This window comes from Thamnophis sirtalis, unplaced genomic scaffold (genome assembly GCF_051295495.1).
Source record: "Thamnophis sirtalis isolate CommonGarterSnake01/CBP01778 unplaced genomic scaffold, rThaSir2_p1.2 scaffold_1, whole genome shotgun sequence".
In the NCBI taxonomy this organism is placed as follows: Eukaryota; Metazoa; Chordata; class Lepidosauria; order Squamata; family Natricidae; genus Thamnophis; species Thamnophis sirtalis.
The window spans coordinates 153,744,017-153,888,195 of NW_028261381.1; the positions used below are offsets into that span (position 1 = coordinate 153,744,017).

At 41.0% G+C, this 144,179-nt stretch overlaps 4 protein-coding genes across 7 annotated transcripts; 2 read left to right on the forward strand and 2 right to left on the reverse strand.

Annotated features, from left to right (window-relative positions):
* Nucleotides 1-5,358: 5,358 nt before the first annotated feature.
* Nucleotides 5,359-13,630, reverse strand: CGRRF1 (cell growth regulator with ring finger domain 1). Of its 3 annotated transcripts, none has more exons than XM_014054772.2 (6): nucleotides 13,454-13,630; nucleotides 12,448-12,587; nucleotides 11,612-11,789; nucleotides 10,118-10,265; nucleotides 8,532-8,639; nucleotides 5,359-6,873 (listed from the first exon to the last, which is right to left on the reverse strand). In XM_014054772.2, exons 1-6 carry the CDS (start codon nucleotides 13,555-13,557, stop codon nucleotides 6,589-6,591), a joined length of 963 nt encoding a protein of 320 aa, XP_013910247.2. In that variant the 5' UTR covers nucleotides 13,558-13,630; the 3' UTR covers nucleotides 5,359-6,588. The 3 variants fall into 3 exon arrangements, with proteins under 3 accessions (XP_013910247.2, XP_013910248.2, XP_013910251.2); XM_014054773.2 differs by having other exon boundaries at nucleotides 13,180-13,595; XM_014054776.2 differs by having other exon boundaries at nucleotides 13,172-13,595.
* A 2,743-nt stretch (nucleotides 13,631-16,373) lies between these two features.
* On the forward strand, nucleotides 16,374-31,797 carry GMFB (glia maturation factor beta). Of its 2 annotated transcripts, none has more exons than XM_087728345.1 (7): nucleotides 16,374-16,521; nucleotides 22,717-22,813; nucleotides 24,522-24,571; nucleotides 24,882-24,931; nucleotides 25,559-25,641; nucleotides 27,937-28,010; nucleotides 30,802-31,797. In XM_087728345.1, exons 1-7 carry the CDS (start codon nucleotides 16,519-16,521, stop codon nucleotides 30,871-30,873), a joined length of 429 nt encoding a protein of 142 aa, XP_087584471.1. In that variant the 5' UTR covers nucleotides 16,374-16,518; the 3' UTR covers nucleotides 30,874-31,797. The 2 variants fall into 2 exon arrangements, with proteins under 2 accessions (XP_087584471.1, XP_087584466.1); XM_087728340.1 differs by lacking the exon at nucleotides 16,374-16,521 and adding an exon at nucleotides 16,645-16,731.
* Nucleotides 31,798-40,839: 9,042 nt separating this feature from the next.
* CNIH1 (cornichon family member 1) lies at nucleotides 40,840-55,856 on the forward strand. Its single transcript, XM_014054779.2, has 5 exons — nucleotides 40,840-41,047; nucleotides 47,390-47,458; nucleotides 51,453-51,565; nucleotides 53,080-53,223; nucleotides 54,628-55,856. Exons 1-5 carry the CDS (start codon nucleotides 40,967-40,969, stop codon nucleotides 54,653-54,655), a joined length of 435 nt encoding a protein of 144 aa, XP_013910254.1. The 5' UTR covers nucleotides 40,840-40,966; the 3' UTR covers nucleotides 54,656-55,856.
* Nucleotides 55,857-59,907: 4,051 nt separating this feature from the next.
* CDKN3 (cyclin dependent kinase inhibitor 3) lies at nucleotides 59,908-67,446 on the reverse strand. Its single transcript, XM_014054766.2, has 7 exons — nucleotides 67,362-67,446; nucleotides 65,296-65,348; nucleotides 65,151-65,195; nucleotides 63,699-63,921; nucleotides 63,201-63,232; nucleotides 61,930-62,033; nucleotides 59,908-60,155 (listed from the first exon to the last, which is right to left on the reverse strand). Exons 1-7 carry the CDS (start codon nucleotides 67,442-67,444, stop codon nucleotides 60,069-60,071), a joined length of 627 nt encoding a protein of 208 aa, XP_013910241.2. The 5' UTR covers nucleotides 67,445-67,446; the 3' UTR covers nucleotides 59,908-60,068.
* Between the last annotated feature and the right edge of the window lie 76,733 nt (nucleotides 67,447-144,179).

Genomic DNA, 144,179 nt, shown 5'->3' on the forward strand with positions numbered 1-144,179 from the left:
GGCCTTTGCCTTTATATGCTGACCTTAAGAGAAATCAAGGTCTTCTTTTTATAAACAAGCATTCCCATCCAGGTTTTTTGTTTTGTTTTGCATTTTACCACTACAGCTTGAGGACTTTGGAGGGGGTTGTTTATGCATTATTGATTTGCTTTATTCAGTGCTGTTATTCAATAGTGTTTAATATCTGATTGTAAAATGTTACAGACTGGCATGCCATGGTTATAAGTTCCACAATCAGCCAAATGCATTTTTAAAATGGAAAAGCTAGAAATAACTTTACGCCTGCAAAATATATGTTCTAACATTGAGTGAGGCGCTCTTTCACCTGCAGAAATGAGAAATTTTGAGAGTTCTAGTTAACTAAGTTGGAAGGACTGATAGGTTTTTGTCTAAAGAAGTTTGGCCTTTTTTTTTCTCTTCTGGTCCGGTCAAAATAAATACTGCTAAATACTAAATACTAAGTATAGAACAATACTTCTTCAGATAAGATTCTTGCTTGGTGCATTATAGCTATATGGTTGGGTTCAGGGGTGGGTTCCTGACAGTTCTAGCCTCTTCTATAGAAGAGGTTCCACAAACCTACAGTGCCATTTAGAACCGGTTCCAGCTCCCTCCCCCCGCCTGTCCGCACATCATCAAGTTGAAGAGCGAGAGGAGGAATTCTGAGAGTTGAAGTCCACAAGTCTTAAAGCTGTCAAGTTTGAACACCCCTGGGGGTTTTTTTCTAAAGGGTTAGGGGTGCAAGGGTCTTGTAGCTTGACAGCTTTAAGACTTGCGTGCTTCAAATGCCAGAGTTTCTGAGCCAACATTTTGGTTGCTAAGCAAGAGCCTTGTTAAGTGAGTTTCACCACATTTTACAGGTTGGCCACACCCACCCCGTCATATGGCTGGCAAGCCACTCCCACCCAGTCACATGGCTAGCAAGCCTCTCCACCCGGTCACATGGTCAGCAAGCCACTCCCACAAAGCAGGCCACACCTACAGAAGAGGTTCTAAAAAAATTTGAAACCCACCACTGTTTGGGTTGATAGATTACCCTATCTGAAATTGCTGTACTTTGTTTTGGCTTTGTTTTGGTGATAATGTTTGACCTCAGCCATTATGGCTGTAAACCAGGATTTATGGCTGAGAATTATGCATGAACTGGAGCATTTTTTTTTTAAAGTCAAGAGTTAAAGTCATAGCTTAATATGGCTTCTGAACCCAGACATCATCAACTGAGCATCTTCCAAAGTTTTGGGATTTTAATATCTGTTCCCATATGCAATTTGGCAGCCAGTGGAACAACTTGCTAGATGTGATAGATTCTTCTTCACAGGAGGCTGGATGGTCATCTGTTGAGGGCTTTCTAGTGGATCCTGCGCTGAGTAGGACATTGGATGAGATAACCTCTAAAGTTCATTCCACTGCTTTGATTCTACAAAGTATCTCTGGAGGGCATCCAGCTGAAGGCGGCTATACATAAAGGTGGAGGCCAGTCTTTCTCTTCTGTGCTTGTGCCTGGCATGCAAACACGTTTCAGCTTTCAATATGACATGCGACTAATTAAGCAAACATGAAATACATCCCGCCAACAGAACAGAAGCCATCTGTTAGGAGTTACAGCTCTGTCTCTGGTATCACATTTCAAGGAGCCTCAGATTTTCTTAATCAAGACTCTGACAGCCCTGAGAGGCTGACAAAACAACAGATGATGGAGGTGAGAGATGACAAATCAGCTGGTGGCATCACTGATGGGGGGTGGGGGACGACTGTTTACGTGGATTGATCAGCTGTAGGCCCTGGAGATGGAATGAACAATGGAACTTCTGCCCATAAACAAGGCAATAGATACAATTAACAATCTGCAAATGATCCATCCTTTGCCATTAGTTAATTTTGTTTTTCAAACTTCTTTGCCTTTTGCTACTTCTGGAGCATATCAGAGAGTGAACATTGATATCTAGGCTCAAGGAAGTATTGCAGGATCCAATCTGGGTGAGTCACTGGGACCAGCGGCTTTGTCTTCCAAGCTTTCAGACTCATGCTGGAGCCCATCCTCACCCTCACAGAGGAGTTCCCCAAGGATGAGCTCCAGCTGGAGTCTGAAATCTCAGAAGACAAAATCTCGGGTCCCGGTGACCAACCCAGATTGGATCCTGCAACATTATCCTAGGACACTTATATTCATCTTCAGTATGTCTAGTTTAATAGAAAGAAGGACTAGGGGAGACATGATAGCAGTGTTCCAATACCTCAGGGGTTGCCACAAAGAAGAGGGAGTCAAACTATTTTCCAAGGCACATGAGGGTAGAACAAGAAGCAATGGGTGGAAACTAATCAAGGAGAGAAGCAACTTAGAACTGAGGAGAAATTTCCTGATCAGTGGAACAGCTTGCCTCCAGAAGTTGTGAATACCCCAACACTGGAAGTCTTTAAGAAGATGTTGGATAGCCATTTGTCTGAAACGGTATAGGGTTTCCTGCCTAGGCAGGGGGTTGGATTAGAAGACCTCCAAGGTCCCTTCCAACTCTGCTATTGTATTGTATTTTATTGTATTTGTCAAGAAAGTATGCATAAGCATATGGTATTTTATATTTTGCCATGGATGATAATAAGAATCCTGATGCAATGGGCTAAGGAGACCCGGGTGCCATTCCAGCCTCAGCCATGGAAACTTACTGTGTGGATAAGAGACCAACTGCTCTTAGTCCGACTTACTTAATAGCTTTGTTGTTGCAGTGGTGGTGGGGGACTGAAATTCCTGGGGAAAATAAGAGGTGAGCAAGTTTTTCTAACTTGCAGGCAGCTTAGCTTTCCAGCTTGCTAGCCAGTCAAAGAGGTGGCAATGGTCCTAGTTTTCATTCATTCTTTAAAATGAGGCCTTTTAGGTGACAGATAGCAACATTTACCTCAGAAGTCCCTCTAGAAGTCTTAGTCCCTTCCTCAGAAACCCCTGCAACTGAGTTTAAGTAATCTATTTGATCACTGAAAATGATAGGTATGATCCTGGGGTGTTTCTGAAGCCACAAATGGAATCTTATTTATTTATTTATTTGTCTTGTATGCTGCCCACCACCTGAGGCCCATAATGATCAAAGAGAGCTAAAATCATACTTATTTTAGAATTAAAGCGGCACAATGGATATGTTTTATAGATTGGTAAATATTAACCTGGTGTAGTTTTTATGGCTTAGCATGTTGTGTGAATCCAGATATTAAATTTTGTATTTATGTTTATATGGCCACACGTCTCATAAGAATTGACTATGGGTGGTAGGTATACAGCAATATTTTAAAAATCATAATATGATTTATGATTCAAATTTAGACATTTAATTAAATGTCTAATAGTATGAAGTCAGAATGTCTCAAACGTTAGGTAAAACATAGGCAAGAGACAATGCATTTTTGCTATCCTAAGTGTTTCTCCCAAAGCCTGTTATGTGAACTAAATGAAGAACAGAACTGTTCAGATCAAAAGGCTATTTCCACTAAGATAGGACCAATATTCTATGCAATAGGTCCTCTCTTTGCAGTCTTCTCCTAGCATCTCCCTCAGATCTACTGATCTGGAATAGTACCTGGGGCTGATCCCTTCCCCCAAAAGTGTCCACACTGACAAACATCTTAATTAAGATTACTAAGATTAGAAACTGCCTTCTACCACTTCTGATTATTGGTCCAGTCAATTCAATATTGTCTGTGTGGCTGGCAGGCACAAGAATATTGGCATCTATTGATACGTTTCTCTATGATATACACACCAGAAAATTCTAACGGTTTTGAAATAATCACAGAAAGGTTTTCTCGTCTTTTATAAGGAAATAAATTTCTGACTGAGCATATACTTCAAGGTTCCCTCTTCCAGAAATGGAAGTCTCTTCCTGTCCGATGATATTACACAGAGTTCCAGGATTTCTAGTAGAAAAACAAAACAGATTCCTTATGCTTGATATCAAACTACTGTAAGCCATTCAGAGTAATTGTACAGGTGTGCAGTGGCTAAATGTCTGGTCAGTTACTGGCTTTGTGATTGAAATTATCCTTTTGAATCTTATGTACAAGAGCGATCATTACATAATAAAGAGAACAATGTACTTTGCATATTAAAGGAACCAGCTGATACATTTACAGTAGAAAGTCTGGTTTTTTACTCATATTTATTTCAGATTTGGCGTACAAGCTAAAGAATTGGCAACTTCCTCTTTTCTTTCTACCCCCCGCCCACTCCCTTATTCACCCTTCTTCATTCTATTTTATGTTTACACTTACACACACACACGGTGTGTGTGTGTATACAATGCTTAGTAAATATTAAAAATTCATAATAAATTATTTTTGCTGAGACTTTGGAATGGGTTGAAAGAGGTAATCCCATTGTGCTGAGCAACAGATCAGCAGAGGTATCCCAACATTTTTCTTTGTGTTGTGTCTGTTTTGAAAATTTAAAAAAAACATATAAAAACCATTTTTTTCAAATTGGTATATTTTGAAATTTTAGGCGAGAATACAATATTCTCACAAATTCTTCTGACTGAGATAACAAGAATCTTATAAGATTCCATGGTTGTAAAGTACTTCAACCATAATGTACGGGGATGGGGGTAGGTGGGCTGTGCCATAATTTAAGATGGTGGTAACATCCGGCACCTGAAGTGATTGCTGCCATTATATTAAGCTACTGCTTATCGAATAAGCAATAACTTGATAGTTTGCTATATCATGCCAAGCTGTGTGAATCCACAATGGCTGGATTCACTCTTGGTACTCTGAATGCAGAGAAATTAATGTGTGTATGTTTATTTATTTGTTTGTAAAATGTATTGGCTGCCAAGCTTATCTCATTTAACAGGGCTTCGTCTTCTTCGTCTTCGCCAATTACCTCCACTAGACCAATAAGATCCCATAGACTAGGCCTCCTCCGAATTCCATCAGCCGCCCAGTGTCGACTGGCGACTACCCGGAGGAGGGCCTTCTCTGTGGCTGCTCCAACCCTGTGGAACGAACTCCCCGTGGAGATTCATACCCTCACCACCCTCCAGGCCTTCCACATAGCCCTTAAAACCTGGCTGTTCCGACAGGCCTGGGGCTAAAGACTTGCAGCCCCACTTCGAATGGTATGATTGTTGTGTTTTTTAACTGTGTATGGTCTTTATATTTTGTAACTTTGTTTGTTTTTCCCCTCCCTTGAATTGTGAGCCGCCCTGAGTCCCTTTCAGGGAAAAGAGCGGCATGCAAATAAAGTAAATTCAAATTCAAATTCAAATTCAAATTCTGTGTTACTAACATGACCCTAAAGAATAACAAAGCTGGTTATAATTCTAACTGAAGTAGGAATCGTAGTCATAGTTTATATTCACACATTAAAACAAAATATTGTAACCCATGTTTTGTTTTAATAAACCAGAATTGGCTAGATTGTCAACGAAAAACAAACAATGAAATTATGGCTATGCATGATGTATGCATGAATGCAGACATCGTCTCATTTCAACGAAACCATACAATTGCTACAGGGGCTAAAATTGTGTTTGGATAAATAAAGACTGAAGTGTCCAAATGCTGACAAGAAGTGACATCTTGGACAGGAGGCAAGGTCTACACAAAACACTTCCACTCGAAGGCATAACAATCTTCAAATGAACTATTCCTTGTCAGCAGACTCATTTACATTACATTGAGTTTGGACCACATCAGCTTTTCATGACATCACTAATGTCATGTCATGTCATGTCCAAAATTGCCTGAAGCAAATGAATTTTTAGTGTTCAAGAACAAGACAAGTGGAAACTAATTTACGGTTCAATGACTATTTGCTTGAATATGCATCATGTAGACAGCCTTTTGCTGGGAGTGACAATTCACACCCAGTGCCACACTTGCATCTGCAAATGAATGTAAATGCTTAGATCCTGCAAGCCCAAGAAAACTGAATATACCAGCCACCCCCAACTTGGCAATCTCAGATATGTCAGGACTCCAGGACTTTCGGCCTGCATCATTTCAAGATCATGAAACTGACAATGGCTAGAATATCCAAAAGACATCTGAACCTATGTAGACAATTGTTATGCATTTCTTTTCCCCACTCACTACTATAGCTTAAAAAGTGCAACTTTGCTAATGGCTGAAAGCCGAGCTACAGTATGTGATATTTACTCTAATACCTTTATAAATAAATAAAGATTGCCAACTTCTCTTACATATGAGAATATTTGTTCTCCATATGCTCTGTGATTGTTGGAATACAACTAAAATATGTTCTGGAAATACTTAAAAAGTTTTTTTCCCTGTAAATATGTCCTTCATTGTTCAGTGCATTGCTTCTGTGGCCTAAAGTTCTTCCCCCTTTGTCCCATTCCTGAAGACTGAATTGAGGATCTTATGTCATTGGCCTTCACAGTGCTGCTTCTGAGTGCCTGGTTAAGGAAAATGAAAACGCTGCTTCATAGTTTTTCGAGGCACCAAACATAATTCAAGTAGAAGGCAATGTGAGATCAAAGATACTGTTGCAAAACCATCAGCTGAAAGGTTTATCAATTCTTTGCCACAGAGTCCCTGATAAGTACAATACACAGGATCCTCTTTGGCAAGGATCCACTTTCTCTAGCTGCATAATGGAAATGACTCCCTCACAAACTGTCGGCACATGGGGCACTGTTGGAAATACTTCACGCACTCATCACATAGGCAGGTGTGTCGGCAAGGAAGAAGCACCCAATTGACCGCTCGGTTTTGGCAGACAATGCAGTCCTTGCTGCTTTCCTCCAATACTTCTGATTGGGTCTCCACCAGGCCAGCCTTTTCAAGCAGGACGTGGTCTTCAGTCCCTTCATTGGAGAAAGAGCCACTTAGAGAGGATGCGTTGTTGCTGGCAGACATGAACAGTTGCTGATGGAGAGAAGATGGGAAAAATTAGAAGAAAGAAACCAGCATTCACAAATATCTCCTTCCTTTGGTTAGGACATGTTAGGAATCTTCAACTTTATGGACTGTCAGATATATGCTGAACTTTAGTACATTTTGGGGCCACTCCTATAAAATGGCTTCTAAGGGAAGCCTTGCCCCTTGCCAAATTAAATGCATTGGCAGGTAAGCGGTTAAAAAAGGGAAATTTAACAGAATATTCCCTGATACTCAGTTACCTTTGTCCCCTTTCTGGGAAAAGGATACATTTCTATACAAAACAGAAGACTTATTTTTATTTTCTAATAAACCAAATGGGGTCTATTTCAGACATAATGTCATTTCTTGGAAATAACATTATGCTGACATCTGTTTCTTCTGAAAATCTAAATATTGGAAGCTTGGCGAACACCAAGGAAGGTGTCAGTGTATTTTCTAGATTCCCATATGTCACTTTAGGATAGTGTTTAAACACGTTTTAGATGCCTGGAAGTTCCAGAGTTGAAATTTGCTGACATTGAGGAATACTACTTTAAGAACAAAATGGATATGATTTTAATTTTGGGCCAAAGTCTGGATACCTGACGCTCCCTGTGGCCCCTCTTTTCTGTAAATAGAATTTAGAGACCAAATACTACAATGGCAGTTTTATGATCAGCAATCGGGGAGCCTCAGAGAAGGGAGAGAATGAAAAGTAATACAATGAAAAAGACATTTCACATATTACATTGGCATGTTGCATAACAGTAGAAAACTAGGAATTGGAAAGCAGTGAAAGTTAGAAAGTGAGTGGAAAAGAAAGAAGACTGCCCTTTTTCACCATGTTGTCAGAAACATGAGAAAAAGTGCATTGATTCCTGGTATTCAGATAAACGTGTAAAGAAAATCAAGAGACACTTCCCTAACTGTGTTTTAACTTTACTTTCTAATCCCATTGAAAGAGGAGCCTAGAGGGGGGGGGGGGAAATAGATAAAGTTTTTACTGTCAGATACACTGACTGAGATCTACAAAAATAATATAAAAATAATTAGTTGTTGGAGAGCAGCAATAGGCATAGGAGAAAAACTGTAATACGGCATATTTGGTTTTGGCTTATTTTGATCTGGGATTTCAACAATAATGATGTAAGCCATAGTTTAATGTAACCTAATGTATGAAATGAGCCAGAATGTTTGTCAACAAACCTAATGAAGAACGCACAGGGGAAATTTAGAGAGGCAGACTGGAAAAACTTGCTCCAGGGAATCTAGACAATTATAGCCTTCAATTACCAAAGATTATAGATTTGCTGATGTATAAAAAAGCTTTGCTCTTACTTAACGCATCACTACACAAGACTTCTGCACCAATTAAAAAATCAGTTCCAGATGTGTGTAATCAAACAAGACTTGCTGGTTTAAAGAACACAGTCCTTTTTTCTGGTTTTATGGTCGTTTGTTCAAAATCCCTGGATATCTCATTTTTTTCTCTGCAATACAGTGGTTTCAATGGAGGCTTATAAAGGGTCTATTTATCTGTGGGAATCCTTGTCTTGCTCTGCTTCTGAATTCCGGGATTTCAATTTTTTTGTCTCTTTGAAGAAAGCAACCTTTGGCAAAAATAAAATAAAATCCTGATCTAGAAAATGAATCAGAAAGCTTACCTTTAGATCATGAAATTGACCTTGGGCCAAAAGGAGATACTGATACAGTATTCGGCAGGAAAGCCTGTAACTGGCATCTGGAATATGTATTATCGATACCATTGAAATCTTTAACAAAGATGGAAACATTTATTTCAGCACACTGCCCCTTTCAGTTGAAGCAAACCCCAACTAGACCACAGCATAGCTAAAAATGTTAACAGGTGATATGAATTGATAATTCATTTTAAGTTGAATCTCCAACAGTTTTGCTTAGTATCTTACACTTTACATATTAAAAATGCACCTGTTAATCTTGAGTCACTTTCAAACCCACATATATATGTTGAAGCCTGTGCTATGCACAAAATTACTATGTTTATTCTATCTTTCCAATCATTTCAGAGCTGTGAATCAAACACCTACTTTGACTATGATACTTGCCTATTAATGCCCTATGATTTAACTGATTTACGTGGTCATGTTAATTACTGTTTTTATATAAATGCTTTCATTAGCTGTGAAATAGTTTGAAGTTATTTTGAATTCAGATTGGCTATACCTTAACAAAAAGGCAATCATCGTGTTACCTTTATTTCAATTATTTATTATGAAAATAATATTTAGTTTTCAAACAAGATAATAGTGAACTACTGCTCCCACTGATAGTGATTTCTGTCATGTGATATTTTATTTCAAGATCACCTAAGAAAATTAGTTTGGCTTCATTAGTTGATTATGCAAGTTAAAAGCTTGCAGAAATATTAAGATTTCCTATAAGCAGTAAGAATAGTGAGGTTTTTTTTGTAATTTTTATATCTAAAACAGGTATAATTTATAAATCTATCAGATATGATGAGCTCAAGAACTATGTTTGGAATTATTTCTAAAGTTCTGTTTCAGCTATACTAGTTGGGGAATTATGGGAGTTGAAATTCGAACATATTTGGGAAGTAGCAAGTTGCAGATATCTAGTCAGTACTCCCAGATCCCTCTTTCATATAGAGGAATTACTATTAAAAATGATGACAACATATAGACCATAAGTTACAAAAAATACATTTTAATAAAATAAAATGACAAAAATTTCATTAAGTCCACTCAAATTCTTTCTACTGTCCACATCAATAATCATCTATACCATTTCCAAGGACCATTAGTGGTTCCTGGATCACAGGTTGAGAACTTTCTAATTTTCAATAACTGCACTTCTTTCAATTTCAGGAGTTACTGGCAGTTATGGTTTTAATCATGAAGAAATTCATTTTAAAACTGAAAGTTCTCTAATAGAAATGAAAAAGCTCAAACATCTTAGTCAATTCTATTCAATGGTAATTTTTTAATACATGTATAGGACAATACATGCATAAGGGATGTGATGACTCAGTGGTTAAGATGCTGAGCTTGTCGATCAGAAGGTTGGCAGTTCAGTGGTTCAAATCCCTAGCCTAGATGGAGACGCCTTTGGACAATGCTGGCTCTTCGGCTTAGAAACAGAGATGAGCACCACCCCTAGAGCCAGAAATGACTAGCACACATATGTGGGGGAACCTTTACCTACGACAATACAAATTCCTCCCTGTTTTAAAAAAATTGAGATTACGTACAATGTCATAGATTTCTCTGTTGTCTTCATCAGCAAGGGTTAACAGTACCACTAGTGGGTACCGAGATCTAGGCACTAGACCAAAATCATTGGTGTCTGCCTCTTCTGGTAATTGACTATGCTTTTCCTCTTCTTCTGTCTTCTTTATACTTTGTTGTGTCAAGGAACAGTCTTTATTGTCACAAATAAAGACTATTATGCTAATCATGCTATCAAATTTACAGAGGAAGTTCAAACTACATAACAACCACTATTCTACAATCTCAACTGTTTTCACCTGACACAAAAGAATAACTTACCTGTTAATTATTCAGGTGCACAGAAATTAGGATTGAACCTTTGGTTTGTTCAGTTTTAAAAGCATTACTAACTCCTACAAACAACATGCAGCATTCATAAGTAACTTTCAGTTCAAATAAAAGGATTACCCTTTCATTATTAATCTTTCAAATTATTCTGAAATATTTACCTGTCCAGTATGTACATATAATTCATTCTACCAACTTGTCTAGTGGTAGACTTAATAGAGTTAAGCACACTTTGAAAATGATTTGGAAGAAGAATGTTTGAAGCTACATAAGCACAGTACCACTCTGTTATTTGTAAAAGCAGACACTTCCACGTGAGCCTTAAAAAAAGACATGGCCATACTGCTTACTGACTGTCCCGTTTTGTGAACATTCAAAGTTACAGTGGCACTGTAAAAATAATTGTCTTTACATTTACGATTGTCACAGCATTCCTACTATCATGTCATCATTATTTACACACTTCAAAGCTGGCTTCCTACAGAGAGAAATCAGTTAAGAAGCCGGCAGTAAAATTGCAAGTTGCAGTCACATGAAATCTCACTTAACAACCACAGATAATTTGTTTAATGACTGCAGGGAAATGAGGCAATAATCACATGATGACTCACTTAGCAATGGAGCTGCCAGTCCCAATTGTGGTAATTGAGGATATATACCTGTATTTTAATGAAGTAATTTAATGGGACTATCATGATAATTGTGTCATTTTTCCAGCTTGCATACAAGTCAGAAAACAAAGCGAAACAAAACAAAGCTATGATCATCTAAATTCCAATGTAATTCTTCCAAACTGTTTTCAAAGCATGCCCAGTCTTACAAGCACTACTGGATTTCACTTTGCGAAGGCAGAAATAAATTAATCACTTAGAAGGCAGCATGTGCTACATAACTTTTCTGGATTAGCATAATTAAAAAAAAATGCAGAAATTTTGCCTCAAAATAAATGAAGTTAACTTTTAAAATGCATGAAATGTTTGCAGTTTAAGCATAATTGAAATCAAAATCGGCACAAAGACATTAATGACTGGTCAAGGGCATGAGATATTGCCCCCTCCTTATTTTTCTATGTTTTCTTTGCAACCATAATGAAGCCGATACTTACTAGTACGTTATATTTACAAGGGAAAACTTTCCCCTGTATACTTGGGCAAAATTGAAAATACACAAGCTTCACTAAAGGATACCAATACTGTTGACAGTAGAGATACTCATGACCCATTGCATCCTCAAAAGACTGGGGAGTTTTTATTCGAAAGCTGTAGGCATGTTTTTGCAAAGCATCATGGACCTTCTGCACGCTGCAGCCCCAATAGCACGAAAGGAGACAGTCTTCCAGGCAATTAGACACCAGGGTAATGCCATCTTGAGGAAAATGAAAACAATGGTACAGATGTATAACAAAGAATTGTGCTACTCAAAACTCAACAATGGAAACCAAATATTATCTTCATACCATGCTACTATACTGTATAATGAATCTAATGGTCACCTAGTCCGTCTTTCAAACTTCCATGCTCAACAGATTTTCTTCAAGCAGTGAAAATCTAAAACCTTCTGAAACTGACCCATTATCTTTTTGAGGCCATATAGTTATAAATATATTCAGATTAAAACTGTCAGTTCCAAATTGTGCTGTTAATACGATGACCTAATTCTTGTCATGTAAAGTTAACCAATGAAGCAGCTGCATACTTTCTGGTGATTCTCTGTAATGAGCTTATAGTGCTTCAGCTCCCACATCCACAAGGACAGAGAACCATTATCCCACAGATAAAGAGTGTTTTCGTCCCCCCCCCCCACAAACAGTGGTTTCAGTTAGGTTTATAGTGCAAATCAAAACCTATAAGGGACAGAATTTTCTTTAAAAATGTTTTTTCTATTTCCTTTTGCATGCTGGTTGCTTAAAGAGGGATAATAACAGAAGTGATGCACTTCATCCACTTTTTGTAAATAGAAATAAAAATGGAGGGGATAAGAGAAAACAGAAAATGTCAAGAAATATTATATACAATATACTGACTTGAAGCTGAAGCGGTTTCTGAGTTTTTTATTTCTAAACTGAATGGGTTTTTCACTTGCCGCATCTGTTTCTGAGACACTTTCACAACTGATTCAGTTTCTTCTGAATTCCTCAGAATCACAGGAACATCCCATCCAAACCTAAGAAGCACAAAATGTTTGTAGTCATAGAATCAAGAGACCTGAAAGAACAGAGCGTAACCTATTCTTCAGTGCATCTTAAAGCATAATGAAATAAACAAAGATTTGTATTAATGCCCAGGTTTGACTATTAAAGGAATAACTTCTTCAAAGCTGACACCCTCCAAATTCTGTTGCATTTGCTTTAAATTATCCTGTCAATCTATTAACCTTTCCTTGCACCTTTTTTTTAACCTGGAAACCACTGTTATTTGCCTTCTCCCATTAAAAATATACAAGCAGGGCCATTTTTCAACTCCGCTTAGCATCACTCCTGTCAGATCTTTCCGATTATCTTGCTCAATTCCTCTCCATGTTAAATGGGCTCTCTCCCCTAACTCATGAAGTTCCTAATACTGCTTTCCTTTACAAGCCTTTAAGAGTGGTGATGCTTTCAACAGTGTGGGCTACATTAACCCCCTCCCCCCCCAGGAATCATTCCCAACCCAGATGCGCTGGACTTATTATATATAAGTATATAATATACTTTATAGGTACATAATATACTTTTATATTAAAATTATAAAAAACACACTTCATCCTACCAACACACATCCTATGGAGAATCTGACAGTGGGAATTCCTTGTCTATTGCAAACGGAGGGTACCCGTTTTCTGCATACTTTCTGCATGAAGACCCAGATTGTGAAGACCTTGATATGCTGATTCTGTAAACCGCTTAGAGAGGGCTGGAAAAGCACTGTGAAGTGCTTTTGCTATACTCCACACTCTCTCTCTCCCCCATCAAGACTCAGCCAATCTTCGCGGTTCGACTCCAGAAACCGCCGGCGCAAACCATCACCATCTACTGCCTCCCCACGATTTACCAGCCCATGATGAGACCGCTGGTCACCAAGAAGCAGACGAACACCAAGGCGATGTAGAAGAGCGGGGAGTACTCGTACAGCGTCACCAACAACGCAGCAGCCATCAGGTAACGAAGAAGAGAAAGAAGCGATGCTCCCGCTCCAAACCCCCACCGTCCTTTGTTGTCATCTAAGAGCGCATGCGCAAATTAAGCGCATGCCCGCCGAGAAATCGGGAAGCTGCACCTCCCGCCTCGCCATTTCCTCCTCCTCCTCCTCCTCTTGTTTATTATTGCAGATCGGGTTTGTAAGATCCTTTTGCAATCTTTGCACCTTACCGGTTCGCTTCGTGGTACTGTAATTAATGCAGATGTCCTCCCGTATATTATACCACCCTTTCAACTCAGCAGTACTATTATTAACGAACTATTTACAATATACTATTTGTCTTTTTGAAACATGTAAACGTTGTTTTGGTAGAATGCAGCCATATACCCAGTTTTTTTTAAAGTCAGTACATAGAGGGCTCTATGTCCCTATATTAGACTGAAGCACACCACCCCATAAAAACCATCACTTAAAACTATGGGCAACTTCCAGTTGTTGAATTCCAACTAAGGAAGGTTAATGGTGAGAATTGCAGCTTCTGGAGGTCCAAACCATGGGGTGATCTTGAAACAAGTAGAAAAAACATATTACTTCTTCATAGTAAATAAGAATTAAACAGTAAATATGTAAGAATTAAAACAAGCATATATAAATTGTCCCAGTTACCGGTATGTTTTTCTCTGCTAATGCTATTTGTATTTTTGAATATTTTTGTACATTTTGCAAATATTTGTCATAACTTGTATAATTATGTATTAAAATTATTAACAAAACACCCTTCATTTGCATCCCATTCATTTAATTTTGTGGTTTTTGCCAACAAAAAAATTCAATACACATTTACCGGACTTGAGCTCAGTTTCACATGACTTACATCCAAGTAGACATCTAAAACCAGAACCCTTAGTCTTAGGATTTAAACCACCTTTTCAAGAGTGATCGATCTAGGTTGCTATGGAGCCTGCATAACCTCTGACAAGATGATTAGTAATTAGCAGACAGATGTTCTGTGTCCAGTTTCTCTTGCATTCCAAAGCTTGCATCCCAGTCAAAAGTGCCCAGAGACTGTTGAGACGATTGGGATAGTATCTTTCAGAGTAGTAGTTTTCAGCCGTGACCACTTTAAGATGTGTAGACTTCAACTCCCAGAATTCCCCAGCCATTAGTTGGCAGGGGGATTCTGAGAATTGAAGTTCACACCAGCTGGGGAATTCTTGAAGGCCACACATCCTGAGAGTAACAAATTGATTATAATATAAAACCCAATTGGGTATTGTTGGAAGAAATGTCCTTCTGGCTTTGGTTCCAAGTGGAGAAAAAGACACTGGAAATATGAAGGCTTCTTGGAAAGATGGTTTAATGGTGGACAGGATCACATGGCTTGACTCCTGAGCAGAATCACATGGCCTGAGTAGAAAAAGGCAGAGATGCCGAGAGTCCCCGGATTTATGCCTTCTCTGGGATCCCACCTCTGCTTCCTGTTCCTGTGTAAGAAAGGTATTCTGATTGGTTGCTGTCAGAGGTCATAGCTAGCTTTATAGATTGTGTGCTAAATTTGGTGGAAACTCGGTGGGTGGTGCAATGAAGTGCAATGAGATGGGTAGATCTTAGTTATGTAGAATAGGTTGGCTCAGGCTTCAATGGTCCATTGACAAAGGGGGAGGCAGAGTTTCTGCCTGAGTTTCTACTTCTCTTTTTAGGGGAAATATTCTGCCTTTTTAATAATTCCTAAAATATCTCATTTTCTAGGGGAGAGTTTTAACTTCCTACCGTATCCACCAGGATTATAATGCAAATCAGGCTAATAGGGATACAATGCTGGTTGGGAATGACAGAAGATGTAGTCTAGTTCAGAGGTCTCCAACCTTGACAACTTTTATGACTTGTGGACTTCAACTCCTAGAATTCTGCCAAGGTGGCGCAGTGGTTAAATGCAGCACTGCAGGCTACTGCTAGATCAGCAGTTCAGCGGTTCAAATTCCACCGGCTCAGGGTTGACTCAGCCTTCCATCCTTCCGAGGTGGGTAAAATGAGGACCCAGATTGTTGGGGGCAATATGCTGACTCTCTGTAAACCGCTTAGAGAGGGCTGAAAGCCCTATGAAGCGGTATATAAGTCTACTGCTATTGCTATTGCTATAAAGTTGCCAAGGTTGGAGATCCCTGGTTTAGTTTACCATGAAAACACCAGATTGGAGAAGGCTGGAACAAGCCTTTGTGAGAGGAATCTCAACCTCATGAAGTGGTTAAGTCTTCAACAGCATACGCCAAAGACGATTTCCTTGTTGTAACATGATAGTAGAGATATTAACAATTTTACTAGCACTGATGATGTTACCTAGTTTGGGTAACTAAACGTCTGCAAGAAAACAAAGTTTAGAGAGCATCACGGATCCCTCATTAACAATTTTAAAGATTAAATTTGAACTTTTAAAATAAGACTAATAACACGCCCAAAATATAAGTAACTGTTATTTTTCGTTTAGGAGTAATCACTATTTGATTTTGCTTAGCTTGGCTTTGTTTCGGTTTTAAAGGGGGGCGGTAGCACGGCCTCATTTTTAGAGGTGGGGGTGAGAGAAGAAAAGCTCTTTGGTTACCATGGCAACATTGCTTCCTGGTTAACTGAGAGTGCCTCGCCCCGCCCGGAGTAATAGACTATCGACTATGGGGCGCTCTTTATCCTCCAGCCTCTCTAGGCGTGGGCGGGTGGATGGAGGCCGGGGTGGGAGGGAAGTACGGAGACAATTGCTGTAATGATCCCCACTGGAAAGGGCGTTCTAGACCATCTCTCCTCTCGCTCACCGTAGCTAGAGAGGGCCGCCGCTGGAGCCGAGCGATACAATTGATTGGTTCAGGGAGTGCTCAGACCATGCGCACTAAGCGGGCCTGGAACTGGATTGGGGCTTGAGGTGGGGAGGACCCTCCCGGGGTTCTTAAAGGGCCAGCGCTAAGGAAGGAAGCTGCTGCAGCTACAAGATGGTAAGTTCCCGAGACCTCTTGCCGTGGAATCGCGATTCGGTTTTTTTTTTTGGGGGGGGGGGGATGTCTTCATGTTTCTTTCCCCCCGCCCTTCTTGCGATTATTTATTTAAAGAAATAGCCCTCTCCCAGCGATTGAATGGAGAATGAGATCCCCTCCCCAAATGCAGCTAAATTGAATGCAATGGGCTTGTTCGTTACAAGTAGAAAGGTACGTTGTGGCTTATAAGTAGCGTGCGGGTTCCCGAAAGCCTTGCCTAAAGATGTGAAAAAAAGGTTAAGGCGATGAATTCCAGTAACGGGGACGATCCACCAATCTTGGGTCGATGCTCCTTTTTAATGAAATTATCTCCAATTTCTCCTCGCGTCGGAAGGAAGTGGGAAGGCAGTTTTAGAATTGCTACTCTCTGCTGCTTCTTCAAAGAAATATATATATAGATATATTAATGCTTCTTGCAAAGATAGGACTGAATTGCAATTTTCTTTCCTTATTTTCTTTCCTTATAGCTGGTCTCTTTCTAGCACAAGCGCTCATTTTTTCCCCTGTATATTTTTCTTTCCCTCCTCCTCCTCTCCTAGCATCAAAATAAATGGCTAGGATTTGGAGCCCAGCCACATCTGGGAGACCCTCCCTTGGGGAAAACGGATACTTTTTCTCTAGTCCAGTTTTTCCCAACCTCAACCTGGCTGGGAAATTCTGGGAGTTGAAGGCTACACCTCTTTCTCTTAGATTGAGAAATGCGCTCTAGCCTCTTAAGATTTCATCAACCTTTTCATGAAATTTCAGATTGTCCATTGAGTTCAAGTATTTAATAAATACTAGTATAACCACCATAATAGTAATATGAGTAGTAATAACAAGAATGGATTGTCCTATTGAACCATGAAGGTTGGTATTGACCACTTCAGGGTGACCTGCTCTAGGAAAAGCCCCTTGAAATATTTTAAATTCATGCTCACAGATAAATATTTGCATTAAATTTGCACTTGTCATTCTTTTCATGATTTGATGGAAAAGTTGAGATATTAATGATTGAGGCACATTTATGGTCCTGATAATGCAGTTCGGCACTAAGTATTAAGTTTCACTGGGGAAAACCTCCATGGGATTCAACTTGAACTTTATCCTCTAATTAGGATCTGTTTCCTAAAAATTCCTGAAAAGAGAACTGTAATCCACTAGAATTGCTGTAGAGGTATTGCAATTTGTGTTTATATGGGGGGAAATGCCAACTGATTTAAATAGGGTTTTCAGTATGTGTAACTCTAAAAGGAGTTGGCAAAATCTGATGTTATGGCAGCTAAATGCTCCTTGTCAAGCAGGTGGCAGCATCTAGTCAACCTTGACTGATTAGTTCTTGGATGAGAAATCATCTGAAAATCTCAGGATGCTAGACTGGAAAATAAAATAATAATAATAAAAAAACAACTCTGGAAGAAGGCAGTAGCAAACCATTTCATGTTGCTACCAAAAAAATCCCAAATAAACTGATGTGAATTGATGTCCTTGAATTTACTACGAGTTTTCTTGAAGGAGGTTTTATTATTTTATTATTGCTCCTTAACTGTCCTGTGAAAGAATAATTTGAAGAGCTAATGTTTTTTTTCTTACTTGTGTTAAACCATACCACTGAGTATAATTATTTCCATTTGTTGGTCTGGTCCCAAAAGTATGGTCTTTTTCTATCTATAGCACAGTGTTTTTCAACCTTTCTTGTGCAAAAGCACACTTTTTTCATGAAAAAAATCACGAGGCATGCCACCATTAGAAAATGTTAAAAAAATTTAACCCTGTGCCTCTATTGACTATAGGCGGGTGTTTTTTCCCACGGCACACCTTACACTATGTCACGGCACACTAGTGTGCCGCGGCACAGTGGTTGAAAAACACTGCTATAGCAGATAGATATAAATAGCTTGTGTACATTGCAAGGAGAGATTGGTCTGAACGGCCTTGGGGCTCTTCATTGCTTTTCTCTTCAAATCCATTCTCTTGTGTTGTTGCAACTTCTAATTCCTAACTACAAATATTGCTTAATGTTGGGGAATTTGACTTATCTCTTTGTCTGCTCAGAAGCTGTTGGTGAAACTTTAGCCTAATCGAAAAAAACAAGACTTTTGTAATTCCAAGCTTTGTATTTATGAGAGATTTTAAAACTTTGGTATGAAGAAATGCAGCACATACCTATGTTTCTAAACCCATCAGATGAAGTCGGGATCTTCTTCCTGCCCCTAATTAGGAATTATGTGCTTTGAAGCAACTTTTCTTAGATGTTATGTTTCCTCAAAAATGCATTTTTAATGCATTACATATGTTTTGGAGGAATAGATGTAAGATAAACAAAAAAACAGTTCTTATCCAAAATGTTTTGGAATCTTTTGCAAAGGGAGAGAGTGGGGGAAAGGTCCATAAATTAATCTCCCTCCAATCCTGGCTCCTGCTACAGCACAGGACAGATACCAAATCTCTAAACAGAAAGATACAGAAGATGACAACCTCTGAATCCATTTTATTCTTTTTCCTTGGCAACAAGATTGCGAAACTCTGTTCTCATGCTCAAGGACTCTTTGCAGGCTCAGAGCCTTCTGTTATAAGCAAATGTTTTTTGAAATAGTTGGTTTGCACATCATAACAAATGCCTGAAAGTCAATCTGTTTGGGAAACTCATTTGTGGCTTTTCTGGCTTAATGTAATTGTGTGCAATTGTAACTGCCAGGATATATTTTCATACAGCATTTATACACGGTGAGTATTGTAGGCATGCAGTAAAATGGATTGCAGGTTAGGTTTACGAGCAAGAGGTTTTTTTTTAGAAAAAGAAATGTAATATCGTCTGTTCTAATTTATTTGTATAATATAGAATAATTGCTTGAACAGCTTGAAAGAATAAACCTTTGGTCCCTGTGACTGATTTGATTGGATCCTGCAACATTTTTATGACACATGTATATTTGCCTTCATTTGCAATATCTGTTTTGAATAGTTTTGCCAGTTAGTCCCTGAATAAAAACATCTGAATCACTTTAGCATCCTAATCTAGCATCTAGTCCAGCATGTCCATGTTGGACAACCAGGTGCAGGAGTTTTCTTCTTTTGAAACCAGGTGCGTGTGAGAAATTAAAAGCGCAACATAAACACATGGACTAATGTTTTCTTAATGTTGACAACCACGCTGCCTTGGTAACTGGAAGCAATATATAGCAGTTGTGACTAATAACTACTATATTCTCCATAAATTGTCTTTCCTATTATAATTGGTCCCTGTTGCTACATTTTTAGAAATTTTGTAGCTTAATTACTTATTTTGTGAAAATGCATAGCTTTTTATATTGGACATGGGAATCTCCAATTTGTTCATTGTGAAAAGTGAAAAGAAACCTGCTTAGCTGTCTGATTTAGTGGCACATGCATTAGTTATGTTGGATCAGAGAGACTTGAGTGTTGGCCTCCTTCCTGAGGTGGATCACCTTGCCTACTGCAATGCTAGATCTGTAAAGTCCACAAGTTGTTCTTGGCTGGCTTCACCCTGTATTAAGTCATGGGTTTTTTAACCATGCGTTTCGACTAAGCAGTCACTACAGACACACACTAGCCAAAATCAAAGTAACATTATGGCTATGGGAAACATGTGAACATATCGTAAAACAGTGATGGTGAACCTTTTTTCCTTGCATGCATGCATGCCCACATCCGTAATTAAATGCCCCCCTGTTGTGCCCACCTGTGCATGCATGCGCAATAGCAGTTAGACTTATATACCGCTTCATAGGGCTTTCAGCCCTCTCTAAGCGGTTTACAGAGTCAGCATATTACTTCCAACAACAATCCGGGTCCTCATTTTACCCACCTCGGAAGGATGGAAGGCTGAGTCAACCCTGAGCTGGTGAGATTTGAACAGCCGAACTGCAGAACTGCAGTTAGCTGAAGTAGCCTGCAGTGCTGCATTTAACCACTGCACCACCTCGGCTTCCGCACATGTGCGCATGGCTTTCTTGGAGCCTGGGGTGGGCAAAAACGCTCCCCCCCACCCCTCCCCAAAGGCCCTCCGGAGGCTGCAAATGGCCTGTTTTCCGGCTTCTGGTAGACCTGGTAGGTCTGTTTTTTTGCTATCCACAGGCTCCGGAGGCTTTCCTGAAGCCTGGGGAGGGTGAAAACGGCCTCCCCCCGCCCTCTATAAGCCTGAAAATCGGCTGGCCGGAGAGCACATGCGCACTGGAGCTAACATAGGCTAACGCCTTGTGTGCCCTCTGATATGTCTCCGCGTGGCATAGGTTTGCCATCACGGCCCTATAATTACTAGTAGTTCTTGCAGAAATAAATCACATTGAACTCAATAGGGTGTATTTCCTCAGAACTTTATCACTGCTGCCCATATTGAATTCTGATAACAAGCTGTGTGTTTGGAGATGTTGCCTTGCAGTACTGGGAATAGTCAATTACAAGTATTATCTATATATGGAAACCCCCCCCCCCAATACACATATCAAAATAATAAAAAGGCAGATCCAGAAGGCATCATGGTCTGGAAGGCAACCTGAGAGAGACAAAATGGGAAAGTTAGGGAATTGGAATCAGTAATGGTATTCTAGTTTCTTCACTACCGATTCAGTAGCGGCAGTGCGCAAGCATGTCTGGGCGTGCGCAGAACCTTCTGGGCATGCAGAAAAGGTCCATGATGATGTCTGGGTAGGTGGACGGAGGCTTGCACCACCGCCATTACCGGTTCGCCCTAACGGTTGCGAACCTGCAGAATACCACCTCTGACTGGAATCCTGGACAATCAAGTGAGAATAGTTTTTATAATCATAGTAAGATTCATTTCAGCTGAATGGGAGACCAGTGCATTCTGTTGCATACTTTACAAAACAAGCAAATGAAGAAGGAAAGAAAGAATGAATGAAAGAAAAGTAGCATGGTAGCGATTTTTTGGATGGCAGAGAGCATAGGAAATGCCAAGGGGAATTATTTGAACAAGTTAGAAACCTTTCAACAGCAAGGATGATCGAAGAGGTGGCCAGAAGCAGGAAAAGATACCTGAACGAGCCAATTTGATCTAGTGGTTAAGGCACCAGGCTAGGGAGCGGGAGGCTATGAGTTCACGCTATAAACAAACAAAATATTGCCCAGCAAGCTTGCAAGGCAAGGGATGCTGGAAGTGTTCAATCAACAACAACACCTGAAAGACCTTGTGTTCTCCACCCTGGAGGTGTAGGAATGGGCAAGGCCATCAAGGATTTTGAGGGATGAAAAGGATAAGTATCCTTCCTCTAGTTACATTGAATTCACACTGTGTGCGTCCCCTGATTGCCTGAAGCTTGATTTCTTTGACAGTTAATGCAGGAAAATAAAGAAAGTGAGAGTGTGAATAGCTAGACATCCTCAACTCAAATCCTTCCAAGTAGGCTGAACTACAACAACCCCCAGTAAGCCTCCACTGTGTATATGCCAAAAGGATTTGGTAATGGGGTCTTGAAATCTTCTCCCTGCATTCCAAATATAATGGAACCACATCTATCTGGAGGGTAGCAGACTAGAAAATTGCAACAGTTGTCCTCACGGATATTGTACTACATTCTCATGTGTTCCCCGCCCCCCTTCAAAATACTTGCTATAGCTTTTCTCTAAGATTTTGCATGTATATATATATATGCAGAACTGCAAGAACTACTAGTAAAAAATATTGGATTTCTGTCTGGATGGTCTCTTGTGACGAGCCGAAGGACAGAGAATGGAAGTGTGATCTTCCTCCCATATTTGGGCATACCAGGGGTTGTGACTTTAAATATATACCTTTCACCCTGGCCTGGCTGATAAGGAGTCGAGCTCTGTAGCTCAATGGTTAACACATCTGCCTAAGAGGCAATAGAGCACAGGTTCGATTCCCAGCAAGGGTATGGCTAGCTGATGAGAGCTAAATAGCTTGAAATAGATCTATACTAGTCTCCCTTTATTTATTTATCAGCACAAATATAACAAATGTAACAAAAAGGCAACAGTAAAAAATATTGGGTTTCTTATATATATAACGCACACACACACACACACACACACACACACACACACACACACACACACACACACTCTGCATCTCCAGCAGTTGAGGATTGGAGTGATATCTGTGGCTGGAATAAAGAGACTTTTTGTTGATCTGTGCCTTTTTTTTTCTCTTTCACCCCCTACCCCTCTTCTCTTTAGAGTGAATCCCTAGTGGTTTGTGATGTTGCTGAAGACCTTATAGAGAAGCTGAGAAAATTTCGTTTTCGTAAAGACACGAACAATGCAGCCATTATCAGTAAGCTGAAAGGGAGGGCTCACAACACTCATAAGGGGAAATAATACAGACTCATGTTCTCTACTCTGGCGGAAATTAACTTGGATTTTTGTTTCTGAATGTGTGTATGTGTGTGCGTGCGCACGCATGCATGCAAGCTCTTAGATTTGCTTCCAATACTTAAAGGCTTTTTAAAAAGTGTGCATGTATATACATACACACAAGTTTTAAAATGCCATTAAGTCTTTGAAATCTAGGAGCATTTGTTTGAGTACAGTGTGCTTTTGTTTTGTGCAAACAAAATCACATAAAATCCATATTTCCTGTGTAGCATTTCCATTGTTTTAGTTGTATTTGAGTTCCATGTACAGTCTGCGTTGCAAAATTCCAAAGAATGCAGACTTTGGCATACAAGTAGGTTAATTGTGGTTGGCATCCAGTGGGGAATGTGAGACTTCTGTTGGCTCCAGGACCACATCAGCTTTATGCAACATATCAAAGGCCACATTTCAAAATTGGCCAGACTCAAAGCCTGTTTTCAGAAGGGATTTCAGAAGTTTAAGAGGGTGATACAGATGTTTTTAGCGTTTGTGAATGACAATGGTGCGATTAACAAAATGAACAAAACCTAAGCCAAACTACATATACAGGATTTGAAAAAAAGATAAATAGAATTTGGTGCAATATAAAAAAATGCAAATAATTTTTCTGCGGACCACCAACATTTTCTCATGGATCACCAGTTGGTGACCACTGATTTAGACCACTCATGGCATTTCGCGATGTTTTTCCCTTCGCAGAGCTGGGGTGGGCATGGCCTGCGTGTAATGCATCCGGCCCATGGGCCGCCACCCCTAAATAAGGGGTTTGACACCCCTTATTTAGATACTAGATTTTTTTTAATCCCACCATTATTGTTTTTATAAATAAGTTAAAGCAGTGTACATATCTAACATTCCTTCCTATTCCAATGTTTGTAGGACGAGGATTGGAATGTTTAATGGAGAAATTGGTGCCTTGAATCTTTATGGATTTTAACTAATAAATGGTTCAATAAATCTGGGTCTCAACTTCCCTGGAAAATGCTGAGAGGCACAAATTAGATGAGCATGGACCAGGCATAGTGCTCCTTTGGCTAAATTTGATGACTGAACTAGCCTGCTCATGATAAAAGCCAGCACAGCCTGATGACTACAACTTATGACCACAGTTGAGCCCAAAATTTATGTTGCTAATTGAGAAATTTGTTAAGTAAGTTTTGCCACCAATTTCCTTGCCACATTTGTTAAGTAAATCACTGCAGTTGTTAAGTTGATAACACGGTTGTTGAGTGAATCTGGCTTCCCCCATTGACTTTGCTTGTCAGAAAGTAGCAAAAAGTGATCACATCACCCCAGGGCATTGCAAACGTCATAAATGTGAGTCAGTTGTCAAGGAGGCAAAGATAAACCACATGACCACAGGTAAATCTGCCACGGTCATAAGTGTGAAAAATGGTCATAAGTAACTTTTTTCAGTGCTGTTGTAACTTTGAACGGTCAATAAGTGAACTGTTATAAGTGAAGGACTACCTGTATTTGGAAATAGTTTGTCTAATGGTCTTGTTGCATTTAGTTCATGTGAAAGAAAAAAGCAACCAATAAAAAGGCATCTAAGTGAATGACAATAATCCCCCCCCCCATAGCATAATTTAAATTAACATTTTTGTTTCCTTCTTTTTATTGTATAGTGAAGATTGACAAAGAGAAACAGCTGGTGGTTCTGGATGAAGAACACGAGGTATGTCTGTGGAAGAGGCAGAAGTAGCTTTTTGTTTTGCCAAGCTTCAATATATAATAAACATTTTGGTTTTTTGCTAAACATGGTCTCAATAGGTACGTTATTTATATCTATTTATATATGTATCCAGCCAAAGAAAAATAAAAGGATGTTCTTATGCTAAACTAACAGATCATTATAATCTGTTTTTTTTAAGTGCTGGTATTGACTATAAATACAGTTTTAAAACAAGTGAAGGCTGTAATAATGTATTGCATCTCGGCTATAAAGTACATTGCTAAAATACTAGTAGTTGTTGTGACTCTTACAGGGCATATCTCCAGATGAACTAAAAGATGAACTTCCAGAAAGACAACCTCGATATCCTTTATCAGTGATCAAAGTAATGTTTTGGTACATAGAAACAAGACTCCGCTGTCATTTTTTGATGCCCAACCCATTAATTTATGTTGTGCTTCTTGGCATAGAGGTTAGAGATTAATGAAGGTGTGCAGAACTTTATTAGAAACTCACTTCTGGCATAAGTATCCAGGAAGGGAAGAGATTTCCAAAGTTTTTTATTTTTATTTTCATATAAATATCCACAAGTATACCATTACATCTTAACAAACACTATTATGTATTATCCAATATTATATCAATTATTCTCACCATCTACCCACAATAATGCTCATTTGCTCTTCTGCTTTCCATACACTGTATTATACCATGTTCCACTGGGACACTACCTCCTCTCTCTCTCTCCTCCTCCCTACCTCCTTTCTTCCCTCTGCCATCTCTCTCTTCTCTACTTCCCCTTCCTCTCTCCTTCTCCTCTTTCCAGGGAAGAGATTTATAGTAGGCGAAAGAGCTTTATTTCCATACTGGGTTCATGCATTGCTTCAAAGCAGACTATTGTTTATTTGGTTTAAGCTTAGGGTGCATGTGAACTGTGGAATATTCCACAAACCACACTTAAGTTCCCTAGTTTCCTTACCTTTAGAACACATTCATTGTCTATAGCTACAAGTACCAGCATGATGATGGGCGAGTCTCTTACCCACTCTGCTTTATCTTCTCAAGTCCGGTTGGTAAGTGAAACTCCAGTGAACTAATTGTGCAAAACTGTCTTCAGTAGAAATAAAAAGATGGCTGCTATCCAAGATAAAAAGTATTTAAGGATGTGTTAAAGATTTTCATTTTGCCTAGCTAGGAAAAGTTGTTTGGCTTCTGAGTGTCATTATAAGGACCTTTGTGTTGGGTCAACAAATGCAGAAGATGAACAGTGCTGAAGGCTACCTCAGTAATAATTGTAGGAACAATAGGACAAGCAATCTATAGCAACAGCACATGGACTTATATACCGCTTCACGTATTTTATAGCCCTCCCTAAGTTGTCTCTATAGAGATCAACAAGTGACGGGCTATCAGAAAAGGGAGTGAAAACACACCAAATGGTTATAGATCTTGGTAACTATTAATTTTATTAACTAATGGAGATGGAGTTGGTTTCAGTCTCACCAGGACTGCAGAAAAAAAATTTAGAGGCTTTAATGAAATTTGTAAAGACTTCAGCAATTTTGCACTTCATTCTACATTGAGTTGATGAATAACTTTTGATAGCAATTGGATTTTGAAATGTAAGGGAATTTCCCATTCCCTGATTCCAAAAAGACTGGGGAAAAAATCTAACATAGGCATTCTGGTGATTCCTGGATGGTATTTAGAGGAGTTGGGAATGCCAGGGACTACTTGAATAACGATTAGGAGTTGCATTCCCAACTCCTCTCAATACCATCCATGGATGACCTATATTAGATTTTTTCCAGTCTTTGGAATTTTGGAATTCTTGCAAGAGGTTTTAAAAGATCTTGTAGAAGAATATCAACACCTCAAACTCTTAAGGAAGAAGTTGAAAAGCGCACAAGTTGGATAGGACTGCAACATTGTACTGTGGCAGATGACCTTCATTAAGCCATAATGTGTTTTGTTTAGTTTGGTTTAATATATTTTGTGAAGCAGGTGGTTGTTGATTGTAAGTCATGGAGATGACTTAGTATTATCTGAGAACCTTTATAAATACAACAATAGCTTAGCACCATTGGCATCTGCAGTACCCAAATAATGCACATACATTATGATGACATAGTGGAAATATAATTTTGCGTCATTTGTATAATGTCATCATGATGCACATTCTGGCTTACAAGGCAATGTGTGAACACTGAGTGTGTATTATGTTAAGGGCTGGTATGTCAAATTAACAGGGTGAACCCTCTGTATGAATGTTAAGGGTTAATATACTAAATTAGTTACTTAAGATATATTTCCTCACATCTTAAATTACCATCTCTTCAGCACAGGGCTAATAATGGTCTGCTGTAATGTAAATAATAAGAATCACTCAGTAATGTGTGTAAACACTTAAAGTGATTTTTAGAACATTTGGTGGATGCTTATTATATGTTTCCAATCTGACAAGCTGGTATAGACTGTGGAACATATGTTCCGTGTTGAATGCTTTTGATGTACATGAATAGAATTGGCAGCTGATGTCTTCAGTAAATATCTTTTTACAAGTTCAAAGAGGATAGTGAAATAAGTAAATGGTTGATCAGATTCCATTTATATGTGTGTAGAGTGCTAGGCAACCTGGTGCCCTCCTATAGCCCCTGCTATTAAAAGATTATGGAAGTCATAACCACAAATATCTATAGAATATGAAGTTGTGGATTTTGGTTTCTTTTATAAGCATGTATTCAAACATCTATAGAATGCTTTTCAACCTTCAAGCGCAGATATATATATATTATCTTCAATAAGCAGAAATAAAAACACCAGCCCTTAAACTAAAGCATTAAACTAAACTAAACTAAACTAAACCAACATTTCTTAAGATTTAAAACCCCAGACTAAGGGTGCTGCCACAGAATAAGTTCTGATCTAATGCCCACCAATATAGTACTTGTAATACTTTTAGATAAAGACTGTAAAGCATATTCAGGGGGCAAAAAGCAGAATATTTCAATATTTTCCAAGCACTTCTTTTAACAAATAACTACTGCTACTGCTAACTGAATCTTTCTTGGTGTGCAGAATTATCTAATCAAATTTTCTTCAAGCTGATGTTTTCGAGATGTGTTGGAGGGCTTCAACCCCTCCTAGTTTCTAGCCAGTCTGTTGTGAGAATTGATCTGATACATCTGGAAATCATTAGTTTGGGGAAGTTGTTATGTTAATTTTAAAGCAGCCAGTAGGATAAAACTGTAGGAAAAGACCAGTTGTTTCTTGCATATGCAGTAAGAACTGAGAACAAATAGCTAAATAGACTGACTAATGTGGTTTTATTTGTCTCTGCTTGCCTTCCTCCCATTTTACAATTATAGGGTGTAAGCCTGAGCAACAGATGATGTATGCTGGCAGCAAAAATAAATTAGTACAAACAGCAGAACTCACAAAGGTAAAACTGAAACAAATCTTGGATGCATTTGTTGTGTAGTTGATGTATTCCCTCTTGCCCCTAAAGAGTCTGTCAATTCAATTCTGATATTTGCAGGATGTGCATAATCTGGTATTTACCAAACTTGGTAATCTGAACTTTGTAGCATGTACTATATAATCTTTCTGGTATCGCTTTTCTACAGGAGGGCTTCATATGCAGCTCTATGCTCACTAGAGATTTGGCTGGTGAATGTTGATCTTTAACTATGCAAATTGATATTTTATTTGGCTTCCTGTAGCCATAGGTGGCAAATAATGGTTCTGGGATGCAAGTAGCCCAATGTCCTTGGAGTGCTCTCTGAGCAAAAACATTGATCTAGAGCAGGGGTGTCAAGCTCACGTTGTCATGGTGGCATCACGTGACATATTGGGATTTCCTTTGCTAAACTGGGTGTGGGCGTGGCCAGTGCGTGATGCATCTGGTCCGTGGGCTGAGAGTTTCACGGACCTGATCTAGAGAACAGAGAAATCATAAAATAACTACAACTGTTTCATTCACCCTTCCTTTCCAGCTGTGTGTTTCTTTTTCTGCTTCAGGAACATGGTGTATCCCAACAGAGATTTTGTGGGCAACTTAGTGCATTCCTTCTTTCCTGGGCTATTGCTCCTTCAAGAGGCTGATGCACATTCAAAGTATTTTTGAGCGCCAGCTTTCAGTATAGTATAGTGCAATATTAATAGAATATTTCAGTTTTCAGTTCAAATTGCACAGAATTTGAAGGATGTTTTATAGTTTTCTTATGTATAATGTACACTGAAGATGGCATTTAATTTCATTGTACGAGGTGCAATGACAACAACAACTACTACTACTACTATTACTACTACTACTACTACTACTACTGTAAAGAATTGGGCCACTTTATACTGTACTTCCATATAGTTGACTTTCCTCTTTTTTCCATTCCTAACTGGTGACCTTCAGGAGAATATCCCAGCCTTTAAGCCGCAGATGATCTTTGCATGATGCAGTGTTCTCCCGCATAATGATTAATACATCTATGCACATAAAAAACTAAAATGCTGGGGGGAAGGTTTTCACTTAGATTCCTCCTTGATCTGCTGTCCAAGGAAAGAATGGATTTCTATCATGCAAGACTTAACGGGTTTCCCCGAAATTATGACATGTCCTGATAATAAGACCATGACATATTTTTCCTGTGGGCAAAAATATATGCCCTCCCCCAATAATAAGCCCCCTGGACAACTCCCCCCCCTCCAGCCAGGCAGAGCGCCACTCACCAACCTGGCGATATCCCAAAGGCGCAAAGCCCCAGGAGCCAAGGGGAGTGGGGGGCAAAGGTCCTCACATTGCTTGACGCCTTTGGGATACTGCTAGGTTGATGGATGGCGCTGTGCCCAGCTGGAGCGGGGGGTTTCCGGGCAGCTGCTCTCACGAGCAGCCGCCCGGCAACACTCCTTTCCAGCCGGGCTGAGAGCCAATCACCGACCCAGTAATATCTCAAAGGCGCTAAGCCATGTAGCACTCTGCCCGGCTGGAAAGAGAGGTTGTGTGAGCACTTGTTCTGCCTCCAGCTCACATGCCTCCCTGCCTCACCATGCCCAACTCTCCCTGCAGGGCTGGGCCACGGCACCGCTGCCGCCCCGCTACCACCATTGCTGCCGTCACCATGCTCCGAGCATAACCAGCTTCCAAACTCCAGAGATCCGCTGCCGAGTCTTCCAGCAGCGGCCGCTCTGGGACTATGCTCTATGGTTGTGGGCTGGCAGGAAATAAGTCCTAAGATCGTATTGTAGTTTGATCTGCTGGTACACTGTTTTGAAGGCCCCATACCGAATGGCAATATATTTTAAAAGACGTCCAACTTTAGCAGTTTCTAGGTTTAGGATAGATGATTGTGTGCTTTTTCCTGGACAAATTTATCTGCATCAGTAGTAGTAGATTTCTTAAAAAATTAAATTAAAAATACATTCCACTGTTGTTCCGCTTACTTCTTGCTTACTTTTTCTAGCTATCAGCCTTTAGGTCAGCCATTATTGGTCGTCTTCTGCCTGTCTGATCTCTAAGAGATTTCTCCTGCTTTGCATCATGAACCTCCACTCCTGCGTGATCTGCAGAACATCCACTTTTTGGGTGTCCCTCCAAGACCCCCTTTTGGCTACAAAAGCCCATCAGAAGGCTGGAAATTGGCTGTGTGCTACGGAGCTGCCCGTTCACAAACCCACTCGCTCCGACAGCTGGCCACGCCCCCCCCCCCCATTATCTAATATCTGTTTATTTCCTTTTGGACTAGATGACTTGTCTTTTTGGCTTAGCTCATACATCATGCTAAACCATAATGTAATTGTCCCAAAGGTGCTCTTCCCCGCCCCCCCAGACAATTGGACATTTTTTGGTTTTTCTTTGAAGATGTTTCGCTTCTCATCCAAGAAGCTTCTTCAGCTCTGTGCAGAAAGCACAGCTCCAACTCCTCAATGAAAGAATTAATTAATTTCACAATTGAGGATTTGAAAGAGAGAGTGGAACACATGCTCTCGGAATTGAAGAAGCTTCTTGGATGAGATCTTCAAAGAAAAACCAGAAAGTCCAGTTGCCTCTTGAAAAAAGCACCTTTGGGATAACCATGACCTGGATGACTGAGAATCTCCATAGACATAATGTAATTGGTTTAGGTTTGGCTTAGCGGGTTGTATCAACATAGTTAACTGTGGTTTATTCTTTTAACCGTGTCTTGATGTACTTGCTGAAGCTATTTTTGTTTCTGGATTCCCCCCCACCCCACCCTCAGGTATTTGAAATCAGGAATACAGAAGATCTGACTGAGGAATGGCTTCAGGAGAAGCTTGGCTACTTCCACTAAAAGAAGAATTAAGTGTCCCTTCCAGTTTGAACTGGAACCAGACATGACTCCTGCTTTCTAAACCTAACAAAAATGCACTGTATTTACAGTTGTTTTCCTGCAATGTTTGTATGTATGTACATATATATGTATATATTTGTCTGTGCAAAATTTATATACATGAGGGGAAGAAGTATCTCCTGCTTAACCAAACTTTGCCCAGGATTATTCCTTTCCTTCTAATTGTTTAAAAGGGAACAATTTCCTTCCTGCAGGGATTGTTTTTTTTTTCATTTTGCACTTACATGACTAATATTTCTATCTGGACTAATCAGAACTGGTAATTGTTTACAGCTCTGGGGCAGAATCTCCAAAGGGACACATTGTGCACTAGCTCTTGTTTGCATCAATGGACTGTGTACTCAGTCAAGTAGTCTGGAAACTTACAACAGATCCCCCCCCCCCTTGAGCTACAAGTGCATCTTCTTTTAATAGAAACTGGACATTAATAATAACTGGACCTAATAGTATGTGAAAATAAGACTGAATCCAGTGGCATGAAAACATTTGAATTGGGCCAACTTATTTTAGGATAGATACTTTAGTATGCTTCCTAACATCTCCAGATGGGGCTTTCCTTTTCTCTTAAAAGACCCCCAGTTATTTCAAACCTTATATTTCCACTTTGGGTCAAAGGTTGAACACTATTTTTGTGTATGTAAAGGATAGCATTTTTACTAATCAAATAGAAAGTAGATTTAAAGCAACCTCTAAGGGCTTGGTCACATACCATAGTGGACTTCCATTCCAAAAGTCTTTATATGTAGATCTATTAATATAAAAGTCTTGTCTTTTCTGGACTTTTTATGCAAGCACTTCTCAATCTGTGTGCCTTTAAAAAAATCTATCAACTGATTGTAAGAAACTCTTACACTGCCATTTTTTTTTTAAAAAAATATTAAATTTGATACAGGTTAGCTTTGTCTAAAAGTATCACCCTAGCAGCATCTGATAGCTTAATCTCTCTTTCCATTAACTTCAGCTGTAGGTGCATACACTCTGATTTATACTGCTATGATTTAAGTTAATCGGCATCCATCACATCTCTGAATTCTGTCTCTCAATAGACAGGGCTGTGTGTGTATGCCTGGATTCTTACAAATACAGCGGAGGAAAGAAGTAATCTATAGCGTGCAGAATTTAACTTAACTACCTTGGTTTCCTTACTGTACTTTAAATATATGTAGCCAATGCTAGAGGAATATCCATTGCAATGCATGGGAGAGATCAGCGTCTTGGTGTCATGCTTAACATCTTGTGCTTCTCCTTGATTGGACCTTCATAATAACATATACAGATCAAAGAATTCCATCCTCTTTGATCTGGAATTACTTAGCTGCAAAACTTGATTCTCCCTTAAATGGATGATGTGGCCAATAAATTGGCAATATAGTCTTTAGAGACAGACAGGTGAGGCCTTTCCTGTCTATTGTTGTTATGGTTTACCTAGGAATGAGATTCCTAAGACTAGGAGTAGCCAAATATAAACTGATGAAGGAGCAGAAAAATACGTTGTTCCCCAAACTGATAGTTAGTTGATCAAACTCTACATGGGTTTTCCTCGGCATGATGCACTATACGTGAATTAAAACTGCAGCATTCCAAAATCTCAACATATCCTAGGTCAGGGGTGTCAAACTGGCGGCCCATGGGCAGGATGCACCATACGCAGGCCATACCCATCCCAGCTGCGCGAACGGAAAAAAACATGAAACATCATGTGACAGCAACGTGACGCCGCGAGTTTGACACCCGTGTCCTAGATCATCTAGTTGGGCAAAATGTCAGATTCTGTATACCAAATCTGATACCAGTTGGCATTAATGGGATTTTAACTCTGGTAATATGATTTCTTGGAAGCATTTTCTCCCGAATACTTTCTAGTTTCCAAGAATTTCTCATTGCCAGAACACAGGAAGAAGTAGTAGCTTTTATATTTTAGTAGACCAATTCTTGTTCACTTTAGATAAACCATGCATTGATTGGGTTATGCCTTTTTGGAAGCTGAGTGTGTTGCAAGCTGTTTACTTGCATAGAATTGGGATGGTCATTTTAAAGAGGACAATTATTATTGATAGGCAAAACTGCTATGCTTAAAATAATATGTTGAGGCAGACCTTTATTAAATGTCATAGAAAAATATTAGCTGTCTTTTTCTTTCTTGGCTGTCTTCTGTTTTAGCAGGAAAATATAATCCATTTTATTAGCAATAGCAATAGCAATAGCAGTAGACTTATATACCGCTTCATAGGCCTTTCAGGCCTCTCTAAGCGGTTTTACAGAGAGTCAGCATATTGCCCCCAACAATCTGGGTCCTCATTTTACCCACCTCGGAAGGATGGAAGGCTGAGTCAACCCTGAGCCGGTGAGATTTGAACCGCTGACCTGCTGATCTAGCAGTAGCCTGCAGTGCTGCTCTTAACCACTGCGCCACCTTGGCTCTTAAAGAGCTGTTCTGAAGCCACTCTGAGCTTCTTGCAGGAAGCATATTTGCATTCATCGTATAAACAGTTATTTCTATACAAGACTTGGAACTGAGGTTCTAGTTTCTTGGGCGTTTGTGAAAGTGACTAGATATACCTAAAGTAAAACCAGTAGTCTGAGAAAATAAAAACCCAGATTTTTATGTCATGTATGCTACATTGGAAGAATGAATTTAATGCAGATAACCCTTCCAATGAATCATATCTAGGGGAGCCCTCTGTAAATGATTTTGCAATGGATCATTTAGGCTCTGGTCTAATTGTTCCATCTTGAATGGCATTACAATGAACTGCAGCTGTGTTATCCCTAAACTACCCTGCTTCCCTGACAATAATCTCTCCCCGGGATAATAAGCCCAGTTGAGCTTTTGAGCGCATGTGCTAAAATAAGCCCTCCCCCCAAAAAATAAGCCCTTTCCAAAAATATTGCAACACAGCAGCAGCCATGAGGTGACCATGCTCACTGCCTCCTGCACCTCAGAAATAATAAGACCTCCCCAGAAATAAGGGCAAGCAATTATTTCGGGAGTCAAAAGAAAATAAGATCATGTCTTATTTTCGGGGAAACATGGTATTAAGAGTACAAATAGTACAGAGACTCTTTTACATGGATATTGGGGGAGTCAGATTTTTTCTTTGACGGGAGGAGGATATACATACAAATCCTTTATGTACCAAATATGTCTGAAGATGCTTTTGGACTTATCTGCCTTCTTTACCACTCTTTTGTTAGTTGTTTTTTCAAAACCAGTATTTTTTCTAAGAATATTTTTTTTCTTAAGCGACTGACTGCAGTCAGTCCCTCATCTAAGGTGATAATCCTTTGATGCTCTTAATTTGAATGTTTTTCCCTCTCTTTTATTAGAGTTCTCAATCAACTCAAGAACTATACTCAGCTTTTTGTGAATCATACTCCAGAGTTAGTGAAGTTAGGTTCAGTTTTGGATAAGTGTCGAGTTTGAAGAAGTAAATTGTAAATCACCCATTTTGCCAGTTAAATACTGCAGGAAACAGACAGCAGGTTATTCAGTCTTGAAGTGCTACTAAAAGGATTGTTGGTTTGCCCACTGCTACATGGTCTTCCTGGGCCATATTTGTGCCCCTATTGTGTAGGATAAAATGGAGACTGAAGTGACTCTGGAAGATGAATTATCTGTCAGAAGGATTTAAAAATTAGAAATACTATTCAGTTGTCTGAAAAGTTTGGCAGATTTGGCAAGAAAAACATAGGTAGCTGAGCGCTGCTTGGAATTATGTTTGGTCAAAGTCAGTGAAGGAAATTGCAGGTTTGATTTTAGGTTTAAAGAGATTGACACTAAGCTCCACAATTTGGAAGCTGTTGTCTTTTCCAAGCAATTGCTTGTCACTACCCTGCCACAGTATTTCATTCTGTGATGTCTTTGGGGCGTTATGATGTGTATTCCTAAATGGAATTCTGTTTGCAGCCTGGAAACATTGACATCTTCAACTAATAGGAGACTTTTTTTCCTGCTCCTCCCCTTCCCCTCTATTTGGATCTTGAAGGAGCAATATGTGAAGAATTTCCATCACAATATATAGCTGTAACAACTTTTTGAATACTAACTTGTTTTTAAATCAAATCTCCATGTGGATATTTTAATAAGCTCTTAAAAAGTAATACAGTGGGATGATAAATTTCTAACAATGGCTCCATTTCTGGTCTTTTTCTGGTAGTATTTCTCAATCTTTTATAGATTAGAGTTGTCAGTATTTCAAAATGAGGCCAAATAGTTGGTTTTGATTTTTTTTCTTTCCCCACCCCCTCAAGCCTTTTTCACATATTACATATACATAATACATGTTTCTTGCAGCATATAAACAACAGAAAGATCCTAGCAAAAGGGAAGAATCACAGATTACATGTGCTTTTAATATTCACGTTGCAATTGTATGAATCAGTTGTATGAATGTATCCCCCTTTTCCTGCAAAAGCTTGTTTGAACTTAAGAAATATCATATCTTTATGCTTTATTGATAGTGCCGTATTCACTGGATAAAATGTGAAACTGGCATTTGGGAATCTTTCTGTTACTCAACACTAGTCAGCTTTGGTGAAAGCAAAGGGATTTAATTCATTCTTCTCTGTTATGACCCTTTCCAGATGTGTTGAGTGGCACCAAATTAGGGAAAGTTAATCTAAGTGAATAGACATGGCTTGTTACATACACGGAAGAATGGCTTTTTTCCCTTCACCGATGGAAGGTTATATTCTTGTGTGAAACATGTGAAAAGGCTTTCATAGCATGTGGGGTTTTAAAAAAATGAGAATCAGTCTACTAATAAAACTGGGTAGATTTGCTAAAGTCCTGGTAGTTGTGCACCACTTTATATGTTGAAATCAGATCAGTACTATACGAAACGTCTTTTAGGGAAGTTAGTACAATACCTAACCTGGGGGTAGTAATTTGATGTACACATTGGAAATGTACAAAATTGCAATGCTATTGAAAAAGGATCATTGAGGAAATAGGCCAATTATAGCTCATTTGCCATCTCCTCTAGTTGTACCTGAGAAGTATGAGCTGTAGCATCCATAGTTCAGACAACCTTGACTCAACCTTCCTTCTGGGTCTTCGGCATAGAGTTCTACAATTCCAGGTATCTTAGCTACCATACTTGTTGGAAATTCAAGGACATATAATTAGGATACATCTGGAGTTCTGGTTCAATATATTGCTAATTCTGTCCACAATCCAGAGTTCGATTCTGACAGGCTCAACTCAGCCTTCCATCTTTTTCAAGGTCAATAAAATGAGGACTCAGATTGTTGGGGTCAATAAGCTGACATTGTAAACCATTTAGAAAATGCTGTAAAGCATTGTGGGCAGTATGTAAGTCTATTGCTCTTGCTAGTATCAGGTAGAATAACTTACCCCAGTTGGCACTCTTCTGATATATCCAGACTCTATGTCCTTGAATTTCCAACAGGTATAGTTCTAGTTTGGAATTCTATCTCCAACACAGCTGGAGGGTGCCATGTTGGAGAAGATCAATGCGCATTGATCGCTGGAATACCAGTCTTTTCTAGCCAATCTGAAAAAGGCTGCAGATTGAACCCAGGACCACTCTTTCTTGCTTCACTCAACTCCCCTCTCTAAATCTGCAACTTGTTAGTGAGGTTATTGGTCTCTTTACAATAATATATTACCAAGTATTGACTTAATATAATTAAACATTGCTAATGCTGAAAAGTTGTTCCGTATGAGATAAGAGCAACAGTATTTTACAGAAAGGAAAATGCACCCAGTTCTTGAGCGACAACTGCAATATGTATTTTTATTGTTCACTGAGCTGATTGACTGACTGGAGAAGTCCTGACATTTCTGTGAAACTATCCAGCTTGACAGGTGTTGCAGTGATTGGGGTATTTTTTAATGTTCTGCTTAGTTGATTTTTGCATGTTTTTTAAAATCATTTTCTTTTTGTTTGGCAAAGCATGGAGCTTGTATTGGTATCGATGATCATACAATGTTAATAAAACCTGTCAAACTCCCTGTCTTCTATTTTTAATGTGATATAATAAGCTTAAAGCAGTGTGGGTGGGTGGGGAAGCTAAGGTAGCCTGGAAAAAAAGAATATATAACCTTTGAACAAGAGCTCTTTCTATCCAGGATCTCCCTTTTGACAATAAATTGATTGGACTGTTTTATAAGATAAAATAACAGGATAGGATGCTGACGCAGTTTGGGTATGCAAACTAGGTCAAACTGGGTATGCAAACTGGGTTAGTTAGCTTCTGACGAACAAGGATGTTAGCCTCTGCTTGTATTGAATACAAATTGCCATTTTGTCCTATCCAAACCATTGAAGGAAGTATTTGTAAAAGAAAAAGACAGGCGTTCAAGTACGCAGAACTAATCTGTCTGGCCCCTAGACTGTTATTTTTTCATTTGCAATAGTCCTGATTGCATGTCAAGCTCATTTGTACATGCTCAGGAGAAAATGTTACTCAAGTTGCATGCATTGAGAACAGGCATTTAAAGAGGTTCTGGGACAAATCAGACTCATCTGTCATTCTGATCTGGGGATGATGCTGAATGTTTCGACTTACAGGTGGGTGACGTATGCTCGGAATTCAGGGATGTGAGTATCAGATTTAGGAAGATCTGAGCACCACACAGTGATGTAGCTGGAGAGCAACATTCACTGTACCTAACCCAGGAAGACATCTTGTAAGATACAGTGGCCTATTCCTTCTGAAAACGTCAGCATGTTTTTCCAGAGTGTGGAAAGATCTAGACAATAAAACAAGCTTGTATTTCCAGAGTTGTGTTGTTCACCTGAGTAAAATATTCTGTGTAATTGTGAGGGCTTCATCTTAAGAAATCTTATGGAAATCCAGTACCTCGTTATTTACAGACATAATCTACATCATGAAATTATTGGTCACTAGATGTGGTCAACAAATCTAAAAAAGAGAAGATAAGTTCAAAGAAACCAAATGGATCTTTTATGATCTTCCTTGGAATACTTGGGTGAACAGCACAATAAATAGGAAATATGGGGGATCACCTCTAAAATGTTTTAAGTAATTAAATGCTTTTGCATGCATGCAAACCATCATTCCCTCCCACCACCGATCTCCAGATTTGCTATACCAGAAGCTAATCTCAAAATAAGTTGATACTGAGGAAGTGCCACTGATTCAGAAAAAAACTGAGATCAACTTACAATACAATACAATAGCAGAGTTGGAAGGGACCTTGGAGGTCTTCTAGTCCAACCCCCTGCCTAGGCAGGAAACCCTATACCGTTTCAGACAAATGGTTATCCAGCATCTTAAAGACTTCCAGTATTGGGGCATTCACAATTTCTGGAGGCAAGTTGTTCCACTGATTAATTGTTCTGTCAGGAAATTTCTCAGTTCTAAGTTGCTTCTCTCCTTGATTAGTTTCCACCCATTGTTTCTTGTTCTACCCTCAGGTCCCTTGGAGAATAGCTTGACTCCCTCTTCTTTGTGGCAGCCTCAGATATTGGAACACTGCTATCATGTCTCCCCTACTCCTTCTTTCTATTAACTAGACATACCCAGTTCCTGCAACCGTTCTTCATATGTTTTAGTCTCCAGTCCCCTAATCATCTTTGTTGCTCTTCTCTGCACTCTTTCTAGAGTCTCCACATCTTTTCTACATCGTGGTGACCAAAACTGAATGCAGTATATTCCAAGTATGGCCTTACCAAGGCATTATAAAGTGGTATTAACACTTCACGTGATCTTGATTCTATCCCTCTGTTTATGTAACCTAGAACTTTGTTGGCTTTTTTGGCAGCTGCTGCACACTGCTAGCTCATATTTAAACTTTCCAAAGGCAATCTCTCTTCACCCTCAAAAAGTTGTATTTGTGGCAGGTATCTGATGGGCAGATCCTACTTCAATTCCTGTTCCTTGGAAAATTGCTGGCACACACTTCAACCATGACCTGGATGAGTGAGAATCTCTACAGACCTTTAGTATACAATTTGGGATGGATCTGGGTACTTGAGAGACCGCCTACTGCCAATTACCTCCACTAGACCAATAAGATCCCACAGACTAGGCCTCCTCCGAATTCCATCAGCCGCCCAGTGTCGACTGGTGACTACCCGGAGGAGGGCCTTCTCTGTGGCTGCTCCGACCCTGTGGAACGAACTCCCCGTGGAGATTCGTACCCTCACCACCCTCCAGGCCTTCCGCATAGCCCTTAAAACCTGGCTGTTCCGACAGGCCTGGGGCTAAAGACTTGCAGCCCCACCTCGAATGGTATGATTGTTGTGTTTTTTAGCTGTGTATGGTCTTTATGTTTTGTAATTTTGTTTGTTTTTTTCCCTTCCCTTGAATTGTGAGCCGCCCTGAGTCCCTTTCAGGGAAAAGGGCGGCATACAAATAAAGTAAATTCTAAATTCTAACATCCTTTGAATGGTCTGGGAGTAGGAATGGATTTCTAGAGGAAAAATTGTAGAATACAGGAACCAGGAGCAATACTCGGGTGACCCCCGAAGACACAGATAAACTTCCAAGTGCTTCAACAATCCTCTAAAAGGATGCAAATAATCAACTGTCTGCAAGGAATATAAATCCTTCTGTTCCCCACTATCCTGTCAGAGCTGAAGAACCTTCTTGGATGAGAAGCGAAATGTCTTCAAAAGAAAAAGCAAGAAAGTCCAATTGCCTCCTGAAAAAAGCACCTTTGGGACAAGCATGACCTGGATGACTGAGAATCTCTACAGACACACACTCCAATGTCAAAATTGTAGAAGAGCCCCGTTAATCTACAATAGCCCCAAATCACTCTTTCCAATTAATAACAGCTATTCACAAGCATGACTTTTCGTGAGCTGCAGCTCATTTCATCAGATGCATGCAACAGCTAAATGATACAGGATTTAAAGTGGGATGAGTGGGGGCGGGAGTGAGGAGAGACAGATTGAGACAAAGTGAAGTTTACCCAGCGTTTGCAGTATCAAGACATGCTGGTTAGGTAAGAAGTCATCCACAGCAAAAGGGTCTCACCTTTGCTACCTAAAATCTGGAGTTATGGGAGTTTACTCCTCACCCAAGCATAAAAATGGGGGAAAGTAACAATGAAAAGTAAAAATAAAATGAATTGTCCAGATAAATTCTAAATTCTGGAAAAAAAGTACATGCTTTCAAGAAATTAACACACCTATTTCATGTACTCATAAATGTCAATGATACAATTAAGAGTAACAGAGTTGGAAGGGACCTTCAGACAAATGGTTGTCTAATCTCTTCTTAAAAACTTCCAGTGTTGGAGCATTCACAACTTCTGGAGGCAAGTTGTTCTACTGATTATTTGTTCTGTCAGGAAAGTTCTCCTTAGTTCTAAGTTGCTTCTCTCCTTGATTAGTTTCCACCCATTGCTTCTTGTCCTACCCTCAGATGCTTTGGAGAATAGCTTGAACTCCCTCTTCTTTGTGGCAACCCCTGAGATATTGGAACACTGCTATCATGTCTCCCCTAGTCCTTCTTTTCATTAAACTAGATATATCCAATTTCAGAAACCATTTTACATGTTTTATCCTTGAGTCCCCTAATCATCTTTGTTGCTCTTCTCTTTTAATTAATTTAATAAAATATTTTAAAAAATCAATTTTAATATTTTTAAAGAGCTGGGTTTTTAATTTAATCAAACCCCAAGGAACAACCTTTAATCATTCACCCGAGACTGGTATAAACTCATTCCTAATAAAACGTATTGAAAAATCTAGGCAAACACAGGACAAGCCCTTTTCCTGGGGTTGGCAAAAGGATCCCAAGTTGTAACGGAGCCAGCTAATTCCTAACGGTGGGATCTGCGTCGGGAAAGGAGGAGCCACGTTGCAGTCCCGCCCCCGTCCAGAAGTAGTCGCTGCGGCGCGGAACTCCTGTCTGTGAAGGCGGCGGCGGCTTCTCTCCGGTGTGCGCTTGCGCAGTGACGTCGAAAGCGTCTGTCATTCCCCCTCCGGGGCCTCTGCGGCCACCCTGAATGATCCGGCCCAGAAACTTCCGCGCGCCTCGCCGTCGGGCCGGCCTTCCTTAGTGTCAATCGCCGCCGCTGCCCGCCGCCGCCATGGCGTTCACGTTCGCTGCTTTCTGCTACATGCTGGCGCTGCTCCTCACCGCTGCTCTTATCTTCTTCGCTATATGGCATGTGAGTGCAGGAGAAGCGCCCTGGCGTTCCCTGGAAATCTGGGGCGGTGGTCCTAAAGGGAGAAAGGGGGCTAAGGGAGGGCTTGGGTGTGTGCAAGGTGGGGGGCTGCCTGGAGGTGAAGAGGAGAAGCGAAGGAAGCCTCCCCCTCACTTTGGTGGCTTGGTTTCTTCTGCAGGGTCGGGGCGGGCATTGAAAAGCTGGCGACCGTGGCGCCACGACGGAGGAGAGTCAGGGCGAGGGAAGGGAGGCGTTGCGGGGCTCCTCCAAATTTGTACTTTTGCATCTCATCTGACCAGGCGGGAGAGGCCGGGAGGGTTTGGGGGAACGTGGGAACCCGGGGCCATGTGCGCAGCGGGCACGAAAAGGTCGCCCTGCTAGTTTTCTGCAATTCTAAGGTGTGACCGAAATGTAAGTGTTGCGTGTAAGAGGAGTGTCATCCCCGGCATCCTTTTTGTGAAACGGGGGAAAAGCTGCCTCTGGAAGCTCAAGTTATCAAAGGAGAAAAGAGGAAAGCATGCTAGAAAGATACAGGGAGTCCTCAACCTACGACCGTAATGTAGCCCCAAATTTAGGTTGTTAAGTGAGAAATTTGTTGTGAGTTTGCTCCGTTTTACGTCTTTCCCTGCCACATATGAAATGGGAATAGAATAACTTTATTGTCACTTTGAAGGTACTCTAGAAAGAGTGCAGAGAAGAGTAACAAAGATGATTAAGGGACATATAAAGAACGGTTGCTGGAATTGGGTATGTCTAGTTTAATGAAAAGAAGGACTCGGGGAGACATGATAGCAATGTTCCAATACAGTCCAGTTCAGTTATATACATGTACATGGCAAGAAAAAAAATACTGCGAGTTTACCAGACAGATGCGATAAGGAATAAAGTTGTTACAGAATCTAATAGTCCTGCTAGAAATACTTACTTTGTTAAGTGAATCACTGCAGTTCTTCAATAAGCAACAAGGCTGTTAAGTGAATCTGGTTTCCCCATTGACTTTGCTTATCAGAAGGGCGCAAAAGGGGATCACATGATTTGGGGATGCTGCAACCGTCATAAATTTGCGTCAGTTATCAGGCATCTGAATGTAAATCACATGATCATAGGGATGCTGCAACAGTCATAAGTGTGAAAAATGGTCATAGTCACTTTTTTCAGTGCTATTGTAACTTTGAACGGTCGCTAAGTGAACTGTTGTAAGTCAAGGACTACCTGTATTACAGAGCCTGGTGAAAGGGAATAGGGAAAAATACTTCTTTTTTTGTAGTGCTTTTAACACTTCAAGTAAGTTAAATGGGTATTTAAGGATTGTTCTTATAGTCTTTAAAAAGATGCCGTATATAGAAGAGGTTAAAAATAGGACAGTTAAAACTCAAAAATAAATTACTTCCTGAACCCATAATTATTTAGTACAGGTAATTAGAATTTTATAGCACAGAATACAGATAGTCCTCAACTTCTGACCACAATTGAGCCCAAACTTTCTGTTGCTGAGACATTTGTTAAATGAATTTTGCCCCATTTTACAACCTTTTTTGTTACCGTTGTTAAGGGAATCACTGCAGTTGGTAAATTAATAACACAGTGGGCTTCTCCATTGACTTTGCTGGTCAGAAGGTTGCAAGGAGTGATCACATGACCCATGGATGCTTCAACGGTTATAAGTATGAATCAGTTGGCAGGCATCTGAGTTTTGATCACACGATCATGGGGATGCTGCAAAAGAAACTGAAAAAAATGGATGTAAGTCACCTTCCCCCCCCCCCCCCCGTGCCGTTGTAACTTTGAATGGTCACGAAATGAACGGTTGTAAGCCGAGGACTACCTGTGTAGTGTATCGGTCCTCTTTGGATGTCTTCAAGAGATATTCAGAAGAATCAAGCATGTGAAAAGCTGCGCACAGCTTTTAAAAGATGCTTTGCTGTAAGGAACCACAAGCATCCCTACAAACCACAGTATCAAATAGGGCAGCTACTGGTATCTCAGTTCTGTTTGATTAGCTAAAAGGATTCCCACGCGTGCATGCCTGTTACGTTCCCATGGTTCGCCCATAAGGCCAATGTTGAGAAAAGACAGGAGACGACCTTTCTCGGGATGGAGCGACCCAGATTGGAGTCTGAGAGCCCCTTTTATTGAGATAGGACAAAGGCAGGAGGAGCAATCAGCATGTGAGTAAAAACAGCCTGTAAAAGTACAATTTCTAATCTACTGCTCAGTCTACATATGGTCAAATCCTGGACGTCAATGGTAGGGCACATCTCAGAATGTTATGTTATGCACTATCAGGATGTTATGGCGTTCTAGGAGTTTGTTTTCTCCTGTGTGATTCAGCGTGACTCTGCAAGCCCTAGTATGAACTGGGCCATGGGGGACACACACCTACACAAGGAACTATATTACAACATCTCCTACTTTTTTATTTTCTTTTTGTCAAAAGACTCTTCCTCTTCATCTTACCAGAGTTGTCAACAGTGCTTTTCGTTGCTGCATATCAAGGCCTGTTAAAGCCATGTTGATACTCCTTTTCTGCATCATGCCCTCCACTGTGGACTGGACTATACTTCGGATGACAGGGATAAAACAGGGTAGTAGTAGGAGGCCTAAGAAGATGCTGCCTGCCATAAAGGCGGCTTGCTTCCAATTCCGGAAGATGCCCCCCAAGAACCCCGCATCATCCATAATCCCTGTCCACGTTTGTACATGCCCGTGCCCTAATTTTCTCAAGTCAGCAGTGAGATCAGCTACCACTTGGCCAGTTTCATCAATCTGCAGGCAGCAACTGTATATTACAACACATGCCAACCTCTTTTGTAAAATGAAATGATCAGTTGAGGGGGCTCAATTCCATCTCAATGCTTTGTCAAAGTGGAATGACATACCTTGTTATGACAGGGTTGAACTCTCCCACTGAAGTAGATCACTGCCATTCTGCACACTCCTGGGGGCTCCTGTATGCTTTCTGTATATTGCCACCAATAACCAGGCTGTTATACTCTGATGCCAATTTCCAAGGATCACAACAGGAGAACTGTTAATTCACGGTGGTGTTTATAGGAATCAAGACATTGAACTCAGGTGGAGTTTTAGTTTGGCACATCTTTTTTTTAATGTGTTTGAAGAACTGGAATTTGACTGATGTGTAGAATAAAGAGGAAAATATGAAAAGAGCAATAACTTGGGTGGGGGGGACATCATGGGATTTGACCAGGGACTGTCAAAGCTTGTTGTGAAATAAAAGGGGCTAGAATTGTAAGAGAAGGGAATCTTGGGAGAGGTAAGCTTTGATGGGGCAGATGTATCTATGAGGGGAGTGGGCGGGTACATTATACTGTACAGAATTGTAACATGCTATCTTAATAGTCTTGGGATAAAATGTATCTGTGTGCTTTTGTGTAAATGTGTATTAAGGCTTTCTAGCTTAATGCGTAGGTAAAAGGTCAGAAATCTCAAACCTTCTCTTCTACAAGCCCTCTTAAACTACATAGTGTGGCCTCACCTTCTTGCCTTCATGTAGCTACCATGTAATTACTGCTGCAACCACATATTTTTCAGGGGATGTCTAGATAAAGACTACTACTATCTACTGATCTCCCCACAACCTTAATATACGAGAGAGGGATCTGACAACCTGTGTGTCTTATTGGCAAGTAAAGGGAAAACAATTCTATAGTGTCATCTTGTTAGCCTGTAACCGGAGACAGGCACGTGGTTAGGAAAATTAGCTCTCAGAAGTGAAATCAGAATGAAATTTCCCAAGGTATAAACAAAATTTATTATTTCTTTCATTTATTTAATCAGGCTTGTACAGTATGCCCTCTGTCTTGCCCAAAGGTGATTCTAGGTGGCTTAAATAAAGTTAACATTATTATAAAAAATGACAAATAAACATTCCTTTTTGATTTTAAATAAAGTGCACAAAACAATCAGTGGAGGTAAAAATAGAGATTTGTGAAAATCAGAGAGAGCATCTCAAGAGAGTCTCCAATAGGAAAAAATATACGAGCAGATTATGAGATGTATTGGTCTGTTACCTAAGAGACACAATCACTGAGCTCGCACAAGGAAACTAGGCACTATCAGAGGTTATAAAGTAAACTAATCTGATACAATATTTCTAGCTCACATCTGTTACCTAACTTTTAGAAATTAATTGAGTGATGTAGCAAACATTTCCTGGTTGCTTCCTTGGATTTTTCAGATTTTAATAGAATCCAGTCTTTAATCAGAGATTCTGGAGCAGCCTTTCTTAGCTCCTCTTCTTAGCCTCCATATGTTGCTTCTCTATTAGATTTTTAAATAGCAACCCCTTTTTTCTCTGGAGAAGGGTAGAGGGCCAGAGGGAATCCCCTTTATGCATGTGCTAAGGTAAACATCCTTACCTTGGAGAATCCTGTCTGACACCAAGAGATGCGCACTGGCGAAGACTGCAGCCGACACTCTGGAAGACAAATTGGCCTCAGCACTGACCCATGGTATAAAATAGATAGCATGGGCATTTTAATTGGATTATCAGATCATAGCTACATTGTATTCTCCACCCCCTACTTTATCCTAAAATTATATAAATAAGTAAAACCAAATTTATTTTCTAGTCCGAATGGCATACAATAAAAATAACAAATAAAAATTCCCAGTAAGATGGCATCACCTGCTAAAAGTAAAAAAAATCCTCAAAACAAAAATATAACAAGTCTTGATAATACAGTCAAAAAGAAGCATTCCTTATCCAGGTCCTGGGGAAAGAGACAATCTTTAAAGCCCCTAGTTGGGGCAACCTAATCTCTGGATAGATATTCCAGAGGATAGGTTGTACACTAGGGTAGGGACATTTCCTGGGACCCAATAAATGACTTTTGTTCATGGATGTGACCTGGAGCATACCTTCTCTGAAGAAGCATACAAGCTGGACAACAGTTTGAATTGCACATAGAAGTCTTATCAGTAATGAGCACAGCTCATGTAGGGGAGGTACCACATGGTGTGACATGTTGGGTCCATCCTTCCTGTGCAGGTGCCTTCTGGACCAGTTGCAGCTTCTGAGTGGTGTTCAAGGGCAGTCCCATGTAGAGTATATGACAGTAGTCAAATGTGAGGTGATTAAGGTAGAAGTGATTGTGAAAAAAAAAAATCTTGGTCAAGGTAAGGGTGAAATTGGTACAGTGGACAAATGGATGAAGGCCCTCCTGTCACCCCTTGAGCAGGAACTGAGGATTCAGGAGGATTCTTAAATTGTGCACCAGTTCTATCTGGAGAGGTGCAACCCTATCAGAAAATCCCAGATACTTCAAGAGCTAAAAACACTCTGCCATTCCATTTTGCTATCTTCACAGCATCTAGGCACTGGGGCATCATTTTGATGACATTGTTTGAGTTGGTCTGGGATCAATATGTACAACTGAGTATCTTCAGTGTATTGATGGCATTAGATTCTATATTGGCAGATGATCACACCCAGTAGTTTCATGTAGATACCGTAGAAGAAAAGGGGGAGGATTGAGCTCCAAAATCCCCACAGATGAGTCAAAGGCTCGCCCACCAGCACCAAGCGGAACCCTCCACAGATAAAATAGAACCACTATAACACTATGTTTCCTAATCCTGTAGCCACCCTAGATGGAATGATGATTAATTATATTAAAAGCCATTGAGAGATTTAAAAGTTTCAAGTTCATACAATATCCATCCTGCCTCCACAGGTTGAGCCAGTGCTGTCTCCGCTTGAAACCACACTAGAAAGAATCCAGATAATCCAGTGGGTCTCTGAAACTCTAACCTGACCACTTTGTGAGCAAGAGAAAGAGAAGGTTGGAGGTTAGATAAAGGTATTCAGAATTGTTATGTCCAATAATGGCTTGGATAACAGATGGTTTTTCGCCACCTTTTTCATGGAATAGCATCACACACCATCTCCCAAGAAATTTTTAATCATTCTAGAGATGCACGGATTTAATACCAGGTTGTTGGGTTACTAGAATTCAAGATTCTGTCCACTTCTTCAGGAGTGACAAGGTGAAACACCTCCCAGATAATAGGTCCAGATAAAGCCTCAGTCCACTCACTGTGACTTGCTCAGTCAGAATCCAACTCCAATTCATACAATTTGAATATTCAAGGCTCAATGAGAGGCTTGGCTACTGCTACTATGTAGGGGATTTGAGTGAATACTTAAAAGTGTGCTTTAAAGAGCTTAGTTATTATTATTTGAAGCTAACTGGATGAGTCAGTTCCTTAGGAGATTCCCTCAGAATTTGAATTTGGAAGTTGGGATGGTCTAAATACCTGACTTTATGGTAAGAGTGGTAAGAGTTCTTATACTGTTACTTAATCATTTTAATTTTATTTTAGATTATAGCTTTTGATGAGCTGAAGACTGACTACAAGAATCCCATAGACCAGTGTAATACACTAAATCCTGTAAGTTTATATGAGACAGAACTTTCTTCATGAATTCCTAGTTAGTTATGTTTTTTGGTAAATGTATGATAATTTAACATAGATAACTATTTAACATGCATGTGATTTGATTCTACAATATATAACAGATTTAAGATTTCTAGGTAGAATTGTGTCCCTGTACTCTTTCACACTTACCCTCACTTCCCATTCTTGAAATTCTGACTTATTTATCTGCTGGTGAACTTGTCAGTGGTCACACTAACATTCTTTCAATCTGCTTTTTACGTTTTCGGCACAAAGACAGTTGAAAAGGTTAAAAAGATTAAAAGAGTCAAAATTGCATTCAAGGTGTGTACTGCTTTTTAGTTTAATGTCTTAATCCCATAGTCTTTTTGCTTTCCATTTATTAAGATCATGTCTATGGTCTATGTTAGCTCTTGTTTTGGTCCATGTGCCTGTTCATTTGCTTGTCTTTTGTCTATTCAGGGATTGAAATATAATTCTTTGAATTTTGCACTTGCTTAATAAGAGATGGGGAAAACTGTTTCATGCTTAAATTCGTCTATGAGAAATCAGTTACTGACACGACTTAATGTAACAATTCAATAAATTCATGTTTATTTAAATGGAAGAAATGCCATATTTGTGCCTTAATCAGAATTTGCAAATTCAATTCAAATCATGAATGATGGTTGTTAGGATCCTGATTAGAGCTGATACACATTGAAGGGAATTCATCTTGGAATTAGGGAGAAGGAATATTCTGGCTTCTTGATTTACTGTGTATTATTTGCATGGAAATAGCTAGGGAATAGTGTAATAGTAGTGTAATAATAAAAATAGTACTTTTCCCTTATTGCCCACCTTGATCTTAGGTAAAGGTAAAGATTCCCCCGCACATGTGTGCTAGTCGTTTCCGACTCTAGGGAGCAGTGCTCATCCCCGTTTCAAAGCCGAAGAGCCAATGCTGTCCGAAGATGTCTCTGTGGTCATGTGGCCGGCATGACTAAACACCGAAGGTGTTTTTCTTACTTGCATTTTTAATGTGCTTTCGAACTGCTAGGTTAACAGAAACTGGGACAAGTAACGGGAGCTCACTCCGTTAACGCGGCACTAGGGATTTGAACTGCTGACCTTCTGATTGACAAGCTCAGCATCTTAGCCACTGAGCCACTGTGTCCCTTACCTTGATCTTAGGGACGCTTTTTTGCAGCTTTTTCCATTGGTGTGTTTAATACCCACCAATTCTGTTTTTCCATGTTGTGACAAGTACAACTGTAGTTGATCTTAGTGAGTTATGTGCCCATTTCCAAAACATTTAAAGTAGTCCTAATAGGTGGCAGTAGTTGTCTGACTTTGTGACCTGGAAGTTAAGGTAGATCTGGAATGATTAAGGAGATCTCCAAGGGAACCAGGGCTATAGACTGAATCTGGACTGTTGGCAGAGCATTCCAAAAGTGAGTGGCAACCATTTCTGTATTGTTGCCAAAACAATTGTATGCCCACATCTATGAAATCGCCAGGAATCAAAATTGACTTGAAGAAGACCTTGAATACTGTGTTGAATACTCTGCAATTCCTGGGCTTTTTAGAAGGCAGATCCCAACTCTCCACTGTCTGTGTGATTGGTAAGAAGTTACTCTAATCTGCATTTACCTGTTTAGAAAATACCTACCATTCTTTGTTCACATTTATACCAGTATTTATTTAGTCCTTAGAGTGATCAGACCAGCATTTTCCAGTTTTGTATACCTTATTCCCACATTTACCTTAAAATGTTTCTCTTTTGCTTGTTGACAACCTGTAACAATTTACAGTATACCTGAAAGGTTTGGAAAAGGCTATGTCCTTTCATATATTTTTTGACATGGACTGATTAGATAGCATTCCTCTAAAAAAATTAAATCAGATATCCCCTGCTGAAGATGAACCACAGGAGCCAGGGCGTTAGTGCTAAATACAATCGGTGAATGAGAAAAAAAAATATTGCGAGGTAGAATGACTGCTAAAACATGTCTTCTAATGCAGGAAGAAGTAACATAGATAGAAGCTGTGCATGGAACAGTTTATCCTACTCGGTTCATCTCTCATTTGTCGTGTGAGCGAGAGAGACTTTCACTACATCCGTGCATCCCCTTATCAGACTTTTAAGAAAAAAAGATATTACCATATGCATGTTATGCATTTCTGGGCTTTTTTGTTTAATACAGAGATAAATTTGCTGAGAAATTTTGCTTATTGTTTAATTGTGTGCCATAAATGGATCTTTGTATAGAAATTTAGTGTCTTGAATAATATATGCGGGGGAAAATAATCATAAAAATAAGAAATGTCTAGCAAGTTAGCAGGAATCTTAGCATTACAATGTAGTTTTTGATACTTTATGACTGAATTCCTAAATTTGTTTATTGTTTAAATGAATGAGTTTTTATTTTACTTACTAGTCTTACATGCCCTGGATGGTCTCATAAACATCTGCCATAGACCTGGTTTACCTATTCATGGAATGGCTAATCACAGAACACCCAGGTGTTCTGTGTTCCTCTGCTTTCCTTGTTCTTGTTTCTAGGCAGCTGGAAACATTTTTCACACAAAGCACTGGCCTGATTTGCTTCTATTTTCTAAGAATGTGTTAGAAGAGTAGGCTCTCCGTTATCCTTGAAAATCAAGGTATTAGAGGGCTGGTGCTTTCCTTTATAGCAGAGGTCTTCAAACTTGGCAACTTTAAGACTTGTGGACTTCAACTCCAAGAATTCTCCAGCTGGATTCCAAAAAAATACAATATTAGAGGAGATAGGGACTTGTAGATCCGTGGGAGGTTTGTTCTCTATAGGCATTGCATAATGTAACCTAGTTCAGCAGAAGTGCAATTTGAATGTATTGAGTCTATGCTGATTAAAGCCTGTGTTTCTTTTACACTAGATTCATTTGCTTCTGCAAATTCAGATAAACCAAGGCACATCAAACCACCAATGGCTTTTATTAAAGTGAATAGCTGCACATTTTGTTCAGTATAGCTGCCTATAATAGGACCTTGTATAATCCGAATTCGCTATATTAGGTTATTGAAAAGATACCGATTAAAAAAATGAATATATCAAAAATATACAAACTGGAAATAGGTTTTCTTCAGAACCTAAAATCCAGGAAAGATTAAATATAGACACATATTTTTTTCTATTGTATTTGCTTCTTTCTTTACAGTGGAATTGCTGCTGATTATAACCATATATAGTGATTTGTGCAAGAGCTTTGGGCCTAAATTCCACATAGTCTTTCTAACCTGGTGTCTTAACCACTAGTCCAAACTGCTCTCTTTATCTGCCTTCTCCCAATTTTATATGTGTGAGATCTGTTTCTCTTTTGGTGTTTCTCCCTCTACCTTGTCTTTATTTCTCCCATAAAAAGATAAAGACTGTTTCCAGCATTTTGTGACAAGCCAGACTAAAAACTAGCTACTTTGTCCCCAGTAATAAAATGTTTTGAAATGTCTACATATTGCAAGAGGTTACTGACCTTACTTTAAAAAGTGTATAGTTCAAACTTCCGCATATTTTAATGGTGAGACAGCTCAATAAGATTATGGAAACAGTTTTCGTCTAGGCAGCTAAGGTTCTACTTGCAATTAATTAGAGATACATAGGCAGCTTTCAAAGATTTTTAAATGTCATCGGCTAATGTAATATGGAGACTGCTAGATATTATGTAGCATAAATCTAACCTCTCCAGGATAAAAGTTGGAAATTGGAAGGTATATGTGATAATGCGTTTAGTTTAATGTTTATACTGCAAATTCTGTAAGCGATATTAACAATTTTATTCAGTTCTTCTAAATATGTGTAACACGTCAGTTATTATGACACAGATTATTGACATTTTGTCCACGGGCTTATCTTGTCTAATGGGCTTTTTTTACTTCATTCCCTTGTTGTTCCTATAAATAATGATGTCCTTATTTTAAGTGCACAAAAGTCAAAAAGAGGGTGATCTAACTACCTGTCTTCTTTTGCAGCTTGTACTTCCAGAGTATCTCATCCATGCATTCTTCTGTGTCATGTTTTTGTGTGCAACAGAATGGCTTACACTGAGTCTTAATATGCCATTACTGGCTTACCACATTTGGAGGTAATTTTGAACATAGTTTGGTAAAGCTTTACTTGTAGAACTTTTATTTTTGTTTTTCGTGTATTACATTCTGTAAGAATTGTTCTGCAGGGATTTTCCTGTCCCGTAAATTCTGTTCTCCAACATTACTTGATATTCAATTATTTCCCCCATTCTTTACTTTTGGAAGATCCTGAGGGAAACAAGAGAAAGATAACAGTGTGTTGCATTCTTCTGCTATATCATCATCAGAGATCAGCTGTGATTTTGTTGTCATTGCTCATAGTTAATATAGTTGCTTTGTGCTTTTACTCCCAAAGAAACTGATACAAAATTTCATGTTTATATTTCCATTCAGCGACATGAAAAAGAGAGGGATCAGGTCAGCACATTCAGGGGGATATTACCCTTCCGCCAGATATTATAAGATACTATCTCTTTCTACTATTAGAAATCACCCCTTTCAGATTCTTGCTTATCTCGGCTGCAGAGACCATAGGATGATCATAAAGGATGCTTCACTTAGATTTGAGATTTCATGTGTTTCATGAAACTTGTCATTGTTTGAGGTTGGCCCTTTGCTCAGTACATTTTGATGTCAGAAACTGAATGTTGGCAGAGATCAACTGAACAGAGATTTTCCATTTTAATGGTGTACTGTATTTTTCAGAGTATAAGACGCACCTTTTTTCCTCAGAAAAGAGTGTGAAAATCTGGGTGTGTCTTATACACTGAATACAGCATTTTTGGCTTCCTGAAACCCTGCCCCCTTTGCAAAAATGGCCGTGCATAGCCTTTAGGAGGCTTCCAGAGTTCTGGGGGCTGGGGAGGGCAAAAATGAGCGAAAAACGGGCTGGTTTTTGCTTATTTTTGCCCCCCCCAGCCCTCAAGAGCACTCTATAAGCCTCCTAAAGGCTATGCATGCCCTTTTTTTGACAGAAAATGGGCCCATTTTTGTGAAAAACGGGCTATTTTTTTCTCATTTTGGGGGGCCCCACCCCCCCAACAGCACTGTACAAGCCTCCTAAGGGCTATGCATGCCCTTTTTTTGGCAAAGAATGGCCCCATTTTTGGGAGGTCTGCAGAGTGCAAAACCTTTTTTTTTTTTGGCTCTTTGAAATCTTGGTGCGTCTTATACTCCAAAAATACGGTATATTTCATTGAGAGCCAATCTGTTATAGTAGTTTAGGCACCAGGGTATAAAATGGGAAACTGGGTGATCTAGTTCCACCTTAGGCATGAAACAAGATAGGTGACCTTGGGGCAGTTCAGCCTAGGAAGCAGGCAATGGTAAATCATTTCTGAAATCTTGGCAAGAGAACTGCAGGGACTTGTTCATGTGGTCACCAAGTGTCAATGATGACTTGAAGGAACCAATCTCTCCCCCCCCCCCCCCTTTAATGCTGAATCAAGGAATGTTGAGTATGTGAAATAAATGGCAGGATAGAAAGCACTGTGTGATAATGGGTATAGTTTCTTGACAAGCAAACTCATTTTTCCTGTGGCTTTTCAAAACAACCAATTCACTTTTTCAGGTATATGAGTAGGCCTGTAATGAGTGGACCAGGACTCTATGATCCCACAACCATTATGAATGCGGATATTTTAGCATATTGTCAGAAGGAAGGGTGGTGCAAACTAGCGTTTTATCTTCTATCCTTTTTTTACTACCTATATGGGTAAGTCATCTGTTTTTAATAAAATAATGTCTTTCTGATAAGTAGTTGAACACGCAGTGTAAGAAAGCTAAATAAAAATACAAAGATGCTTTTATTGAATTACAGCAATGCCTTTAAAAAATGCAATAAATGCCCAGGCACTTAATATTCATTTCCTTAACGCAGGGGAATCCCAATCTTTTTGATCCCTGGGCATGCCTAATATTATAAGACTAAGTTATGACATTTTATAAAATGGTTCCCATGGTGAGGCTAGACAAGAATTACTTGCATACCATAAAATACTTTATATAATCAGTTGCAGTCACCTATGTAATCTTCCAAGAAAGCTCTATATTCCAGGAGTAACAGGGATCTTGTTGGAAATACATGTTAAGTTTGAGACTAAAGCTTTGTTTTGTTGCCTGGTGGTTTCCCTAAATCAGCAGACAGAATGAAAGGGGGAAGGGACTTTGATGAATGCCCAGCAGCATATGGTTTGATTTATGCCCTGCTCTTAATTCAGAAGCTTAAGGTGGCACATCTAATTGTTTCTTTCCATTTCCCTTTATACCAAAAATCCTATAACATAGTTTGAGAATGGATCCGAGTCTCTGGTTTTAGTCCAATCCCTTAAACTGTACTACCATACTGACTTACTGTGTGTTGATTCAGCAATAACAGGGATATAGATTCCCTGATTCTTTCGGAATTCCTGATCCTGGAACAAGAGCCTCACCCCTGACTTTTAGAGAAAAAAATATTAGTTTACAAGTTGTTTACTAAATTGCTTTATTGAGGAAGATGCTTTACATTAGACAAAACCTATTTTCACTTTCAAAAATAAAAATAAAATTGTATAGTTATTTTAAATATTAAGACAATTAAAATTATTTTATAATAAATTGGGATTTGATGTCAGAATAACATTAAGCACCAACAAGAGAATTAAATGATGAACAAGTGTGTTAATGTAATCTGGAGATATGCACCCTCTTTAGTATAAAAGATATTTGCTTGGTTGATTTCTATATTGTTAAGAATAAATTCTGCAAATAAAGCATTTATGATATGGTGGAAACTAGTAATTAACTGGAGCTTAAATAAGGGCCATGACCAAAATTTTGGAACTGTCCGTACCATTTTAAATGTATCAGTTTGGGAGAGGAAAACATGTCACCTTTTCTTGGCAGAAATTTTTAATTGGTGCACTGCAATTATGATCATACTGTTACATAAGTGAGTCTGGTCTGGCTTTAAGTTTCTGTGGTAGGAGGGATATGCCAGTAGAAATGTCTGATCATAACCCTAGTCAGCCCAGTGGTGAAGCTTAAAGGTTAGTTACTAGTTATCCATCTCCAATGAAACAGAACAAACATTTAACAGAAATATATATTATTTTTTTTATTCTTCTCTTTCCAACAGCATGATTTATGTTTTGGTGAGCTCCTAAAGAATGACGGACAGCAGACTTGATTCCAACAAAGTGCATGCAGAAAAGCCATAAAGCAAAGGATTATCTTTGAAGAAGAAACTGGTGTAAAGATTTAACTATGGAATCTGATGATCATAGTAATAGTAGAGGGAAAAGGCCTTCCTCTTCTACTGTCTTCTCCCGTCCAAAAGTATCTAGTCTTTAATACTCATGGACAGACTTTTTCAATTGGGATATTTAAAGTGACAAGAATTACATATAAATTAATGTAACACAACTGCCTCTGGCTTTTGGACAGCTTTATTCCTGCCCTCCATAAGGATCAGTTGTATCTTCAGTAAAAATGTGAAAATTACTGTCCTTAGTGTAAGAGAGGATTCCCCCCTTTTGTTTACTGGACTTTATAGTGGTTTATTTGGATAATGGACTTTCATTCTCCCTGTCAATTGTAGTCAACATTTCTAAAACACTGAATGCTTTTCTGTATGTTATCGCTTAGGTAACCCCTGTGTGTCACGTAGATGAATACATAAGTACAACTGCAGGAAGAGTTGTAGTTCTATTTTTTACTATTAGGATATTCTCCAGTAATATGCATGGATCAACATTTTCCTATTAACACGAAATACTGAGCTTTAATTTCCCAGGCTAAATGGATGTTAGGAAAAGTGGAGCTCATTATTAACACGAAACATTGAGCTGACTTTTCCTTGCTTTAGTTTTCCAGATTAGATGGATATTAGGAAAAGTATTTTCATTTTTATTTCATATTTTAAAAAAACCTGCAATTGTCTCAAACTGCCATACATCTGAAACCAATTTAATAAAAAATCATTTTGAAAATGCAAGGCATATATTTTGAGTTATACATGCCATAGGGTTTGGCAAATTTATTTGCTATGTCACACAATAAAAATCTCCAAGAGAGATTTAAATATTAACATTTCAGTCAAGCGGTTAGCTGTTGAGCAAGCATGGATACAATTTCCCTGTGGATTGTTTAATACCTGCGGATTTCTGGAAGTTTTACATTGGTAAACTTTGCTATGGTCCTAAAAGAAAATGCTATATGTAAGCAAGAACATAGTCTTTGGAACAAAGTATTTAAATTTTCATTCTGAAAGAGATTTCTAGATCATGTACTTTCCAATTTAAATCACTTTGGAAAATGGATAATCTCTGGAGGAAAAAGATTATTAAACTTTATTATTAAATTTTATTCACCCTGTTGAAAGCATTTTAATCTATTCATGATGGAACTTCCCTTTCCAGTTTGAAAATAAGGGAGCTACAAGATTACAAGACCTCTTTTTTTCATTTAGGTTCATAAAAATGGATGAAAAAGTAATGAATATGGAGAACTTTAATTAAAAACAGTCCATGAAAGTTTCTTAGCATTTTGAAAAGCTGTGAAGCTGACTTCTTTAACCTGAGTTGAGTTTGCCAAAATGATAGGGAACACACACATGTCCAGATTCTGTTATGAGAGCTGTGCACATTTCTTGTCATCATCTTCAACATCAGAGTATTTAGGTTAGTGCTTGATGTAAAAAATCATGTTCATACGATGCAGCAGTTTCTAGATATGCAAGTTGCTGTGGAAAACCCCTGTAATTATCCACATCACTCCTTTAAATATGCGAGCTATCCTTAGTGATATGTTCACATGGAAAAGTATTTGTTTTTGATATTTTCTCTTTTATAGTAGCACTGAATTTTTACATGAACCTGGATGCTAGCTGCACCATTGTGCTGCCTATTTGGAAGACCTGTAGCATTTTAAGAATAAAAATAATGGGATGTCATGCATATTATGACCTTTGGTATTAGAACTTATATTACAGAATGCATAATGAGTCACATGCTGGATAAGACCTCTTGCTTATTTCATCTCTTCATCCAAAAATCTGCTTAATATTTTTATTAAGCAATGAATTTGTTTGTTCTTATACATCAGTTTGTCAATTTATTAAATATGAAGTTGTAAAAATGGCAGATCTCCTTTGCAGATGGGGAAAAATGTATACTTTCCAGAGTTTACCAAAAAAGCCCATTTGTAATAGAGCAATTCTATTACTATTCCATTTTCTCTTCCCCTTTTAAAGTACACTTTCTTGATAGATGGGTTTGTCTTTCACTTTTTTGTTATATATGAAACCTGCTATTTATTAGTAATACAATTAGTGGTGAGAATGAACATCTTGAGGAAAGGAGTCCTGTTCTGGAAAGCATAACAAATTCTTCCCTGCCTGATAGCCACCATTTACATCCTAAATGTAAATTATATTTGTATTCTAAGTACCCATAGCCACAGAGTGAAAGAGTAATGGTGAGTCTTACATATGCACTTGCTTACCCAAACAGCTCTTTTTATATTTGAAATGGGAAATGGACAGAAGAATGGCAAACAGATCAAACTACCAATTTGAAATATGTCTTTGTAGCAATATACACTAGAGTACATCAGCCAAACCAAAGCAAAGATAAAATGATTGTTGAAAAATAAGATACTGGTTTGTTGAATTTATATGTACTTATCAATATTCTGTGCATGCTCTTTTTATCGACTGGAACATTCAGTGTGTCTTTAAAGACAGAGATATTCACTACATGGGTAAAAGCATCCCAAATCTCAACATTGGAGAATAAGAATATGTACAACATACTCCATGCCTCGATGGACCAACCAATCATATGTGCTAATACTTTTTTACATCGTCTCTATGTGAATGTAAGCATATGCCAAAGAAGGCATCATGGCAATAAGTGAAGCAAAGCATACCAACTTCTCCCTTACTCGGTCAGTGAGCTTTCATCAGCATCTTGATGAAGGGATCAATACAGAAGCTTCCCATTTGATCACTGCAACAGGTTTTGCGGATGAAGTGATTCAGTTTGCCAAAAACTTGGTCACCTGAGCAATCCTTGGTGGTAATTAGGGCCCTGAGTCCTGACCTATTACATAGGACTTCTTTTGACCCCTGGGGTGGATTAGGGTGTTGCCTGGGTGGTTCTGTGCCTAGTATCCTGGCAGTTAAAGGCCAGGGAGAGAGGTAACCTCTTGGGTCTGAGAGATGGTTAGTGCTTTTTTGCAGAGGGCAGGTTACCAATCTTGAAGGAATCTCTGTGCTCCCTTCTGAAACGGCCATCCTAGGATCCAATTATTTGGTATCCAATTTTCCACTTTGGGCGAAGGTTGATACTGAAGGTGGACCAACTTCAAAACTTCCTAGAAGTGGATTATTTACACCCTTTTCAAGTCAGGGATAAGCCCCTGGTCTAGGACAGATATGGCTTCAATTGCTCTCTTGAATGACTTGTATCAGGATCTGGCTGGAGTGGTGCACCCCTCTAGACCTGTTAGATCTCTTGGCAGCTTTCCATACTGTTCATTGTGGTATTTTATTGGACCATTTATGAGCATTCATTTATGGGGACTGATTGTTTTGCAATGGTTCTTCTCTTGGGCAGATTCAAACTGATGGTGTGTGTGTGTGTGTGTGTGTTTGTGTGTGTGTGTGTGAGAGAGAGAAACATGTTGGTCCAATGACCCCAATAGGTGTACAGGGGTTGGATGCCTCTCCTATGCTCTTCAACAGCTATATGGAACTACTGGGAGACGTTATCTGACAATTTGGGATGTGGCAACAGCAAGCTGTAACTTTCTATTGCCACTTCAAGTTATATAGTTTGAGATGCTACAATTCTGTATCCTGGCACCTATATGAAAAATAATAGATCAAAATAGAAGGTGGAGCTGCTGGTTTTACATCTCTCAACAGCAATATCTCTGCATAGGCACGCGCTATTATGAAGGAACATGGTCACAATTTGTGGGTCTTTCTGAACTAGTGGCCTCTGCTTTAACTGTGGATGGAAACTGGCTGGGGGAGCTTTCCCCAGCTTCGACTGATGTGTAATTATAACTACCTTTTGCAGAGGACTCCAGTACAGCAATTCATGCTCTAATCGCCTGATTAGACTGATGTAATATGATTTATCTGAGCTGCCCTTGAAGACCACTTGGAAGTGACAGCTGGTTTAGAACACGGTGGCCCATTCACCTGTTCTTGGGCTAGGAACAAATAATCATTGTATAATAACATTACTGTGACATAACAGACTTGCATTGTGGACTACAATTTAGGATGCTGGAGGTGGGGGTTGACCTATAAAGCCATTTTTCTTGGTATCTAGAAGATTATCTGCTCCAATCGGTTCCTGAATGAAGAAGGCTCAAGATAGAAAGAACTACTGTTTCCTGGGTGGTGGTAATGTTTTGGATAGTCTTCCAACAGAAATTAGGCTATTTGCCTCCTTGCTGGCCTAAAAATGTTAAAATTATTTTGGAGAGCTTCCTTCTAAGTTTTTGCACTGCAGCAGTTTATTTTTTTTTAACAATGTTTTAGTTGGAAGTTTTTATTTTTTGTTTTTATTTCATTCTAACTATATCATGGATGTTTAACATGACATAGATACTGTAATTATTTTTTGCTATATTCTACCATGTAAGCTGCCAGGAGTCACTAGATTGTGGTGAATATAGATTTAATTAATACTGTAAGTGGACAACTGTATTGCCTCAAGAGGCAGACCTACTACAATCTTATTAAAAAATTGAATTTGAATTGGCTATTACAGAATATCTGTTTCAAATTTGTGCCAAACACAAGGGAGGCAGTATTTTTGCCCTACGTTTTTCTTTATGCAAATACAACAACATGCTCCTTGTAGGTTTTGTTTATGAAATAAGTAGATTTTTTTGCCACTTCCTAAGTAGCAGGTTGGACTGCTAGTTCTGAAAACTAGTTGTAGTGATGATAGAGTGATCCTCCAAACAACAAACTGGTGACAAACCTAAATGCAAGTTATTCTGCTTTAAGGGACACAAATGAATTGCTTATTCAGGGAACAGGTAAGCTCATGAACTATCTACTACATCTACTTGTGAACAAACATTTGGTTTCCCATATGCATGTGTACAACAGGGACACACCAATTGAAACTGAACACATATGAAATAACTCACAATATTTCTATTGCTGGTGTCTTACAATATACTCCACCAAAAAGCTGGCACTACTGTAATATAAATTAATGTGATTCTCCTATAGAGATTTCCCCATAACTTGCATAAAGGAGTACAAGAACAAAAAAAACCCCACCCTATCACAGCAGAGAAAACTAAACAGGAATTGGAAAGGACATAAAGTAAAAAGATTAAAAATATTTATTATGCGTTCTGCTACATGTTATAATTGGCTGTCAAAATACAATCCGCAGATGGAACTTTATTCAGGGACTTATGCTATATAGTCACATATCCCTCGTCAAGGCGGTAACTCGCAGGCAGCTAATAAAATTATTTTCCACTATGTGTACAAAGTAAAAACAATGCAATGCGTTTCAGATAGTAACTAAACTCTGTGTTTTATCGGGATACAGATCTTGGTCGCTCACTTTCTGTTGCCAAATAGGCAGCCAAGGTCTCCTGAAAATCATGAAGGTAGTTGTATTGCTGTAAAGAAAAAAAGGATGCTTCAGAATGATTGGACTTCAACATTAGGATGACATAACTTTTTTCTAATGATATGGGTTGGAAGGAGTGGAGAACCACAAGGAACATAGAATGGATTCCCATTCTCCAATCTACCAAACAGACTCTCCTCTCCTCTGGAGGTGTAGAGACTGTATTGGTTCATATAAGAGGACAGACCTCTACAATATTTTCCATTAATAGCTGAACTGGCTGCAGAGGTTAGTCCCTGGATTCTTCCTACCTCCCCTGAAAAATCCTTGATTTCAGCAATCTTCAATAGAAAACACCCTGCCTGAGGGGAAAAATAAATACTTCACAGTACTTAATTCTAACATGCACCATGTAAAGCAAGGAGATTCAGCAAATAAGTACAAAGTAGTTTCATAGAACATAGTTGTGTTATAGTCCTTCACTTACAACTGAGTGCAATTGTACTCCTAAGTGGTACTGTTATTAGGTTGGTCATAATGTGGGGCTGCTCAATTTAGTGATCGGTAAGAAAACTTGGCAAATGGCCATAAAGTTGCTGAGCACCCAAAATGTATCATGTGAACATTGGGGCAGCTGTTGGAACTTCAAATTTGAGTCATAAGTAGTCCCATGGAGGTCCACAGTAACTTCAGACAGTTCTAAGTAACTAGTTGCAAATTGAGGACTACCTTTATTGTAACTGCTGTATCTAAACAAGTGATATTATTTATTTTTATTTATTATTAGTATTTCTATATTGTTCTACTTCAGAATGGCTCCAAGTAGAATCTTTTGGCTGTAAATAAAAATATAAGTTTATAATAAAAACAGCTTAGAAACATCAAAACAGTGAAAAAATATAATAGCCCTAATAAGCAGTTAAATTATGAAAGAAACCTTCTCAACCCCTCCCCCCACCAAGGTTCTCTTTCAGCTCTTTGTCAATACTCAGTAAGGATATGTGGGTCTTATATGTAGGACAAGCAATTCCCCAGAAGAGGTGCCAGTGCCATCATTAAGATGATACTCTGATTCCCATAACCTGCTGATTTATAAACTATTCAATCCATTTCAACATGGATGAACACGTGTTGTGCAAGCCCAGCTATACAAAACAAGGAAAGTTAAATAATTTTTGGTTAAGTATTCAGCATAAAAGCAGGCTAATGAGAAAGAAGCAATGTAATTTACAAAATTTGTTAAACAATGAGGGCAGGGCTATGGACAGGAAAGCATGAATGCAGAGCAAGGTATAAATGTTTCAATGTACCACTTTGGTGGGAAATACCTAGCTGCATTCATATGTGCAGGAGAACAGAAGCTGATGCTGGACCTGGCTGGATATGAGACGAGACTGGCAGAGCCCAGAAAAACCAACCAACCTGAGCGCTGCTAGTTAGCTGGTATAAAGCTAGTCCACTCCAGGGGTGCACCATGGATAGGTGTACAAGCGCCCAACAGAATGAACTAGCAATCTAGGCTGTCAGGACTGCATTGTGTGTAGCATTTGTAGATTTCACAGACATTGTATGCCATATGCTAAATAAATAATGCTTAAATAAAAAAAAAAAATCAAGCGGGATCCAGCAGCAGCCATGGAGGTGGACTAATGGCCTGAGGGCAAATAGGCTGCATTTAATCCAGAAAAGACTTTTAGTACCAAGCAAAATGTATACAGTTGAGTACCCTATAAAGTTTTGGGAAATATGAAAGGGTACAGAAATAGAGTAAACAAACAAGTTAAATATATTTTAAGCTCTATTTCTTCCTTGGCAGGTCTAACCTTTAAAGTTTGTATTGCACCTGAACCTCTCAACTCCCTCATGCAGTCTATTGCCTGCTGCGGAGTTATGGTGTCAGATATCTGGAGCAGAAGGCAAGCCGCTACTGTAAAGAAACCATAGAATAACCTAAATGAACAAGACATTTTTAGTAAGGAGGAACAACCTGTTTTAAAAGTAAACAAGGTACCAACATTAAGATTCCTATGCTTATTCATGAATTCTCAACTTTCCATGTCAACTATTTAGGAAAATATCAGTGACAGCATTTATGCAGATTAGGCCTATTAAATGCAGGAACACCTGAGCCTGAAACAAGTATTCAAATCCTTTGTGTTTATAGTTTTAATAGGGATTTATCATAGAAGCCGAGCCAGCTGGAGTCAGAGAGTGCAGCTTCTGTGTAAGCAGAGAGAGGTGGTCAAAAAACAAAGATAGCAATCACAGTCATGCAATTCAAGCCCAATCCTAAAAGGTAGCTGTGACCATCTTACTTTTTTTTTTACTACCCTACCAGGCAGATACGCTCATATGTAGGATTGTGGAGGAAATTATTTGCATTTCTTCCTTTGATTATATTTGTTATTGAAAATACGGTAATAGCTAAAAAATGGAGATTTGCAAAACCATTGGAGAGATCAAGAGTAAATTAAAGGTCAGCACAGAAATAACATACTTAATATTTTTCCTATTTTACAGCACACTCAGAGATACTTGGAAACTGTGATGTGAGATGCTGGCACTTGCTTTACTACATGTCACCTTCCTGTGGAATGCTTTTTACATGATTTTTAAAAAAAATAGTAGTCAGGTGGTCTGAAGTACTAAGGGAAGTGTCTGCTGTCACATTATTGCTCATGGTTATGGCTTCAGCTTCACTCTTGAAATTTTTGCTGCAATACATGTGGGAATCTTTTAGGCTTGCCAAAACCTTCACATTATTGGCTGAGTAGAGCATTATATTAAAGAATCCCTTATATGACACAGATAGTATGCATTCACTTTTCTTTTTTCAGTTTGTATGTAACCATGTATCTCATATTCTAGCTTCTCATGACCAACTGAAAAAAAAACCTTGATAATTCTTACAGTTTATAGAAAACTTTGTTTTATCTCCTTCAAACTTAAAAATTAAAAAGTCAATATGAGCCTACTGTTGGCTGTGAAGAAAACAGTTCTGTGATTGGCTGATTCATGTTGCAGAATATTACCAGTAATATTAATATTAAAAAAGCATTACTTTGTAATTTTTTTAAAAAAGCTCTTCACTTACTGAGACAGGATCGTCCAAGTCCTCCATAACAACTGGAAGAAATTTAAAAAATGAATATATTGCAATAGCTGTAAAAATGACAAACTCCATTACCAATATAGTTTTTTAAAATCTGCTGTGAATGACCTTCATATATAGAGGTTTTCAGGTGAACCTATTATTCCAAAGTATAACTTAAAAACAATGGTCTTTTTTCCTAGGACTATTGATATTGCTTACCAGCTTTCTCACAATAAGATGTGATCATATATAGTAGTATTTTTTTATGGTAGTTAAATTTCAAACGAGTCTGAATAGGAGACTCTGCAACTTTGAAGTCTCTTAGATAGAAAGCAGAAAAAAATTATGTATCTCTGATCTGTTTTTCGGAATGATACAGCAGAAGCTGACTGCAGTAAAAAGAAGTAAAATTTTGGCACAGAGGTGGCAGATGAACATTTAATGATTGAATCAATTTCATTTACTCGAAGATAAATCACTAGAATACCAGAACTCAACTGTATTGTGGCTTTTTGTTTACTTTCAAGGCAGTTCCTCAGTTCATTTAGAATAACACAGCATCTGGCAATATCTGGTGTACCTCCATCAGGAATAGGATGGTGATGCACAGTGATCCCATAATTCTGGTATGTTTCCATGAGGTGTGGGACACGGTACTTTGTGAGTTCTCCTTTGGTACAGAGTACAAATACATCGAGCACCCCGTGACTTTTTAGTTCATCTATAAAAAAAGGCAATATATTACATATTTGCTAAAGTGTTAAATACAATCTGAATCCATACATATTTATGATATTGATGAAATTGATTGCAAAATTACTCTGTTTCCCAAAAATAAGACCTCCCTGGATAATAAGCCCAATTGGACTTTTGAGTGCATGCACTAAAATAAGCCCTCCCCCCAAAATAAGACCTCCCTTAAAATATTGCAACACAGCAGCAGCCATGAGGTAATCACCCTCCCCGCCTCCTGCACCTCAAAAATAATAAGGCCTCCCTGAAAATAAGGCCAAGCGCTTATTTCGGGGGTCAAAAGAAAGTAAGACCCTCTCTTATTTTCAGGGAAACACTATAGTTAGAAAAGCGTAATTTGCAAACTTTACTAACTAGCCTTGCCATGAGTTGTAATATGTATATCATAGTCTGTTAGGCAAATAAAAGATGACAGATTTAAACCTGCCTAATTTTAGCAGTAGAAATTGCACTGTTGTGTTTCAAGAAAGATAGCAATATTTATTGAGTACATGGTACTCAGATTATTGGATTAAAACTAGTGTTAATAAAAATGTCCATTTCAGAAAAAAAACGTGAAAATGCTTATATTTGAAACAATATACAAAACTGCAAGTAGAAAATTATAAAATGGCACCATTTAAATAAAGGAAAATCTATAGCTTTGCCTCTTGCTGAATCTTAAATATCAGTAGCTGCACTTAATGTCAGTGATGAGTGACGCTAGAGAGTACCAACATCTAGAGTATTAAATTTTAAATTATAACGTATATTTTATAAGTACTTTTTCCATCCAGTGCACTTATTTAACAAACCAATGTTATTTCACTAAAGCTCATACCTTAACTAAGATTGTCATATGAACAAGCCCATGTATTATGCTTTTTCTCCAGTTGCCCATCATCAGATGTTAATTAGGTGGTTAACAGAGAAAGACTAGGTGCTAGAATTCCAGTTGTGGAGTGTTTTTTCAGGATGTTTCATCTGGTATCTAGTCTACTTTCAGGTGCAACGATAAGTATTTTTATGCCATATATTAATGCAATTGCTTCGCAGAGTTCTCTGTTTCTTATTTTTATGTTTCTTACAACAATGTTATAGGTTTATGAGATACAGGTCTTTAACACAAATAAATGGTTAACTGCAGTTCCAAGGAATTAAAACTAGATTTGTGAAAAATAAGTTACTGAAGGACATATCTCTGCCACTGATAATTACCTATATCTTTCTGAAGGTTTCTTTTAATATTTTTGAATCGACAACCTAAATCAAGTAAGAAAGATAAAAGCAAACAATGCTATTAATATCAAAACAAATATTTAAAACATTCATAGATTCATTTTAGCCACTTCTATGCACTTACCTGGTAGTGAGCTGATTCCTAGGAATTGGGAATAAGTTGGTGATAAGGGTAACCTACAGGAAGAATGCACATAACCCAATGGCAGTAAGTTTTTACAAATTGCTATTTTTATCTACTGCATTTACTCTCAAGACATACAATAAAACCCTAGCAAGTTGAAACTGTTTATTCATTGGGATCTTCCCCACCTCATTTTTTATATTTGAATACTGACTATAATCTGAATAACCCAGGACAAGAAGCAATGGATGGAGGCTCCTTAAGCCAAAGAGAGATCCAATCTAGAACTATGGATACATTTCCTGACAATAATAACAATTAATCCATGGAATAGCTTGCCTCCCTGAGTAGTTAGTGCTCCAGCACTGTATGTCTTTAGGAAAAGATTGGATAACCATTTGTCTGAGATGCAATAAGGCCTCCTGCCTTGGACTAGGGCTGGACTAGAACATGGGTGTCAAACTCAATCGTGTCACATGACGTATCACAATTTTTTTTGCGGAATGGGGTAGTGTGGCTTTGTGCACGACACATCTGGCTAGTGGGCCACCAGTTTGACCCTGGACTAGAAGGTCCCTTCCAGCCCTATAATTCTCTGAATCGGGTTTCAATGCCTATCAAGGAGCATCTTTCTAGATTCAGAGGTCCTGCTGGATCAGTAAGTGGAGGCTGTGGCTTTTGTTAAAGTTTTGGCAGTTTGCGGCTTCACTTGGGATGAGAAAACCTGACTACAATGGCTCAGATCTCCATTACCATCTTGACTAAGCAACTGTAATGGGGCTTCAATAAGTGTGGGTGTTTCAAAGGGATATATTGTATGAGTTTTGTGGATTCTGCTTTGGCTTCCTGTTAACCTGCATGCAATTTAAAGTGCTGGTTTGACCTATAAAGCTCTTTATGGCTTTATGCCTAGTTACTGCAGGATTGCATTTCTCCACTAGAAACAGCTCAACCATTCCTGCACTAGGCAGGGGATTGGGCTACACAATCCCCACAATTCTTCCAATCTTTACATTCTATGGTTCAATTTATGGAAAAGAGTAATAAATATACCTAAGATGGGAAAATAGCTTAGTGAAAATATTCATCCCCAAGTATGAAACATTTTTAAAAGCATTAGAAATCACATCCAAGACATGGAGAGTTAGACATATGGCTAAAGTTTAGGCTGTGAATGCAACAGGTGTGCCTAATGATGAAAAGTAGCCATTAAGAATTCTCTGTAACTCTTCTTTGTCAATCTTTACATGTACACTGAATATATAGAAGGGGAGGAATATTATATTGATTCCAATGGAAGAGATTTTTAAACTAAATACTAGACCAGTGATGGCAAAATATGGCTTAAAAAAAGACTGAAATCAGTTGGCCAACGCGCGCATGCGCACGCTGGCCAGCTGACAGGGCAATGCCTCGCGTGCCCTGACAAATGGCTCCATGTGCCACCTGTGGCACACATGCCATTGGTTCACCATCACTGTACTAGACCAATAGAAGACCTATACTGATCACCTCATTCTACATTCCAAAATTTTGGTATAAGATCTAGGTATAGCCAGCTCTAAATTTATTGTCACACTTACAATCAGTATTCCTAATCACATTACAGATGCAGCTTTTAAATAAAAACTTTATATGCATACATTTTAATTCAAAAACAGGTCATCTCAACATGAATGACATAAGTAGGATAATTTAATCCATCTAACACATTAAAAAACCTGGAAACCATCCACAAATACCATGAAATGTACAAAAATGTTTTTAAAACAATTAAAAAGTGTTTAATGTTTCTGTTTATATGCTTAGTCAATTTACAAAGACAAGAAGAGGGTTATGTTATTACTTTGAATTCTTGAAAAGAAGCAAAATGACTATTACAGTGTTCAGAAGAGATACAGACATTTAAATGAGACGACGGAAAATTAAAAAGTAGCATCTCATTTATATAATGTGAGGTAAATTAAGAACACCAATATGTTAATCAGATATGGACAGAATATTAAAATTGCTCCCAAAATTAAAAAAACAACAACAGATTTTTGCTCTACCATCTTTAGTCTTACCAGGATATTTGAAAAGGTGTCTGCTCTTCCTCCAGGGGCTCCTCATCTGATGAATCAAACTCGTTTACCTGCATTGCACACATCTCAAGGAAATATTGCAAGAAAATAGTTTTATGCCATGAACACATTTACTGCATGAGTTATCACAGAATAACCAAATTTCCTTTTCCATACATAAGAATTTAATATCTTGAAAGCCTTTACGATTGCCTACAAGTAACTGATTAGGACTGCTACATGCTTAGATTTTTTTTTTAATGCTTATGCCCCTAAAATTTAGACTTCCTCTAACATTTTAAATTAAATAAGAACAGGAAAAAAGGATATGCAGCTTGGAAGGTAGAAATTAGGATTAAAAGGGAAGAGTTATTATAGTTGTAGATCACCTGGGGATCTTTGAATCGCTAGTGGTGAAAAGAGTGTCAAAGATTAGGATAGAGATTCTGAGTTATGAGGGAAAAATAACCCAAAACAATGCTGAGACTTTGTTGGAAAAATAAACAAATATGCATTAGGTCCAAGAACCACTGAAACCAGTTTAGGGAAACAAAGGTAAGAATGTAATTAAAGGATATTTGTGTGAATAAAAGTTATAGGATTGGAAATGATTTTTGGCTCATCATTTTTGAAAAAGCACTAAGGAGTGAAATGGTTTGTTAGAATTAGTTGTAAGAATATAGCAGATGGGAGAAGGAAACAAATATAGTAATTTAGATAAACTTTAGGAGAAATATGAGCTTTTAATTAGGGCTTTGCTGTGCATCAAATTTAATTCCTTACAATTTGTTTTAAGCTATTCAGATTTGCAGATGGGCTGCAGATAAATTAAATAAAAAAATCAAGAAAACTGCTTCTGATCATGCAAAGCTGCCACCATAACACCTGTTTACAATTCTTTAAAGCTTTTTTCTGTAACCACACACTAACCGTGAAAGGTAGTTACGCCATGGCCATGGGGGAAAAAGATGCAGCTGTTGCATTTCATGCTCTAAAGCACCTTTATGGAATCAAATCTAAATACTATACAATTCGTATTATTACCAATTAGCTACCTTGGGAATATCACTTATACGTTCCCATCATACTATTCTTTTTCAGCTTAAGAAGGATTTGAAATAGTAATTGACAGAAATTTATTATTTGTATTTACTCTACTTATCTCACATAAGTGACTCTGGGCAGCCAATAGACCCAAAATACAAAATTAACGAGAGACACTGTTAAAACAAAAATTATTACAGCCATTACAAACCATGGTCTGCGGGTAATAAAGTGAAATGATAAAGAGATATTTAAAGGAGTCTGGTAGCACCTTTTCCGACCAACATATTTGTATGAAAAGGCATAGATTTTCAGGTAGCTCTTCATCAGCTACTGTTAAGTGGTGAGAGGTGTTAGTCTATGGTTGGCAAACTCACCGATGCTTATGCCAGCTGTACTCATGCACCAGAGGGTAAGACAAGAAACAATGGATGGAAACTAATCAAGGAGAGAAGCAACTTGGAATTAAGGATCTTAACAGTGAGAAAAATTAAACAGTGGAATGCCTTCAGACGTTTAGGGTGCTTCATTACTGGAGGCTTTTAAGAGACTGGACAATCACTTGTCTGAAATGGTATAGGATCTCATGCTTGAGCAGGGGGCTGGACTAGAAGACCTCCAGCTCTATTTTGATTCACGTGTTGATCGGAACAGATGCTCCCAGAAATCGGATTTTTCCATCAGAAGCGAAACGTTGCTTGCGGCTTCACGCATGAAAAGATATGCCAAGCTTTAATTCTACTGGAGCACCGAGATGGATGACAAGCCCATTCGCCACCAGGCTTCTATTCTTCTAATTGATCCTTAAGCGGCGCCTGTGATGAAGGGCTCCGCCTAAGATTCCATAGGGGACAATTGGAGGGCAGCCATTGGCGGATTCCTCCCGGATTCGTTCCTCCTCTCACTAATCCACCAATCGTATTCCCTAACCTGTGATGGAGGCGTGGTTAGGCAACTGTGGGAGGCGCCTTAGAAGTAGCGGCAAATGTGGCTTCGCGCGGAAGCCGCTCGGGACGTCTCCTCAGGGCGCTGGATCGTTTCAAATGATTAGCCCAAATTGATACATGTTAGACACAATTGTCGCAAAGCTGCTTTTTCAAGAGGCAACTGGACTATCCGGTCCAGTTCACCAGAAAGTCCAGTTGCCTCTTGAAAAAGAACCTTTGAAACAACCATGATCTGGATGACTGAGAATCTCCACAGACAGTTCGACATCGTTTCTTTGCTAATTTAGCTTCCTTGCATCCCCCCCACTTTTCGTGCATTAACAAAGATTTTTAAACTAGTTTTAAAGAAATCCTCTAACCTAAAACCAATAAAACAGAAGTAACACTATTTAAAGTACAACGTTTGCCCACCGTGGGCGAAGGAAACTCAGAATAAACTCGGGCCCGCTTATCAATTCCTAAAAGGCTCAAGTAGAGGCGGGGGAAACGCCGGGTTTTCGCTCCAAAATGCAGAAAATAACGCCGAATAGAAGCTCCCCTCCCGCTGTGTTGCTAAGATACCCCCTACCTCAACGATGCGGATTCCCGCCAAAAAGTCGCAGCTCCCCACCCCCCCACCAACGGTTTAAAAAGGCTCCACCCCCCCCCCGCCCTCGCGAAAACTTCCCCACTTGGCCAATCAACCGGCAGGGGGGAAAAATAAATTTCCCGCCCAAATGCCTTAACTTGAAAGGACGATTCTTATTTGATGATGACTTTTGAGAGTCGCAATACAGTGTAATTCGCCTTTAAAGAAATGGATGAGAAGCTGAAGTTCTTTTCGGTTAGACATCAGGACCACGCAGGGGCAACTCGAAGGGGTTTTCTTTGAAGAGAATGTGTGTAGAGTCAGGAAATAAATTTTCATAAAAAGCAGGAAGTAGTTCAATACTTAAAATCTATTTCTGGAGAAGGAATTTGTCAAGAGACGGGTAGTTTTTTAATGCAAACTTTGCATAGCAAAGGTACGATACTTAAGCAAGGAATGTACCTCCAAACAAAGAAAAATATTTGAGGAAAAGCTGAAGATGGTTTAGAAACAACATCTTTGAAACATCTTTGAAACTTGGCAACTTTAAGATGATTGGTCTAAAAGCGGTTCAGGCACCAGGCTATAAACCAGCAGGGTTTGAGTTCTAATCCCACTTTAGACATGAAAGCCTGCTGAGCCCCTCCCTCCCTCCCTCTAGGTTAGCCCATCTCACAGGGTTGTTGTGGAGAGAATAGGAGGAGCAGGGAGTATTATTTATCAATATAATAAAATTGGGATTTAAAAAAAAACCTAAAAAGAGTGATGTGTGTACTCCAGATTCCAGAATAGACCAAGGAGTGCATAATTTTAAAAGCAGCCTATTCCTAAAAAGATGATATCCTTTTTCTTTAGTACAGTGTTTTTCAAACTTGGCAACAATACTCTGGAAGTTGAAGATTGCACATCTTAAAGATGAGACTATATCAAGGATGCCTCAAAGATCCATGTATAGTGTGAATTGGTATCATCCAGGCATGTTGGCTGTGATTCTGTTCATTCCCAGCCTGTGGTGACTAAGTTCCCCAAGCAGACAAGATAACAATATCCATTTTTCTAATATCTAGCCTGCGGTCCTGATTAAAATGTTCAGATAAATTCCATAAGATTAGTTATATTTCCTCCTTTTCTAGAAAATAAAATAAGCTCTGATTGTGGGTTGTCCTTGGGAGAGAAGCCATGTGAACAGTAGCAGTGAGTGACATTGCATTATATTTTTTGAGCCTACAATGACTCTAAATTGCTATCTTGGAACAATATGATATATTCCCTGTAAAATGTCAGTGTAATCCATTTGGTATGAGAAAATGTATTCAATAAAGATATGTTTTGGAACATCATATTGTGAATATATTAAGCTAGGTTAAATACAGAAACATAGCACTATATTTTCATATATATCAAGTAAGTTAAGTGAAACTTAACTTCCAGTAAATAGGTAAAAGGATTATAGACTTCCTATCAATATGTTTATCATTAAATTTTATTATAGTACATAAATGCAAACATTGCAGCATCAATACATGCACACAGATACAAAGACACAGCTATAAATATATGTACAGTGATATTTTTTTATTAATTGCACTATTTTCTTAACTCTTGCTTCATTAATCAACAGCATTTTGACCTTATGCTTCTGCAACTGTAGAGGGCACCCTTGCTTTATGAATGTAAGTACTTTAAAAACATTTTAAAATTGGTACTATTATACAGAAAAATAAGATATATTCAGATTATCACAAACCATTGACTATGTCAGGTCTTTGGTATGATTTAGCATGGAACTTTTGATGTGCTTTATTTTGAGAATGTAAAAACGACTAATTTGTATTTTATGTATGTTAAATTGTTCAATTTTTTTAAACAACCATTAAAAGAAATCATGTTGGATTAAAAAGAAATTATATTAAAGCAAAAACATAAAACATTTAAAATATATCTGAAGAAATAGTTTCTGAATTTTTCACTTTTATTTGTAAAACTGCCTTCGTATTTTGAACATGTTTCCATATTGTTAATTTTATTCAAGTTTCTTTCCGCTATGTGTACATGACCTGCTCCTGTTTAAATATGCCAAGCATTTAAGTATACTTTTTTTCTGAAAAAGTCTGATGAATTTCTTTCTTTCTTTTAATGAACTGTTATATCAAAGCACAGCCATCAGCCCACAGAAGCACTTTTATTTAACGGTGGTCTGAATTACTTTTTATGTCCACTTCTATGGATCTATAATTCTCCATTTCTTACCCAAGATGTACCTATCTTCATACTGCAACTTTCTGATGCCCATACTTTGTTTTGACCATTCTTCATGGAATGGACAGGAAATATTAGAATCTGGTATTATAATTAAAGAGGGTTCCTCTAATATGCCAGCAAACAAATGTTTGTGATTTCTTAAAGATGACAAGTAGAACAACTAACCTTAGAACTGAAAATGAAGATATCAAAGGGGTGAATGGCTTCTGCCTTTTAAGATCAAACATCAAGTGTAAAGGAACAAAGCAGTGAAGAAATATGCTGCAGGCAAGCACTTGATAGAGGAGCCATGAGGGCCTTTGATATTCAAATTTGTGATGTGTCTATACAGTACCTATAAAGATCAGAATTCTGCTAGACATCATGACTTGTTTTGAATCTAATCTTCCTGGAATCATATTTAACCAAGTAAGGCCTTGAGAGATTTTAATTCAGCTGAAAGTAAATACTTTTGAACAGTCTAGTTGTTGAACAACCTTAATGCAAAGTTAAGCTGTGATGAAAAGGGAATTTTGCCATAATGTATGTAGCAACACTAGTTTTTTTCCTTCTGTCTTAACAGAATAACAGAGTTGGAAGGGAACTTGGAAGTTTTCTAGTCTAACCCCCTGCTCAAGCAGAAGACCCTGTACTATTTCAGACATGTATTTTTTCAGACTTATATTTTTATACTGAATATGCCTAAATAACAGGGATCAAGCATTCCTTATAATCATCTGGAATAAAGATATGTGGAACAACTGCGTCTTCCTACCTATGAATGAAATTTATTTTCATTTATAGCTTTAAGGCTTGGCCAAACTATTTCTCTGGTTAACCTTACTCAAAATAAGCCCTGTCCTCCTTTGAGCCTATAGTATCCATAGACATGCCTTCAGGAAGCTTGCTATTTCCGTTTGTCATCAGCTTGTCCCCCTCCTTGTCTCACATATGCCATTCAGATAAACATGTTCTGTTGGTGATTTAAAGGAAGTGACCTCATGGGTTTGCCTTTTCAACTGCAAAATGTTAGCTGTATGTGACATTCCACCTCAGTTCTCTGGCTTACACCAAAATCCAGCTCATGGCCTGCAGATCCTCATCACAGAGAGCAAAGAGTGACTGACCTTGACAACCTCATTTCTCATTCCTTTCTAGTTATAGGTAATACAGTGAAGAAATGTGGTTTTAATTAGGGCACTAATGAAAACTGAAAATCCAGACAGACACTTGACAAACTCTGGTACGCTTTATATTACATTTGTGTTTACTACATAGTATCCAGCTGAGGGTAACTTTATCTCCTCTTTTCTTGAGCATCCGCTTGACTTAAGCTGGATAATTAATGTGTACTTTGGCTAGAGGTCAGCTTACAGTTGGTGCCGTTGTTATATGGTTTTTACATTTTAAAAAGATATTGTAATGAAACAAATATGTTTATTATCTCTTCTGCTTGCATTCCACAAGAATATTGCAACTGTGAGGCAAGACACACTGCTTAGTAAAATAATAGGATATTCATATTAAAATCTAACAAGCAATTTTGAGGGGAATTCTAGACAGAAATGCAGTACTGATAACGGAATGTGAGATGCCACCCCAATCAGGCAATCGGGTGTCTCTATAGCTGGAGTCTTGCAGAAGTGAGAAATCTTTCCATAGGTTTTCTATCAGCTGGGGAAAGTTACCTTCCTAAAACAACCATTCCAACAACTTAGTTATGTTTGCTTTAACTACTCTCTCTGCTTATTAAGAGGAAAATCACAGTTCACACAAACTTGTACCTCCTATTCTCCAACCATAGTGATGTGGTAGCTGGAAGAGGTCAGAAGATTCTTGGCATCCCAGCATCAGTCATTTTGAAAGGGACAGAGAATAACATATGCTGATCAGAAACATACATGACCAGGTTGACAGTCCAGTGTGTTCTGTTATAAAATAATTAATACTGATTGGCTGGTAATTCCTACATGTAAACGTAACTCTTACTCATAGCATCAATTTCTCAAAACATACAGTAAATGGTTAGGACAGTCCAGGACAGTACTAAGAGGACTTTAAATTGGAATCGGAAGACTTTGTGCCTTGAAAAGGTGGTTGTTTGAAAGTTCCCTTAGTTTGCCTCAGTGAGATCATTCATTGTTGTGACAAACAGGAAAGGCAGTTGTATAATTCTGATTTATGGTAGATTAAATTTATGGTGTTGCTTTAGTTGCTATATTTTCTGACTGCAAATCCAATAGCTATTTAGTTATACAAACAAAATGAAAAATGTTTTATATCTATCCTAATTTTTAAGCACTCCTATGTTTCCCAGCAGAATAAATCTATGTGAGAAGAAATCACTGAATAAGTTTGGATTTCATTTTTAGGTCCTTTTGTATTTTTCTTTTCAACTTAGCCTATGATACCATGATTTAAAATGTAAAATATATTCCTCCCTGGTATTTTTGAAGTCTTGACTTTTGCAGTTTATGGAATTCTTGATTCCTTCTTAGTCAGGAAACCCAATGTAATGTTACTTACATGTTTTTGTTTTAACAATTTACATTGTATTTACATTTGTATTATCAATTTGTATAGAGAACGAGCTTGGTCTAGTGGTGCAGGCACCAGGGTAGAAAGCAGGAGACTTTGGGTTCTAGTTCTAGACATGCCTTGGCCTTAGGCATTAATTAACCGATTAGGTGGTTCCACCCCAGGCGTCTTACTGATCCTCAGGGTTTCCAGACGGCGCTTGGCGTTATGCCTGATACTCTCACCCGCAGTTCGGTGGAGACCTTAGTTGCTACTTGGAACTCAGTAGCGTCTGAGGCTCTCCACAGAATTGCGCCTTTACGGCCGATCCACGGCAGTGGATCCAGGAGGGCTCCTTGGTTTACCGAGGACCTCCGGGAGATGAAGCGCCAAAAGAGACGCCTAGAGCGCCGCTGGAGGGCCAGTAAATCCGAGTCAGACTGAGCACTCCTGAAAACCTGCATCGGAGCATATCTATCGGCAATACGGACAGCTAAGAACAATCACATTGCCGCTCTGATAGCATCCGCTGAGTCTCGCCCTGCCGCCTTGTTTAGGGTGACCCGCTCCCTCCTAAATACGAGGGTTGCGGATAACCCTTTACAAGGTAGAGCAGAGGAATATGTCCAGTTCCTCGCGGACAAAGTTGCTCGGCTTCGGATGGACCTGGACTCCAATTGCGCAGAGGCAGCCAGGGTACCGGGGGAAGGTCTTGAACACCACCTCTGGACTGACTTTCAACCTGTTGCTCCTGATGAAGTGGACAAGGCCATGGGAGCGGTGAGTGCTGCCACATGTGTACTGGACCTGTGCCCCTCCTGGCTGGTCGCGAACAGCAAGGAGGTGACGCGGAGCTGGGTCCAGGCGATGGTGGATGCTTCTCTTCGGGAGGGCTTCTTCCCACCGGCATTGAAGATAGCGGTGGTGAGACCCCTCCTGAAGAAGCCATCGTTGGACCCAGCTAGTTTGAACAACTACCATCCAGTCTCCAACCTTCCCTTCATTGGGAAGGTTGTTGAGAAAGTGGTAGCCTCTCAACTCCGACGGTCCTTGGATGAAGCCGATTATCTGGACGCCTTTCAGTCGGGATTCAGGCCTGGCTACAGCACGGAAACCGCTTTGGTCGCACTGACCGATGATCTCTGGAGAGCCAGGGATGGAGGTCATTCCTCCATCCTGGTGCTCCTTGACCTCTCAGCGGCCTTCGATACCATCGACCATGGTATCCTTCTGCGACGGTTACGAGAGGTGGGAGTGGGCGGCACCGTTTTCCGGTGGTTCTCCTCCTACCTCTCGGACAGGTCGCAGTCGGTGTTAGTTGGGGGAGAGAGGTCGACCCCTAGGCCCCTGAAATATGGGGTTCCTCAGGGTTCGGTCCTATCCCCCCTTCTGTTTAATATCTACATGAAGCCACTGGGTGAGATCATTCGACGGCACGGGATCAAATACCATCAATATGCGGACGATACTCAGCTGTATCTGTCCACCCCGTGCCAACTCAGTGAGGCGGTTGACATGATGTTCCAGTGCCTGGAGGCTGTCAGGGTCTGGATGGGGGTTAACAAGCTTGTACTCAATCCAGACAAGACCGAGTGGCTGTTGTGTTTTCCTCCCAAGAATTTGGCTATTATTCCATCACTCAGGCTGGGGGGTGAAAATTTACGCCCCTCAGACAGGGCGCGCAACTTGGAAGTCCTCCTGGATCCACAGCTGACTTTAGAACATCACCTGTCGGCTGTGACCAGGGGGACATTTGCCCAGGTTCGCCTGGTGCACCAGTTGCGCCCCTACCTGAACCGGAAGGCACTCGCAACAGTCACTCACGCCCTCGTGACCTCAAGACTGGACTACTGCAATGCGCTCTACATGAGGCAGCCTTTGAAGAATATTCTGAGACTTCAACTCGTCCAAAATGCAGCCGCGTGAGCGATTGTGGGTGCACCTCGGTACCCCCAGGTTACACCTATCCTCCGCGAGCTGCACTGGCTACCGATCGGTCTCCGGATACGCTTCAAAGTGCTAGTCGTAACTTATAAAGCCCTTCATAGTATTGGACCTGGGTACTTGAGAGACCGCCTGCTGCCAATTACCTCCCAAAGACCCGTCAGATCACACAGGGTCGGCCTCCTCCGGGTTCCGTCCACCAGCCAATGCCATCTGGCTACTACCCGGGGGAGGGCCTTCTCTGTAGCAGCTCCGGCCCTTTGGAATGAACTCCCCACAGAGATCCGGACCCTCACCTCTTTCCAGGCCTTCCGGAAAGCTGTCAAAACCTGGCTGTGCCGGCAGGCCTGGGGTTGATGAGTTCCCCTCCCCTCTCGACTGGTATGGCTGTGTGATTTTCGTGTATTTTAATTATGTGTATTGTTGTTTATGTTCCCTTTCCCCTTTGAGTTGTTCGCCGCCCTGAGTCCCTCCTGGAGAAGGGCAGCATACAAATAAACCAAAACTGAAACTGAAACTAAACTAAAGCCGGCTGGATGTCTTTGCGCCTGTCATTCTCAGCCTACAATATCAGGCTTTGAAACCAGTCAGTCATTTTGTATTGCAACCAATGGATCTTGGTTGGTTGAGCTGAAAAAAAGAAGAAGCAGATCCTGCATTCACTGGAAAATGCTATCTGTCCTGAAATAATAATCCTATCCCAAAGTATGACTTTTTTTGAAATAGACCTTTGATTCTAGTATATTTGGACTAAACAGTTGTGATATGATATATATCCCAATATATAGGGGCTACCACAAAGAAGAGGGAATCAAGTTATTCATAGATTGCAGAAAGGAGATGGACCAAAGCGAAGAGAAACATAGGATGACCATGATCTGCAATAGCCTCTGATTAATTTTGGAATATCACAGGAAGCCAAGGAGTTCTGTAAATTGAGGCAGAGAAACATTTGCTTCAACCCCCCCCTATTTCTTTAGAAGTAGGTAATATCTTTAGTCAGGAATTTGCATTGTTTTTTTTAATGTTTGCTTTCTGTGTAGTCTAAGAATCTGTATATACAAGTCGGAATGAGAAATAATCTCCATTTTTATTGATATTTCAGTGATAAGACACATTTTTCTTTAGAATCTTCTTGTGATTTGTAATAATTTGAATCTCTCTCCCATCTACCTATGGAGACTTTTGGCAGAGACTTTTCCATTTGTAATAGACTTGTTCCTTTGTTTGATCTGTCCAGAGCATTGTATTTTCTGTTTAATTTTTCTTTTTTTAATGAGTTGAATTGGCAGCTGAAATATGCTGTGATGTTGCAGAAAATGACAGGCTTTAGACTTCTTAGGATACAGGAAAAGTTTATTTGGCAGCCAAATAAGGTTCAGAAAGTTAGCACAATGGCTAACATTGCAAATTCTGAACAACCTTCACTATCGAAGCACGTGTTCTTATAGATTCTCAAAGGTAGCGTAACACAGAAATACTTAACTCATTTCTTATTGGTTACCTTGAGGAAAAAGCCTTATAAGGAGATGGGGGTCTTACTTCTCCTTTTGTCTTGAGCCATAGGTACTGACTACGTGCCTTTATGCAAACTTTAATTGAACCTTGTGGTTTGGACTTTTGACATAGAGACGTTGGCTGGAACATCTTGTGGTTAGAGGCTGATGACATTTCTCTGTCCCTTTAAGCAAGCTTCTAAGCTTTTTATGCCATGTCTTCATTCTTATATTTTTAATCCACATTTTATTCTACTTTAGTGATGTATAATTTATTTTCTTCAACACTGAATTTATGGATATTAATATTTAAGGTTATTTTTTTTAGAAAAAAAATCTTATGAAATAAAAAAATGAAAAATATATGATTGCCAAAATTGTATCAAACTGATCAAGAAGATCAGTTTACAAGATTATTAGATCCAGTCTAACAATCTGGATAACTATGCGACCAACCTTAATAATAATAATTGCCACACCAATGACCAGTTTCATAGTACTTTTGTGTGATGTTTTCATCCTGAACTTCATCCAACTGCTTTGTGTCAGAGATGGCCTCTGAGCTCCAGTTCCCTCATTTCAAAGGAAAATAAATGGATGATGTGCTTCTCCTCAAGCTTTTTTGCAAGTCCAGGTTCATAAAAACAGGCCCTGCTGCAGTATAGATATTTCCCCCTTAAATTTGAGCCAAATGAGAATAGTCTTTTGTTGGCATAGATTAGTATTCTTAATGCAAAGTGAACACTCTAGTGAGGCCTCTTTCACTGCAGGTTTTATACTTCAATGAGGCAGATATTTAATCAATTTTAAAGTACTTCAGCATTCACATTTTGCATGTGTTTCAAATAACTATGAAATTTATACGCAGATGGAGTAATTGAACCATGGCCATACTTCAGCAGGGCATGTGGTCCTTAGCAGAGTGTAACACAAAGAGGGTTGGGGACCCATCAAAGGGACTTCATGGGAAGAATTTTATGCAGCTGGGTGACACTCCCAAAGAAGCTTGATATGTTTCAATTATGATTTTAAACCCAGAATTGAAATAGTGGCTATGTGTTTGCTGCTGCAGATTGTTGTTGGGGGCAATATGCTGACTCTGTAAACCGCTTAGAGAGGGCTGAAAGCCCTATGAAGCGGTATATAAGTCTAACTGCTATTGCTATTGCTATTGCTGCACATACAGTACATGCTCTTCAATAGGAGAGCTATTTGGTCTAATGACTAAGGCACCAGGTTAGAAACCAGGAAACTGTGATTCTGGTTCTGTCTTAGGCATGAAAGCCGGCGGGGTGACTCTTCATTCAGCCCCTGACCTCAAGTTCAGGAGACAAATCGATTGGTCCATACCTGTCACAACCAATGGATCAACATTTGGTTGAGCCGGAAAAAAAAGTGAACCTAGCTAGCACTTGCTGCAAAACACTAGGAAGAAAAGAAAGAAAAATAAATATATGTCCTTCATTCCCCCATTCAAAATAAAGGCAAAGAGCCAAATCTGATTTGGCAGATTACAGTATTCTAACCACTTGTCTGCTCCATTCTCCAGTGATTTCAGGACAGAACAATCTTTATTTTTGGAAAGAGACAGGCAGAGCCCTAGAGAGAGCCCTATTAGGATAGGCGTGTTGGAAGAAATGTCCTTGTGAGTTCAGTTCCAAGTGGGGAAAGAGACACTGGAAACAAGGAGGCTGCTTGGAAAGATGGTTTAATGGTGGACAGGATCACATGGCTTGAGATCCTGAACAGAAAAGATGATCACATACTTCAAGATGTTGGGTGAAGGAGAAAAGAGAACCAGATGCTGAAAGTTCTTGGCTTTATACTCTCTGTTTGGCCCCGCCTCTCTGTTTCCTGTTCCTGTGTAAGAAATGTATTCTGATTGGTTGTCATACTCCCAGAGGTGGGGGTGGGGGTCTTAGGTAACTTTGTAGGTTGTGTGACTTTTTGAGTCCCAAGCTTGGTTGAGTTCCCAGATGCCATGTGGTGAGTTTCTGTAGAAGGCTAATCCTATCTTTGTTATGTAAACTAGCTCAGCCTTTTTTAAATGGCCCATTAACAAAGGTGGAGGCTATTAAGAGTGAGTCTGTTTTCTGCCTAAAAACATGTTTCTCCATTTCTTATCCAGGGAAGTATAAGATTCTGCCTTTTCAATATTTCCCAGGATATTTAATTTTTCTAGGAGAGGGGTGGGTGCTAACTTCCTACAAGAGCTATCTGGATCTGCCAAGTATTAGAAATCAGCAGGCCAAAGGTTCCCCTTCCTTGTCTTAAGGCCCCATTGCATGGCCATGAGGCAGAATTTGAACCTGCTCACTTATCCATTACCAAGAGTTCCTCAGATTGAGTCGATTCCACTCTCTTGAGTATGTGGGGTTTTCATCTTTTTCTTCCTTTCTGCTGCTGTAATTCGTAATGAATGGCAAAATATGTTTGTAGTATAAAATTTTAATGGGCACAGAAAACATCTTAAATCTCTTTTCCAATCTGCTGTTATTTTTCTTCTTCCAGATCAGTTTTTTCACCCATGCTGTTTTTGCAATGTTTCTGAGTTTTCAGCTTGGTGGTTTTTCTGTGTGGAAATATTCTGTGAGTGCAATTTTCTGCTTCTCAGTTATAACTTTAATCAGCTTTACCTGCTTTTACAAATCAGGGAAAAAGGCAATAACTCATAGTCTAGTAATAGAGGAGGGTATTCAGACATATCTGCTTTAGACAACAAGACTTCAGATTTTCTCCAAAAGAATTAAAATGATCTTAGCAGTAGCAACATTGGGGTGAAACCTGCTAGTTTTATATACAGTGTCAGTTCTTTTGAAATCCTGAAAATTTTCAATATTTTAATAAAATAAAATTGAATTTATGTAATTGAATTGTTACATAATCAATCTACTTTCATGGAAAATGTAAAAAATTAAGTATTCAAAACCACATAAAATATTAGTCCTGCTTTACATTGCACTGGTAAGACCACACTTGGCGCATCCAATTTTGGTCACCATGATACAAAAAAAGATATCTAGAAGGAGTACAGAGAAGAGCAACAGAGATGATTAGGGAACTGGAGGCTAAACCATACAATGAACGGTTGTGGAAACTAGATACCGTATATCTAATCTAATGAAGAGAAGGACGAGGGTCGACATAATAGCAATCTTCCCTTATTTGAGGGACTATTACAGAGAAAAGGGCAACAATCTACTCTCCAAACCACCTGAAGGCAGGACAAGAAGCAATGGATGGAAGATTATCAAAGAGATTCCAACTTTCAAATTAAGAAATTTCCTGCCAGAAGTTGTGGGTGTTGCATCACTGGAGGTTTTTAAGAAGAGATTGAACAACCATTTTCTAGAATGGCATAGGTTTCCTGCTTGAGCATGGGGTTGGACTAGATCTCTTCCAGCTCTATTCTGTAGTTGATAAGTTCATGAAGCTAGGGGGAAAAGCCATTTCTTCATCTATGACTATACATGAAGAAGACTGGATGCATTTAGAGCCACTTGAGATTCTCTCTGCTTTATCTTTTGTATCAGTAAATGAAAATAAAACTGCTATAAAACTGTGCTGGGAATACAGCTTTAAGTACTGAGATAAGAACCCAAGCAAATAGAGGCTCTCCCCCATTCTTAAAGAAAACTGGTCGGCTGCCCACAGAACCTGCTGATAAAGCCCCATCTGTTAAAACAAAGTGCTGGAAAGAGGGTAATAAATTTCAGAAAGAGACCAAAAGAGGTTATTTTTGCTTAACAGGATTTGGTGAGACGTTTCCCCCTCCTCCTGTTTTTGGAAACCAGCAAAACTATTTTGAAAGTGAAATATAGATTATGACTATCAGCTTTAGAGTTAGCTTTACACTTTTTTATGGAACCAGTGAGAAATCTCACTGCACATTTTATTTCTCTGGCAAACGGCATAGCATGATAAACTGTTATGAGAAGAAAGTCAGAAGAAAAAAAACTGTGCTTCAGAGAATGACCTATGTACAAAAACAGCAGATGTCGGTGATACACAGAGCCGACCCATTGCCAAGCCTTTGGAAAACGCAATTAATTTCCTTTTGACTTTGATAATAATGATGTAATGGATTGAGGAGGAATAGCCTGCCATGTGTACAGTTATTACAGTTATTAAATGAAGAAATGTTTTGCCTTGCAATGATGGGGGGACACATTGGGGATATTTATTATATTTATATTTGTTGTGTCTGGCAAATAGCAACAGAGAACTGCAAGGTGATAGATTTTATCTGGGTTGAGCATATTTATTTTGGTGTCAAGCTATTAATGTTTTATACAATAAAACCAGCGCATAGAATTATACTTTGGTATGACTGCTGTGTGTTTTTAATTATGCATTGTTTTGTGTTGTTTTTTAATTTTTTGTTTGTATCTCCCTTCCCTGGTTGAGTTGTGAGCTGCCCTGAGTCCCCTTCGGGGGAAAAGGGCGGCATATAAATAAAATCAACATTCAACATTCAACTTGGAAATCTATTCACAGTCACTGCAGTGATGTTATATGGTTATGCTGGCTATTGCCTACCAAAAGATGGACTTTCACATTAGGTTAATCTTCAAAGCAAAGTCCATGTAAAATACATTGCAGTAATCCTGCCTAAAGATGATAAGGCAATAATTACTATCACCAAAGCCTCCTGCTCAAATAGGACGGCAACTGGCATACTAGTTATAGCTGGGTAAAGGATCTCCTATCATGGACTCCACCTGCTGGTCCAATGTAGCTAGGGAGGCTATCAAGTCAAGAGCCTACTCCTTCAATGGGATCATACAGCTGACTAAAATGAAAGTAGTACCTACCTTCACTCTCTTGTGCTAGAGTTCAACTACCTATCCAGATACTCTTTCTCCAGATATGGGATCAAGGCCACCACTGTGTCTCTAACTTGGCTGGGGTACAGATGTACAAGAGGGTATAAGCAATGAACTCATTGTAAAGTATGGAGAACCTCCCCTGGCTGTTTTGTGTATAAACTGAAAAACAAGGGAGTGTCAACCCTCCAAGGTAGTCCAGGAAAAAAACACAAACCACAAGTACTAACATTTCATTGTAAGTAAATTTAGTCTTCTACCCATTTTAGTATATGCAAGTGAGAGATGCTTTACTAGGAGAAATAGAAAAGTAAACTGAAGTGGGCATGGAAAAGAGCATGGAAAATATCAATATTAATTGCTTTAATTAATTCATTTTAATTGCATTCATATATCAATTAAATAAAAAAAAATCTGACTCTGGCAGCTTCCTCACTCTGCTACTGCCTGTTATTTTGACCACTTATTCTCAGTTTGCCAAGCCAAGGTCATGTGTGGATCTGGATGTCAAAAATGTTGTGCGACCTGGTTTCAAAGAGTAGACCAGAACATGCACATACTTATATTATTTCTAAGTGGTGAAATAAAATGACCCGATCACTCAGGTCAGATCATCATATATCCCTCCCTAGAAAATGCAGTTTCAGGAAAACTTGCAGAAGATCTGTAACTATAGGGTAATGAACAGGCAGGGAGCTTCTATTAGGAAAAAGTAAGGTAGTAAGGAAGAAAAAGTTAGGTTTTACACTTGGGCAAGAAAAACCAAGTGTACAGGTACAGATTAGGTGAAACCTGGCTCAATACCTGTATCTGAGAGAAATCTTGGAGTCCTAGTAGACAATCAATTAGCCTACATTGTGCAGCAGCAGCCATAAAAGCCAATGCAATCCTAGGTTGCATTAACAGAGGGATAGAATCAAGATCACGTGAAGAATTAGCACTGCTTTATAAAATCTTAGTAAGACTATACTTGGAAAACTGCATCCAGTTCTGGTCACCACAATACAAAAAATCACTCTGGAAAGAGTGCAGAGAAGAGCACTAAAGATGATTAGGGGACTGGAGACTAAAACATACAAAGAACAGTTGCAGGAATTGGGTATGTCTAGTTTACTAAACAGAAGGACAAGGGGTGAAATGATAGCAGTGTTATAATATTTGCTGCCTCAAAGAGGAAGGAGTCAACCTATTTTTCAAAGCACCAGAAGGCAAGACAAGAAACAATGGATGGAAACTAATAAAAGAGAGAAGCAACCTCGAACTAAGGAGAAATTTCCTAAGGGTGAGAACAATTAACCAGTGGAATGGCTTGCCTTCAGAAGTCTTTTAAGAGATTGGACAGCCATTTATCTCTTGCTGTCCCTATTGGGTCTCTTGCTCGAGCTGGGGTTGGACTAGAAGACCTCCAAGGTCCCTTCCAATTCTGTTATTTTATGTTCTCGTTTGTATAGAATCCCTACATTTTTGCATTAATGGTTGAAGACCTTGTAAATAAGTAGGTAAAGGAAAAAGTTAAGGAGTCCCTGTGGATTTTACTCCACTAGTCATTGCCGATTTTAGGTGGCAGTGCTAATTTTCGTTTCCTTGTAAATAGGAGAAGGTATATTTTATTGTAACATAAAGCGAACAAATTTATCTTTAGACTTCTTAGAACTTCAATATAAATGAGTGGTCTCCCCCATCCCCATCATGAGCACATCAAGTTGTATAAAGGCAAGCATTTCACACAAATGAAAATCCAACTAGGTACTGTTCTTTGTTTTTTCTGCTTTCTCGGAAACTTTGACAGGCAGTTCTGTTCAGTACAGGCAGACAGTTTGCTATGGACAGGGTAAGGTATGCAGCAGAAAACACATTTGGTGGGAAGAAGAGATGTATATCTTAAGCACAAGGCTACATGTGGTGGACATTTGCTGGAGATTGCGGCTAGTGGAAAGGATGCCCCACAGAGTGAGAAGCTCCACAAGGCAAAAATTGCCAGGTGCAGAAAATAATTTATTGTTGGATTAATTCCCTGACACATTTCAAACATGGAAGTTTTGCCTCAGGGGAAAAATTAAGATATGAAAATAATCTTGTAGTCTGGCCTGTTCTTTTCCAGATCACATCAAAAGTATAGACTTTTTGGGAACCGTTCAGAAATTTTGGAAATAGATATTCCCAAATCTAAAGCAAGAGAAAAGAAGAATGGAATATATCCCATAATACAGTACAATACAGTTATGGAAACAGGAATCACTTACAGTCATAACAGTAATCTGTACTATTCTCCCTTGTTCTCATTTTTTGCTTCACAAAAAAGTCATTGTATTTAAAAGTTGGGAGACAAATAGTGTTTGGAAAGTGTTTGTGAAAATGCTTTGTCTTTGTTTTTTCCTCTTTTATTTTAGTTCTATCTCATTCTTATTATTATATTATCACATACCTTTTTCCCAGCTTTGTTGCTGCCAGGGCCTCTACCAATTGTATAATGCAAAATTTTATTTATCCATTCATGAATTTATAAACAGCTGCAATCAAGGTGATTTTAACTGTATATCAAAACCAAACAGTCATGAAATTTACAATCTTCTAAAACTGATTCAATATAATCTTTGGAAAGCCAGCTTTTTTTCCCCTCCTTCAATCCAGAAATGGATGATACTTTCAAGATTGTCCAATAAAAGGCTTTTTTTTTGTCATCAGAAAAACTTCCTTCCATCCATTCCACTTTCCCTGCCCCTGGATGTACTTTTAATAGCATGCACATTTGCAGCCATGTAACAGTCTTAGAATTTGCTAGGAAAACACGTTATCTACCACACTGATCTGGCATGATTTAGCATCATTGGAAAGATAAAGGCTTGCCAGGATGTCCTGGTGGTGCATTTGCTAGTACTTTCAAAAACCTTCCTTGAAACTACATACCTAAAGATTTATCAGTAAGAATATTTGGTAAAGCAACAGAACAATATCAGTAAATATCCATATATACATGATACCAAACAGTGGTGGGATTCAACATTTTTTACTACCAGTTCTATGGGCGTGGCTTGGTGGGCATGACATGGCTTGGTGGGCGTGGCCTGGTAAGCATAACTTGGCGTGGCAGGGAAAGGTTACTGCAAAATCCCCATTCCCTCCTGATCAGCTGGGACTCGGGAGGTAGAAAATAGATGGGGGCAGGACCAGTGAGAGGTGGTATTTACCAATTCTCCAAACTTCTCCAAACTTCCACCACTGGTTCTCCAGAACTGATCAGAACCTGATGAATACCCCTTCTGATACCAAATGCATTGTATGTGGCTATGAGAACTATAAAATTATTGCCACCCCTTTTTAGAAGGGAAGGGGGGGAAGCTATCGGTTAATTCAATGAGCATTAGAAGCTGTATGGGCAATATTTAGAGGTTATGAGCCCACATTGCCTGACACACTATGCCCAATCATTAGGCAGCTTGGGCTGAACAATGATTGATAGGAGGAGGTGCTGGTCACAAGGTCCAAACTCATGTGAGTATCACCAACATCATCCTGGAAATGTTTTTGATCTGCAACGGAGATGACCATGACAACAACATGGAAGAATCACAGACTGGTTTTAACTTTCATTGGCAATGATTGTTTTTTACTGGGTAGATTGGTGGTGTGCAGCAAAGATTGCCTTTTTCTCCTAGGAATAACAATTTATTTGGGAATTGTGGAATGAATGGGATTGTATCTTAATATAATGCAGGTAGATTTACTATATGCCAATAGGCACTATATATTTGTGTTCATACATTGGGTTTCCCTTGGCTGCAAAGTAATCCTTCAGTGCTATCTGAACCAATCAGTATTTTTCCTACTGCATTTTCACATCTCCATTCCTTGCTATTGTATCTCCATTCTCTGTTAATCAATTAATTCACCCGAAGTCCAAGTTATCTTTTCTCCTTCTCATTTGTCTAACCAGATTTCACAAAACAAAACCTAATTTCATTTCAAAGACAACTACTGGACATCAACAAACACTAATTTGTTTGTATTCCCTTCCCTTCATCTTACTTCTCCTGGTACTGAATTTTAGCAGCCAAAACATCAACTGAGAATAATGGCCTCTGGAGGATGGCTTTTTTTTTTTTTGCTTATCTAGCAGGAGGAAAAGCAATGGAGGGAAGCAGAAAGTTAGGTGGATATCAGTTTTGTGCTAATTAAGTTTGAAACTTGACTGGGATCAAACAAAATGTACTGAGATATTGGTCAGGAATGGGACAGGTGGATTATTCCAAAAGCACTTTGGCCAGGCAGAGCAGTGATTAAAAATGTTCACAGATAAAGGTCTTAACAGCTGCTATCTCTGTGCACCTTTGCTTGAGCACTGCCATCTACTTGAGTATTAGTGAGCACTTATGTTTAATCTTGAATTTTGGCTTGTCTGTTGGTTATGGCTTCTGATTTGATTAATGTTCAATATGTAGCATCAGATGCCTTACTTGCCTGAGGCTATTGCTGGAGGCTCAGCATGAATTCAAAGCAAATGGAGAATGAAGGCAGTGCCCCTTAATCTGGATTGTATATGGATTTTTTTCCAGCCTGTTAGAAATTCTGTAATAGTGAATCTATAATGAACATTACAATAAACCTATAGTACAGCATTACATAGGTATCTAGATTTTGCTGTGCAGTGACATCATTGGGAGCAAGGCAGAGAATTTAGATCTTAATTCATGTTTTCTTAAAAACAATCATCCAAAGGATTCTCAGAGTTACCTTTGATACTGGTAGATTGCTTGTCTCACCTGATGAGCAAGGTGCTTTGGCTTAATTTTGGCAATGAATACAACATTGTTAATTGGTACAACGGGGAAAAAGAAACCCTGCTAGCAATTGTAGGATCTGTGGGATAGAGCATTAGGCCTTTGCCTCCATCTGCTAAATCAATTGTCACATCCTCCTTCCTCCTTTATATGAAAACTTTCAATCTGTTGAATACTAGCGCGGGAAATACAAGCGCGGGAATAAGGACTCCTTTCTGATTGGTTCCCGGGCGGAGCCGGTTCAATCCTCGCCCCGATTGGTCAAGCTACTCGACGCCCATTGGCTCCTCATTCAAACCCGGAGGTATAAAGGTTTGGCGCGAACCACGAATCGTTGAATCGTAGTCACTCTGTTTTTAAATAAAGGTCGCTGTTTGCATACCCGTCTGTCGCGTCCCTTCCCTTCGCTCCAAGATGCAAAACTGGCGACGAAGGTGGGATTCCGTTTCCCGCGACCACGGAGAAGAACAAGCCAGCTGCCACCGCGTCTGAACCAGCACGAGCGCTATCCTCAGGCTGAGAACTCCGGCAGCGAACGCAAAATTTTCTCCGCCCTCTTCCTCCCCCTCTCTGGCTCCACACCACGATGGCATCAGCGCTTCCTCCTTTCGCGCCATTCGGATCCGCCGGAGAATCATGGGACGGCTTCATGGAGCGCTTCGAGTGCTACTTAATCGCATCGAAGAACCAGGCACAGACCAACGAGGAGAAATGCAGCTTCTTCTTGTCCTGTTGTGAGCCTTCCATGTTCGCCTCTGCGAGAGCCCTGGCCGCCCCGAGGCCAGCCTACAAACTCGGGTGGGACGAGCTGATGTCCAGGCTGAGGGACCACTACGCTCCCTCACCCTCTCTGATCGCACGTCGCTTCACCTTCCGCCGCCGAGTGCAGAAGCCTAACGAATCCATCAGCCAGTTTCTGGAGGTTTTGCGCACAGTGGCCGCCCAGTGCGATTTTGCAGACCTGGAGGAGAACCTCGTGGAGCAGTTTGTATGCGGGGTCCGCGACGTACATTTGCGCAGCCGCATGCTCCGGAACCACAAAATCACCTTGGTGCAAGCCGTGGAGACCGCGCGAGCAGCGGAGCTCTCCGAACAATCCACGGCCGACATCGAACGCCTCCAGCTGAAAACCCCAGCGCAAACCGCCGCGGGGCCTTCCACCCAGACGAACCTCGTCGACGATCTCTCTCCTGCTGAAGATGAGGAGGAGGAAACCGTCGGACAAATGAGGACGCAGCCGAAGCGGAGGCCACACCAGCAACCACCGACGCCCGCTCAGCCAGTCTCAAACGCACCTTGCCGCGGATGCAGCGGCCGCCACAGCCGCGCATCCTGCCCGTTCCGTTCCGCCGTCTGCCGCCGCTGCCGAGGAGAAGGACACCTCGCCAGGGTCTGCCGGGCTCTCGTGCCAGCCCCCTCGTTCATGCAGCCCAGCGACCAGCGCCAGGCACCGCAACGCCGCCAACAGCCACGCCCTGCGAGGCGAGCTGAGGACTGCCACTCAATCTACCAGCCCTCCGGCGCCGACTGCGTGGTCTACCAGGCTTCCCACGTTCCCGCCGGCGATCGCAAAATCAGCACCGCCGTCCGACTCGAAGGTCAGCTTTGTCGAATGGAGGTGGACTCCGGGTCTTCCCGTTCTCTCCTATCTTGGGCCTTGTTTTCCCGCCTTTGTCCCGGAGTTCCCCAGAGCCAATTGCGCCCCGTCGGGGTCTCCCTTCTAGATTACCAGGGAAATGGGATTCCCACGGCAGGAATATTCCACATCCAGGTGGAATACGGAAACTTTAAGGGGAAACTCCCAGTTCTAATCGTCAGGAACGATCTGCCCGCTCTCCTTGGGTTGGATTGGTTTCCCGCCTTGGGCCTTACCATAGAGGGGGTGCACAGGGTAGTCCCCCTCACCGTAGATAGTGTTCTAGATGAGTTCGCAGATGTGTTCAATGGGAAATTGGGCTGTTATAAGGGCACCCCCATTTCCCTCTGCCTCGATCCCCAGGTCGCTCCCATTAGGCTGAAGGCACGCAGGGTCCCCTTCGCATTGAGAGCAAAGGTAGACGCTGAACTTGATAAGCTTATAGAGCAGGGGGTAATCGAGCCCGTAGATCACGCCCGTTGGGAAACCCCCATAGTCCTCCCGGTCAAACCCGACGGATCGGTGAGAATATGTGCCGACTATAAGTCGACCATCAATTTGGCCCTGCAGGCAAATCCATATCCGGTTCCCGTAGTGCAACACCTACTCCACTCCTTGGGGCAAGGCCGTATTTTCGCCAAGCTAGATATGGCACAGGCCTACCAGCAGCTTCCCGTAGACGACGATGCGGCTACAGCCCAGACCATCGTCACCCACCGCGGGGCCTTCCGTTGCCGCCGCCTCCAATTCGGCGTTTCGGTTGCCCCGGGAATTTTTCAGAGCCTCATGGAGCGGTTGCTCCACGGGCTCCCAGGCGTCGTTCCCTACTTCGACGACGTCCTGGTCGCAGCCCCCAGCCACTCGGAACTCCTGAAAATACTGCGGGAGGTTCTCACACGTTTTAGGGAGGCAGGACTGAAACTAAAGCGCAGCAAATGCGAAATTGCTGTTCCCAAAGTAGAATTCTTGGGATTCCTCATTGATGCCCAAGGCATCCACCCCACTCCCTCCAAAGTTGCCGCCATCAAAAATGCGCCGGCACCCACCTCTAGGGCGGAATTGCAGGCGTTCCTGGGGCTTTTAAACTTCTATGCCCCTTTTATTCCCCACAAGGCGTCGCTAGCTGAGCCGCTACACCGACTGCTTGACCGGTCAGCGGCCTGGCAATGGGGTAGCCGTGAAGCGCACGCGTTCGCGGCTATAAAAGACATTTTGACCTCGTCGGCAGTCCTAATTCAATATAGCGATAGGATGCCCCTAGTTCTGACTTGCGACGCCTCTCCCTATGGCATAGGGGCGGTCCTGAGCCATGCCCTCCCGAACGGCTCAGAGGCCCCCATAGCTTTCTATTCCCGGACACTCTCCTCCACGGAGCGGAACTACAGCCAAATCGATAAAGAAGCCCTGGCTGCAGTGTCCGGCATTAAGCGCTTCCATGACTACCTCTATGGTAGGAATTTCACCCTTGTCACGGATCACAAGCCGCTCCTGGGGCTACTGGCAGGCGACAAGCCAACCCCCTCCATCTTGTCTCCCCGCATGACACGCTGGACGGAGTTCCTAACGGCGTATTCGTATACGCTGTTATACCGTCCGGGGAAGCAGCTAGGGCACGCAGACGCCCTGAGCCGTTGCCCTTTGCCAGAGACGGACACAGCCCACGTGCCCGCTCTTTCTATTTTGTCCATCGCTGAATCCGACCTTCCCGTCTCTGCCGCGGACGTCGCAGCTTGCACAAAGGCTGACCCCGTCCTATCCCAAGTAGCTTCATGGGTTTTGAGGGGTTGGCCCGCGGAAAAGGTAGCGGAAGGATTCCGACCTTTTAAAGCACGACAAGCCGAACTCGCCCTTCACGGGGGTTGTCTTGTCTGGGGGGATAGGGTAGTGATCCCCACAGCCCTGCGGGCACGAATCCTGCCCGCACTCCATAAAAACCACCCAGGCATAGCGCGAATGAAAGCCTTAGCCCGTAGCTATGTGTGGTGGCCCTTGCTAGATTCGGAAATTGCAGACTACGTAGGCCGATGCAGGATCTGCCAAAACTCTAGGCCGAATCCCCCTACAGCCGCCCCTCGTGAGTGGGAAATCCCTAGAGGTCCATGGTCCCGCTTACACATTGACTTTGCCGGCCCCTTCCACGGCCGAAACTTCATGATAGTAGTCGATGCTTATTCCAAGTGGGTGGAGCTGGTAATCATGACCTCCACCACAGCTGAGAGTACAGTGAGGGCCCTTCGTAAGATGTTCGCCACCCATGGGTTACCGGATGTGATAGTCTCAGATAATGGGCCCCAGTTTACCTCCACCACGTTCCAAGAATTCCTGGCCAAACAAGGAATCAGACACGCAGCCACCGCCCCTTATCACCCAGCTAGTAACGGCCGGGCGGAGCGCGCAGTTCGCTCAGCCAAAGAAGCTTTGGGCCGCATGGACCAGGGCGACTGGCAAGAAAGAGTGGCGGCTTACCTCTTGAGCCAGCACTCCATACCCTGTCCAACGACTAATAAAAGTCCCGCGGAGCTCTTGATGGGTAGGAGATTGCGAACCCCCCTAGACAGGCTCCATCCACTTTACGCAGGGGATCTGTCAAGCAAACTGGGGGCCCTCCCTTCCCACGCGTTTAAGTTAGGGGATCCTGTATGGGCCCGCTCCTTCTCTGGGGATCCACGGTGGGTTCCCGCAACCATCACAGCTCTGACTGGCCCCTGTTCCTTCAGGGTCGGCCTGGCCGACGGAACACAATGGAGGCGCCACGTGGACCAGTTAAGGCGACGCCTCCCCGCGGAAACAAACGGCCCGAACCTCTCAGACACCTGCTCTCAGCATGAGCCACCCTCGATGACCTCCCCCCCAACGGACCGCCTCCACCCGGGGAACGGGGGACAAGCCGATACGAACTTTTCGGACAGACGCGCCTCACCCGGCTACTCCCTTCCTCGAAGCCCGTATCGAGACCCGGAACCTACACCCCAACCAGACTGCACGGGGCCATTGTCGGATACTCCTGTTGCCACGGAGACGCCACCCCGGGCAAATGGACATCGGGCATGGGGCCCTGGGCCAGCGCCATCTCACGGGGCCGCGTCGCAGATTCACCGCCCCGCCACGGACACACCTCCGCCGGCGGTTTCCCCCCCGACGACAACCGCCGGGGAGCCACGAAGGTCGGGATGAGAACGTCACCGTCCCACCTACTTACAAGACTATGTTTGCCCTTCCTAAAGGAACTCTGTGACTAGGGGGGGAGGGGTGTTGAATACTAGCGCGGGAAATACAAGCGCGGGAATAAGGACTCCTTTCTGATTGGTTCCCGGGCGGAACCGGTTCAATCCTCGCCCCGATTGGTCAAGCTGCTCGACGCCCATTGGCTCCTCATTCAAACCCGGAGGTATAAAGGTTTGGCGCGAACCACGAATCGTTGAATCGTAGTCACTCTGTTTTTAAATAAAGGTCGCTGTTTGCATACCCGTCTGTCGCGTCCCTTCCCTTCGCTCCAAGATGCAAAACAATCAGTGTCAGCTCCTCTTTCTCACTCATCCCCCCCCATGATTTCAATGTATGCTATGTGTATTTTTTAACTTAAGTTCTTCCAGTTTTGAAGTAAAGTTTTTCTCTCCCCCAACTCATTTGTTTATCACTTACATGATCTAGAACCTTTAATTGACAATGTAATAAATGACACATGAATCTACCATTATACCTAATGAAGGGCTGGGATTACCTCTGTTATAATAGTCGATTTAGGTTACTGTGGCATCAGGGATATCTTCAGGAACCAGCCTTTTCTTCAATATGATGAAAGCAACGTTGTACTATCAAAACAGGAGCCCCATTTTTTCTGAAGGGTATATGATGACATAGCAATAGCACTTAGACTTATATACCGCTTCACGGTGCTTTACATCCCTCTCTAAGCGGTTTACAGAGACAGCAAATTGCCCCCCAACAATCTGGCTCCTCATTTTACCTACCTGAATTGAAATGCTAGCAGTCAGCAGAATTAACCTGCAATACAGCTGTCTAACTGCTGAGCTACCACGACATGGCAGATACATGTACAAAAGGAGTTGAAGTTAAGTCTCATGCTGCTTTTCTTGTTGAACTCCCCCCGCTCCTCTGATGGGCCGACCCCTTCACATCTGATCACTGGACAGGCCCACCATTGCTATTTTTGCTTGAGTTGCAGGCTCCCTGGCTTTTGCAGAAACATCTGCCCCTATAACCCTTGAAGCTCTGGTCAGGTCTTATCCATGCTTGTATACACATGTTATAGACCCGTGTTGGCGAATCTATGGCACATGTGCCAGAAGTAGCACGCTGAGCCATCTCTCTGGGCACGTAGAGCCATCTCTGGGAACGTGAGCCATTGCCCATTGCTCTTCTGGGTTCTGGCGCACCGGCTTGCTGGTCTTCACGCTTGCAGGAGCGCTGGAAACTGGAAGAGCAGCCACATGAACTGGGTGGCTGCTCTCTTGGTTTCTGGCACAACACATGTGCACCAGCCACCTGGTCTTCCAGTTTCTGGCACGCATGCATGCACGAAGAACAGCTGGCTGGTGCTCATGCGCATGCCAGAAACCGGAAGAGTAGCCACCTGGTGCGCACATGTGCACCATGTGGTGGCTCTTCTGGTTTCAGCACGCGTGCATGCATGCACTCCCATTTTGGCACTCGTTGCTGAAAAGGTTCGCCAACATTGTTAATAGACTTTTCCAATTCTGTGGCTGAAGGAAAGAACCTGGTGGCTCTCAGCCTATTCTTAGAGAGTCAGTTGACTGTCAACCATCTAAGAATAACAAATAAATAATGCATTGTGTAAGAATCTAAATCAGGTAGTTGCTCACTCAATTAACAGTTGCAATCACACCATAGGAGAATGCCAAACCTTAAAATATGCTACCAACTAAGAATGAAAAGAGTTCTGGGCACTGGAAATGTATGCAACTTCTTGAAAGGAGAAGGCATCAATTCCTGTAATGAGGCAAAACCAGGTTTCCTCCTTGTGTTGGAAACAACTGCCTTCTTTCTGAGTTAGGTTTTTCAGCTTTATGTCCCACATTCTTCCTGTAGATGCACCTCCATTTTGTACCTTGGACTGACTTTCATGCATTTCTTTAGTGTTTGATCCTTGGGGTAATATTTATTTCTTTATTTACAAGATTCATAGACTGTTTCACTCTATAAGGGTGATAGGGACTCTAGCCAGGGTATGAAATTAAAACACTGTACAAGGGGCAATATCACGAAAAACAATAAGCAATAGCAGACAATAGTGGTTATAGGTCTTCCAGTAGCTCCTTAATCATCAAAGACCTTCTGGAAAAGCCAGGTTTTAACTATTTCACTATTCATAAGATATAAACTAGCTTTCCTGTAATATCTGCTCATCTTGTGCAATTGGACAAAGGTAGCAGCTGCAAGTCCAATCAAATGATCAGGATCATCTGATGGAATTCAGGAAGGGAATCCCTCTATGTCAGAGTATATACTGCCTTTACCCTGACCTCATTTAAACAGGCTTTAAAAACCTGGCTCTATTTCCAAGTCTTGCCCAGAATATGTAGTGAGAATGTTTTCTCACAGATGAAGGCAAATGTAGGTGTCCCAGGATAATGTTGCAGAATCTAATGTGAGTTGGTCACTGGGACTAGAAGGTTATTGTTTCAAGCATTTGGACTTGTGCTGGAGCTGATCCATAGGGAATCTTGCCCTTGTCCTTTCTCGCCTGTACTACTGCAACGCTCTCTACATGGGGCTGCCCTTGAAGAGCACCCGGAGGCTTCAGCTGCTCCAGAATGTGGCTGCGCGGGTTATCATGGGGGTACCTAGGTGCTCCCATGTTACATCCCTTTTAGGCGGCCTGCACTGGTTGCCTGTTGTGTTCTGGGTGTGATTCAAGGTACTAATTAACCTTTAAAGCGCTCCATGGCTTAGGCCCAGGGTACCTGTGAGACCACCTACTGCCACCAGTAGCTTCCCACCGTCCAGTGCGATCCCACAGAGTTGGCCTCCTCAGAGTGCCGTCAGCCAGACAGTGTCGACTAGCGACCCCCAGGGGGAGAGCCTTCTCTGTTGGAGCGCCTTCCCTCTGGAATGAGCTGCCCCCGGAGCTTCGCATAATCCCCGACCTCCGGTCCTTCTGACACGCCCTAAAAATTTGGCTTTTCCAGCAAACCGGCCTGGCCTGAATAGAATAAAATATAGGATTAATTTGGTTGTTAATTTAATTTTTAAAATTTTATTGTAAATATTGATTGGGTATTTTTGGATACTTTATTTAATGTCCCTTTTAATTTTTGTAATATGTGTTTTTTTTATGTTGTATGCTGCCCTGAGTCCTTTGGAGAAGGGTGGCATATAAATCCAATAAACCTAAACTTCTCTCTCTCCAGAATGTGTGCACTGAGCTGTTCTAGGAATAGTATTTATGTGGGGCCTAGTTGTGTGTGGCTTTTAGTTGTTAATTGGGGTGCAGCTGGCCATCAACACACCAATTAACAACTAAAAGCTGCACATAACCAGGCACCACATAAGTACTATTCCTAGAACAGTGCACACATTCTGGAGAGAGACAAGCCCCCTATGGATGGGTTCCAACACAGCCTGAAACTGGTGGGATTCATTTTTTTTTACTACCGGTTCTGTGGGTGTGGCTTGATGGGTGTGGCAGGGGAAGGATACTGTAAAGTCTTTATTCCCACCCCACTGCAGGGGAAGGATCCTGCAAAATCCCCATTCCCTCCCAATCAGCTGGGACTCGGGAGGCAGAGAATAGAGGGGGAGGTAGTCAGAGGTGGTATTTACTGGTTCTCTGAACTACTCAAATCTCAGCTACCAGTTCTCCAGAACTGGTCAGAACCTGCTGAATACCACCTCTGGTCTGAAAGCTTGGAACAATAACCCTCTGGTCCCAGTGACTGACTCAGATTGGATCCTGCAGAATGCTTCCTGTTTAGGCTTTGTTTTATTGCTCTTATTGGATACTAGCTGTACCCGGCCATGTGTTGTTGTGGCCCAGTCTGGGCGTAGTGGGGCGGCAGGTAGGTGCTGCCGTTAGTCAGGTCTCAGGGCTGCTGGGCTGGGCAAGGCTGGTTGGGGGAGATGGTGCCGAGGCTGTTGGCTTCGTGGAAGTTGTTGAGCATCTCCTTGGAGGAGCTGCGCTCGGGCTCCCCCAAGTCGGTGGCCGGGGAGAGTGAGACGTCCAGGATCTCGGAGGAGGAGAAGTCCTCAGTGTGCCGCCTCACGGGGCACCCAGGGCCGCCCTAACCCCACTGCACCTCAGGCTGACACTGCCACCGCCCCCCCCGTCGGAGCCGCCTTGGCGAGGCCGTAGCTCGCTCGCTTGAGGGGGGGTGGAGAGTGCGCGCGGCCGGCTGGGCTGAGGAAATGCTCCGCCTCCTCTGGAGTTCCGCTGGGCTGGCCGGGGGTAGGCTGGCTTAAGGGTGGGGGGAGCTGGCCGAGGGATGGCGCAGGTGGCGCCCTGCTGCAGACAGCAAAGGCCTGGCGGGAGGGGAGGGGACAGAGGGGAATGGGAGGCCAAAGGACTTCGGCTCCCCTTGGTGGAAATGGCCGAAGCTCGTCAGAGGAGGGGCGGAAAGGGGAAAGGGGGCAGCCACAGCCCAGCCACACATATAAAGGGACTGTCGGGACAAAGCTGGAGAGAGGCCGAACTGTTCCGAATATACTATACTCACTAAATGAACGCTATGGTAAATGACACAGTTCAATTTCAACGCAATGTCACACGAAATAATTAAATGAAAATGAAAATAAATAGAAATCTTTGAAAATTCAATATAACAATGCAATCGTAAACATTGAAATGGAATCATGAAATATTTAGTATAGCGTGTGTTGCTTTTACGCCCACCAGATGGTGCTGGAAACATTGAAGTGGAATCATGAAATATTTAGTATAGGGTGTGTTGCTTTTACGCCCACCAGATGGTGCTGGAAACATTGAAGTGGAATCATGAAATATTTAGTATAGGGTGTGTTGCTTTTATGTCCACCAGATGGCGCTGGTTTTCAAAAAAGCATGTTTTTACAAAAAAATCATTTTTTTACCTGTCACAGGTGTGACATTTATATAATATACGTATATAAAAACATTTGCGTATTCGAATGCAACCTTGTTTCAAAATTTCAAAGCAATTGGTGAAGAACTTTTGGAGATTAGCGATTTTGAACAAACAACCATTACATTTTTATTTATATAAGCTGTGGAATTGTTTCAAACTTTTTTTTAGTTGTATACTTCTTGGAGTCCTATATGAAGCTGAGAAATTCTGGAACAGATGAGGGATTAGGCACTTTAATTCTGCCTCCTGATATCACAAGGGTCAAAGGAAGTTGCCCCGATGTCATCAGAAAGATCAAGATCTCCAAATTTCCCCCAATTTATTTTGGAGGGGAGGATTTCAGGAATGGGAATGGGAATGGCCTACCTCTCAGAGGCTCCTGGTTACTCTCTCTTTTATTTTGGGGAATGGGAGAAAAGACAATGGAGGAACAGAAAAAGGAATTAATAGTGCAATCTTTGGATATAGTAGCACAACTGAAATGTTAGGATGTTATGCTAGCTGTAGATAGTTTACTCTCATCTATGCAATGATAAAGGTTCCACTTGCGTGTTAGTCGTTCCCAACTCCAGGGGGCAGTGCTAATCTCCATTTCTAAGCCAAAGAGCCAGCGCTGTCCGAAAACGTCTCCGTGGTCATGTGGCCAGCATAACTAAATGCCGAAGGCGCACGGAACGCTGTTACCTTCCCACCAAAGATGGTCCCTTGCATTTTTACATACTTTCGAACTTCTAGGTTGATAGAAGCTGGGACAAATAACAGGAGCTCACTCCATTATGCGGCACTAGGGATTTGAACCGCTGAACTGCTGACCTTTCTGATTGACAGCTCAACATCTTAGCCACTGAACCACTGTGCCCCTTAACTTGGATATAGTAGCACAACTGAAATGTCAGGATGTTATGCAAGCCATGGATAGTTTACTCTCATCTCTGCAATGGTACATGGGTTCAATTCCTGATAAAGGGTTTGAACCCCATAGAATAATATCTGGCTCTCTGTTTCTGAAGTTTCCCCAGAAGGTGGAATTGGTATGGTGCCTCATGGTGGCACTGTAACCACATCTAGAAGCTGGTGTGGCTGACAGCTGTACATTCATAAAATAAGCTGTAAAAAGAAATGACATGATACCCCCCAAAAGGTGGGAAAGTAAGATGCCCAGCTGTATTGATGGAGGCTTTCATATAGCAAGCATCCCAACAGTGCAGTTTTTGTTTGCATAAGAACCTTCTGCATACAACTCTTCCCGCAAAGCTCCCCTTGATATTTGCACAGGCATCTGGAAAAGGGCAGTTTCACATTGGAAACTGGGTACTTGCTTTTGGACTGGATACTTGCTGATGTTCTGTATATGTTGCAATAATTGTAATGAGTCCATGATTTGGTATTCTCTGGCACAAAAATAAAATAAAATAACTGGTGATTGACATTGCAGGCTCCTGATGTCTATCTAATGGCAGCTATTCATTTTTGTGTAAAAATGAACATTGTTGTCAGAGGGGAAAAAAATCACTTCACTGTAATACTGGATGGCAGGAATCTACAGACAAGATTATGGAAGGAATTGAAAGATTTCACTGTGGTCCCATAATTTCTTTTAAAGTTGTTTTTATCACTACGTTTCTTTCTTCTACCATACTCTGACTTATGGGTATTTTGCTTATTTGTAAAAAAACAATACTAATTTCATTGGATTGCATACATTTACAACAGGAGTGGGTTTTAGCCACCTTTACAGCCAGTTTGTTTGTGCACGTGCTGGATGTGCGCTTTGCGCGCATGCACCATTCAATGAAAATTGTTCTGTGCATGCGCAGAACTCCCCAAAAAGATGGTGGCAGCAACCGGGGAACCAGTTCAGGGGCCTGCCCAGCCTGGATCACTGCCGGTTCTGTGATCCAGGCAGGCATACCACTACCGGTTCAGCCGAACCCAGCTGAACTGGTAGGAACCCACCTCTGATTTACAATACATTATAACCTGTGCTTTGTGGTACTATATAACATGTAGGCTTTTGTAATTTTGCTGTTAACGCAACTGAGAAAAGATTAACAAACATTCTTTTTCTGCTTGAATATTGTTTTAGTTATAGGTCTATAACTAAATTTCCATGATAAATTCCTATTTTTCAGGAGGTTATAAGTCACCCATATTTTTTCTCTCTCTCCAGGCTAAATTTCCCATGCAAATGTGTTTCCCAGTCTAGAGAGAATTCTTTTTGGGGAAAAATATTAATAGTATTTATTTTTTTAAAACCCAAGAGTTGCAAATACTGTATATAAAACTTCAAGATGTAAAATGGTCAAAAGGAGGGGTGAAGAAATGAAAAGAAAAATGGTGATTGGTTACAGATGTTTTCATTTGTGCTTGTATAACTCAAAATTGCTGACTTATTTTAGCAGTAATTGTGGGTAGATGTTAGGTTAAAATGGTGGATTTAATGCCATTGCTTTTTTTTAATGGTGCTGGTATTTAACAAGCAAATAGGAAACAGACCATAATACCATGTTTCCTCATGAAAACATTCATCCACATGTAAACTGACCTCCTCAAAATATAGCTCTATATTCTTTTCAGTGGGGTTGATTTCAGTCTCCAAAAGATCACTTAATCACATAAATCATTTTAAAGAAGAACCATTTGTTGTTTGTTCACAGATGTTCCCCATACATGTAATACTTTGAGTTGTCTTTTTTGATATCAGATGAAATGGTCCTTTGGAAAGCCTTGAACTGATATAATGGACACAGTGTTGCTCATGGAAGCCAATATACACAGGTTCAAAAGCACATGCCACATATTCATCCAATCCAATAGATATTTAGTATTTCCTCAAATATTAGATTTTTTTTCCTAACTGTTTTTATAACAAATGGATGATTAGAGGCAGGGGTAAAATTCAGCAGGTTCTGACAGGTTCTGGAGAACCAGTAGCAGAAATTTTGAGTAGTTCGGAGAACCAGCAAATACCACCTCTGCCTGGCCCCAGAGTGGGGTGGAAATGGAGATTTTGCAATATCCTTCCCTCAGGAATGGGGAGCGAATGGAAATTTTGCAGTACCCTTCCCCTGCCATGCCCACCAAGCCACACCCACAGAACTGGTAATAAAAAAATTGAATTTCACCACTGATTAGGGGACTGGAAACTAAAACATATGAAGAACTGTTACAGGAACTGGGCATGGCTAGTCTAGTGAAGAGACATGATAGCAATGTTCCAATATTTGAGGGGCTGCCACAAAGAGGAGCGGGGTCAAGCGATTTTCCAAAGCACCTGAAATTCAGACAAGGAATAATAGATGGAAACTGAACAAGGAGAGATTCAACCTACAAATAAGGAGGAACTTTCTGACAGTGAGAACAATCAACCAATGGAACAGAAGTTGCCTTCAGAAGTTGTGGGAGTTTCATCACTTGAAGATTGGATTGGACAGATTGGACTGCCATTTGTCAGAAATGGTGTAGGGTCTCCTGCTTGAGCGGTGGGGGGAGGTTTGGACTAGATGACATATAAGGTCCCTTCCAACTCTGTTAATCTGTTATATCTGTTATTAATAAGTACAGTATGCAGACAAACATAGCAATAGCAATAGCAGTTAGACTTATATACCGCTTCATAGGGCTTTCAGCCCTCTCTAAGCGGTTTACAGAGTCAGCATATTGCCCCCAACAATCCGGGTCCTCATTTTACCCACCTCGGAAGGATGGAAGGCTGAGTCAACCTTGAGCCGGTGAGATTTGAACAGCCGAACTGCAGAACTGCAGTCAGCTGAAGTAGCCTGCAGTGCTGCATTTAACCACTGCACCACCTCGGCTCTTCTCCCTGCTACCAAGTGCAATATATTTTGAAACTAGTACTATCCATTTTACTAGGGTCAACTGCATGGTACTTACACATTCAGGGAAAAAAATGAAGCTAGCAACAGGTGTACTATGAATTCAGACTGAATTCTCTGAGAAAAAGCAGGGCTACTCAGATCCCATCTAGCCCAAGAATACACTACAGAGGAGTAGATGCTTTAAAAAAAAAAGTATGCAGGAATGAAGGAAAATACTTCTACGTTGTATGTTTCTAAAGGGAAAACTGGTCGGCAAGAAAAATGACGGCAACTGCAGTGAAGTGAGTTTCCAAAAACTCATAGCCTTTCCCACCCCTCCTTATTTCTCAAAGAATTAAAATGTGTGCTCATAGTATATCTTTAGTGCATATTGTGCTAAATTGCCTATCATTTTCCTATAAGCAGAAGAGTAATTTTGATATATAAAAGGGATGCCAACATAGATCTCCTCTCAAAGTCATCTTAAGTGTATAGTTTATTCGTAATTCAAATGATTTTCCATGCATTCTGTTTTGAAATAAAGAGGCTGGTACATGCATTCATTATAACAGACTTCATATCAATTAATTAGGTCCGATCAATGCTAGAGTGCAAAGCTTCCTCTTCCATGCTATCCCGAGTCTCCCCTTTACTTGGGCATTATGATAAATTGGCTTTTTATGATTGCCTTTTCAAAGCAGCAAGAAGTTCACATTTTAGTGCATTGTGAGCAAAAAAAGTGAAGCATGGCAACTGGGAAAATGAGGGGACAAGAATGGCCTGGGGTTACTGCAACATCAGCCCTGATCCTAGGCATGGATCAAGTGCTCCTTTAAATGTGATGTTTAGGCATGGATCAGGCGTGATGTCTTTAATGGCTGTCACAGACATTACTTCAAAAATAAACTTCTTGTAGCAGTGGAGCCATTTCACACATATAACCACCAGACATGAAGTAATCAGATGGAGAAAATCCAACCACCTCTTTGAGTTAGGAATGCATGAAGCTAATATTTCTCCTTTTGTCTCCAATTTGGACTACTTGTGAGCCACAAAACACCAAGAACCTTTTGGGAAAAAAGCACCTTTGGTATTGTCATTGCTAACAGCAATCGGTAGACTGAAGTTTCCTGAGTTGGTTCAATTCTTGTTACAGTATCATCCAAATTAGGGATGATCGCTACTTGTGAGCCTAAAATCCATGCATTAATTATGTATTGGCTAGAGATAGAATTATAGAATTTATAATGGAAATATAAATAATCTCTTAATCAAATTTATATAGCTGCCCAAATCACAAAATGTGATTCTGGGCGGTATATAATAATCAATTTAAAATTATTGTGCATCTTATCGGTAGACATATAGGAACTGCCCACCTCATTCCTACTTGTCTAAACCTCTATTGCAGAAGGCACACTTGGAATTCTGTGTTGTGGCCATTCACACATACATATGTGATACATATATTTATATAGCTAATATAATTATTATAAACACCATGTTGTTTATAAACCACTCATAGTCACTTAGGTGTAGAAATTTGATAAATAAATAAATACCCTCCCTCCAGTGGCTGTCATGATGGATATATATGGTGTTCTTTCAGATTTGAAGAAGTCACCCAGTTGTGTAGTTCATCTTTGGACAATAAGTGGTTCTGCAGTCCAAGTCTGGAAGCACGGAGTCCAGCACAATGGGGCTCTGGAAATCGATTGTTGTAACTGTGGGTGTTGTTCTGTGATGCTGCTCACAGTTTTCTCTTAGTTTTTGGTGACATTTATCTTCAGAATCAGTGAAGGCTTCATAGCACCGGGCTCAGCAGTGGGTTCTGTCATCAGACACAGTTTTCAGTTTTCTTGGATGGATGTTACAATAGCATAAGGTCAGTGGTGAGATTCAAATAATTTACCAACCAGTTCTCTGCTTTAATGACCAGCTGGGTAGGTAGTGCTCGGTGGTCATGTGATCATGTGGGCGTGGCCAAGTCAATGTCACTCAGGTCGATGGGCATTATGCCTTAGTTGTTACAATGGTAATAAGGGTTAAATGGAGAGGCAGTTTCTGTAAGCAGGGCAATAAAGATCAGGCTAGAAACAACACCAGAATGTTTCCTTCCTGCCTTCCTTACAGGATTAGCCCTGTAAAGTGGGGAAAAACAAAAGATTTCTTCCAACAACCGGTTCTCCGAACTGCTTAGAAAGTAACCAACCGGTTCTCCCGAATAGGTGCAAACTGGCTGAATCCCACCACTGCATAAGGTTTCTTTCATGGCATCTTTATAGGGCTTGTGTGGTCACTCATCTGCCCAGTCCTTCTGTCTTACCTGGCCTCCGATAATCAGGGACTCAGTTGCTGATGGATCCAAGACTTCCAGATTGGAGACACAGTCTCGCCATTGAATTCTGAGGATAGAGTGGAAAGCGCACATCTGAAATGTTTCCAGTTTGATGTGCCTTTGGTACAAAGGCCAGGGCTCACATCCATGTAGCAGAAAAGGGATAATTATAGCTCTGTAGACTTTCAGCTTGGTGGATATACAAGTGTATTGACTGAGCATGGTAATATGCAGTGCCCAAGTGCCTGGCTGGCCTTACTGATTTTGGAACCAATTTCTTTGTCCGAAAATTCATCATTTATGCTTCCCAAGTATTATATCAGTTGGGGACATCAACAGTGATTTTGAGGTCTACGTTCTTAGTATTTAACCCAAGCTGGACAAGTATTTCAGTCTTGTTCAGACTGATAGGCAAGCCAAAGAGCATATCAATGTCTGAAATTTTGTTCAGCATCAAATGTCTGCCCACTGTTTTTGGGCACCAGGAGCACTCAGTCATCAGCAACAAGGGTTTCTTGAATGACTATAGAAGTACAATTAAGGGAAGTTTTTTAAGTGTAACATTTTTAATGGAACATGAAGGAGGGTCCGAGGAGGGTTGTTGTGTCTTTGAGACCCTAAGAGTGTTGCTTTTTAAGTGATTCATCATTCTTTCTGAGAGAAAAAGCTCTAATCCAAGTTGAAATGAAATTCTTTATGGTGTGATGAACACAAATGACTTCTCTCTAATTGAGCACTATTCTGTGAAGCATGCTCCCTAGAATTCTCAAGTGTTCATTTAATATATCTACAGTTTATCATCAAGATCATGATGAAAAGCTAATCCTGAATTCCTAATAACTTTTGAATTCCCAATAATTTAGCACTATTCCTGATTCAGATCAGGAAATTCAGATTATAAAATGGCAACTGTCTTTGTTAAAAATTGTTGCACTGAAGCATTCAAACCCATGCAGAGAAACATGCAAAACTGCATATGAGTCACAACAGAGAAGTCTAAAAAGAAAAGGCAAGAGCCCCCCCCCACTCCTCTCTCTGCTGTTTGTTTGAAAACTTCCTTCCACTCCACTCTTAGAAGAACCAAATGCAAACAATTGTGCTAATCCCCAGATTAAGACTGCCCCCACCCCAAGTCTTCAACTGAATAGTGATCTGTAAACAATGTCTATAATTAAGCTGTTGTTGGAGATACAAGCACCCCACAAGCCTACATTAAGGCCCTGCCTTCAATCTCTTTACAAAGGGCTGGTCAGTTGCAATCCCAGGAATGTTAATGCGGACAAGTATCTGTGATGTACATAACAAAAGGAAAAACTGAGGAGTGGAAGGTAATTAAGCTGATGGCCGCTCTTGCTACCCAACCCTGCATTTGTTTATTGACTTGGTTCAGCAAATCAACTGCTGGAAGGACCTGATGGGTTAGCCTCAAACTGGGCTGACATTTCTTATGTAAAGTCAAAGCCTTCAGTTCCTGGTCATCAAAGAACCTTACACCCTGGGCTACAGTGGGTGACATACGTGGGCATGACAGAGGTTCATGGGGCAGTGGGGGGGCTTCATTGTTTGGCAGACCTTTTAGTCTGCATGTAGACTGATTGTCTTGGTATTTGCGAGAGCTAATTGCTCCAAGCTTACGATACCATGTCTGTAGCAATGTCTTTAGCTCATTTATTTTAAGGGTAAAAACAATTGGTTTTGTTAACATGATCTTCCTGCTCCTTTGGGTGGGGAGATAGAAGGAAGAGGAAAAGAAACAGGTTGCCGCTTGAACAAACCTTAAGAAGTGGCTCTCGGGGGAAAGTCTTGACATTCAATATGGTTCAAATGGCTGCAGTGACTCCTGAATGCCATTTTGATTCAGCCGCTCTGTTTACCTAATCTGAATCCGCAGAAGAAGCAAGGGGAGTTTAGAATCTTTTTGAGCTTTCACAAGGCACCTGCAGGTTTATCAGCCAGTTAGTCACACAATGAATTAATTTAACAATCTTAAAGTGCCTGAGAATAGTTAACAACAAATTTAAAATTCAGATATGAACTGAAGAGCAATGGAAAACAAAGAGAAATAGAATAGAAAAGAATTACAGAGTTGGAACTTGGAAGTTACCTTGAAGGTCTTCTAGTCCAACCCCCTGCTAAGGCAGGAAACCCTACACCACTTGAGACAAATGGAAATCCAACATCTTCTTTAAAACTTCCAGTGTTGGAGCATTCACAACTTCTGGAGGCAAGCTGTTCCACTGATTAATTGTTCCAACTGTCAGGAAATTTCTTCTTAGTTCTAAGTTGCTTCTCTCCTTGATTAGTTTCCATTCATTGCTCCTTGTCCTGCCTTCAGGTGCTTTGGAGAATAGTTTGAGGTGAAGGTAGACACTGCTTAGATGATCACAGTAAGTAAAACAAGACTTGCTGTATTAAATGTCTCAACCTTGCACACCAAATGCTAGTGCTAATAATTTATTAAACTTGTATGCTGCCTGGCTCTCAATGTCTGGGCAGGTCTCAACAATCAAAGAAATTACAACAAAATCAATTAAAGATAAAAGATGGCAAGTGTGACAGGCCAGATGGAATGAAATGATGGAGCCTCACTCTCCCTTGCCAAAGACTTGGGTGAAGGTCCAGGCCTTCAGGGCTCTTCTAAACATCAGCCGAATTAGGGGAGGACCTCATTCTGGAGAGCAGGTGCTGCTATAGACAAGGGGCACTTCCAGGTTTCCAATGGATGGCATTGTTTAATCAAAGGAACCTAAAATATGTCAGCTCTGAAGGATTGAAACAGTCAGGCAGATGCTATGGGGGAGACCCCCCCCACTTCAGGTAACTGGCTTTATGCCTTGTAGGACTTATGGCAGATATGAGGTTGATTCATGATGTTTAAAACTGGGACAAATAGCCAAATATGTCTCAAAATGTCCCACCAATTCCACATGGCAACCGAAGAGATCCTTCTCCAAACCCAGCAATGGCATTACCTTTGGATATGATAGAAAACTTGTCTTAACAATTTTCAGGGAATGAGATCTCTCTCATAGACCTCTTCCTATGAGAGGCATTTAAATAATCTCAGATGCAGATAACTTAGAGCTTGAAGACCTAGCACCCATTATTGAAAAGTCATCGTTAATCTTCACTGCTTTCAAGAGATAAAGTTTCTCTTCTGGGATAAATTTATTTGCTTCCTTTGGAAGTTATGAACTCTATTCTCTCCAATATGAAATCTATACCATGGAAATCCTGATGAAAAAATCATTATTAAATAGTTCAAACCAACAAAACAACAGTTTGCATTTTTTTCATCTCCAACTTTATTGCCAATTCCTGATTCTACTCAAGAATGATCAAAATAATCTTCTGAGTTGTCATATTTGATACAATTATTAAGTGTTAATTTTTAGATAATCAGTTTTTGTGAGTATTGGTAGTGAATTGTATTCAGTTGACCTGAAGTGGGAAGCTCGTAGAAAATGTCCCAATAATAATAAAAAGTAAAATTTCCTTGGTAAAATTGACAAACATTTATTTGGGTTAGGGATGGGATTAAATTGTAAACTGTTAACTGGATATTTAATGTATACCACCTAGAGCAGTGTTTCTCAACCTTGGCAACTTGAAGATGTCTGGACTTCAATTCAAATCCCAGGAAAATTGTAAATTATAGATAAAGCCCAGAAAAAGGTAGGGAAGGAAAAGAGGAGGTGCGCATACCCGCTGATGACAGGACCCCTTCTGGGTAGCTGTGGGGCTGGTCCTCTCGAGTCTCTCCACAAGACTTGAAAACTGTTGAAAAGTCCCTGCGAGTAAGGGCGCGAAAGAAGGTTCCCGTAGTGAGGGGCGCGAAAGAAGGTTCCCGTAGTGAGGGACGCGAAAAGTCCCTCCGAAGGGGGGGAAAAGTCCCTCTGAAGGGCGCAAACACAGACCCTCTGAAGGGCAAGAAAAATTCTTTTTAAAAGGGCGCAAAAAGGTCCTCTAAGGACAGGAATTTGAAGTGGGGAATACGAAGCGGCAAGCCCATCTAGGACGAAGTGAGGCCCTACCACTGGCCCTAAAGTATTCCTTCACAATCTGTACTCAATCCCCTCTCTCCCTACTGGGTAGAGACCTCCTGTGTAAAATGGGGGCCATTATTAAATGTGGAAAGGATGGTTTACTACTAGACATCCCAACAAGAAATATCCATATGGTAGTTACCGAGGCCACCTCACTGCATGAGGACTTAAACAGTCTGCCCTCTTCTCTATGGGGCTAGGATGCCACGGAAATAGGGCTGTTAAAAGGAGCCTCCCTGGTAAAAATTATGGTGAAACCTGAAGCCCCGCCTTATGCCTTGCAGTATAACATTCAGGCTGAGGCCATCGAGCCCATAAGGAAGCTAATAAAGGCTTCTCTAGAACAAGGGGTCCTCTGCAAGTGCACCTCCCCATGTAACACTCCTATCTTCCCTGTGAAGAAACAAAAGGTAGACCAGGAAGGGAACCCTATCTTCAGATTCATACATGACATGTGGCTGGTGAATAACCATGTGATACCCTGGGCTCCGGTAGTGCCCAACCCCGCAACCATAGTCACGGAGGTCCCGGCTTCGGCACAATATTTTACAGTCATGTTCTGCTTTTTTTAGCATCCCGCTAGACCAGGCTTCCCAATACACCCTTTTGCCTTCACTTGGAAAGACCAACAGTACACATGGACTCACTTGCCACAAGGCTACACGGAGTCACTCACTTTATTCCCCCAGATCTTAAAAGCAGATCTCTCCTCCATATCATTGACACACTACTCAACCTTAGTACAATATGTGGACGATTTGTTGCTGGCATCTCAAACGAGGCAGGCCTGTAAAATGGACACAATACACCTCCTGCAAGCCTTAGCAGATAGGGGGCACAAAGCGTCACCCACCAAATTACAATATCTAAAACAAGAGGTGACCTATTTGGGTTACATTATAGCACCGGGAATAAGGAAACTGGCACCCAGCAGAGTACAGACTATTTTAAATATGAAACCTCCACAAACGAAAAGGCAAGTCAGAGCCCTACTGGGCGCACTGGGCTTCTGCCGCCCATGGATCCCATCATTCGGGGAATTGACTAGACCTTTGATACAATTAACGGAAAAGGCTATGCCCGATCCCATCGAATGGACCAACTCCTTAGACCAAACTCTAACAAAAATCAAGCAGACATTAGCCTCAGTCCCAGTACTGGGACTTCCAGACTACAAAAAAACCTTTTACATTATTTATTCATGAAAAGACAGGAGTGGCTTCAGGGGTTTTAACACAGACATTTGGCCCCGCGCAACGTCCAGTCGCTTATTACTCAGTAACCCTAGACCCGGTAGCTCAAGAGGCCGTACCATACCTAAGAGCAGTAGCAGCAACAGTAGAAATTGTAAAAAGGTCAAAAGACATAGTCCTGGGACACCCGCTGCTTTTAAAAGTACCTCATGAGGTTTTTGCGATCCTGTTAAAATCACAAACGCAAGCCTTTACACAGCAGCGCCTAGCACGATATGAGGCTGAATTATTTACAACAGATCACATAACATTTGAAAGATGTACAACTCTGAATCCAGCCACCTTACTTCCTGCAGAACAAGGGGACAACCTACACAACTGTCTCCACCTGGTTCACAATGCTAAATCCCCGCGACCTGATCTAACCGATACCCCATTTCTAAACCCCAACATGGAACTATACACAGATGGCTTATCTTATCTGCATAACGGGAAAAGGGTAGCAGGAGCCGCTGTCGTTTCCCTATATGAAATTGTTTGGGCTTCCCCTATCTCCCCCTCCCATAGCGCTCAGGCGGCTGAACTAATAGTGTTAACAAAGGCTTGCAAAGCCGCCAGGGACCGGTCTGCAAACATTTACACTGACTCCAAGTATGCTTTTGGAGTCTGCCATGCCATGGGAACCCTATGGAAACAGCGGGGGTTTCTCACATCAGCTGGGCAGCCCATGCTACTTTGGTCTCCGAACTACTGAAAGCTATTCAACTACCAAAATCCATAGCAGTCATCAACTGTAAAGCACACCGAACGGATGATTCCTTGATCACGAAAGGCAACAGATATGCCGATGTAATGGCAAAATGGGTAGTAACCGATCCCCTCCCTCGTAGTATAGCAGCAGCAACAATAAAAACCACCCCAACCATCCCTTAGGCCAATTTCCTGGAGGGCGGAGAAACAGAAATGTGGGAGGAGACATTGGGTGCAGTTTTTAGGGAAGGGTTCTGGAGGGCGCCGGATGGTAAGCCAATAGCCCCACGACAACTCTTACGGTTAATCTGCCAGAGGCTACACTCAAAAGGTCACTGTGGGACACAAGCAATAGTAGACGCTGCCAGAAGAGTATGGCATGCGCCAGGGATATATAGTGAAGCCACTTGTCAGCTTCTGCTTTGCTGGTGCTTCAGCTGCCATGAAACGGGAAGGGGGGGCGTGTATGTGGGAGGGTTTTAATTGATATGCTGGAGGACTGCTGGAGGAATGTTCTAGGATGTACCAGTCGTTGGGATTGCGCATGCGTACGTGTTTCCCGCCTGCATCAACGGCCTACACATTCCATCTTCGGCCTGTCTTTTTGAAGTTATCTCACACCTGACATTTGAAGGACTTATGATTGGACTGGAGCTTTGATCCTAAGGGGGGGGAACGGGCTTTGCTATATATCAATTGCTTTCGCGCCATATTATTCAGATTTTGCTTCACTACTGCTCGCTTACCATTTATAATTAGTAAAAGTACTTTGGATTTCTAACTCATGGAGTCTCTTAGTCTTCTTTCCTAATTATGGAATGGAGTGGGGCGTGACAAGAAGCAAAATCTGAAAATATCCCTTTCCAGGAGATTTACGTCTACCGAGAAGGGAAATAATGTCTTCTCCGACCAGAGAGGAGGAGGGCGCCGTTGGAGGGGCGGATTCCAGTGAACTAGGACCTCCCGACCTTTCTTTACACCAGCCCAGCCCGCCTGACCGACCTTTGCACGAAGATTTATTTCAACTGCAAATTTCCAGTCAGCCTGAACCTTCTCCCCCACCCCGTTGGTCAACTTCAGTGGGGCAAAGAGAAATAGAGACAAGCTGGAATGCTGGGCTCACCCAAAGACCACCTCAACAAACTTCGCTGGAGCCAGGTGCCGTGAGAAAACCTCAGGCGAGTGAGTTCCCTGACTATTGGAGCCAAAGGTACTGTGGGGAAAGAAGAGGGGGCGATGAAGGAGAATGGAGAGGCTATCAGCACCAGGGGCCCATGAGAAAACCCCAACGGAGTGAATTACCTGATTATTGGGGTCAAACATTTTTGGAGGAGAGAAGGGGGGAGGAGGAAAGAGACTGGAGAAATTGGCAACGTTACCCACGCCAGGATTCTCCCCCACCCCCCCCTCGGCCCGTGTCACCCCCTGCGGCTAGAGGTTTTGCTGATCAAAGAGGACCTCCCCCCCAGCCTCCCCCCCGAAGACATCGAATGGCTAAAATCCCTCCCTTGCCTGTGCGTTTTAATGGGGCTTCTGCTAGCCTCCCCTCCTTTCTTATGCAGGTGTTTAACTACATGGAAATTTATGGCCGGGACTTTGAATCTGACACCTTAAGGGTCAGAATGGTTCTTTTATCTTTGGATGGTGAGGCGGCCACGTGGTCGACTGCTTTGCATATGTCTGGCTCGCCCCTCTTGGGGAATTTCAACCGTTTTATGGATGCTTTCCGCCAACGTTTTGATGACCCATTAACTGAGAAGCGGAACAAGTTAAAGTTTTTAACCTTTGACCAAGACGATAGACCTGTCGCCCAATACATCCAGGAATTTCAGTGTCTTTCCCAGTACATGAGAGGCTGGGGGGAGGATGCGCTTCTGGACAGATTTGCTGAAGGGTTGAACGCAGACATTTATCAACAATGTGTCAATCGTAACCTACCGAGACGTTTAATCACTTGGTTTGAGCATGCTGCAGACGCCGAGCTTGACTTAATCCGTCTGCGTTATGCCACAGAAGAAAGAAGGAAGCGGAAGGAAAGGGCTGCCAAGTCCCTCCCCCCTCCTACTACTCAATCGCTTTCCAAACGACGAGGCGACGCGAGAGGGGCCCCTTCTGGCTCCTCCAGACCTTTAACATGTTTTCGCTGTGGCAAGCTTGGGCACACCGCCCCCGACTGTCGGGCTAAATTGCCCCTCTCTGCCCAACCCCCTCCCAGACGTGAAGAAAAACCTACAAGAGGCTCTGAAAAGAAAAAGAAGGAAACGGCTTTCGCTGGGGAAACCAACCCCCCTCCTCTTGCCCAGCCATTGAAGGATGACGCGGATGCTAACTCCTCTTCTTCTGATGACTCTGATGACGACAGATCACCTCACTGGGTGAGTTCAAACAAGGGGCCCCTTCTACTCCCTATTGAATTAAAAGTTCCTCCTGAGGGGACGCCGGCCACCCTCCTAGCTTTACTTGATTCCGGCTGTTCCCGATCCATGATCAACCCAGCCATGGTAGAAAAATTGGGCATCAAATTGCGCACTTTAAAAACCCCGCTTGTATTTTGCCAGATAGACGGATCGGTTGCGGGGGGGGGACCCGCCCATTTTTTTACTGAGCCTTTGGAAATGAAAATGGGTACCCACACTGAATTAATCTCTTTTGTGGTCGCGCCTGGCATGGACAGGCCACTTATTTTGGGCATCCCATGGCTCCGGAAGTGGAACCCTCACATAAATTGGCGGACAGGCCGCTTGCGTGTTCGCTCGAAGGTGCCTCCAGTGGGGGAGGGCTCTCCAAACCAACCTGACGTCACTAGCGTTCCTGAAGTAGCCGCTAGAGGGCAGGAGAGGATTGCAGGAGAGGAGAAAATCCCGAAAGAATATTTGGATCTTAAGGAAGTCTTCAGCGAGCAATCTTCGGACATTCTACCCCCCCACAGGCCTACTGATTGCTCCATTGACATTTTGCCCGGGGTCAAACTCCCAAAACCCCGCATTTACTCCATGTCACCCAGGGAAATGGAGGAGATGCGTTCTTTCATTGACAAAAATTTGAAACGTGGTTTCATTGAACCGGCCCGACCCAAGGTGGCGGCCCCTGTGCTGTTTCGTGAGAAGAAAGATGGGTCTCTTCGTTTATGTTGTGACTTTCGCAACCTTAACGCAATCTGTACTCAGAACCTCTACCCACTCCCCTTGATGAAGGACTTGTTGGCGCAACTGGGGAAGGGCCGCATCTTCACAAAATTGGACCTGCGAGAAGCTTACTATAGAGTACGCATTAAGGAAGGGGACGAATGGAAGACCGCATTCAACTGCCCTCTTGGTTGTTTCCAGTTCCGGGTTATGCCTTTTGGCCTACAGGGGGCTCCTGCTGTATTCATGCAATTTATTAATGAGATCCTACACGATCATCTCTATAAGGGCGTTATCGTATATCTGGACGATATCCTCATTTATACCCGCTCTTACGACCACCACGTCAATCTGGTGCGCACTGTTTTGAAAAAACTCCGTGCTGCCAACCTGTATGCCAAATTGTCTAAGTGCGAATTTCACCAAACTACTATTGACTATCTGGGCTACCGTATCTCCCCTGATGGCGTTGAAATGGACCCTGAAAAAGTGAAGGCGGTCACTGAATGGGACGCTCCCAAAACTCGTAAACAATTGCAAAAATTTTTGGGTTTCGCTAATTTTTACCGTCAATTTATTCCCTCTTTTGCCAACATTGCTCTCCCTATTACTAATTTGCTCAAAACTAAAGGCGACCCGAAGCCTAAACCCAATAAGCCTTTGGACTGGACCATGGAATGCCAGGCGGCATTCGAAAAGCTTAAACGCCTTTTTGCCGCTGAACCAGTTCTTAAACATCCTGATCTCAACCAGCCGTTCGTCGTCCAGGCTGATGCCAGTGATGTCGCCGTTGGGGCCGTTCTGCTACAAGCCAATGACCAAGGTAACTTGCAACCTTGCGCGTACACCTCACGTAAACTCACTGACACGGAGCGGCGCTGGGCAGTTTGGGAGAAAGAGGCTTTTGCGGTCCGTTGGGCCCTCGCTACTTGGCGCCATTTCCTTGAAGGCTCTAAACACCCATTTGAAGTGTGGACTGACCACAAGAACTTGGAAGCGTTGCGCACACCTCGCCGTCTCTCCCCAAAGCAGATGCGTTGGGCCCAATATTTTAACCGTTTCAATTTCACTCTAAAGTATATCCCGGGCGGAAAGAACTTCATGGCCGATGCTTTGTCCCGGTTACCTCAGTATAATTGTTCCAAACTGAGTATCGTCCAACCGCTCTTGGCAGCTCCGGTACTCACGCGTCAACAGACCAAAGCTCAAAAGGAAGTGCCTCACGATCTGCTTTCTGACCTCAAAGCAGCTCTTCCTCAAGACGACTGGTTCCTGAACCATCGGGACGAGTGCACCATGAGGGACGACCTACCGTGGATTGGTGCTAAATTATACATCCCCGCTTCCCTACGACTTGTTGTCCTTCGTCGCGCTCATGACTCTAGGATGGCGGGTCATTTTGGGTTCGTAAAAACTTTGCACCTCGTAAAGAGACAATTCTGGTGGCCCTCCTTAAAAAAGGACATTGAACTTTATGTATCCAGTTGCCCGGTTTGCGCTACCGCCAAAAAGCCGCCGGGGAAACCACAGGGACTTCTGCAGTCCGTCGCCCGCCCGGTTGCCCCTTGGAAGGAGATTTCTATGGACTTTATTGTGGAGCTTCCCGAGAGCCAAGGGCACACCGTCATCTGGGTGGTCACTGATTTGTTCTCCAAGCAAGTTCATTTCGTGCCTTGCCACAAGATTCCTTCCGCCAAGGCGTTGGCTAAACTATTCCTTTCCCACATCTACCGGTTACATGGGGTTCCCGACCGTATTATCTCCGATCGTGGAGTCCAATTCACATCTAAATTTTGGAAGGAGTTCCTCACACGCATTGGCTCCGCCCAGGGCCTTAGCTCCGCCTACCATCCTCAGACTAATGGCGGCTGTGAACGTACTAATTCCGTCCTTGAACAATATTTACGTTGTTTCATCAATTATCAACAGGATGATTGGGTGGACTTGTTACCACATGCTGAAGTGGCCTATAACAATTCGGTTCACTCCAGCACGGGCTTCACCCCTTTCCGGGTCGTTTACGGCCAGGATTTTGTTCCTATTCCCGAACTGCCTACGGCCCAGCCTCAGGTTCCTTCCGTTGCAGACTGGAGTGAACGTCTCAGTCGCCTTTGGCCCCTGACTCTTTCCACCTTGGACGCTGCCCATAAGGCTCATAAGAAGCAAGCTAATAAGAAACGCTCTCAGCCCTATGAGTACCACGTTGGGGATTTAGTGTATTTGTCCACGAAATTCTTGCATACTACACAAAAGTCAAAGAAATTGGGTCCCAAGTATGTTGGCCCTTTCCCAATTGTGAAAGTTATCAATCCTGTTTCTGTTCGTTTGCAATTGCCCAAACATCTCAACCGTATCCATCCAGTGTTCCATATCAACCTCATCAAACCAGTTCGGGTGTCCGACCTACGGCCCACAGATGACCCTCCACCTGCTCCGTTGCTTATTGATGGGGAACGTCATTTTGAAGTCCGTGACATTCTGGATTCCCGTCGGCACCGTAATCGCATCCAATACCTTGTGGCTTGGAAACATTTTCCCCCCTCCCACACGGAATGGGTTGATAAGTCCCACGTTCGTGCCCCCCGCTTACTCCAGAAATTTTATGCTTCTTATCCCGACAAGCCTTGACTTTTCTCCCTTCCCTCTTTTATTTGTTTTGTTATTTGTCTGTTTTGTTTGTTTTTTCTTCCAGGCCTGACAGCCTTTTTTCCGGGGGACGGCCGGATGTCAGCTTCTGCTTTGCTGGTGCTTCAGCTGCCATGAAACGGGAAGGGGGGGCGTGTATGTGGGAGGGTTTTAATTGATGTGCTGGAGGACTGCTGGAGGAATGTTCTAGGATGTACCAGTCGTTGGGATTGCGCATGCGTACGTGTTTCCCGCCTGCATCAACGGCCTACACATTCCATCTTCGGCCTGTCTTTTTGAAGTTATCTCACACCTGACATTTGAAGGACTTATGATTGGACTGGAGCTTTGATCCTAAGGGGGGGGAACGGGCTTTGCTATATATCAATTGCTTTCGCGCCATATTATTCAGATTTTGCTTCACTACTGCTCGCTTACCATTTATAATTAGTAAAAGTACTTTGGATTTCTAACTCATGGAGTCTCTTAGTCTTCTTTCCTAATTATGGAATGGAGTGGGGCGTGACACCACTAGAGTGACTAGCACCTGCCAAACATGCCAGGCCAATAATAGTACATCTAGGAAAAGTATTCATGAAGGCGGTAGGCCTTGGGCACAGAGACCATTCGAAAGAATACAAATGGACTACATTGAACTACCCAAAGCAGATGGATACCAGTATGCCCTTGTATGCCGGGATCAGCTCACACACTGGATAGAGGCCTTTCCTGCCGCCACGCTACAGCCTTAGAGACGGCTAGGCACCTCATCAAAGACATAATACCAAGATTTGGGGTACCTACAGTCCTGGATATGGATAGGGGAAAACATTTCGTGGCACAAGTCTTAAACCATATATTCCAAGTTCTAGGTATTACCCAGAACCTTCACTGTCCGTATTCACCTTCTTCCTCAGGAGGAACGGAACAATCTAATCAGGAGATTAAGACCTTGCTGGGAAAACTTTGCCAAAAAACACATCTCTCATGGCCAAAAGTATTGCCCATCGCACTGTTTCACATCAGGACTAGGCCATGGCGAGTTATCGGACTCTCCCCATTTGAGATACTTTTTAGAAGGCTACCTGATACTTTAAAAGGTCTAGATCCACAATCCCTAAGCTTAGAAAGGGGGGATATGGTGTTATGCTCTTATCTTACAGCCCTGCATAAAAAAACTACAGACCCTGTGGACACAGAGTGCCTTGACCCAGACGCTACCCCTAGAGGAAAGTCTACATCCTTATGAATCAGGCAGCTGGGTGTGGATAAAACACTTTACCAGAACAACACCACTACAACCCAGATGGACAGGACCCTACCAAATCCTGCTGACAACATAAACAGCTGTAAAAGTTGCAGAAAAGGACTCCTGGATTCATTGGACTTATATCAAGCCTGCAGTCATAGACCACAGAGCTGACATCCCACTGATTAAGCTGAAAAGGAACCCAGAAACTCAACAGTGGACTTTGGAGGCTTTCTTCCACGAGGAGGAACAGTAAACCAACCTAAAAGACTCGTTGGTTAAATCTTAATCCTTCTAATTTTACCTTTTATTCAAAAAAAGGGTGGTGGTTAGTTTAAAATGGGAAAAGGAAATATTGCAATAAAGGTTTTATGTTGTTGTATAATGTTAATTGTAACTCAAGTAACTGCATTGTTAGAACCAAACCTCATCCCAGAAAAAGGAAACATCTGGGAATACCTAGCAAAGGAAGTGCTTAACACCACGTACTTTTGCCTAGAGGGTGGGAGATCAGTGAAAAGTATCTTAAAAACGTGCCTCATGGGGGTGGCAGTGGGACCCCAAGCCATTCACAACGACACTAAGCTTAGACACATCCCCATCACACCATGATATTCAACCATCTATGATTGGGGAAACGTTACTAGGACTAAAAACTTAGACATGTACACTCTACAAATAGCAGCCGTCTCATCTTCACCCTGGTGTTTTAGCGTTGAGGGATGCCGAGCCCAAGGAGGGGTAGGCTGCACTAGCCTAAACAACACCGACCTCAAATGCAAATATATCGGACCTGGGTACTTGAGAGACCGCCTCCTGCCAGTTACCTCCCAAAGATCTATCAGATCTTTGGCCTCCTCCGAATTCCATCTGCCAGCCAATGTCGGCTGGTGACTCCTCGGGGGAGAGCCTTCTCTGTGGCTGCTCCGGCCCTCTGGAACGATCTCCGGACCCTTACTACCCTTCCGGCCTTCCGCAAAGCAATTAAGACCTGGCTGTTCCGGCAGGCCTGGGGCTGTTGAACTATCTAGCCCCATTCGAGGTTACGACTGTTGTTGAATTTTAAATTGCTGTTTTTATTTTATTTTTGTATCCCTCCCCTTTTTATTGTTAGCCACTCTGAGTCTCTCGGGAATAGGGCGGCATACAAACCAAATAAAATCAAATCAAAAATCAAATCAAACCATACAGAACGCATTCCCCACTCCTATAGCTACATGAGGCTACCCCACGGATGGTTTATGCTATGTGGATTGCAAGCCTATTCATATATATTGGCCAACTCCACAGGGGGGGGGCATGCACCCTGGGAAAGTTAACCATACTCATGCCTTCCCTACAGAGGCAGCACAGAAGGGCATTTCACACCCTAGACTCAGACTGTGAATCTGAAGTATCCCTACTGACAAAAGCTGAATATGTTTCATTGGCGGTATCACTAGTGGGAGTGCCAGTATGAAACTCCAGAAATTTGAATAGCCTGGCATGTACCCTAGCAAAAGGTTTAAATTCGACTTCCCATGCACTGGATGCCTTGAACAGAGAGCTGCGACAAGTTAGAGAGGCCACCTTGGAGAATCGCACAGCAATACACTTCCTGTTGTTGAAACATAACCATGGATGCGCGGAATTCAGAGGGTTGTGCTGCTTCAATCTAGATCAAAGCTCTGAAATTGTAGAGAAGGACATTCACCACTTAAAAGAATTGGCTCAGGATATAGGCCATGACCCACCCTTTATTGACTGGTCATGGATTTATTCCTGGCTACCACACTTCCATTGGCTAAAAGTACTCCTGGCAGGAATCGTCACAGCCTGTGTCATAGGAGTCCCCATGTGTTGTCTCTGCCACTGCATTCCCCCTTGTCTAGCCTGCTTCAGGACCTGCCAACCCACTCAAACCCCACAAAGAACAACCAAACATCGCCAAGCAGCCTTCATGATGATCCAGATAGACCAGGACTTTCAAGTATACCCAGACGAGGCACCCAACGATACTGAGGGGCAAAAATAATTGACATCAATTATTTTGCCCCAGTTCAGAATGAGGGATTGTAGTAAGGTAGCAGAAGTAACCCAGAAGGCATGTACAGAAAAATTAATAAACACGCAGCCAGGAGCCATAGCTAGAGAAAGCCACACACGTAGCCAGGAAAAGGTTACACTCAGTCACAAAAGAAACATGAGGTAATAGGATTAGGAAGTTGGGGAAAACCCCCGAATCTAGCAATGACCAGTCAGAATAACAAAAACACAAAATCCAATTCCAAGATAACACAAACATCATGACTATTTACATAGAGCAGACACCTTTGTATAAGTACCCAAACAGGAACACACCCTCCTCGTGTCTTATGATAGGATTAGCCCAAGGACAAGACACCGGAGGAACAAAATCCGAAGACAAGAGAATCAAGATCAGAACAATCATCTGGAATAAAAGAACTTTATAAAATCTGAATTTACACAATAGCCTGAAGCAAGAAAAACTGTATAAAAGGGGAAACCAAACTGTATATGGGGTGCTGCAGACCCGGGAACGACGGAGTTGTGTCTCATCCTTCCCGTTCTTTCTTTCTTCAATAAAAACTCATAACTTCCAGGCAGCTGTCTTCATGAAACTTTCTTTTAGCGTCGGTGGTGACTCCCGGCTGGGAACGGACCGGAAACCTTTGCCTTCCAACAGGTGAAGACATCATTAGGCAGAATTTGATTTTTGATGACTGCATAGAACTTTCTTGACAGAATTTGGAATTGGCTTTGGATTTATTGCTTTCTTCTGGAATGTTTTTCAGTTTCTCAATCTGATCCATAGTTTGGGGATTTTCTGGTGGTGTCCCATCCATATCTGAACACAATTTTTTCAAGACCATCCAAGCTAATCTCCATGGTAAACTATACAATTTCGAAAGAATGGTCTGATCAGCCTCAAAATCTTAGCACATTCATTCAGTGGTGCATTTAACTCAAAGTCATCCTCTTTTCTCTGCTGCTCATGCTTTTCCATTTGAAATAATTAGCATTTCAAATTTATAGGAATATCTATTTTGCTGCAATCCACATGGTATTATCTGACTTTTTCTAGAGGTTAAATCAATATTTATGAGCTTGATGGGATGTAATGTAAACAATGAAGATCTCATTTGCAAATCTGGCTGAATTCCATTAGGATTAGTAATGGGAGAGGAGGAATCACCTCCATATGGGGAGGCCATTAAAAGAGCTGCAAACTCTTACTTACTGAAGCTGTCAGAAAACTTAAGCTAATGAACGTATTCAGAACAGCTACTATAATTCATGTTTTGAACAAACTGCTTCCAGGCACAAATGAATAAGGGAGATCTATCTTTTAAAAAAAGCAGAAATACTTGTATATTTGGTTTTCTCGAATTTATCAATATTTTTCAAGGCTTACAAAATGTACACTCTTCTCGATATAACAAATCAAGGTTTCAGGTTTATGTAACACAGTGGGACTAATTGCCAGTTAAAGTCAAAATAAATGGAACATAATATTCTCATGAGAAGCCATTCCTAGCATCAATCTACTACCAAAACGCTTGTCTGATTGCTTGCAATTTTAATTGGATGAACCCGTGCTTCGTAGGGCAACAATTTTTGAATCAACATACCTCAAAACAGAGTAACTTACAGAATGCGCCCATAATCTAGGAACCATGAACCCCAAATTTGTAAAGTCATGGCTGCTTCAGTACTAAGGCCTCAGGGCTTCATGAAAGCTACCAGAGAAGTGTAGGAAGTTATCACCCAGCTCTCTCCCAGAAAAATGAAATATCCTAGGAAATATTGAAAAGGCAGAATATTTCTCTGGATGTGAAAAGGGAGAAACTTTGTCAATAGGCCATTAAGAAATCCAAGCCAGTCCCTTTACATAATAAAGAGTACTCCCCTTCAGCTCCAAGGGATGGGATTAAAGCATAATAATATTGACCCTTTACCCAACTCACCACATGGCATCTGAGAACTCAACCAAACCTGGATTCAAAACACAGCCTAGAGAGTTGCCCCTGCATGGCCCCATGGGAGTCTGACAACCAATCAGAATACAAGTTCAAGATCAAAGGCCAAAGGACATAAAACCAGAGACTTTCGGCATCTCAGCCCTTCCTTCTCCTTCTCCACCAACATTGAAGCATGTGATCACCTTTTCTGTCCAGGACTCAAGCCATGTGGTCCTGTCCACAATTAAAACCTTTCCAAGCAGCCTCCATGTCTCCAGTGTCTTTTTCCCCACTTGGAGCTGAATCCAGAAGGACATTTCTTCCAATAGAAGGAAATGTCCATTGGGGTACAGTATCTGGGAGGGATAAAAAAGAGAAAACTTGGCAGCTGTGATTAATTGCAGTCCCACTCTATTTTTTATGTGTGTCATGTATGATGCATGTAAAAAGAGGTGAGTTTTTTTCCCCATGGAGTTACAGTCCTGTCCTAACTTTTTTTTGACGCCCCTGTAGATACCCAAATAAAAGACTTCTAAAATTGCCCTAGTGGAGAGAAAAACGGAGGGAAAAGATGGAAATACGCCTAATAATATATAGTTAAAACCATAAGATGAGATAAAAAGGGACGCTTAATGATGTAAAAATATGTAACAGCATTATGAGGATAGCGGGAAATTTGAATCCGTCTTGCACTGCATTCAAAAAAGAGGTTGTTAATAGGGAGGAGGGGAAAAATGGAATTCGTATAAAGGTAAAACTAGAAATATGGAAAGTATTTTTTCTTTTTTCTTTGAGAATACAATTATTAATGCCATTGATATTAAATGGAGTTTGCTAAAAGACGGAAATACACCATGTAAAATAGAGAATGGAAGGGCGATAAAGAGAGGGAAAGAGAGAAAGGAGACAGGAGGGGGAAATAGAAGGGAGGGAAAGAGTAGGAGAGAGGGAAGGTGTGGAAAGAGGAGAGGAGAGGGAGAGAGCAAGGGGAAGTAGATAGGAGAGAGAGGGTAGAGGGAAGAAATAAGGTAGGGAGGAGAAGAGAAGGCGAGGTGAGCTGAAGATGAAATAGACTATAATATGGTGCATGGAAAACAGAAGAGCAAATAAAAATCGAAGAGGCTTAATGGCAAAAGGAATTGATATATTATTGAATACTCAAAAATGCTTGTTAAGATGTACTGGTATGCTTTGGATTATATTATATGTATTATTAAAAAATAAAAAAAACTTTTGACCAAAAAAAATTGCCCTATTGAATGTCACTAAAAAGAATTAAATACGCAGGTGGAAAATAATTGAATTAACTGTATTTAATTCAGTTTAAATGGAAATAAAATCAATTTTTTTTTCTTGGCTCCACACAGAGTTTTTGTGGCATGGCCTGTAGCTTGTCTGCTGATTAGCATGGAAAAAATTGGACATCGTTTTCCTAACTTCTCTCCCCATCCATTAAATTACACAAACATATTAAAGAAAGACATTCTGAGTGGGCAAAGGCAGTATAGCTCCTATAGTTGAAGACTTCAACTTTTTTGCTCAGCTCCAGAAAACTTTTTTAGGGATGTGGGCTTGTGACTGTTACCAAGTCCACTCTATTCCAAGAGATAGGCTGCCACTTATTTATCTGCAAGTCTGCCGCTGCTTCCTCCCATTAACCTGACCTTATGCTTTGAATCAGGATTTCCTGACTTCAAGAGGAGGGAAATGTTGCTAATTAAAAACCTCTCCTCCTGTATCCATCTGACTGCTTATCAGTTTGTAATTGCCAGGTTAGGATAGATAATGTGCCGTTTGCCCCTTCTGATGTTGCAAAGGGAGCTAATGAGAGACAGTGAAGAATGTAGGAGGCATAATAAAAACAACAACCTTTGAAAAAGTGCTCAACTCCAGAGTTCCGGCAGCTAAAACACAGGAAAATTAGACATCCGAGTTTTGATTCACTACTGGCATTTTAATTTTACTAGAAACTGAAATTATTTATTTTCATCATTGGATTCTTTGCATTTACTTTGTTACATTAACAGGTTTATTATTATGGTTCATCATATGGTCAGCCAGATGTTCAGACTGGATTTGGCATTTTTGTTCACCTATCAAGACTTTCCTAAGGATCTGGGATAGGTAGATGTGGATGTTTGTGATGTTAAAGGTATTGATTATTATGGTTCATCACACAGTCAGCTAGATGTTCAGCATGAATTTGGTTTTTTTGTCCATCTATTGAATCCTTCCCAAAGACCTGGGATAAACAGATGTTACTTGGTGAATGTTTGATGGTGTCACGGAGGATGTAAGCTGTTTTGAATTTTGCCTTTTGCGATTGATTGATTGATTGATTGATTGATTGATTGATTGATGGTGAATTTATCAAAGCTGATGGAGTTCAAGTGGTGTTCCAGTTGTTTTTGGACTGCACCTAGAATGCCTTTTTTGGTGCTACCTGTGCTTTCTTTTGCCACAGTTGTTCTATTTCTATTTGCAGGTCTTTGTATCTTATCTTCTCCAGTTCTTTCTCTTATTCTTATAATGTACAGAACAATGTGACATACCAGCTGCCAGTTCTTTAGCTGGTGTTGGCCTCCATATGCATTGAGTTCTTCCCAAGAACCTAGAATATTGTAATGTATCAGCATGCTATATGAGTGGATTTAAGCAGTGTGGCTTTTTGTAATGCCTGTAATTGTGCATATCTTCTAGGTGATCTCCAACATTTTTTGGTATGGCACTCAGTGTAGTAATAACCACTAGTTATTGCAGCCATTATTATTTATCTCACATTTTAAATTTGGCCAGGGCAAGGTGGCAAACATCTATTACTTCTATCTTATTTCAGCCCCTCCCTCCAATATCAACTCTGAGAAGTGGATTGGGCTGAAAGAGAGTGATTAGCCCAAAGTCACCTAAGTATTTTTCATGCCTAGGGAAAGTCTAGAACTCCTTGGTTCTAGGTCAACACTTTAACCACTACCACAAAGCGAGTCTACGAAAGGCTTTTGGATCATATAAAGGTGAATGCAAACTGCAGTCTCTGTTCATAAACCAGTGACGGAAAATTTAAAGGACCAAGGCTGCAACCTCTAAACTTCTGGTTCTGTCAATGTGGGAACCCTTTCTTACCACATGTGCTGAAGCTTGCAAACAACACTGCTGTTTGGTTCATGGCAGTAACATCTGAACTCTGGTAACATCTGCAGAGTGCCTTTTGGAGATGGGCAGTTCAGAAATGTGAAATATAAATAAATAAATGAGATACACATCAGCATGTTGATGATATCTCACCTGGTGCCAACATATGACATATCTCAATGGCTTCAATAGTTATTAGACAGAGAATAGAATATCCCACAAGTGAGAGCCCCAGGGCTTCATCTATATCCCCTAACCCTAAAACTGCTTGTTCAGGAAGGATTGGAGAACTATGCTTTCCACCCAAATCTGAAATGTTTTTCCAAAAGCATGTAGCATGATTCATGTAGATGAGAAATCTGGTAGGAACAGGTGATCTTATTCCCACTAGACTAATGGTCCAGTCGCACCACATATGATCTAAGGTAAGGATAAGGGTTCCTCTCACACATATGTGGTAGTTGTTCCCGACTCTAGGGGGCGGTGCTCATCTCTGTTTCAAAGCCGAAGAGCCAGCATTGTCCAAAGACGTCTCCGTGGTCATGTGGCTGTCATGACTCAATGCTGAAGGCACACGGAACACTGTTACCTTCCCACCAAATGTGGTTCCTATTTTTCTACTTGCATTTTTTTATGTGCTCAAACTGCTAGATTGGCAAAAACTCTGTTACGCAGTGCTAGGGATTCGAACCACCGAACTGCCGACCTTTCTGATCGACAAGCTTAGCGTCTTAGCCACTGAGCCACCATGTCCCTCACACATATGATCTACAGTCTGGTCTCATTGAAAGGAATCCAGATTAGCTGCTTCTGTCAATCCTATCAGATAAACCAAACTAAGAAACAGACATCATTCAGATTAAGCTACCTTTATTAGAACAGCTATAGTAATAGAATCTTGCAAGTCTGAGTGTGCTTCCTTCTCTCCTTATCTTCAGGAAGAGTGTCCAAAATATTTTCTTAAATTACTTTCTTAGCCTGGTCTTGTATTTCATTTATTTAATTGTTGCCTGGGTGACAGACCTTCCTCCAGACCTTCAAGGTTACAGTATACTATATGTATATATCTCCCTAACTTCTCTTGCTTATAAAAGAGGTACCAGGAGATTGGTATTATCCCACTTGCAAGATTCATGTTAACCTTCCCAGGCAGAACAGATATGAAACACAATGTGATCAAATAATATTACTTGACTGTAAGGCAACCTTAACAGAATTTAGGAAGTCTGATTAGAACAGACTCCCAGTCACTATCCAGAAAATATTGAATGATTGGTCGAAGAAATTGGTCTACATAAGAATCTTTTAAGGATATTAGCTGGGCACATCCATGATTATAGAGCTACATAATATCACTTTAAGATATTCTGATTATGGTTTTCTACAGTATGGTGTTTATTCCCAGATCAATAAAGAAACAATCATTTTTTCCCCTGTTAACATGATAATGTTAGGATTTAAGGAAGCTTAAAATGTAATACTGGCAAGCTCAGAAAAGTTCATTTAAATAAGGTTAGAAAACAGATTGTTTGTTTTGTTTTATTTCTTTCATTCTAATGTAGTTGAAATGTGAACATTATGAAACGGTGGCTATATAGATATGGAAAGAAAATGAATTAATTTATTGTTGTGCTTTTCAGAACTGAAGATACATAACACCTAAAGAGGTTCCCTCTTAGGGCGAACAAATTCAGAGTTTATATTAGCTTTATTGTACTTCCTACTCCCCAGACATAGTAAATCATAATTCTTGGAATACTCCATTAGCCTACTTAGTTCTATTTGGAAATATTGGATGAAATTTGGAAATATTAGAAAGCATCATGTTGGGGAAGTGTCAGCTTAACTTCATCACCTCACCTACTTTCTCCTTCTCAGTGGCTAGGTACATTGGGCCTAGGAAAGCAATATATAGATGAATAAATAATGACCAAAGAAAAATCACTATGCTTGCCATTTAGAGCATCTTGGTATACAAATTGGGAGTTAAGGTTGTGAATTTTCACTTAGAACATGTTGAGATGAAACAAGTTGTGAAAAAAAAGTGAGCCTGATATATAACTGTTAGAACTTGTGTTTCCCTTGGTCAATTCCAACTCTAGTCTCTTAGGGCCACTTAAGTACATGCATAGCATGACCATCACACAATCATTTTAGCAATAAACAATTCTGGATACTGGCTGGCCATGTAGACAGATTCAAAACTAATGATGTATCTAATTTTCCAGAGGTTTCTCTGATTATGAAGCCAATGGCTTCAAGGAATCTATGGAATTACAAATATTTGAGAGGGGGAGGAAGAGAGAGAAAACATCTGTTGGCATATAAGAGGCGAAGTAGCGAGGAAGATAAGTTAGATCTGTTGAATCAATCATGCTTTATGAATGTATACCTCAGTATGACTTCTGCACGATGATCTCAGTTCCAGCATAGTAGGTCAAATTGTTAGGAAAGAGAAGATGGGGAGGGGGAAATATATACAGTATCTTTAGCCTGATTTGTATCCAAGAAATGCCCCTAAACAAATAATTTCAAAGATGGCATGTGGGGAAAATAGGACCTGCTTGTGTTTCAATGCATAAACCACAAAACTCATTTGGATCACTTAAGTTATTACAAAACATTTGTGGTACTCATCATGGCTGTCAAAATTCCTAGTCCCTGTGTTTCTTATTAAAAATGTGGAATGTCTATGTTTCACTTCATATGATATGAACCTCTGGTTTTTATATTGATACTGAAAGTGTAGACATACAAATAATAATGACAACAAACCCTCTTTTGTTTTCCAGGTAGAAGTAGAACAAATCTTACATCTCTATGGAGATTCACAGTCATCCAGGTCATGGCTGTCCCAAAAGTGCTTTTTCCCCAAAGACAGCTGGACTTTATTTTTCCCTTGAAGACATTTCACCTCTCATTGGTCAGAGTTGAAGAAGCTTCTTGGATGAGAAGCGAAATGTCTTCAAGGAAAAAGCAAAGACCAGTTGCCTTCTGGAAAAAAGCACTTTTGGGACAACAAATCTTACAATTTCTTGGCTCAGAAAAAAAAGCCAGTATGATGGCACAAATGCTTGAGATATATCTTCCATAACAATAGTAGTGCAGAAAGCATGGAATCAAAATTGGCCTTCCCCACTCTGTTGCTTTCTAGATGTGATGCTAATGTTTTCAGTAGGAATTCTACATAGACACATGGGAGAAATATTAGTTGCAGAACAATTATTCTTAATAGTTGCTAATTTTATGGTTCTCTGGCTATGTTATTTTAATATCTTCTGGTCTGAGATTCATTGCTTATCTTAATTATTATGAACCACTTTCATCATAAAACATATAGAGAAATATATACCAATATTTTACAGAGCTCAACATGACGGCAGACAAAAAATAAATATTGTTAATTACATCTTTATTTAAGCATTTATTAAAAATAAATTCTTTATATTCCTGTTCCAGAGCTATCAGAATTAAAATGGAGAATATAGTTTGGATGAACTAGCAAAAAGCAATTTTAAATGATCAAGTATATAGAAGGAAAAACTTTGCCAAATGAGAACTAGCAAATTTTTATAAGGATAAACTCTGCTTTCTTTTGGTATTCTTTGTGTGTGGGAGAGTGGGTGTCAAGCAGTATGTGTACTAAGATGATAAATGACAAAAGCTTTACAAAGGCATTTGACCAAGTTCCTCATTAAGAACTTCCTGGAAAATATAAGAGCCATGGAATTTGAAAGAAAATGCCACAATTGGTATAAATAGTAAAGAACTTATTGTGTAGTAGACAATGATAGAAAAGAATGGACAGTTCTCCCAATAATAGGAGATTGGAAAAAAGTTTTGTTCCTGAAGGATTTCTACTGTTTCTTGTCCTTTTGACAAATGGAAAAAAGTCATCAAAGTGACCAAATTTTCAGATAACATCAAATGAAGTGCCAACTATTAACACCAAAATCATTTACATGTATTCCAGTGAGGATCTGAGATGCCAGTGAATGACCATCTTGATATTCTGAAGGGTAACAGAAAAAAAGGAATATAGCTGTGATGTTGAATTCCATGTGTAAATATCACGATCCCTTAATACTAATGATGGGTGGTGGTTAGTTATAAGGCTTTCCCCCTAGAAATGTTTAATCTATTAAACCAGCCTAAACATTGGTTCATGGACCAATCCCTCTCCTTGGGCTGCTTGAAGCCCTCCCTGTCATTCAGGCAAGAATGGACAAAACTGTCTCAGGAATTGCCTCAGGACATTTGATGTGCTTTGAAGTCGTGGCATGACAAAACCGCGCTCGACTAAGCCGCGTTGCTGACGTCATCAACAGGGCGACAACAGCGAGCGTGGAGAAAGAAGGGCGCTTTAAATAGCGCTTTGAAAGCAAGCCGATTCAACTTAAGGTAAGGGTTAGGTTTAGGGTTAGGTTTAGGGTTAGGTTTAGGGTTAGGTTAAGGGTTAGGATTAGGTTTAGGGTTAGGTTAAGGGTTAGGTTTAGGGTTAGGTTTAGGGTTAGGTTAAGGGTTAGGTTTAGGGTTAGGTTTAGGATTAGGTTTAGGGGGGTTAGGTTTAGGTTTAGGTGTTAATTTTAGGTTTAGCGTTTACAGCATGCTTCTGTCTCCGCGCTGTTGTCGCGCTGTTGATGACGTCAGCTACGCGGTTTCGTCGAGCGCGGTTTAGTCGAACGCGGTTTTGTGGTGGAACCCTTGTTCAGTGGAAAGAGGAATCCAAAAAGCCAACTGGTAATCGATGAAAGAAAGCAAGTTTCCTCAATTTTAGAGATGTCCAATTGGCATTTTTATGTGGTGACACCATGATGCAAGTAACATCACTTCCTGTCACCTGTTCTCCCTCATCCCTCACAACTTCTAAAATTGAGGAAACTTGCTTTCTTTCATCGATTACCAGTTGGCTTTTTGGATTCCTCTTTTCACTGAAAAAGATATGCTTTTTTCCATGCTTGAAATGAAAATAGGGCAAAGAGGCAATCCGGGAAAATCCTCTTTTTGATATCTGCTCTGAAGGGAAAAAACATAAATGATGGATGATGATGGCAAGTATTGTTCCATTTTTGGATAAACAACAAATGCATGGAGTGAATCTTTTTTTAAAAAAGTTAACTTTTATACAAGTGTAGTAATCTTTCTTCAAGTGATCCAATTACCAGAAAACATCTCAAGGAGAGCAGCAAATAAATATTCTCATTTTCTGTTTTGATTTTACTTCTGAACTTTCATTCCTTTCCACAGATGGTAAACTAGTGACTTGGGAGGGGGAATGGGGTGAGAGAAGGGAAAGAAAAGGGTAACCAGCACACAAATTCCTATGGCCTCTTGTCATTTCAAACATCCGTTTCCCCCATTTTCCATTGCATTTTACCATTTAGACAAAGCAGTGAGGAATTAAATAAACATATGGCCAAATGAGCAAGAATTTGCTGTAACATTTGGCTATATCATTTGCTTGCAGCCAATAGAGAGGAAAAAACAAGAAAAACTTTGCAATTTTGAAATAGAAATAATATTTTGTTGGGGGAAGAAAATTTAGAAACATTTCATAGATCTGTGAATAACACATTAAATACCAGAAGAAAATAATCATATATTTGTCCTTAATATTTTAATTTTATGCACATTTCCCTGCCAATCACTTTTTCCAGATATTTTTAGGTTGTCAGCCACTCTGCTAAATTCTAAAAAAGACAATTTTCTGGAAAAGAGACAGAATATCCCATTTAAATCTGCTAAAAGAATGATTTACTTGTAATTACAGATACTGTACACAACTAACCTTGTACGATTGTTGTGACGATAAAATAGCATGTTGAGTTGAGTTCAGTCGGGCCAGGTTTTAAAGTTATGAGTTCATCTGCAGAAGTATTAAATATAGTAGATCTAGTGAATTATTGTATGGTGGGCTGTAGCTTTGAATACCCATTTTGGATGCTCTTGGCCAGTCATTCTGTTTGGCTTCTCTATTGTAAACATAAACACACAATTCAGAATATGCAAGTATCGATGTTACAGGTGAATTCCACTGTTCCTTGGGTGACAAGATGAGAATTAAAAGAGGTAACAGGGCTTCCCTCTCCAATCTCATATCTTCCTCCAAGTCTTCAGAGGTTGTAAACTGCAATTAATTAATTCATCTGTTCATTACTTAAAGCAGTTTTAGCGTTCTCAGAAAACCTACTGCACTTAACCAATGAAGGATGCTCAACAATATATTTAGTGAGGGCTATGTGCTCTCAAATAGTCAAGTGATTGGTTTAATCAAAATAGCTCAGTTTCCCTAAGGGAGAACTACAAATACATTTTCCCATATGTTCTTATCTTATCAAAGAGCAAGAGAGGGTTTATTATTTATATGTTAAACAAATGTACATGGCCTTCTATCTTAACCAGTGTAACACTGTGTTCTGACCTAGGCTTCCCCAAAAAGTAGGAAGCAGTTTCCTGGTCCCGACAAAACCCCTTTTATTAAACAAATGTGATCTCCTCTCAGTCACATTCAACAAAGGCCTGGTAAACAATCTTTCAAAGGTGAAGTTATGACCACAGACCTTATCTAGCTTGGAAAGCTGCCATGTAACTATTTTCCAAACACAGTATTGTGCAAGGAAAGACTTGGCACAGAGTCTCTGAGATTCATGGACAGATCTTCACACTCCTGAAACGAATGAATTGTTTCCTGCAAAAACCCATTCCCCTTTCGCTCCTCTTTTATTTCCTATGGGAGGGGCCGTTCACCGTCCATCTGTGGCTTTACTCCTAAGTTGACCCTGATTTCTTAGCTGTTTTCTTCTGGCAGATCTGTGCATGCGCACACTGGAAACAGGCTCAGGTGTTCCTCTGCCTCACTGCTCCAAAGGCAGCTGAGAACTGCCAGAAGGCCTTGGCCCCATCTCTGCCTCCAACGCAGAGCCCCTATCCGAGCCTTCCCTAGCCTCCAGGGTGGCCCATATTCCTCCCCAACCTCCTTACTGTCCAACTCTGCTGCCAGCTCTGCTGGCTGCTGGTGGCCCACAACATACTGGGCAGTGAAGACTAAAATAAAAACAACTGCAACACCAATTCAAACGCAGTGAGGCATCCTAAAAACATTTCCAACAGCATAAAATCAAAAGGTCTCAAAGAACATAATCCAAAAATCATACGTGCTATCCACAGATCTTCAAGGTCTCCCAGAAGGCCAGCACATTTGGGGATGGGTTTATTTTGGGGTAGCCAGTCAATTGTTTCATCCCCCACTTGACTTGACTTGCAAGCCAAATTTCAGGGGAGAAGAAAAAACCCACGAGTTCCGCTCAACTGGTGATGTTCTTCATCCTGCTTGTCCTTCATGCGGTGCCGTGCAACATTTGGAAGGAGTGTGGGATTGTAAGAGTCTGTTATTACTGCAAGCTCCAGTTAGCGGTGTGTGATTGGCTTTGCTGGAAAATATAAAAGTATCAAGTTTTTCTTCAGGGAAATTGTTTTAATAGATAACAGCATGTTGTACAATGTTTCATCAGTAATATTTGGGCCTAAATTAAGAGCAGTTGTGGGATGGGTTGCCGATCTTTTCTTGTGATAAAAGGGAAATAGTTCAAGAAATACAGACCAGATGTTACCTTAATCCAGTCCTCATGTAACCAAAGCACACTCAGAGACAGTAATAATATTCCTTTCTACCTGGTTCTAATTTTCCTGCTCTCAAGCACCCCCTGTGAAAAATAGATTAAACCAACACACATTGTTTATGAATCACCCTCAGAAGGCTTGGAGGAGCTGGGCGTGTGATGGGAGGTACGGTTATTGTCCTCCGCAGGACGTTTAACAAAATGGCTCCCTTTGGCAGGGACCTTTCAAAGAATAGTCTTTGGGTGATTTATTCTCTTGCTTTCGGAGGTTGACGTTCTGCTCAGCAAACTGAACACAGTTTGAAATTTGTCATCAACTTTTTGAAGCTGAGAAAAAAGCTTTACCCAACATGGAAATCCTTTGAATAGATGGACTTCAGCTCCCAGAATTCTCAGCCATGGCTTTGCTGGCTGGGGTGTCCTGGGAAGTGGAGTTCAGTCATGTGAATGGTGCTTAGGTTGAAGAAAGTTGTACATGTTTTCATTATATGTATTTCCCCAACCAAATTAAAACAAAATAAAACACAGTAAATGACCCTCAGGTTGAGAAAGGAGGGGAAGCTTTGATGAGAACTAATTGATCATCTGATATAATTTGATCTTCAGGCACCTTTTGGATAATGGAATAGTTTGCATTTCAGTCTTAAATTGCTATTGAAAGGGGCATTTGATATCTCAACAAAAGAGATGGGTTATATTCCAGATATTGTTGAACTTCAATTTTCCATATTCATCAAAAGTCCAACTTTCCAGGGATGTTGAAACTATCGTTTGGCAACATAGTGAGAGCAGTTATTCAACATAGACTTTAGAGTAAATTATTTCGTAACTTCAAGAGGACTCAGTGGCTAAGACACTGAGCTTGTTGATCAGAAAGGGGGGCAGTTTGAATCCCTAGCGCCGCGTAACAGGGTGAGCTCCTGTTACTTGTCCCAACTTCTGCCAACCTAGCAGTTTGAAAGCATGTAAAAAATACAAGTAGAAAATTAGGAACCACCTTTGGTGGGAAGGTAGCGCTCTGTGCTCCTTCGACATTTAGTCATGCCAGCCACATAACCACGTCTTCAGACAGTGCTGGCTCTTTGGCTTTGAAACGGAGATGAGCACTGCCCCCTAGAGTTCGGAACAACTGGCACATATGTGCAAGGAGAACCTTTACCTTATTTCACAACTTACAGATTTACATTAGATTCTACAAACAGTAATTCCTATTTGTGTTGCTAATTTGGGGTAGGGTGAGCAGCGTATAAGCAGAGGAGGAAAATGGTGATATCCAATTGCAGTAAAAGTTATGGCCTAATTCTGTTTCCAGTCATGTTTAAATATTTGTCAGCTGCCCAGAAGTGAAGTCAAAAAGAAGAGATGCACATATCACATTGTGAGAACTTACTAAACCCATGCTATGGTTTTGGTTAAGCGTAATTGAGACATAGATTACTAAGTTACAAGGTGAAGGTTAAAAAATATACAAAATAGAGGAAAAATATATATATGAAGGAGCAAAAAAGTCCTAGTCTACTTATACTCCTTAAAAAAAGTAAAATTTGGGGAAGGATTAGCAATGGGAAAATGGGTATGACATGGGGAAACATTTGTTTTAAAGAGAGCAGCAATATTTTTTTAAAAATAGCTTTTAAAATCCCATTGTCTTATAAAGAATTTTCTCAACCTATTGTTTACAATTTTTTAAAGTTCTGAACCAGTGTGCCAATGGGAGTTTTGTGATAATTGACTTCCATAGAAGGATGCTACAGAAGAGATAAGCAATTCAGGCCATTCATTAAAAGTCAATCATAAACTTTAATCCACTATTTAAGGCAGAAGCAAGCAATGTTTTGTTTCAGTGGTTAGAGATGGCAGCAGGCAGAATAGTGACATGGCGAATGTAGCTGTAGTAAGAGGAACAGAATTTCCATGGCTTTCTTTACTCTATTTATCTGTATTCTATTTATTGTATTCAGGGATGCGGTGGCTCAGTGGCTAAGATGCTGAGCTTGTCAGTCAGAAAGGTCAGCAGTTTGGCAGTTCGAATCCCTAGTGCCATATAACGGAATGAGCTCCCATTACTTCTCCCAGCTTCTGCCAACCTAGCAGTTCGAAAGCATGTAAAAATGCAAGTAGAAAAATAGGGACCACCTTTGGTGGGAAGGTAACAGCGTTCCGTGCTCCTTTGGCGTTTAGTCATGCCGGCCACATAACGACGTCTTCAGACAGCACTGGCTCTTTGGCTTTGAAACGGAGATGAGCACTGCCCCCTAGAGTCGGGAACAACTAGCACATATGTGTGAGGGGAACCTTTGCCTTTACCTTATTTATTGTATTGTGCTTAGCATTTAGCAGTAGCAATACCTTTGGGTTGAGTTTGGCTACATGGATACTTCCATGGATTCCAGTGGTTTCATTGATACAATCAATTGCATCCAGAAGATGGGCACCATTTTGCTGTTGAGACTCATCCTGTGAACTTTCCCCATCCAAGTGTTAGCCAGACTCAGCCTTACTTAGCTTCTAAGCCCACAGAAGAACTTCCAGGTGCTGCCACTGCTGAGACAAAACACAAACTAGCCAATCACATTTAGGTCTAGCCAGTGTGGTTCAGTATGTGAGTTCAATCCAGGCTATAGATGAAATGTGTTAGCCATGCAGTCGTGGGATTCCAAATCTTTTCCTACCGGTTCTATGAGAGCATGCTTCGTGCTCGTGCTCGCGCACGTGTGCAGCACTCAAAGACCGCCCTCAGTGTCAGCGCTGGTGAGCTGAGCTGTTTTTTAGCTCAGCTGAGGCATGGCAATCCACTCTGCCACACCAATCAGCTGAGGTAAAAAAACAAGGGAATATAGGAGAGGGAACAATGGGGGCGGGAGGCGGGGCCAACCAGGGGTGGTATTTGCCGGTTCTCCGAACGACTCAAAATCCGCTACCGTTTCACCCGAACTGGTCCGAACCGGCTGAATACCACCTCTGTAGACATGGATAAGCTGGTCATGAAAATGCAAGTTTTGTTTCTTTGGGGGTGGGGAACTATTTTTTGTCCACAGAACCTAAAGAAAGTTAGTTTTACTGTTTGGGATGTTTCCATAAACAAATAGTTAGAAATCATGATATTATTTATTGGTACACTTGAGGGTAAGTTAGGCTCTGGGATTAACAATGTGTACTTTATATTTCTGCTCTCCTAAAACTTTCCTTAGACCTTGGGAGGAAATAGCCTTAGAAACCATCTTTCTATTGGGTCTCAAGGCTGCCATCCTTTTTATCAAAAGCTTGTAAAAGAGTGCAGAGAAGAGCAACAAAGGTGATTAGGAGACTGGAGACTAAAACGTATGTAGAACAGTTGCAGGAACTGGGTATGTCTAGTTTAATGAAAAGAAGGACTAGGGGAGACATGATAGCAATGGTCCAATATCTCAGGGGTTGCCACAAAGAAGAGGGAGTCAAACTATTCTCCAAGGCACCTGAAGGTAGAACAAGAAGCAATGGGTGGAAACTAATCAAGGAGGGAAGCAACTTAGAACTGAGGAGAAATTTCCTGACAATTAGAACAATTAATCAGTGGAACAGCTTGCCTCCAGAAGTTGAGAATGCCCCAACACTGCAAGTCTTTAAGAAGATGTTGGATAGCCATTTGTCTGGAACGGTATAGGGTTTCCTGCCTAGGCAGGGGGTTGGACTAGAAGACCTCCAAGGTCCCTTCCAACTCTGCTATTGTATTATATTTTATTGTAGACTGTGTATCTGTATGACCAAGTGTATATATATTTAATGGAAAAAAATAACAGAATAACAAAGTTGGAAGGAACCTTGGAGCTCTTCTAGTCCAACCCCCTTCTCTAGCAGGAAACCCTATGCCAATTCAGACAATATCTTCTTAAAAATCTCCAGCTTTGGAGCATTCACAACATCCTGAGACAAGCCATTCCACTGATTAATTTTACAGCCTGTTAGGAAATTTTTGCTTATTTCTAGGTTGATTCTCTCCTTGATTAATTTCCATCCATTGCTTCTTGTCCTGTTTTCTACTGCCTTTATACCAATTATACCAATTTTAGCAGTGGCAGCATCAGTTGACCTTACCCTGGTTTGGAAAGTGAGTTGGCCCAGGCTTACTTTGTACTTATATGGGAAACCAACATCCAGAGCTTTAAGATAAACTGGGAAATTGCAGAGACATCTTAGAGGAAGGTAATAACATAATACTTTTGTGTAGCTGTGAAAAAAGATAGCAACCGTGTAATTGCCAGGAATCAAGCTTTAGTCAAGGGAGTATTCACTTTATGTGTGAGTTTACTAGGAAGTTTTACTAGGAACTATTTACTAGGAGAATTTAACTCTGAAAACAGTATATAGTATGGCAGTGGTGGGTTGCATGCGGTACGCCCTGGTATGGGCGTACCGGAGCTTGCCTGGAGCACCGGGTACCGTTCTGGTATGGTGCTTTGGAGGGCTCACCCATCCGCCCAAGCTCCTTAGCCGTCCTTTAAGCCTTTGGTGCTTCCGCGCACGCGCATGGTGCATATGCACCTGTGCAATGCTCCACTGAGCAGCTGGAGCATCACGGAGGGTTGTGGAAGCATCACAGGCAAGTACGACACATGCGCGCACCATACCGGTTGGAATGGAATCCGGAACCCACCACTGTAGTATGGGTGGTAAAGGGGTGTGTAGGTTAAGAGCAAAAACAAGTTATTAACATTGGCAGAAGACCTTTGATTTCCTGGTTCAAATTTTCTTTTATATATGTATGTATGTATGTATGTATGTATGTATGTATGTATGTATGTATGTATGTATTTGTGTGTATGTGTGTATGTGTGTATGTATGTATATATGTGTGTATGTATGTATGTATGTATTTGTGTGTATGTGTGTATGTGTGTATGTATGTATGTGTATGTATGTATGTATGTATGTATGTATATATTAAAGTCCCTCTCATTGGACTATTTAGTAACCTATTAGTGCATTTATCTTTTTATCATTTGACAGGTGGAAGTAGTAGTCCGACCTTTTCTTTTTAATTATAAGGGATTCCAGATGTAGAAAGGAACATAAATTAAAAGCAGACTGACCTGTGCAGCTTTTCAAAGTAAGCCAAATGTCAAGGTATCTGCTTTTCATTTCAGGAGGTTATTAAAGCTATTACTAAGAGAGCCATATTGCAAGCTCTGCCCCAGTAATCAACACCTTGAAAGCAATGCTGCAGATTTACAGTGTGCTGAAAAGAAAATTTGTCTTCAAGAATGACCTTGATTGGTCATTTTCATAAGAAGCAGTCCTTGAATCTGGAAAAGGCTTTGTTATCTTTCATAGGTGTTTACTTCTTTCTTTTCTTGCTATCTTCATATGAAAATTCACTTCTGATACACACACACACACAAGGTTTTTTTTAAAGGAAAATATAAATTAATACAGACTAATATAAGAGAAAGGAAAAAAGAAAAAAAAACTAAAATTGCAAGAAAAAAAAGAATAGAAAAGAAAGAAAACAGATACAAAGAAGTAACTTGCAATCTTTTTTTACTGCCGTTATAAATACAGTGATACATTTACCCTACGGTTACAACATGTCTCTTCTCTCAATTAGACATGTCTCTAATCCTATTAATGTTTCTTTAGCATCTGCTACTCTATAATATCCACAGATGAGAGATTTCCAATTGAAAGCAGTGTTCTAGATATGCAAGCAACTAGGGTCTGATTATCTCTGCTTGAGACGGTTATAGGACAGGAAAGCATCATAGCCAGATCTGGATTTTGTGTTGATTTTGGATGCATGATAGAATATTCTTTTTTCTTTGGTTCGAAGTTATATTTCCTATATATTTGCTTGAATAGAGGTTTTCTAGACCGAAAATCCTAGCATCAGGGTTCAATCCCTTGTACCCTGAGATAAGGATGGACAATTCTCCTTCCTGAAAGTCTGAAATGTCCTTGCCATGAGCAGCAGAACCCCCCCTCCCAACAAATAATAAGAATGATTTAACCAAATCCATACAACAATAATCACTAAAAAAAAACACAACACCTTCTAGATCTCATGTCCAATGAAACATCCAAGTCTTCAGTGTTTTACAATATGCTAACAGGGCTGGGCTCAAGTGAATAGAATGCTAGAAGCTAGCATGGGTTTGTTAAAAACAGATATCAGACAAACCTTAATTGCCTTCTTTGGTAAAGTGACTAAATTAATGGATTAGGGAAATGTTGTAGTTCTAGTATATTTGGACTTCAGTAAGGCATTTGACAAAGTAGACCACAGCTTACTTCTTGGTAAGATAGAATGTGGGATAGATGGCATCACCATCAGATGGATTCACAGTTAGCTGACTAACTATATTTAATGGAACTACATATACACGGATAGAAGCATGCAATGGGCTACCTCAAGATTTTGTATTGGGGCCAGTATTCTTCAATGTCTTCATAAATGACTTAGACAAGGAGATAGAAGAGGAGCTCATCAAGTCTGCAGATGACACCAAGTTGGGGGAAGTTGCTAATATTTTGGAAGACTAAATATTTAGAGGGATCTTGACAAAGTTGAGCATTGGGCTCTAGCCAATAGAGTGTGGTTCAATGGTGAGCAGGCCCTGCACTTAAGCAGGAAAAACCACATGTGTAGGTATAGAATATACCTGGCTCAACAGTAGCATCTGTGAGAGGGATCTAGGTATCCTAATGGACCATCCCTTAAATATGAGCCAGCACTGTGCTACAGCTTCCAAAAAAGCCGATGCAGGCCTAGGCTGAATCAACAGAGGGATAGCATCAAAATCACAAAAAGTGATAGTACCACTTTATATGCATTAGTGAGGTCACATTTGGAATACTGCAATCAATTGTGGACATCACAATTAAAAAATATCTTGATACCTTAGAAAGAGTCTACAGAGGAGCAAACAAAGCCCTGGGTACTTGAGAGGCTGCCTGCTGCCAATTACCTCCAACAGACCTATTAGATCCCACAGACTAGGCCTCCTCCGAATTCCATCTACCGGCCAATGCCGATTGGCTACCACCTGAAGGAGGGCCTTCTCTGTGGCTGCTCCGGCCCTCTGGAACGATCTCCCCGTGGAGATTCGGACCCTCACCACCCTTCAGGCTTTCCACAAAGCCCTTAAAACCTGGCTGTTCCGACAGGCCTGGGGCTGACGAGTTCCCGTCCCCGCTCGAATTGTGTGGTTGTTGATTGTTTTTAAATTGTTGTAGTTGTTTGTAGTTGTTTTCCTCCTGTTTGTATCCCCCCCCTTACTTTGGTTTGTGAGCCGCCCTGAGTCCCTCTGGGAATAGGACGGCATAGAAACGCAATAAATCAAATCAAATCAAATCAAATGCTAAGAGACCAAGAAGCTAAGCTGAACAGTTAATGGAACTAGGTATGTCTATGTGGACAAAGAGAAGGATTAGAGGTGATATAGCTGACTTCCAGTACTTGCCTAAAAAAGTAGGCACTGCAATAGTGAAGGCATGCCAGGTTTCACTGTTTAATAAATAGGACCTAGAACATGCTCACCCTTGCCAGATCTAGATTTTAGAACATGCTCACCCTTGCCAGATCTAGATTTACTAGATTTGCACAATACATCGAACCATAAATTACTTAAATACGCCAGTTTCTGATAACATGCTCTATCACAAGATTAATATGTTATGTGGACATGGCTATAGTTTTGTAAGTGCTCTATCAAAGCATAGTGAATGACATACAGCCTGTGTAACTAGACTTACTATATACTTTACTAAGTTGAGCAGCATAAGTATGCATAAGCGCACCAGCGTGCCTACTGTCCCTGTCCTACTGTCTCCAGTTATTCGTACCCATTTACCGTGTTCATATTTATGTTTATACTTATACCTGTTACCTTTTACATGTTTGACAAACTAAAATAAATACATAAAATAAATAAATATAAAAATAAATAAAGTTAACTTCCTGAGTTCTAGTGATTCACCAATTTACCTTGTCCATAAAATATTGGCCAATTGACTGATTGATTATGTGCCATCGTGGCAATGTCAAATCTTAGGGATCTCATTGGTAAATTTTCTCCAGGATGATCTATCTCCAACCAGGTCCTTCAGGTTATCTAACCATAAATCCCAGTGAAGACTATAAAAAATTCTTGGGTATGCAATAGATTGTGTTCATGAAAATATGTTTCTCCCATTTCACGAGTGATAATAGAAATGTTATTTTCAGGAACAGAAATAATGATTCACATGTTGAGTATATGGACTAGGCGATCAAGCATGAAGCATGTACAAAGAGGCCAATCTAAGCTGTGAATCAATGTGGGCAAAAATTTTAAATACAAAATTTTAATTTGCTAAATACAAAAACTCTAATCACCAGCAGATCTGTAAGTATTGGAAAGATGTCAGCTATTTCTTTGTTTTGTTTATCATGTGTTTGCTAAGAGCACGAATGGTATCATGTCTACTTGACCTTTATTTGCCAATCGCTAAAATCAGCACAACACAAATAATACTGCTCCAAATTTATATGTTTCTTTTTGCTATTTATTTATTTAAATTATTTCAATGTCCATCCAGAGAATAGTGCTTCTGGGTAACTAACAACAGTACCTAAGCACTGACACTGTTAAAGTCAAAACAATAACTTAAGTATTTATCACCAAAAGAAGCATACAAATTGATTAGTCACTATCCCCCGCCTCTTCTGATTGGCAGAAGAAAGGCCATCCCTTCCTAAAATACACAGTCACCAACACACACAGGAATTTCCTACAGTTCAGGATTCTCAGAGATTTTGAAAAAATTACCAAACTATAAACTGAAATTCAAGCATCCTTAATTATGTTCCCTTCTGCTTTTTCAAGGGAGGAAGAAAAGAAAAAAAGCCTCCATCTATAATACTGTAGAAAAGATATACCAGTTCTTTGACCAGAACACAAAACACGGGATACCCGTGTGAATGTATCAGTGTTGGGGGTGTATTCACTGTGAGCAACAATTCTTTTTAAAAGAAAACTTTCCAGCAAAATGCTACCTTCCTTGTTCCTTGCCATTCTTGCAAGAGGTGAACTGCATTTGCACAGAAATGCTTGTACCAAAGATTTGCCTGGCCCTTTCCCACCCAATTCTTCCCCGCTCTGCCCCTCACCCCTCGCCCCAGTCTCTCCTCCCCCTCCAGCTGAAGCCAAGTAACAAGCAAAATCCTGAGCCTTCTCTTGGCTTTCCTCTCGCTGAGCTTGTGGCCTTTTTGAACTGCCATCTGCAGATTCCGTTGATGCACTGACTGGGCCAGACTGTGAAGGAAATAACGTGATTTAGATCAAGTGCTTGGGAAGGCAGTTCATGAGAAACACTTGAGCTAAGCTGTTGCCACTCAGGATGTGCCCTGGGGAGAAGGGTTGCGTTTCAGGTCATGCTCCTGACTTGTGTGAGGGCAGGCACAAAACAGAGTTTGGTGGAGCCAGGCTGCGTTGGGGAAGGGAGAGGGGGGAGAGGAGCGAAGGGGTGGGTGGGTGGGTGAGGAAGGGGCTGGGGAAAAGAGGAGAGAAAGATTATGAAACCATAGAAGCGAATCTGCCAAATTAACTTCTCACCCTCTCAATCACACTCTGGAGGATAAACCCCCAAACTTTCTGCCTTTAGAACTAAGCTTGTTTTACACCAGTCAATTCATTCCCTTCATTTATCATGACAGCCGACTATCATTCCAATTATTTTTTGGGAGGTGGGGGGGAAGAATCGGGGAAGGAAACGCAGGGCAAAATAACCGTTATTTATTTCTTTCCTATTTGGGCTAAAAGAAATTCATTTGCACAATTCTTTCAACCAGTGCGTAAGTGTCAGGACCTGGCAAGTCCCTGCACATAAATAGGGGACTGCAATGAACTCCCGGCCTTCAATTTTCTGACATAATGTAAGCCGACTAAAGTTAGCAGAGAATTCATGTTGGATAGGAGCCTATCAGGATCAGAAGAAAACAAAATCCATTTGTATTTGGAGGCCATTTGTGTTTGTATCCTTTCAGCTATGAAATGTGCTATGGAAGCCTTCAGCTCAAAAGCAGAGGAATACTCAAAATGTTATATTCTCAAAAATGGGAAACGGGAAACCAATACCCGTCATTTCCTGAGAAGAAAAGACCTTGCTTTTCTGTTATACAGGCTTTGTGTACAGAATATATCCCTCAACCTAACTTGGTTATTTCACCCGTTTCTTCTGAAGGCTGCAGATAGCTGCCTGTCCCGTTTCTGATGGTCAAACACAGCCTTGGGAATGGCACAGCAGACTCCATTCTAGCAATACACGGATTAAAGATGTTAAACTGGGAGTCTGATAGTAATGGCTGTTTTTATGAAATCCATAGAGCCCAGTCTGGCTTCCATTTTGGCATCAAGTGAATGTTTGGATATTCACCCAGGCTTTTACTGATGCATAGTCTTAACTCACCAATCTATTTCTTTCGGGCGGTGGGGTTTTGTTGACTTGATATGATGAGGTTGTTAGTATTTTGCTCTTTCTACTTTTTATGGTCTTACTTGGAGATCCATTAAGGTTCTTTAAACATTTTAGCCAATTTTTGTCTTGGCTAAGTCACATGCACAAACAAACATTTCTAAGAGAGTGCTACTTCTATTTTTGAAGACAGGTGCTTTCCTTTAGCATGATATACCTTCATGTAAGATCTAACCATAGGCAGATATTTATTCAGAAACATGCCTGGGTGGGCTTCAAAAATTTCAGCAACAGGTTCTCTGCCCAGTTGCTAGGTATGTTATGTTTGTATGTTTATTATACTTGTATGCCGCCCTATTCCCGAGGGACTCAGGGCGGCTAACAAACAAGTGGGGAAGGGGGGAGATACAAAAAAGCGAACAAGACAAAAACAAGATACAAGAAACAGATTAAAAGCTACACAACTATCGCAACAATTCAAGTGGGGCTGGGAACTCATCAGCCCCAGGCCTGCCGGAACAGCCAGGTCTTGACGGCTTTGCCGAAAGCCTGAAGGGTGGTGAGGGTCCGAATCTCCATGGGGAGATTCCAGAGGGCCGGAGCAGCCTCCCCCAGGGGGGCCGACAGTCGACATTGGCTAGCTGATGGTATCCGGAGGAGGCCTAATCTGTGGGATCTGATTGGTCGTAGGGAGGTAATTGGCAGGAGGCGGTCTCTCAAGTACCCATGTCCGATACCATTTAAAAGTAATGACTAGAACCTTGAAGCACATCCGGAGTCCAACAGGCAGCCAGTGCAGCTTGCGGAGGATAGGTGTAATGTGGGTGTACCGAGGTGCACCCACAATCGCTCGTGCAGCTGCATTCTGGACAAGCTGCAGTCTCCAAATGCTCTTCAAGGGCTGCCCCATGTAGAGCGCATTACAGTAGTCCAGTCTTGAGGTCACAAGGGCGTGAGTGACTGTTCTGAGAGCCTCCCGGTTCAGGTAGGGACGCAATTGGTGCACCAGGCGAACCTGGGCAAATGTCCCCCTGGTCACAGCCGACATATGGTGTTCTAAAGTCAGCTGTGGGTCCAGGAGGACTCCCAAATTGCGAACCCTGTCTGAGGGGCATATAATTTCACCCCCCAGCCTGAGAGATGGAATACAGGGCCAATCTTTGGGAGGGAAAAACACAAGCCACTCGGTCTTGTCGGGATTGAGTGCAAGCTTGTTCACACCCATCCAGACCCTGACAGCTTCCAGGCACTGACACATCACTTCAACCGCTTCACTGAGTTGGCACGGGGCAGACAGATACAACTGTGTATCGTCCGCGTATTGATGGTACTTTATCCCGTGCCGATGAATGATCTCACCCAGTGGCTTCATGTAGATGTTAAACAGGAGGGGGGACAGGACCGAGCCCTGCTGCACCCCATACTTAAGGGGCCTAGGGGTCGACTTCTACCCTCCAACCAACACCAACTGCGACCTGTCAGAGAGGTAGGAGGAGAACCACCGAAGAACGGTGCCTCCCACTCCCACCTCACGTAACCGCCGCAGAAGGATACCATGGTCGATGGTATCGAAGGCCGCTGAGAGGTCAAGGAGCATTAGGATGGAGGCATGGCCCCCATCCCTGGCTCTCCAGAGATCATCAATCAGTGCGACCAAAGCAGTTTCCGTGCTGTAGCCAGGCCTGAAACCAGACTGAAAGGAGTCCAGATAATAGGTGGGTGTTGGCCATGGTGGGCGTGGCCTAGTCAGCCTCCTGCACCACGGTGGGGGGTTTTCACCTTCCACAGACTCCAGAGACTTTCCTCGAGCCTCTGGGAGGACGAAAACTGCTCCCGGGTTCTGGAGGCCCTCTGAAACCTTTGAGAGGTCCATTTCCCCACCTCCCTGAGCTTCTGCATGGGCCCTGCACTTACTTCGCATCCAAAACAGGCCACATGGACTCTCCTGGGAGGGCAGGGCAGGGTGGGAGGGGCCAACGAAGGATTTGGAGATTCTCTGAACTGGCCATAACGTTAGCTAAGGGTTCTCCCGAACCCAGGCGAACCCGTAGCAGCCCACCCCTGGAAACATCTCTTGCGCATCTCTTGTTCATCTCAAATCAGAACAGACATGAGGAACATACCCAAAGACTGGATAAAAAGAGGCCAACTCCCTGACCATACAATCAACCTATTAATTGAGGAAATGTGATGGATTATGTCCGTGGGCAAACCCATATTGGGAGGAGGAGGAATAAAACAGGATCAGCTAGTTATAACCTTCAGCTGCCTCCTTGGTGGGCCAGAAAAGAGATGAAGACAACAACATGAGGATAAGTCCTCTGAGATAGTTTGCTGGACATTTTTGTGCCAACAACAATGAGAGGTCAGGATAGTCCTGTGCCAGAAGAGTTTTTGTGATATAATTAGTCCTTTATATTTTGTGCTGGACATCTTAGAAAAAAGATGGTAAATTAAATAA

Bases quoted from the DNA above. Each gene is read 5' to 3' on its own strand.
- CGRRF1 (XM_014054772.2), bottom strand. From the start codon at position 13,557: ATGGCTGCTGCGTTGTTGGTGACGCTGTACGAGTACTCCCCGCTCTTC. The intron at 12,588-13,453 runs GTAAATCGTGGG...TGTGCTTCTTAG, and splicing joins AGCGGTCTCATCATGGGCTG to GTTTGGATGGGATGTTCCTG. The intron at 11,790-12,447 runs GTCAGTATATTG...ATTTTCCTCAAG, and splicing joins AGAAACCGCTTCAGCTTCAA to ATGGCATTACCCTGGTGTCT.
- GMFB (XM_087728340.1), top strand. From the start codon at position 16,660: ATGGAGAATGAGATCCCCTCCCCAAATGCAGCTAAATTGAATGCAATG. The intron at 24,572-24,881 runs GTATGTCTGTGG...TGACTCTTACAG, and splicing joins TTCTGGATGAAGAACACGAG to GGCATATCTCCAGATGAACT. The intron at 28,011-30,801 runs GTAAAACTGAAA...CCCCACCCTCAG, and splicing joins AAACAGCAGAACTCACAAAG to GTATTTGAAATCAGGAATAC.
- CNIH1 (XM_014054779.2), top strand. From the start codon at position 40,967: ATGGCGTTCACGTTCGCTGCTTTCTGCTACATGCTGGCGCTGCTCCTC. The intron at 41,048-47,389 runs GTGAGTGCAGGA...ATTTTATTTTAG, and splicing joins TCTTCTTCGCTATATGGCAT to ATTATAGCTTTTGATGAGCT. The intron at 53,224-54,627 runs GTAAGTCATCTG...TCTTTCCAACAG, and splicing joins TTTTTTTACTACCTATATGG to CATGATTTATGTTTTGGTGA.
- CDKN3 (XM_014054766.2), bottom strand. From the start codon at position 67,444: ATGTGTGCAATGCAGGTAAACGAGTTTGATTCATCAGATGAGGAGCCC. The intron at 62,034-63,200 runs GTAAGTGAAGAG...GTTTCTTTACAG, and splicing joins ACTTGGACGATCCTGTCTCA to TAGCGGCTTGCCTTCTGCTC. The intron at 60,156-61,929 runs GTTAGACCTGCC...TTTTCTTTACAG, and splicing joins GTGCAATACAAACTTTAAAG to CAATACAACTACCTTCATGA.